The 115,918-nt window shown below is 40.0% G+C and overlaps 8 protein-coding genes across 8 annotated transcripts in view; 4 read left to right on the plus strand and 4 right to left on the minus strand.

Annotated features, from left to right (window-relative positions):
• Positions 1-1,406: 1,406 nt before the first annotated feature.
• Positions 1,407-10,522, minus strand: LOC308392742 (olfactomedin-4-like; the record flags this gene model as incomplete). The annotated part of the gene is made up of 8 exons (XM_080875946.1): positions 1,407-1,895; positions 1,975-2,143; positions 2,700-2,927; positions 3,533-3,686; positions 3,935-4,057; positions 4,209-4,304; positions 4,373-4,495; positions 10,469-10,522. 8 exons carry the CDS (start codon positions 10,520-10,522, stop codon positions 1,460-1,462), a joined length of 1,383 nt encoding a protein of 460 aa, XP_080732072.1. The 3' UTR covers positions 1,407-1,459.
• A 5,629-nt stretch (positions 10,523-16,151) lies between these two features.
• On the plus strand, positions 16,152-19,104 carry LOC308392739 (olfactomedin-like; the record flags this gene model as incomplete). The annotated part of the gene is made up of 5 exons (XM_080875943.1): positions 16,152-16,240; positions 16,351-16,509; positions 17,162-17,374; positions 17,511-17,643; positions 18,257-19,104. The coding sequence occupies exons 1-5, from the start codon at positions 16,202-16,204 to the stop codon at positions 19,102-19,104; spliced, it is 1,392 nt and encodes a 463-aa protein (XP_080732069.1). The 5' UTR covers positions 16,152-16,201.
• A 2,553-nt stretch (positions 19,105-21,657) lies between these two features.
• LOC308392741 (olfactomedin-4-like) lies at positions 21,658-24,658 on the minus strand (the record flags this gene model as incomplete). The annotated part of the gene is made up of 7 exons (XM_080875945.1): positions 21,658-22,093; positions 22,173-22,341; positions 23,483-23,710; positions 23,828-23,981; positions 24,076-24,294; positions 24,363-24,485; positions 24,605-24,658. The coding sequence occupies 7 exons, from the start codon at positions 24,656-24,658 to the stop codon at positions 21,658-21,660; spliced, it is 1,383 nt and encodes a 460-aa protein (XP_080732071.1).
• Positions 24,659-34,063: 9,405 nt separating this feature from the next.
• Positions 34,064-37,731, plus strand: LOC308392504 (olfactomedin-like; the record flags this gene model as incomplete). The annotated part of the gene is made up of 5 exons (XM_080875570.1): positions 34,064-34,102; positions 34,217-34,375; positions 34,969-35,181; positions 35,318-35,450; positions 36,869-37,731. The coding sequence occupies 5 exons, from the start codon at positions 34,064-34,066 to the stop codon at positions 37,729-37,731; spliced, it is 1,407 nt and encodes a 468-aa protein (XP_080731696.1).
• A 2,039-nt stretch (positions 37,732-39,770) lies between these two features.
• LOC308387433 (uncharacterized protein) lies at positions 39,771-43,031 on the minus strand. Its single transcript, XM_080867470.1, has 5 exons — positions 42,663-43,031; positions 41,502-41,577; positions 41,247-41,402; positions 40,732-40,821; positions 39,771-40,105 (listed from the first exon to the last, which is right to left on the minus strand). The coding sequence occupies exons 3-5, from the start codon at positions 41,349-41,351 to the stop codon at positions 39,818-39,820; spliced, it is 483 nt and encodes a 160-aa protein (XP_080723596.1). The 5' UTR covers positions 41,352-41,402; positions 41,502-41,577; positions 42,663-43,031; the 3' UTR covers positions 39,771-39,817.
• Positions 43,032-44,595: 1,564 nt separating this feature from the next.
• Positions 44,596-62,683, minus strand: LOC308387419 (olfactomedin-4-like). The gene is made up of 7 exons (XM_080867445.1): positions 62,549-62,683; positions 62,303-62,425; positions 62,016-62,234; positions 52,097-52,250; positions 45,984-46,211; positions 45,395-45,563; positions 44,596-45,315 (listed from the first exon to the last, which is right to left on the minus strand). Exons 1-7 carry the CDS (start codon positions 62,600-62,602, stop codon positions 44,880-44,882), a joined length of 1,383 nt encoding a protein of 460 aa, XP_080723571.1. The 5' UTR covers positions 62,603-62,683; the 3' UTR covers positions 44,596-44,879.
• Positions 62,684-72,093: 9,410 nt separating this feature from the next.
• Positions 72,094-75,706, plus strand: LOC308392737 (olfactomedin-like). Its single transcript, XM_080875941.1, has 5 exons — positions 72,094-72,252; positions 72,349-72,507; positions 73,014-73,226; positions 73,363-73,495; positions 74,708-75,706. Exons 1-5 carry the CDS (start codon positions 72,214-72,216, stop codon positions 75,553-75,555), a joined length of 1,392 nt encoding a protein of 463 aa, XP_080732067.1. The 5' UTR covers positions 72,094-72,213; the 3' UTR covers positions 75,556-75,706.
• A 30,716-nt stretch (positions 75,707-106,422) lies between these two features.
• Positions 106,423-115,918, plus strand: part of smpd3 (sphingomyelin phosphodiesterase 3) — a 100,439-nt gene continuing 90,943 nt past the window's right edge. The window contains exon 1 of the mRNA XM_080876712.1: positions 106,423-106,567. The gene's annotated coding sequence lies outside the window, so the exon portion shown is untranslated. The remainder of the gene's footprint in view (positions 106,568-115,918) is intronic.

The following is a 115,918-nucleotide window of genomic DNA, read 5'->3' on the forward strand; positions in this document are numbered from 1 at the left end:
TTTTTAATTGTTTCGAACGTGAGCAGTTCTCACGGGTTGTCAAGACCAGAATAAACCCTGTTTAATAACTCTACATGGTGCTTACGTCAATCCTTGCGGTAGCTACATAAACCCTATTGCAATTCCAGGGTTTCGTATGTCAGAAAATAATAATAACAAAACCATCTGCTCCTTACCGGGAAATAATTTAAATACAACCTCAGATGAACAACAACACATGACATATAATTTATTTAAGAAAAACTAAGCCAGATGTAGAAGCAGTGTGTAAAAAGATATAAAGCCCATAATTTTATAATCTGTAGAACCATCTTGCAATAACTTGCAGTAATCTTTCTGTATGACTTTACTGGTCTCTGAAATCATTATGGAGGAATTTTGTCTCCTTTACAACATTGCTTTGGTTCATTAAGCTATGGAGGTTTTTATTATGCACAGCTCTCACGGGATCTCAGCTGGGTTGAGAGCTGGACTGACTGTGCCATTGCAACACCCTGATTTTTTCTTTGCTTTTTTAATAATTCAGTTGTAGATTTGCTGCTGTGTGGCATCATTTTCCCATTGAATGACCCCATTTGGGCACCAGCTGTCAGACAATTGGATTCACTATTAACTCCAGAATACTTTGGTGTACAGAGGAGTTTACGGTTGATGCAAAGACTGCAACTTCTTTGCAAGAGCTCTTCCACTTTCAGTGGTCTGCACTTAAATTGTGAGCTTTAAAATGTGGAAGATTTTCTATGATGCTTGAAGGAGAATTTAAAATGTTGCACAAATTAAATTTAACTGTAAATGCATCGGAGAAAGCTTCGCAGATATCTCCTGTAGAATCAGCCACCTAAATGTGATCATGGCTCAAGAGTTGGCAGTTTGTCTTGTAATTGGAAGGTTGCTGGTTCGAGCCCCAGCTCTGACAGTCTCGGTCATTGTGTCCTATGGCAAGACATTTCACCTGTTGCCTACTGGTGGTGGTCAGAGGGCCCGGTGGCGCCAGTTTCCTGCAGCCTCGCCTCTGTCAGTGCGTCCCAGGGCAGCTGTGGCTACAAAGTAGCTTGCCATCACCTGTGTGTGAATGTGTGTGTGAATGGGTGGATGACTGTGTGTAGTGTAAAGCGCTATACAAATACAGGCCATCCGAGATGCAGGACAAAGCGTTATAAAAATAGCTTTGTCCCCGTTGCTGTCACTGAATTAAATAAGAACTGTTTTTGATTCGAAATATTAAAGTATGTGTCACAGTGAGTTTTATATATTTACTAGGTATGTGTGTTTTTAAAGGGATGTCAAATGCTGTCATTTTTCTGTAAAGCAAATTTACCTTGCCTTTAGGTATAAATAAAGTTACCTTACCTTACCTTACCTATTTACCTAAATGGCAAATATCACAAGGAGGAAGTAGGGAGGTTTTAATGTTTATTTCATTTATGTGAAAATTGGCTTTAAGCATCAACATAACAATTTACCCAAACAACACCTTGTAGGAAACCATGTTGGAGTCACAGTAAGCATGCAGCATCTGGTCCACAGGGCTGTAATTTAGGCTTTGAATGTTGGGAGACATCTTGTTCATGAAGATGCCAATGTTGAACTTCTCCTGTCCCGTCACGGTGTTGAATGAGTAAAAGATCTCCTCGACCTCCTTGTTAATGTAACGTGTTGCATAGAGAACGCCACACGCCATGAAGGTGTTGGTCACTGCCCGCTTGTAGATTGAAGTGTGCCAGGTCTTTCCAAGCACCGGTGTTTCACCCTCCTCTAGCTTGGAGAGAACCAAATTGCCAAAGTCCTGAGTGGTGGTGTAGACCACCCAGACACCAGACTCATCTGTTGCCAGGTCCAGGTCAGTGTATGGGTAGCATTCCTCAAGATGGCAGAAGTTACCTTTTGAGTTGTACCTGGTTAACAGAGGATAGCAGTGAAAGTTTCTGTCATAGTTATTCAGCATTTCATCAAGTAATGAGGTCCAAGACAAACCTGGTGCCTTTTGGTAGTTGTAAGGTTGTGACACTTTTAGTGGTGAGATTGAATCGACAAACATAATCTTGGTTGTAACAGTTGTAGTACAAAGCCCCTCCATACAGAACATTATTTGGACCCTGGATAGTGTTGGTAGTTGGGTTTGAGGAGTGGATCTGGACGTTACCTGAAAAAGAAGAAGACAAACGATATGGAAGAATAAATGTGAGAAAATAGTTTAACAATTTCTAGTATGTAAAAAACGTGTCATTAATAAAAAAGAACTGCAAAAAATTGTTCATAAGGACTTTCTAAATGTAGGTCTCAGAAGGAACCAAGGCAGAGCTGACTATGCACGTGTGCAGGACCAGCACTCATTGGTGAAAAAGAAAGATACTATCCTGCGCCAACAAGTACAGTAGTTGCTAGTCCACCAAATGCTTATCAGTCTCTCTCAGTCTTCATTTACAAATTAAAGTGCACATTAATCTTTGTAAAGATCTGCACAACTGTTGAGCTGAATGCCTCAAATAGTTAGGTATTGTGGATATGCCGAATAAACTTTATATTCTCTATGCTTTCCTTCAAGTTTTACCACAAAATCTGGTAAACCTGCAGGGTGAATGATTTTTTTTACATAAAATCAACAAACCACTTCAAAGTGATTGCAATAAAACCCAAAATGCTTTGTTACATAAATTGTACCTCTGACAATTAACCACAAGAAGAGAACAGTTCCTTACCTGGGACGCTCACTCCAATGATGAGAGAACTCAGACTGCTGTAAAGACGAACATAGTGGGCATATATATTACTGGAAGTCAACATGACCAGCCAGTACCAGCTTTCTTTGCCTTCCTCTGGTCTGGGATCACGACCCCAGGCTCCGTAAGCGTACGAGCCAGGATATTCTCCTGCTGTGTAGACCCTTGGTCCAGTGACATTAAGAAGCCGGCTGCGTGGACAGGTACCTGAGGGGAGAAGTGTGTAACAGTTGTTCTTTCTGCTGCTACTTTTATGGATGCAGTGCATAGTACAACCAGCTGTCAGACAAATGGCCTCCTACTTGTCTCTAGAATACTTTGTATACCGAGGCAACCTGATATCACAACAAAGTGTGGAGTAGACACGCCGGTTCATTTCATGCTTTGCCTCTCCAAAATGTGAAATGTACACGCACGCAGAAGTTGCAGTAAGCTGCAGTAACAGTAGAGGGAGATATTTATTTTCAAGCCAACATCAAGATAATCACTGGAAAAGGTTTTAACAGACATTATTAACACATTTACATGTATAATAGATTCTGACAAGTAAGGATCCTGGAAAGTACTTAATACGTTTTTGGTAAATAAGGCAAATGTTGACCAAATGCCAATAATACTTCACATTATACAATAATGGCCTTCAAATAGTTTGGTAATGCCTTCATAACTCGTCTTTGTTTGATGGTTTTTAGTTTCATTGTATTGAGCTCAGTTTAGTTCATGTTTGGTCTTCTGTAAAACGGTTTATTAACCCCTTCAGGGCCTCAGTAGCAGCCATCCAACCCCCAACCCCACCTGGTTGTTAGACTCACCCTGTGGGGGCTCGGTTGGCGTGACGGTAGTGTTAATTTTTTTGTTGCACTTGAATAGATCTGCCTTCAGAGCAGAGTTGACTTGCTGTCCCTTTATCACCTGCATGGTGTCAAACCTCTCCAGCTCTTGCATCTCTGCTTTCAGGTTATCCAGCTTGGAGACAGCAGATGTTAAAAGATCAAGCGAAATAGAAAAATGAATACAACACACTTATCAATATCAAATACTTTTCAAAATGCTCTTTTGACCTAATTTCAAGACTTTTTGTTTCCATAACATAACATAACATAACATAACCTAACATAACAGTGATGATGATTTTACAAGACAGTGTAAAAACAATAGTAAATATGCTCTTTAGAGTGATGTCAGTGTTTTGCAGCATGTGGTTGTGAATCTACCTGTTCAGTGGCGTTAGCAGTGAGGATCTGGTGTTGCTGGGTGGTGCTGTTGAGCTTGTCAATCAGCTGCTTGATCTCAGTCATTTCATTCTCTATAACATACAAGCTGAGAACTCCATACAGCTCTCCGTCATCCAACTTGAGGGGGTAGGGACAAATAAGTAAATACTTCAGCCTACTCCTTTTCAAACAAATAATGGAATGATATTTTGTAATGATTGTGAAGGCACATGTTTGAAATGTTTGAAATAAAAATGAACTGAACTGAACTGAACTCTCCGTCATCCTCCTCCTCCAGGATCAGCACATCTTTGTTCAGCTGGGAAAGACGACGCTCCAACCCCAGCAGTAGACTCTCCAGCTCCACAGTCTGCAGAGGCAGCAGTGATTAACCAGGAATGGAGACACACAGCATGAGAGCTTTAAAAGACTAGTTACCTTCCGTGGGGTGATGTTGCTGTTGCAGTCTGATACGTTGGTTTCAACTATCCTGAGTTTTTCATGAGGGAATGCCTTCTCTGAGTTATTCAGCTCGCATGCACACTTTTCTCGTGGAGGAGCCTGAAATTTAAATGTATTTTTAAGTGAAATAAGCAGCAGCATTTAGTGGTATTTGGTATTTGTCACTTCATTCAAAATGGATATTTTATCATTTAAAGGAAGTCTTCAGTATTTCTTACCTGATGTGTGAATGTGAGCAGAGCCCACAGTGAAATGATCACGTACAGCTTCATGGTGAATCACAGAGAGCAGAGCTGAACAAAACCATCTGTAAACTGCTGCAGCAGCTTGTGAACATTCCCGCTAACCTCCGTATGTGAGGAAGTGGATGTGGGTGTGTTTGTATTTCATGCATCATGCATCTCAGTGACATTTGTCACTGTTTTTCATGACATTTTTTGTTAATTACAAAAACTTTTTGAAGTTGTTTTCCCCTTTTCACTGCTGTTCAGCACAGGACATTTAATCATCTACGAATTTAATCAATATGGATTCTCAGAGCCAATGGCAGTAATGACTTACGAAACACAACACTGCATTCTTCAAGATATGATTTTTCTGTGTTTACTGACATGCACATATTTTAGCAAACCCACTGCATCAGCAAGTTTCTTTGCAGATTTAAAACTGTCAGTGCAATCTGAGTCTTTGCAACAGTTTGCTCAAATGCACTCTTAAACACTATTAGAACACACAACAAAAAACATAATACAAAATAAACTTTATACAATATATTTACTTACTATAATTTTACTGTATTTGCTACATACAGTAAAGTTTATGCTGGGAACATTTTTTGTTTTATAATGTATATGAGTCACAGCTAAACCTGCGGTGACTTGAAAATGAGACAAGTCGTAAAATAGCCAGAGACTAAAATCACAATGTGTCCAATTCCACCATTTAAATTTTACATTTCGTTCTGGTCTTTATTATTCGTGCAGTGTGTTAGCCACTACCTCATTTTGGTGCACGCTAAGCTCTTTTAACCGTATCACGTGAGCAGTCTGTGCTAAAATAATGCATAATTTATTTATGCCTCATACAATACCAGACTTGGATTAGCAATACATATTTGTCCAAGAAATTCAAGAAATGTAAATTATTTTATTATTTTTATCTATTTAATTTTCCCAACACATAACATTTGTCACTCCCCTAAGCGTCTCATAGTAACGTAAAAGGTACCCTTTTGTCCTTATGAAACGCTCTGAACAGAAAGCCACTTAAGACACAGTGGTAAGACACACTTGAAGCACAGGCTCCAGCCATCCATTCCAGCCCTAACCCTAACCTTAACCATACACATAGTGTTTTCCAAAGTGATTCAGGATCTGAAAGTGAACAGATTTGAGCTTCATGTCACACATAAAACACATTTATAGATTCAACCTGCTCTCATGCCGACGACTATGACAAATTGTGGTATGTTACGTGTTGAGATGAGAACGTGTTGAATAATATTACGAACTGCAGGCAGGTCAGTTTAACACCAGGACTTTTTCACAATATGCTGTAGACAATTTATGATGTAACATATGTGATTTGGACCTTCCCTAAAAAATGTATCAAAGGAAGCTGTCATGAATTTACTAAAGAAATTAAAAATGTGTTCATACCACAGTTTTGTTCTGTGGAGTATGATAAAGACAGCTCTCAGGTGCTAGACACAGCTCCCGACTTCTCTGACAAAAACTAGAGACCACAAAGACAACAGGTGGAAAACCACAATGAAATGAATCAAACAAGAGTGGACAAAGAACATGAATCCAGATTCCAAGATGGGTATTTCACGGCCATTTGAAATTGTCACTTATACAAGACTGAGGTCTCCAACTGGAAGCAGTCCATCTATTTTTTGCCACCATATTAAAGACATCAGATAAACACAAGGTTAAGCAAACATAGCAACAGTAATGTTAGGCAGTGGATGTCAAGAACCAAGTACAGTTTATCTGACAACACAAAGATAATTGTCTGTTTTGATACAGACATCTCTTAAACCTTTATTTATTGAATAAACACCAGAGATAAAGTTTTGTGTACAGGCAGCAGTCTAAACCTGTTGTAATAACACTCTGTTAACACTATTACAGTCTGCTAGTCAATAAGCATTCATAACTCAGTGCTGTGGCTGGATGATGCAATAAGACCCTGCATAAACGCAGACGGTGACTAATATGTACCCTTCTGCATGTAAATTCTGCATTTACATGCAGAATTTTTGTTGTAGATCCTGTAACAGTGAAGTTTTAGGAACAGAAAGTGCCCACTTTGCACTCAGACTGCAATAATAATTTTTTATTTTTATATTGTGGTTTGTGTTATGCATGCAATGTCTTAGCAATGGTTGAATTTATTGTGTTCTAAGCTCTTTAACTGCTTTACATACACCAAGTTTCCGGTAATACCTTTAGCACAGAGTTTGATTATGTTTTAAAGTATTGCAAACACATTTTTAGAAATTAAAAGGTTTCTTTTAGATTTTCAAATGAAGTCTGAGTTGGTCACTGATATACTTTAGTGGAATATAAGCACTAAAAGAAAAGAATGGGCTTAAACTTAGTTATGCTTAGACTTGATAATCAATATGCTTTGTTCATATTTTCATTTTGAATTGGAAATGTTAAACTTGATTAATTTGCTGTACAGATGTGCATTAGAAGATTTAATTTGTGTTCTGGTTCAAAAGTAGTTCACTTAGGTCTTGGCAATTAGAGGACAACACAAATGGTCATTTAAACTAACATCTACTGCACAGCTCATAACATGTTTTCCAAAGAAGTGCTCTTTTCTTAGGCCTTGGGGCCATTGTTGTGGTCAGCGCCAAACATGATTTAGACTTTAGAGGGTAAAGGATCAGTTATTCATTTTGTAACAGCTGTAACAAAATAAGTAGTTTAAAGCAGGGGTCTCGGACTTCACAACTCAGATTTTAGATGTGTCCTTGATCCAACAAAGCTGATTTAAATGGCTAAATTACCTCCTCAGCATGTCTTGAAGTTCTCCAGAGGCCTGGTAATGAACTATTTCAGGTGTGTTGACCCACGGTGAGATCTACAACCTGCAGGACACCGGCCCTCAAAGCCTGGGGTTACGAGACCCCTGGTTTAAATCAAATACAGCTTAGATAAATTTGGCAATATTGCATTTCAGCAAATGGTTTAATGTAATTCATTAGAATGTTAGGGGGCAAAAACACAAAAGTATTTGTCACCTCAAACACAAAAATATTGACTCTCATTAGAATTTTTTTTTTTACTTTTATATAAAGTCAGTTAAAGATGTCATTAAAAAATCTCTTAAGCCAGTAAAAGACAAGAACAAAAAAATTAGCAAACTAACTAATAAAATTAGCAAATTATTAAACACTGACCATTACTATGAAAATTAACCTTAAAAGTTACCCCATATATGAAGGTTTTTCAGCCCTTTTTTCTGACCTTCAGAAATATTTATTTTACTGGTGCAGTTATTTGAATCGAATCTTTTATGAATTTACTCAAAAATCACTTTATAGTAAACCATGTTGGAGTCAGAGTAGACATGTAGTGTCTGGTCCACAGGGCTGTAGTTCAGGGCTTGAATGTTGGGAGAAATCTTGCTGATGAAGATGCCTAGGTTGAACCGCTCCTTCCCCGTCACGGTATTGAATGAGTAAAAGATCTCCTCGAGCTCTTGGTTGACGTAACGTGTGGCGTAGAGAACACCGCAGGCCATGAAGGTGTTGGTCACCGCCTGCTTGTACACTGACGTTTGCCAGGTCTTTCCAAGTGCAGGTGGTTCACCCTCCTCCACCTTGGACAGGATCATGTTGCCAAAGTCCAGGGAGGTGGTGAAGACCACCCAGACACCAGATTCATCTGTTGCAAGATCCAGATCAGTGTATGGGTAACACTCCTCAAGGTGGCAGAAGTTAGCCTTTGAGTTATATCTGGTTAACAGAGGACAACAGTGAATGTTTTACACTTAAAAAGCAACTCTTATTCATAAATGAATGTTTCCATCATAGTTATGTCTCATATTCATGAGCTCAAATAAAAAGTTGTGGACAAAAACCTAGTGCCTTGGTGTAGTTCTAAGGTAGTAACGTGTTTGGTGGTGAGCTTGAAATGACAAACAGCATCTCGGTTGTAACAGTTGTAATACAAAGCCCCTCCATACAGAACATTATTTGGACCCTGGATGGTGTTGGTAGTTGGGTTAGAGGTGTGGATATAGACATTTCCTGGCAGAAAAAGAAGTGAAAGGAGAAGAAGCAGTGTGATGGGGAAACTCAAATTTAAGTATCATTGGTTGTGTTTTTAGAGAACGAATAAGCAATTTAGATCTACACAGTATGACACATTAAAATATGCACAGTTAGTAAAGCATCAATACATAACATTCTTTAATAGAACTTTATCAGGTAATGACTTATATTATTCTCTTATGAGAACTATTTACTAGAATATCTCCTAGGAAGTCTTCCAGTGCAGGTGAAGTTATTTCTTTCTTGCAAACATTTTACAATTTATTTCAAAGAATATTCACAGTTTATTTAAACGTAATATTTGCTAGAATCTGCACCCGATGCTACTTTAGTCAGTTTTTTTTTGTTGTTGTTGTTGTTAAATTACAGTGCATGTTAACTTTCTAATGATCTGTATCACCGGACTTCAACATTTGTGAAGCTCTGCAGTCACTGTCATTCTCATTTATTTTCAGTAACACAAGTTAAAGGAAAACAGGTCTTCATTGTCTTTAAAAAATCTCAAAGGAATTCGATCCTGTCATCGGCCACTTCAAAGGGACAACTGGCACGTTTGACACTACACAGCAGTTCCTTACCTGGGGCACTCACCCCCCTAATGAGAGAGTTCAGGCTGGAGTAAAAACGAATGTAGTTGGAGTATCTGTTGTTGGAAGTCATCATCACCAACCAATACCAGTTCTCTTTCCCTTTCTCTGGTTTGGGATCACAGCCCCAGGCTCCATAAGAATACAAGCCAGGATACTCTCCTTCTGTGTAGAACACTGGCCCGGTAACACTAACAAGCCGGCTGCGAGGACAAGTACCTGAAGGAAAATTAAAGTGTGTATTAACTGTGAGCCATACTAGTCCTATAGAGGTTTCAACCTCTTAACAATCGCAAGTGAGGCATAACTCACCCTGTGGAAGCTGTGGAAGCTGGGTGAGTGCCTTCACTTCCTTTTTGCAACTGTCCAGGTCTGTCCTCAGAACCTCGATGGTTTGTCGTCCCTTTATCACCTGCATGGTGTCGAACTTCTCCAGCGCTTTCATTTCTGTTTTCATGATCTCCAGCTGAGAGAAAGAAGACATTCAAATGTGGAGCCAAACAGAGAAAAATGTATTTCTTAACATGGCTTGATACTCCACAAATCAACAAAAGGGCACTCAAAACAATGAATATACAGAATATGTTTAACAGAATTAAATGTCACTGTTCTGTTAACACCATCTATAATATCGAATAGTGAAAACACAATAGTAGATGTACACTTCAGGGTGATGTCAGCGTTTTGCAGCATGTGGTTGTGAATGTACCTGGCGAGTGGCGCTAGCAGTGAGGATCTGGTTTTCCTGGGTGGTGCTGTTGAGCTTGTCAATCAGCTGCTTGATCTCATTCATTTCATTCTCTATAAGATACAGGCTGAGAACTCCATACAGCCCTCTGTCATCCTCCTTTTCCAGGATCAGCACATCTTTGCTCAGCTGGGTAAGACGTTGCTCCAACCCCTGCAGTAGACTCTTCAGCTCCACAGACTGCAGAGACAGCAGTGGTTAAACAAACAAACAGTATGACACTATGAGTCGCAGGGTAACTTACCTTCTGTGGGATGATGTTGCTTTTGCAGTCTGATGTACTGCTTTCAACTTTTCTGAGTTTTTCATGGGGGAATATTCTCTCTGAGTTATTCAGCTCGCATGTACACTCTGTATGCTCCTGAAAATGTAAGGGTGGTGTATTATGAATTGTACTAAAGTTTAAAAAAGATTTCTATGTGACCTGAGGCTTCAGTGTTTCTTACCTGCTTGGTGACGGTGAGCAGAGCACACAGTGGAATGATCACATACAGCCTCATGTTGGACCAGAGAGAAAATTTTGTGTCTGACTGAAGCAGCAACATCAAACTTGTGAGGAATCGTGCGAACGTCTAGAGAAGAAATAAAAAATGTTGACAATCACAGACACAGAACGAAAGCGAGAGAAAGCACGACACAAAGAGAGAAAGAGAACAACTTAAACAAGAAACAATAGCCACAAAGAGGAAAAAAGAAAAACACACTGTTACTACAGATACTGCAACACAGTGAAATAAAAGCAACAATAAAAAAATGCAGAAAACTATTACACCTTAACTGAATAAGCACATTCCTGTGCATCTGATAATAAAACTTGGAATACGTGGAATATACAAAGATAATCCAAACAACTGATTCATGCACCTTTTTTTGAGGATTTTAAGGACATTTCATATGCAGCTTCTCTCAATGGAAGATGTAGTAACAGGTTTCAGGAACAGGAAGTGAAAATTCTACATGAGTGCAAAAAATACCACGGAAAGAAAAATCATGTCATGTCCAATTATACCATTCACAATTAATTTTTAACTCTAGAGGTTGCTATCCATGCTATGTTTTTGTGCCTGTTAAGTGTTCAAATTGTGCAGTTGTTATCGTTACTCGTGCTACACAACTGGAATTGGTGATATCCTGTACGCTTGCTCAGTTCAGTTTAATTTAACTGATTTGAATTGTAATGTATTTTTATGGGTTGATTAACTCACCACCCAATAACATTTAGGATGTGAGGAAAACAATTTGTATAGTTTTGAAAAAATGTATCATGTTTTTCCTTTTTTATATATGAAATATCGATAAACATATCTGGTAAACGTTTGAGGTCTCCATTCTCATATGTTGTCTTTTATAATTATTGACAAAAACCAGCAAACAGAAATGAGTCAACTGGAGAAAAACTGAAAGATTTTAAAGCAACACGTAACATACCGACGCTATCGCCGTGTCTCAATTCCTAGGCTGCATCCTGCTGCATTTGTAGACCGATTAAGGCACAGCCAGGGGACGAAGGCTGTCCCAATTCGAAGGATACTACAAATGCGGCCGACAGATGTGTCCTTCATTTCGGGTGTATCCTTCGTGGCCCAACCTATCCCAGAACTCATAGTGCGGCCCCGCCAATTCCAGTTTCCAACAATCGTGGCAGCTCCTTAGTTTTAATATTACTCTTATTACTACTTTCTGCGTGACAAAATAAACCTTTAAGATCTTTTCAGACAAGAATGTAGCAGTGTACTGAAAATATAGTAAAACACAATTTACTTGTTTTTTAAATATATTTTTTGTAAATATGCATATTTCAATTGTAAAAATACATTCAGAAATGTATCATAATTTCCCAAATATTTGTCTGTTATGTGAGAGAATGATCTGTTAAATTCAAATGTAATACTATGGAAAAATATATAAAATGATTGAAAATTAATGAGAATAATCAATAATTAAAAGAGTAATTTCAATAATTCAGAGGTAACAAGTGAAAATATAATTAATAGGAATAAAAACTAAAAAAAACATATAAAACATTGCACGGCCACGCTGTGCTAATTATATATTTTAAAAAATAAATGTAGAGTAGTGATGGTAAATTTGATTCTTTTTACTGAATCTGTCAGGATGCCTGGGTCGTTGACCCAGGGTTTTTGAGTTTATTATATTATTTATACTTTCTAGTCTTTGGTTTCTTTGAGTTCTGTCTTATGGTTTATGTCTCTGTCTTCTTTAGTTGCTCTGTCTCCCCTATCACCTGTATCCCCTTGTCTAGTTTGCGTCTCTGTGTATCCTTAGTTCCTATATCCCCGTGTTCAGTCAGTGTTTGTGTCTGCCCTGGTCCCACGTCTCTGTTCCCTCTGTAGTGCCTGCATGTGAGTCTGTGTTATGTGTTTCCTGTTTTACTTTGAAGGTCTCTGTCTTATCTCAGTGTGTTCACTTTACGCTTCCTTTGGTCTCGTCAGTTCTGATTTGCCCCAGCTGTGTTTCCCTCCTGTTATTCATTCCCTGATTGCTCCCTCTTTGTATTTAAGCCCTGTGTTTCTCTGTGTCCGTGTCGCGATCTACCGTTTATTTTGCTGTGTGTTTTGCCCATCCACCGGTGTTAGTTTATTTTGAGTTTTTTTCTAGTTATGTGATGTTTGTGTTCAGCATTAAAGCTGTTTTGGTTTAAGTTCTGTCTCCGGAGTCTGCACCTTGGGTCCTATCCCTGTCCGCACACAGCCGTAACCTAACAGAAGATCGTGACCAGAACATGGACCCAGCAGACTCCGTGTGGTATCGGCGACCCGCAGTTTCTGCCTTCCTCAAGGAGAGCGTGAGGCAGGAGGCTAGGCATGCCCAGGAGCTCCAGTCACCCTTCTATGGGTCACGTTTGGGTTTGGGAGGGCCCCGCAGCCTCCAAACTGCCATGGCTACGGCCGAGCCAGCGCCTATGCCTCGGGCGATCAGGTTGAGCACGTGCTCAATCTCTCCAGTCGCTATACCTCCGCCTTCACCCCTGGATTACCAGTCCGACAAGAGGGTTAAGCGGCGGAGGAAGAAAGATTATGTGACGCCGGACGTTAGACTCACTCCACTGCAGTCCTTTGCTCTGTTTTTGGGACTGCAGCGTTCTTTATGTGATGTTTGCGTTCAGCATTAAAGCTGTTTTGGTTTAAGTTCTGTCTCCGGAGTCTGCACCTTGGGTCCTATCCCTGTCCGCACACAGCCGTCACCTAACAGAATCGAGTTTTAATGAGTCACTCACCAAAGTGAATCGGATTTTTTGGAGTCATTTGATTCACTGAGTCAGTCGACCAGAGAGTGCAAAAAATGTGAAGATGAATGATTCTAAAAGAAAATGACTATTTTATAGAGCAAAAAAGAGCAAAAACATTTCTAAAATTAAGCAATTTCCTATCAAAATTGCTTAATAAACATTTATTTATTTTTATTTTATTTTAATATATTTTTATTTTTTATTTTATTTGTATTTTCCTTAAATGTGTTAAATATATATTTTCTCATCTAAATGTTCACTGAGCTGTGAGCCAGGGGGAGGTAATGCGCCTTAACATTGGTTGCCAACCAAGAAGAAGAAGAAGCTGTGAGCCAGGAGGGAGGAGGTGAGTGAGTCCTGAGTGATTCGCTTACGATTCAGCACAGGAGGGAGGGGGTTAATGAGTGAGTGAATCGTTCGCTCTATGATTCAGCACAGGAGGGAGGGGGTGAGCGAGTCCTGAGTGATTCGCTTACGCTTACAATTCAGTACAAGCTCTTGATGTGAGCTTCTACTCAGGGTTTTTTTTCTTCCAGTTCAGAGCAGAAATTTTTTTGTTATGATACTGGATGTTGTGTTTTTCTCCACAACTTTAATTATAACCTAGATACATTGCTGCTAACAGCAACAGGGATGAGTCAGTGAGTCAGTTGGGCTTGTGAATCATGATTCATTAGTCAGTAAAGTGATTCTCGAGTATTGAACGATTCGTTCATGATTCGCGCATCACTAATGTAGAGGTAGGAATTGCAATTAATATGAATCTCAAAGTATTCACAACATTCCTGAACAGAAATAGGCCACTGCACCTGGGGTGAGGGTGTGGCCATGAAAACAATGTGACATGCCATTGGATGTTGGGACACATAATAACATGACACTAAGCATCGGCCAATGAATGTGAACTAGCAACCACAAGGTCGCGGGTATCGGTGTACTGTAGGAATATCCTAATATAAAAGTATTTTACTGTGCATTTTACAGTTTTGTTCTGTTCTTGTAGAATATCATTAAAGTTACGTAAATAGACTGTGATTTCGCATTTCAAATGTAAATTAACGTTAAATCACTGTAATGTAATAAAACATGATTTTCATGATTATTAAATGTATCTGTCTGTACATATGTATATTTAGATTGTTAAAATACATTCACAAATGTATCATGATTTCACAAATATCTGTCCGTTATTTGAAAGATTGAATCGTTGAATTCAAATGTAATGCTATGGAAAAGTATATAACATGATTCCTATAAGCTTGTGTTACGTCACATAAGTATTATTATCATTGCTATTTAGGGCAATTGTGGCTCAAGAGTTGGCAGTTTGCCTTGTGGTCAGAAGGTTGCCGGTTTGAGCCCCAGCTCGGACACTCTCGGTATTGTGTCAAGACTCTTCACCTACCGCCTACTGGTGATGGCCAGAGGGGCCGATGGTGCAATATGGCAGCCTCGCCCCTGTCAGTCTGTCCCAGGGCATCATATCCATTATTATTTAAACCAACTGTTAACTGTATATTTCTGTACATTTACGTATTATGATTCATATTGCCACATTCATTGACCTTGTTTATAGGTAATTTCTTCAGAAAGTTATTTTCTGTTATTTTCTGGTAGTATTTTGGTGCACCAGCTGCCGGAATATTGCTGTTTTTTTAAGATTTGTTTTTTTTTTCTAGTTATAGATAATTTCATTGTTTAATCACGTCAAAATGTTCCTAATTTAATGTCTAAAAGCACTTGGAAAGGCAAGATCCCTATGTAAAATTAGCGCAACAAACTGTATTGTCATTACTGGAAATAAGCATATTTTTATGAGGAAGTTATTTTCTGTTATTTTACGGTAGTATTTTGTCGCCCCAGCTGCCGGAATATTACCGATTTTTTTAAGATGTTTTTTTTAACAGTGCACATAAAGGCAGACAGTGACTAATACGTGCATCTATTTTGAAGATTTAGAGAGTCATACATGCTGAATCTTAGTTGTAGATCCTGTAATGGTAAAGTTTCAGGAACTGAAAGTGTCCACTTTGAGTCAGACCGCAATAATAATTAGATTTTTTTTTAAATTCTGTGGTTTGTGTTATGCATGCAACATCTTACAGTAAATCATTTATTGTGCTCTTTTAACAGTCTCCAAGTTTCCAATGATGATTTATGATAAGGTTTCGTTGCTAAGCAAGTACATGTTTAGAAGTTGCTACTTTTCATTACATATTAATATGTCAATGTAAATACCTACCTTTTAGGGTACGTAACAGAGATTAGAAGGGCTTAATTTTTTACTTTTTTATTCAGAACTGATAAAAATAGTTTAACATAAAAAAGGTGATAGAATTTAAAAAGTGTCTCTTGTTATTTAGTTTCTAAGAGTGTATCACTTTTATCTAAGTTCACCCTTGCAAAAATCAGATTAATTTGTTACAATATGCTAAAAGCGTCGTTTCCATTGGCTACAGGTTTTAACATTTTAACGTTAAAGTAAATGTATAACATCTGCCAGCAGTATTTAGTACTTATATTACATAGATACGCAGTTCTGTAGTTGTATTACGATATTAAGATTTTGTTGATTAATTGTTTTGGTCATGTTTTAGTAAAAAAAAAAATACAAAAATCTATAATAATTAAAAAAATTAATAAAGTAGGAAATAATCCTGTTAGGAAGGAATGAAAACATTTGGAAATGAGAGCTGATAAATTAACAATACATGAAGGAAGTGGGAGGGGTCCTACAGAAGTCCAGCTAGATGCTTTTAGTTGTGTCATCCAATTGCTTTTAAGTCTGTGACGCAACCCATCAGTGACAGGAAACAGGCCAGCAGGCTGTGTGTTTGTTGTCAGTGAGTTTATTAGAGAAAACAGAAGAGCACTGTGTGTGTGTGTGTGTGCATCTTTGTTGGTCCAGTCTCAGTTTTTCCAGCTAAACATGCTGCAGATACTTCTATTGCTACTGCTGTCATCCACGGTAAGTTACACTTCAAAGCTAATGATTTAATATAGTATTTTAGGAGAAAAAGTTATTTGAGTAGCCCGTGAACAGTTCCTCAGGATTTAACCTGCTGTACCCACAATCAGGCTGACAGCCGGAGTCAGCGAGTGTCGGGCTACAAGAAGGCAAATGCATGTGTGTGCCAGCTAAACTCCACCATGTGGCTGTTCCCTGCTCAGAAGTTTAAGTACGTGTTGGAGGAAGTTCACACCTGTGAAGGATCTCTGAATAACCTACAAGAAGAGGTAAGAACTCATGTAGCATTATTTTACTCACCTCTGCTACTTAAGCATAAGTACCAATTGCAATATTATTGCTTCATTATTTATAATTTTTTTATTATCACATATACTATATATTGGTATGTAATTTTTAAATGTATGTGTTACTGAAGTTTATATTTTCATATCATTCCTCTGCCACCTTCAACAGATTTATTTTTGAACAACAAAAAGATTTGTAGGATTCATATTGAAAACTAGAAAACCTATGGCTTGTTTGTCTTGTTAAACTTACATTATCAGTTGGGATTTAAATACACAGCCGGGGTCCACGGTGTTTTATTTTTCAGTTATATTCCACATTGGCCTTTTGGAATCTCTTTTCTATAAGTACCTCCTCGTTTATTATACTCTTATACTGAAATTTGATATGATATGAGAAAGTATGCACAGTAAAATTTGTAAAATAATATAATGTAAAATAATCACTTTTCATAACCATTTCAATATTTGATATTAAATACTTTAAAAAAGTTTAAAAAGCAAAAACACTGAAATACCCACAGAATTGATTTCCTGTTACCATTAATTTTATGTTATTGTCTGCCAGATAATATTTCAACTTCAGTCTGGGATCAGAATATCACAGGATTTTTTTTGTCTGCATTTCTTGCAGCTGACGTTCTCCAGCCAACGTCTTCCACTGATCCAGGATCAGTTTTCCAACTTTACTGCTCGGCTGGAGCCCTACAACTACCTGCATTTCAGGGGCCTGTATACAGAACTGTCCCTGCGCCAGCTGGGCCAGGAGCTCAGCCAGTTACAGGTGGACATCGATGTGGTCCACAGCCAGCTTAACAACTCCGAGACACAGAAACTCTCCAAAGAGGTAGAGCTAAAATAGCAAATGGCAGCAAAATACAACAGAAAGAAAAGATTTAATGTTATATTATGTCAGGTCACATGTGACCTGTTGTGATGTAACAGAATTATCAATAGAATAATATTATATCCATTTCTGATAGGCTGATAGACTACATAAACATGTAAACAAGATGCAAACAATAGACACGCTTAACATGAAGACTGTGAAGGAGAAACTGCGCTACCTAAAGAATAATGTGGAGACCTGCAAGTCAATCCCCAAAGACTTCAGAGGTATGTGTGTGTGTGTGTGTGTGTGTGTGTATGTGTGTGTGTGTGTGTGTGTGGTGTACATGTTTAGATATCTTTGTGAGGACAGAAAATTAACATGCTGCTATACTTATGCGGACGAAATGCCCGTTCACACGAGTTTGAGGCTCAAAATGTGATTTTAGTGTCAGGGTTACAACAGGGTTAGGGTTAGGCATTATTTTTGATGGTTAGGTTTAGACTAGGTGGCTGGGGAAAGCATTATGTCAATTAGATGTCCTCACTATGGTATGAAAAAATTGTGGGTGTGTGGGATTGTCAGTGAGAGACAATTATCAATTAATTTGTAATAATCAATTATTCCTGAACACAGTATTTCTCAGTGATTGGGGTATTGGACTTTCTTTGTATTTTGATTCTACCTATGCACAAGGAATGGTGAAGAAGACCCAGTACAAAGTCGTGTCACTCAAGAACTACAAGAACTAGCTTATTTTCCCTGATCCTGTCTGAAAATAATATTTGAGCCAAACAGACACTCTCACGGGATCATAAATAAATGATCCCGATAGGTGACAATGATTGACTGTATCTTATTATCTCCTTCAGAAACCTCCTGATCTTTCTGCCTTTCCAGGTCATGACAGGCACTGCCTCAGAGGTCTGATCACCAACATCAGTGACCCTATCACAGCTAAAGTCAGTCCTCATGGTAAGAGCTATATCTCTGGTTCGTGGGGAAAACAAGCCCAGAAAGAGAGCGAGGGGCAGAAGAACAGTTACTGGGTTCAACCTCTGCTAAGCAGCCACATCTGGGGCAACACTGTGCGCCTTTACCAAACCTATGAAGACCTCATGGCCTCAACAAACCACAGAGAATTTACCTTTGCTTCATCTTACAGTCATCCCAGCACAAATGAAGGTCCGAACGCCGTCCTGTATGGCGAGGCTCTGTATTATCACTGCTACCGCTCTGCAGACATTTGCCGGTACGACCTGGAGACCAACGAGGTCAAACGGGTGACTCTTCCAGGCACCGGTGTGGGTTTCAACAACAAGTTCCCCTATTGTTACTACGATTGCCGGCTCAATAGTGATGTTGATGTAGAGGCAGATGAAACAGGACTGTGGGCTCTCTATGCCACTATAGGTAACCATGGTAACCTCGTGATCAGCCGCTTAGTTTGGGACAGCGAGGTGAAGAGTCTCAACGTGACACAGACGTGGGAAACGAGGTTGTTCAAGAAGGCAGTAAGTAACGCCTTCATGGTGTGCGGTGTGATGTACGCAACTCGTTACGTTAATGAGTACCGGGAGGAGGTGTTCTACGCCTTCGACACAGCCACAGGCAAAGAAGACAACTCACTAGCAATACCACTGGAGAAGGTAGCTAAAGCAGTGGCTAGTCTAAGCTACAATCCCACCAACAAGCAGATCTACATGTACAACGATGGATACTTGCTGGCCTACCAGGTTTACTTCTGATCTAAAGCTTGTTAAACAGTAAGAAAAAAGCAATGATTTAAAGTTCAGTTTGAGGACTATTTTATGCAAGCAATACAAATATCACAAATATGTCATGTATGCTGTAAAAAATTAAAAAAATCTATCTATCTATCTATCTATCTATCTATCTATCTATCTATCTATCTATCTATCTATCTATCTATCTATCTATCTATCTATCTATCTATCTATCTATCTATCTAGGCCTAGCTTGAGGGTACACGTTAATATTTTAGCTGTTATGGGGCTACAACTCTTGATGCTTCCTCTACCATGGGGGCTGCTTTGGACTTTATCTTCCATATCTGCTTCCATTGCTGCACATGGACGTCCCTCTCCTGTCCTGGTTCTGCTGGAGGTTCCTTCCTGTTAAAAAGGAGTTTTTCCTTACCACTGTCGTCAAATCACTTGCTCATTGGAGTGATATGATTGTTGGGTTTTCTCTGTTTTTTTATATTATTATAGGGTTTTTACAATATAAAATGCCTTGAGGGAAGTGTTGTTGTGACTTAGTGCTATATAAATAAAACTGAACTGAATTCAAATTTAGGGTTTTGGTGTTGCAGAAACTATGTAATGTAAATGAGAAAGTAAACACTATTTCAAATTTAGGGTTTTGCATATTAGCAAATATTAACAAAAATCATTGGAACCTTAAAAGAAAATTATTTAAATACAAACTCAGATGAAAACATGACATATTTCATCATGTCACTTATTTAACAAAATATATAATCAATGTGAAAAATTAAGTGCAGTGTACTCTATGATTCAGTAAATTGTAGAGACACGTGTATAATCTTTTTGAGAAACTTTATCAGTCAGTCAGATTATTATTGACACATTTTGACTCTCTTTTCTTTACAAAAATTGTTCATTCGATTAAGGTTCTCAGGCATTGATTTGTGCACTTGTATTATGAACCATAAATGTGTAACATTTTATCTGATACTTGAAGGAGAAACGAAAATGTTATCCATTGTAAATTTCAGTCATTGTAAATGCACTGCAAAAAATTAAATTAAATTAAAAAAACTTTTTCTACTCACATTTTATGTTTTTTGTTAATACAGTATGTCAAAATGAAAACATAACTATAAATTCAGACACGTGAGGTCGTGCTGAAAACAATGATACCAAACAAAAATAGTTTTTAAAGGTGAAATGTAGAGGAAACATCAAAAGTAGTTAAAAATGTCCAATTATACCCTGGACCCCAGAGGGTTAAAAAAATGTTTAACCCTCTGGGGTCCAGGCCCAGTAAGGCAATAGTTACTTTTCAAGTAATTAATTACTTTTAGAATCTTGTAACTCAGTTACTAACTCAGTTACTTTTTGAAGAAGTAACTATAATTAATTACTTAAAGTAACTTGCCCAACACTGCATATTAAAAAAAAGCTAGTAAATGTTGTGATATTTTGATACCATGGTAGCATTAACAGGATATTGTTTTATAGTGATATTATACAGGAAAACTGTTACTCAATAAGGCCCATTTACTAGTTGTTTTTCTCTTTCTCTGTAACCTAAGAATTAATGTGTAAGAATCACAGGATGGTACCTCAAGGTTGAAAACACCACAGAGATCACTTCCTTACTCCCATCCTCCCTTCCTTATCTCTTAGAAAGGAGCTTGTTAAAGGCCAGGTGGTTCGTTTCAGAATTCACTAATGAAAGAACTCTGTATTCTATGTCTAGGAGTGTATTTTGCTGGGATAATCATAAATTGTAGCTGAACTGATAAACTACACAAAGGATACTTCTTTGCTCACAAGGCAGGAAGACGTTCCCTTATTTGGTCTGTACCGGTTTGAACTGAGAATCTGTTGACACACGAACCTTTTTCCTCTATATATACTGTTGTAAGATGAATAAACCTTTGAGTTGATTTTGGGAAAGCAACCCGTACAGTTTCTGTGTCGTTTTGTTCTCCCAGTTGCTCCCGACGTCGTAACTAACACGCTGAATGGCATATTTGACTGTTACTTGAGAATATTTCTTTGAGTTCTATAGGTTATGGACAATCTCTGCTGATAGGTGCTCACGCCTCGGAGGAAACCCGATCCACAGACGGAGATTTCTTTCAGTAAATACGTTGTACTAACAAGTTGACAATCTGTTTGAATTTAATTTACTTATTTAGATAACTGCTACTCTAATGTCACTGCAAGGATTTCTCCACAAATCTCAAAACAACAATCTTGTGACTTTTATGAGAATATGACATTTGTATGTTTACATAAAAAAAGATATAATAACATAGTTAGACTGACTCTGAACATTAAAACCACTACACTGGAAATTATTGATTTTATTAAATAAAGAGAGTACAAGGCAAAGATGAACCTTTTATTTGCACTGGTTGAATTAGCTTAATGGAGAAATACATTGTTTATGAAATGTGATGCATTAAACATGAAACATCTTGAGGAAAAACGGTGTTGGCTATACCATGTTTTACTCGAGCACCTATTTGAATTTCAGACTTTTATAGAAATCAATCAATTTTGCAGAAATGAAACAACATCAATTTACCCAAACAACACCTTGTAGGAAACCATGTTGGAGTCACAGTAAGCATGCAGCATCTGGTCCACAGGGCTGTAATTTAGGCTTTGAATGTTGGTAGACATCTTGTTCATGAAGATGCCAATGTTAAACCTCTCCTGTCCCGTCACGGTGTTGAATGAGTAAAAGATCTCCTCGACCTCCCTGTTAATGTAACGTGTTGCATAGAGAACGCCACACGCTATGAAGGTGTTGGTCACTGACTGTTTGTAGACTGAAGTGCGCCAGGTCTTTCCAAGCACTGGTGTTTCACCCTCCTCTAGCTTGGAGAGAACCAAGTTGCCAAAGTCCTGAGTGGTGGTGTAGACCACCCAGACACCAGACTCATCTGTTGCCAGGTCCAGGTCAGTGTATGGGTAGCATTCCTCAAGATGGCAGAAGTTACCTTTTGAGTTGTACCTGGTTAACAGAGGATAGCAGTGAAAGTTTCTGTCATAGTTATTCTTTAAACTAACATTTTCAAAGTTGAGTAACAAACCTGGTGCCTTTTGGTAGTTGTAAGGTTGTGACACTTTTAGTGGTGAGATTAAATCGACAAACATAATCTTGGTTGTAACAGTTGTAGTACAAAGCCCCTCCATACAGAACATTATTTGGACCCTGGATGGTGTTGGTAGTTGGGTTTGAAGAGTGGATCTGGACGTTACCTGAAGATGAAAAAGAAGGAATAAACATATGTTAATAGTTTAAAACTATAATTTGCTTCACAAAAATGTATCAGTAATTAAGACAAACTGCAAAACATTGTTCTTAAGAACAATGGCAGGTGAGTATTATTTAGTAAAAACACTCCAGGATAACATGGGCTGGGAACCAATGCAGAACTGTCTATGCACCTGTACAGGACCAGCACTGGAACAAGGGCTGCTTGTTGAAAAAACGTAATACTGATACTTGGTATCTGTCATGATCCGGAGTCTGTGACTCCGTGTTTATGTTTAGTTTATTAGTATTCTGTGGTTTTGGTCACCTTGGGGTGTTTATCATGGTTCATGTTCATATGTTCTGTGTCCCCCAGTCTGTGTTAAGTTGGTGTGTTATGTCATTGCGTGTATGTGTTTCCGGTTTTATTGTGAAGGTCTGCGTCTTATGTGTGTGTTTTCAGTTTGTCTCCCTACTCTCGTCACGTAATCACTCCCAGCTGTGTTCCCCACCTGTGTGTAATCTCCCTGTGTTCTCTGAGTGTATTTAAGTTGTGTCTTCTGTCATGGTAGTTGCTGGTTCGTCTGCGTTATTTTCCTCGCCGCCATTCTGTGTTGTTTCCCCTTGGTCTCCCTGCGTCTTCCCGTATGTATTTCTCCGGACCTCCCTGCATCCTCATTCTGGTTTGTCTTCTTAGTTTACCCAGTTTAGGTCTCTAGTTTCATGTTTTGTCGCCACCGCTGTTTGTACTTACCCACCACTGTAAATAAACACTCACCTGCACCAGAGCTGCTGCCTTTTTGGTCCTTTCCTACAATCCCACACGGCTTGCCTCGGCAATCCGTGACAGTATCAGTATAACTTGCTACCAAATGTTAAAGCCACTTTTATAAAGGGTTGCATAACTCGATTTTAGGTACAGTTAGGTAGTTACCTAACAAACTCACTGTACATGGTCCTTTCCAAACACCTTCAGTAACCCAAAGTACAGCAAACCTCTAGGGTTAATTATTTCATCTTTGAAAATTCAAACAATTTAATAAGCTACTTTATTACCAACTTCAGAGTGATCCCAGTAAAAACAGTAAGGGTTTTTTTGCATTATGTGGGAGGGAAAAAAACAACAAGAAGAGAGGAGTTCCTTACCTGGGACGCTCACTCCAATGATGAGAGAACTCAGACTGCTGTAAAAACGAACATAGTTGGAGTATCTGTTACTCGAAGTCATCATCACCAGCCAGTACCAGCTCTCTTTGCCTTCCTCTGGTCTGGGATCACGACCCCAGGCTCCGTAAGCGTACGAGCCAGGATATTCTCCTGCTGTGTAGACCCTTGGTCCAGTGACATTCAGAAGCCGGCTGCGTTGACAGGTACCTGAGGGGATAAAAATAAAAAGGATTATTAACTGCTCCAATCCCCTAAGAACAGACTCCCACTGCCACCAGAAGAGAAATAAACAAACAAACACATAAAAAAAAAGAACAAACTCACCCTGTGGGGGCTCGGTGGGTGTGACGGTAGTGTTCATTTTTTTGTTGCACTTGAATAGATCTGCCTTCAGAGCAGAGTTGAATTGTTGTCCCTTTATCACCTGCATGGTGTCGAACTTCTCCAGCTCTTGCATCTCTGCTTTAAAGTTCCCCAGCTGAGACAAATTTTGATTGTTTACAAGATCATAAACAGAGTGAGGGACAAAGATACAGATGTCAGTGTTTTGCAGCATGTGGTTGTGAATCTACCTGTTCAGTGGCGTTAGCAGTGAGGATCTGGTGTTGCTGGGTGGTGCTGTTGAGCTTGTCAATCAGCTGCTTGATCTCAGTCATTTCATTCTCTATAACATACAAGCTGAGAACTCCATACAGCTCTCCGTCATCCTCCTTCTCCAGGATCAGCACGTCTTTGTTCAGCTGGGAAAGACGACGCTCCAACCCCAGCAGCAGACTCTCCAGCTCCACAGTCTGCAGAGGCAGCAGTGATTAAGCAGGGATGGAGACAAACAGTATGAGAGCTTTAAAAGACTAGTTACCTTCTGCGGGGTGATGTTGCTGTTGCAGTCTGATACGTTGGTTTCAACTATCCTGAGTTTTTCATGAGGGAATGCCTTCTCTGAGTTATTCAGCTCGCATGCACACTTTTCTCGTGGAGGAGCCTGAAATTTAAATGTATTTTCAAGTGAAATAAGCAGCAGCATTTAGTGGTATTTGGTATTTGTCGCTTTATTCAAAAAGGATATTTACCCATTGAAATGAAGTCTTCAGTATTTCTTACCTGTTGGGTGAATGTGAGCAGAGCACACAGTGGAATAATCACGTACAGCTTCATGGTGAATCAGAGAGCAGAGCTGAACAAAACTCTCTCTAAAGTGTTTGATTGTGGCACTGGGACTGCAGCAGCACCCTCTAATTTGCGAACACTCCCATTATCCTGTGGATGTGAGGAATTGGATGTGGGTGTGTTTTTGGTTATGTATCACTTTGTTTTCTCTATTTTCTGATTTGGATTACAGCAACACAGAGAATTTGCACCCAATCATGGGAAATGACAGTAAAAGTATCTTCAGCTGTACAAAATAACTATCTCACATTTAATAAAGTACCAAATAAGAATTAAAGTACTGAAACCTAAAACTCTGTTAAAAAAAATCTGGAACACAGACTTCTGTCACTGTTTTTACAATTTTTTAAACTACAAACTCTTTTTAAAAGAAATGTTTTCTCTCTTTTTTTTTATTATTTCAACTCATCAGCACTAGCAGTTGGAGGGCATGCACATTTTATCATATATCAATTTAATCAATAATGTGGATTATCAAAGGCTGTGAAAGTAAAAATTTGGAAACTACCACACAAAAATACACTGTGTATGTGATATTATATCCTACATGTGGTAAAGTTTATGCTAAATAATACAATGTCATAATGTTGCCTCTGAATCACTGTTAAACCCATGGTCTATGTTGTGAAGCTGAGAACAGTGACTAATACATCTATTTTAATTTTTTTTTTCATGAAATTGATTCAGGAACAGAAAGTGACCCTTTTGCATGAAATGCAAAAAATAGCCACAAAGCAGCCACAATGTGTCCAATTGCACTATTTGAAATTTAATATTTAATTTTGGGCTCTGTTATTCATGCAGTGTGTTAGCCACTACCGCATTTTGGTGCACAGTAAGCTCTTTTAACTGTATCACATGTAAATGTACAGTCTAGTGCAGACTTTCTTCTCGTCCCAGACAGGCCCACATACTGGGACAATCCCAGTCCTATTTAGGACACATAAGATCTCTCTTTTAGTGCTTGTGTTTGAACATAAAACCATTAACACGAAGAAGAGATGGAAACCAGTCCAAAGACATTTCAAACCACCTGCCACAGCAATTCTTAGAGTTTTATTAGAAACAGGTCCAGGTAAAAATTGGGCTACAAGACTACAATACTGATATGTCTACCATGTTACATGATGAAGATCAGGCTCTGGCAGCTTTGCTGGGGTCAGCCAACACAAACAGCTTTGTATTAGCATTTTGTCTGTGCAGATGCTTGACAAGAGCCATACAATAAAGTTGTTTCTTTTCACACAGTTTGCACTTTACTATCATGCTCTTGTTCTCTTGTGCAATAAAAAGAAAAAGTAATGTCCGCATCTTTACTCCTTTGTGGACATCACATTTTGGGTTGTCTAGACCAAAATACTAAATTTTGCTCTACAATGGCCTGATATCCACCTATGAGGACTTGTACTGCCACTGTTCTATCAAAATTTAAAACGAATGTCCGCATGTGGATCAAATTTTTCGCAGAAAGAAAAATCAGGTAAAAATAAATAATTGGTAATTCTTTGCTTTTTCATTGATCAGGTCCAAATCAGCCCAAATAGCAAAGAGAAATTAAAAATGCATGCCATGAAAGATTTCGGGAGGTTAAAGCTGCAGATTTCGCCGCTATGTTATTCCTCTCTGCATACAAACTGAAATCAGCTGATAGCAGGGCAGGTGTGCAAGAAGAAAAAAGCATGTTTTTTTAATTGTTTTTCATCACTATAGGAGTAATGGAAGATGCAGGTTTTGGGAACAGAAAGTAAAAATTCTGCACTGTGCGCGTAAAATAGCCACAGGGGAAAAAACATATTATGTCTAATTGAACCACTTGGAACAGATTTTTAATTCTGAGGTTTTGTACTTGTGCAATGTGTTAGCTGCTACCACATTTTTGTGCACAGTAAGCTTTTTTTAACTTCACTATGTTAAAATAATACAGTCTTCAGAGCTACTTGTCCTATAGTTGAAAAAAATAACTGATATGTTTTCCCAAAAAGTTCAAGCTATTTAATTAGAATAGAATAGAATAGAATAGAATAGAATAGAATAGAATAGAATAGAATAGAATAGAATATCAATATCCCTTCCTATTGCAAAGTGGGAAGCAGATTTATCAGTCAGCTTAGACCAAAACTTCTGGTCTCAGATTTGCTCAAAAACCTTTAAATTAATTAAAAATCCCAGTCTGCAATTAATACAATACAAAATACTACATAGAGTGCACTATACAGGTCATCGGATGTTCAAGATGGGCTTTACATCTTCCAACAACTGCTCACACTGTCAAGGCAATACACCAGACAATTACATTCACGCTCTTCGGTTCTGTCCACCAGTGCAAAAGTTTTGGCGCGAGATATGTGAAGACTTATCAAAGTGTCTGAAATGTAACATTCCAACTTCCCCCTTAGTGTGTTTACTGGGCAGCTTAGATAATGTCACTTCAGAAAAGAATATCGCCCATATGATTTTCACTGCCCTATGCATAGCCAAGAAAACAGTCCTCATGAACTGGAAAAATAAAAATAATCTTAATTCTAACCAATATAGAAATTATCTATTAGATTACATTAGTCTTGACACAGCCTCTGCCACCACATCAGATCAATTGCTCTGGGTTCCTTTTATCAGCTCCATCACCTAGTGGGGGTGGGGGGTCATAGTTTGGTCCCGCCTTCACTGTTGTGATTGGTGTGGGGGTAGGGACAGGCTTAGGGCGTCGGGGGGTTCCCCGGAGGCATCTTCCTTGGGGGGCTCAACCCGGGGTAGCGGTCATGTCCGGTTGGGGGCTCTGTTGGCTCTCAGGTGACTGTTTCCTCGCGGCTGCGTGCAGCGGGGCTAGGGGAGGGTCTGTGCTGATGGACGTGGGTTACTGACCTGGTAGCCTGGCTGGCCCTGGGTGGGTCCGGGATGGGCGTGAGGTTCTGGGGGTGCTCCGTCTCTGGGCTGGGGCCCGGGCCAGGCCTTGGGGGCTTGGGTCCTGGTTGGTGTGTTGCCGGGGTTGTGGGCGGGTGGGTGCATGGGGGCCCAGCCCTGGAGCAGGGTGCCGCCGGTGCGTCGAGCCACCTGGGGGGCTCTTCAACTGGTGGGGGAGATGGTCACATCTTGCAGGAGCTCTCCTCTCTTCAGGAACTCTCTCTGCAGGAGGGGGAGATACAGGAGAGGTGGAGGAAGATCTCAGCCTGGGCGTTTACTGTCTTATGTAGTCTGGAAGATGAGTGGATGGTGGGGTGGGTGCAGTTTTCTCTGTGGTGGGGTTGGGTGGACTGTCCCGGGCTCTGTGGGGCCGGGGGGCGCTGCTGCACTGGGCCCCGGTCTGGATGGGCCTGGGCCCCCTTTCCCTGGCGGGTCGCGGAGTATGGGAGTGCCTACTGGGGTCAGCGGGGGAGCTGGCCCCAGGGAGGGGTTACCTGCCCCTCCCTTCCTTCCCTCCCCATCTCCAGCTGCCTCCCTCTTCCCGCTCCACCACAACCACCCACACATGCAGGGCCTTGGAGTAGGGGTATGTCACCAGGGTGCAGAGGAGGCTACCCCCCCCCCCCCCCCCCCCCCCCTCTGTCCCCTTCTGGCTGCCTCTGCCTCAATTTTATCCCACAACTTAGACATTCACATTATTCACACTCTCATTACACATACATATAGGATCTTGGGGGTGGGCACAATCACGGAGTCCAAATTACCATCAGGGTGTACACCTCACCCCTGGCGTCGTTGCCCACCTCTCAATTTTAAATACACTTAGACATTAAGGGCTATCAGGAGGGACTATGCGCTTACCTGCTGCTCTCTGGCAGGTAGCTCCATGCCCTCCTGGGTTTTAATTGCACCTTAGAACACACATGCATCAACACTACAATGAGCGGGTGGAGGGAGGTTTGGAGTCTTCTCCCACCCCCGTTCTCTGCGGCCTGCTGGAGCGGGAGGGCTAGTAGGAGGAGTTGGCCGTCAGACTGCGGTCTGGAGTGTGGGGCCTCCCTGCTGCTACGGAGTCGGGGTGGTCTGCCTCTCCCCACCGCAGGGAAAAGGGTAACACCACCTGGGTCTGGGTGCAGTTCCCCCCTCCAGGGGCAAGGGTACCTAGACCCGGTTTGTAGAGTACGCTTGGGGAGTGTGATCGTGTGTACAGCGTCTCTTTATGTCTGTCTCCACGTTGGTTGAGTGTGGAGTAAGTGCACATGAGAGCATGAGGGTGGGAATGAATGTTTGTGTCTGTGTGTGCCTGTATGTCTGTGTCTATATGTCAGGTTGGGTATCAGACACCACCTCTCTGGGGACACCTCAGGCCCTCCAAGGTTTGGAGGCCTATCTCCACCCACCACCACTTCCCCTGCCGGTGGCGGACTCCCTCAGGTGTCGGTGCGTTGGTGGTTCTTTGTGTCTGGGGGTGGGCGTCCAGGTACACACCGGCTCACTCCTTGGCGGCCGCTTATCGGGGCCTGGAGCCTGGGGCTCGCTCGGGCCACTTCGGAGGTGGGGTGCCCCCGGCCTCTCGGCCTGGGGCTCGGTCACTCAGGCACAGCTGGGGGCCGGCGGAGCTCATGGGCGCGTCACTGCAACTCCCCCTGGCTTCTGCTCCGCGGCTGCTGAGTGAACCCTCATCTGGGACTCTCCTCAGCTCTTACTGGAACAGTGGCGCGGCTGCCCCTCTGTTGGTCTTCCATGGTCTCTTGTGTTCTGGGGGCCTCTGGATGTCTGGAGTTTTGATCTCCTCCATACCCGCTTCACACCCTGGAGGACGGGGCTGTGGCCCCCTCACACTCCCTAGCAGATCGTTACATGGAGAAACCTTTGGAATACAAGCGCGCTGATCCACACAGGTATGCACACGGGTGTTCACTGCTCGTAGACCCAAATTACACCTTTCTTGGCCGCTACTTCGAAGCACATCTGTCCTGCGTGCTGCACAACAACATTGAATATTTAGTATTTACTGCTGTTTACACTTAGCTAGATTAATGCGATGGTGTTGTGTTTAGTATGTTGCTTTGTTTTTTTTGCTTGTTTTCTATTTTTCTCTCAACAGGTGATCCAGGAGATCTTTATTTTTTTTTCTCCCCCCCTTTCTCACTGTCCCTCTCCCCTTCTGTTTTTCCTTTCCTTCCTCTTTCTTTCTCCCTTTCCTATCCCTCACTCATGTCTGTCCCATCTGTAACATCTGAAAATAAAATATAATAAATAATAAAAACAAAGATCGACCAAATGGACTAATACGGCAATGCCACGATGATCCATTTGGCAAAGTAAATCCATTGGGTATCCTTGTTGGTCTTCAGACAACAATTCTGATGGCTAAAGAACCAAATGGGACAGGCAAAAAAAAAAAAAAAAAAAGAATAGAATAGAATCAAATAGGGGATCAGGACCGTCCGACCTTCGGTTAGCCATTCCGGGTGTCAGCTTCAGGACTTCCTCTCTGTAGTCTGCCTCGTCTCCCTTTGAGATGAGTCCGACTACCGTGGTGTCATCAGCAAACTTGATGATGAGAGTGTTGTTGTGGGTCGAACTTCAGTCATGGGTGTAGAGAGAATACATACAATGATTTCCTGAGGTCAGATGGCCCAGGATGTGAGTCAATGCAGATTGACTGCCGAGTCATGTACCATGGAGGTGGCTCTTCTATGTTGTGCAATACGTTTATGAAGTGGCTGTTTGGTCTCTCCAATGTAGAGGTCTGGGCATTCCTCACTACACTGTACAGAATACACATTGTTAATTTTGTGTTTAGGAGTCTTTTCTTTGGGATGGACCAGTTTTTGTCTGTGTGTGTTGCTGTGTCTGAAGTACACTGGGATGTCATGCTACTCTCCTGAGTTTTTCTGATACACCGGCTACCATCCTAGCATCTCTTATGGGGAACACCCCACATCCCATCAATCAGCCAAAATGTGTGCGCGATCCAACGTGAGGCACACATGAAGCGGTTCAAAGATAAAATAGCAGAATTGTTACGAGAATTTGAGCTATGATTTCAGATTTTTGGTGAACTGGAGAAAGACTTCAAAGTGTTTTGCTCGCCGTCCACCTTGAATCCCTCTGATCTGCCTGTCAGCATCCACCTTGAAATAATAGACTTGCAGTGTGACCCGGATTTGAAGGGCACATTTGCCGCAGCTAGCTTGAACACATTTTATCAGAATCTCTTGCCAAGTTACCCCAACTTGACAGCCCTTGCATGTTCAGAACCACATATGTTTGTGAGCAAGTTTTCTCTGTAATGAACATAAATAAAACAAAACTGCGCTCAAGGCTCACGCACAAGCACTTGAATCACATCACAAGTTGGCTGCTGCTCCGGATGTGACGCCTGATATTGATGAGCTGGTGAAAGCTAAAAGATGCCAGATATCAGGAGTCAAACTATGCAACCCCACTTTAAGTGGTGCATGAGACATGCTGATATAGTCTGGTCTGATATAGCTCTTTGATCTGATATAGCTCTTTGATCTGAGATATACTTCTGTGATGAAAATACTGTCCTCAGGCTCCAGCTTTATTTTTTATGTTGATCGCATTAAAACAAAGAAATCAATCTGAAGTTGTTTTTAAGCTATATATACCATGATTTTACCAGTCGGGCCCACTTGGGAATAGATTTTTCTCCACGTGCCCTGTAAGAATAGATTATCGTAGTATTTAGATTTAGTTGCATTAACCATCGTAAACACTTATATTCATTATTCATTTAAGTAGGTCGCAGGTCAAGCTACTAAACATTCACAGATAGAGCACACACACATAGTTGGGAGAATAGGTCAGAAGAGTATGTGAGAAGCAGAGGCGACATTAAGTTGCCGTTAGTAGGATAGGGAGTTGGTAAGCCAGAGCAAGGAGAACATATTGTGCAAAGAAGTGGGCTGCAAGGTCACGAGATTGGGAGGCAGGAGATAGAGAGGGGGTTAGCAGGCATCTAGTTTTGAGAGACAAAGGTTGTTGATGTCTATGTTGTAAAATCATTAAGCTGTTTTATGTCACATTATACCTCTGATTAAAGATTGCGGAATCATTATAGTGTTTTATGATGCATTATACTGCTGATTTATAAGAAATGCTGTCTGTGTAGAATCATGGCCTTATTTCTGTCATTAGGGAGAACAAAACTATACTGCACAGGAAACCAAGGTCGTAACTGAAGCTCACTGAGAGGGAGAGAAAGAATATGAATGTTTAGGTTTTATGACTTTGGGGGTGGATGGGAAGCTATAAGAATGTGTGAAATGGTCAGACACTTCGAGATCTGTCGGACCCCCTCCCGTGTATATCTCCTGGACATTTGTATTGCTCAAAGTGTTTGTATGGAACAAAGAGAATTGTATTGATTACAGTGATTATTGACTGAGCATTAAACACCGTTGTTCTTCCTTCAGCCTGAAGATCAAAGAATTGTTTTTTTTTTTTACAGGCCCCTGAACTAAAATGAGTTTGACACCCCTGGTCTATACCAAAATTATTATTATTTTTAATTATGTTGATAAATACATGTCTTACATGTGTCTTTATTAATTTTTGTCCAGCAGTAACAGTCTTAACCTATTGTGATAACAAGCTATAGTCTGCTACAATCTGCTGGTCATGTTTCAGAGATGGATATTCCAATAGTAACCCATATAAATGACTAATACGTGCACTATTTTGAAGCTTTACAAGGATGTTGTGGTTGCAGAGCCTGGAATGGTGAAATTTCAGGAACAGAAAGTGTCCACTTTGAGTCAGACTGATATTTTATTTTTTTAATTCTTTTTTTATTCTGTGGTTTTGTTATGCACACCATGTCTCACCACCGATGATTCATTTTGCATTCTAAGCTCTTTTAACTTCCCTAAATCTGCCAAGTTTCCAAATATACGTTTTTGGCAAATATATAGTTTTACCAACATGAAGCACATTTTTAGAAAGTAGAAGTTCCTATTTTTTATGTGAGGTGTCATATACGCAGCGACTATGACATAAGTGTTCCCATTTGGGCATTCGAAATCAGCAAAATTCCAAAACTATACCTGTAAAAATAAGTGGGCCAATGGCAGTGGATGTTAAAAAGTTAACTGTAGTGTGAGAACTGAAAAAGCTTACCTTAGAAATATCAGGTGCTCTTAATTGATTGCATGTCTTAACACTGCAGTCTTTCATCGAATTAATTAAATGATAGTATATTTTGTAATATTCTGAAAAGATTGTTATTAACCCTATGAGGTCTTCCATCATTGTTGATGAGCCCAAAAACCAATATGATTACTAAGTCATATACTATATTTTCAGAGAATAGTGACCTTTTTTTTCTTTTTGAAGAAACTGAAAGTGTTATAATATTGTATTGTATACTCTCTCCCTGGTTGTGAATATATAATGAGATTAAAGAATAAAACATAATAATAATAATAATAATAATAAAGATAATAATAATAATAATAATAATAATAATAATAATAATAATAAATAAAAATATACTGATCGGATTGTCACTGACCTTAATAGGTTAAACTGCAGTAGTAAGCAAGGTGAAAGCAGATGTAGCAGAAATCATAGTTTGTCAGGGTTTTTTTTTAAATGTAAAATAAATAAAAAGTAAGCAAAAATAATTGAGAATTAAGATTAGCAGCTCATGGTTGTTTGCAATTTTGGCAATTCCAGGCTTCAGTTCCAGTTTAATTTATTAATGGGATTCTTTAATCCCATTAGTATCCTCTTCAGCACAGAGATGTTGACTCAATACAGGTTGTAGCCTCATTACACAGAGAAGCCTGTGCTTCCCTGAGCTTTACTCTATACTGTAGACTACATCAGCTGTTAATGCAATGGAATTAACAGCTGGATTTCTGAACAAGCATGGCATTATATCATAGTAATACATCACTGTAAATGCCCACTTTTTAAAGTTTAACTTTTTTCATTAATCATAAAAATGTTCACTATAAAAAAAAAGCTAACGACTACAACCTGCAAAGGTATATATTATTTTTGAGTGTCTTTTTTAAGCAGCGTTTCAAAATTAGATTTTCATACTAACATATGATGAAAACTTAATTTCTACTGGATTTGTTGTTTTAAACATGAATTTAGCTTTAAAATCAGTGGGCAGTTCATTCCACTTTTATTATATAGTTAAAAATAAATAAATGAATGAAAAATCAACAGTTGAATGAAAAAAACGAAATAATCGTCTAAGGAAGACTGAAAAGGGGAAATGAGAGCCAGTAAACTAACAATGCATAAAGAAAGCGGGAGGGGTCGTACAAAACGCCAGTTTGATGTTCTTAGTTGTGTCATTTGTCCAAGTGGTTTTAAGGCTGTGGAGCAACTTATCAGTGACAGGAAGCAAACCGGCAAATTCTGAGTTTGTTGTGAGTGAGTTTTTCTAAAGAAAACAGAAGAAGACCGTGTGTCAGTGTTGGTCCAGTCTCAGTTTCTCTAAAAATGCTGCAGCTGCTTCTATTGCTGCTGCTGTCATCCACAGTAAGTCACACTTCTAGTCGATAAATTAAAAAAAGTATTATACGTAGTATTTTTTGTTGTTTGTTTACCATGTAAATAGACTTTAAGAATTTGTGCTCCTATTTGCAAAATCAGGCTGACAGCCAGAGTCAGCGAGTGTCGGGCTACAAGAAGGCAAATGCATGTGTGTGCCAGCTAAACTCCACCATGTGGGTGTTTCCTGCTCAGAAGTTTAAGTACGTGTTGGAGGAAGTTCACACCTGTGAAGAATCTCTGAATAACCTACAAGAAGAGGTAAGAACTCATCTATATGCTTTATTGTACTGAAGTAAGCTCTCAGGAACTAACGTTGTACTATTAAACAACTAAAATACAAGTAAAAATGAATCAATAATCAAGAAAACATTATTTAATAATTCATTAATTATTATTATCATAATGAATACTAAGTATGGGTATAATCAATCAATTGATATTTCATTATTTAAAGATAAACACTGTATCAAAGTTTTTTCATAACATTCATATATTATTTTATATGCTGCTTGCAAAAGACTTGTCTTTGAAAATAAAATAAAAAGCTTGGCTTCACTGGCCTTTCTTACATATATCTTATCAGTTGGGGATTCAAATGTTTAAAATTATTGTTGTTATTCTTAATAATATGAGACTACACAGCTGAGGTCCATGATCTCTTATCTTTCAACAGATGGATATCTATCTATAATAGAAAATATGTACAGTATTTTATAATATAGGGTAACCACTTTTTCTTTCCCCTCAAAATATTAACTTTTTAAAATTTGGATGTATTTTTTACATAGCTCATATAGGAAAAAAAGCCATGTCTTTGAACAAAGGATTTTTTTTGTCTGCATTTCTTGCAGCTGACGTTCTCTAGCCAACGTCTCCCTCTGATCCAGGATCAGTTTACCAACTTTACGGCTCGGCTGGAGCCCTACAACTACCTGCACTCCCAGGGCCTGTATACAGAACTGTCCCTGCGCCAGCTGGGCCAGGAGCTCAGCCAGTTACAGGTGGACATCGATGTGGTCCACAGCCAGCTTAACAACTCCGAGACACAGAAACTCTCCAAAGAGGTAGAGCTAAAATAGCAAATGGCAGCAAAAAACAACAGAAAGAAAAGATTTAATGTTATACTATGTCAGGTCACATGTGACCTGTTGTGATGTAACAGAATTATCAATAGAATAATATTATATCCATTTCTGATAGGCTGATAGACTACATAAACATGTAAACAAGATGCAAACAATAGACACGCTTAACATGAAGACTGTGAAGGAGAAACTGCGCTACCTAAAGAATAATGTGGAGACCTGCAAGTCAATCCCCAAAGACTTCAGAGGTATGTGAGGTAGGTGTGTGTGTGTGTGTGTGTGTGTGTGTGTGTGTGTGTGTGTGTGTGTGTGTGTGTGTGTGTGTGTGTGTGTGTGTGTGTGTGTGCGTGCACATGTTTAGATATCTTTGTGATGACAGAAAATTGGCATGCTACTATATTTGTGAGGACCAACAGTCACTTATGGGAACAGAATGCCTGTTTGGCATTTTTGAGGTGCAAAATGTGATTTTAGTATCAGGGTTACAGTTCACACTCTGGGTCCACACACCTGAATCAAATGATTAGTTAATTACCAGGCCTCTGGAGGATTTCAAGACATGTTGAGGAGGTAATTTAGCCATTTGACTCAGCTGTGTTGGATCAAGGACACATCTAAAACCTGCAGGACACCGGCACTTGAGGCCTGGAGTTCCATACCCCCAGTTTAGGCTATGGCTTAGGGTGAACGTGAGTGAGGGCCCTTTGGTGGCTTGGTTGATTTCCATGGACGGGCTGGCTTGGCAGGCACCTGATGCGCTGGTTGGGGCTTGGAAGGTGGTTGTGGACTGGCAGGCCGCGCAGGGCATTGACAGGCGAGACCAGGCTACTTTGAGATGAGACTAGATGAGACGTCAACCTCTGGCTGAATCGTGGCTGGACCATATATGCTCGGCTGAGCATACAGCTGGCACAAGAGGCTGCTGGCTAGGGTCTCCTGAACCCCCAGCTGGAGCATAAAGTTGGAGGCTGGGCTCTCATGTACCCCCAGCTCAAACATGAAGTTGCTGACTAGCCCTGTCTGACCCTCCAGCTGGCACAGCGGACCTGGGCAACCTCTGCTGAGCCCCCAAGTGGGAGTAGAAACAAGTACTTCTGGGGACCCAGAGCACACTGAGTCCTTCGACTCTGCCTCTGGATCCGACCCGGCCCATATTTTAGACCCACAGGAGTCTAGTTTGGTCTCACAGCAACCTGTCTCACAACAAACAGTTCTAGCTGGCATTAGAGCTGAAAATCCAGTCTCTACATTGTCTATAATAACAGAATTCCCAGAAAGTGAGAGAGGACAAAGACACAAGGGGAACCTACACAGACAAGGAGATTACACATTTTAAACAGAAAAAGGCTTATAAGCAAGGAGACATGGACGATAACGAGTCTAATATACTAGACTCAACTTCAACTAATACCAACTAATAATAACCCGAGAACTTTATATTATTTCATAAATAAGAAAAAATACAAAATAACTCAAAATGCTGGGTCACCCAGCCCTCTGTCAGACCCAGTGCAGAGCCATCCCAGTCTAGAAATAAAAAGCTTCCCCTTTTCAAAGCAAGGATACACCTTAAGGGGATGATAAGTAATGATGCTAAATGACAACAATTGACTGTATCTATATCATCATCTGCTTCAAAAACCTTCTGATCTTTCTATCTTTCCAGTTCAGGACAAGCACTGCGTCAGAGGTCTGATCACCAACATCAGTGACCCTATCACGACCAAAGTCAGTCCTCATGGTAAGAGCTATATCTCTGGTTCGTGGGGAAAACAAGCCCAGAAAGAGAGCGAGGGGCAGAAGAACAGTTACTGGGTTCAACCTCTGCTCAGCAGCCACATCTGGGGCAACACTGTGCGCCTTTACCAAACCTACGAAGACTTCATGGCCTCAACAAACCACAGAGAATTTACCTTTGCTTCATCTTACAGTCATCCCAGCACAAATGAAGGTCCGAACGCCGTCCTGTATGGCGAGGCTCTGTATTATCACTGCTACCGCTCTGCAGACATTTGCCGGTACGACCTTGAGGCCAACGAGGTCAAACGGGTGACTCTTCCAGGCACTGGTGTGGGTTTCAACAACAAGTTCCCCTATTGTTACTACGATTGCCGGCTCAATAGTGATGTTGATGTAGAGGCAGATGAAACAGGACTGTGGGCTCTCTATGCCACTATAGGTAACCATGGTAACCTTGTGATCAGCCGGTTAGTTTGGGACAGCGAGGTGAAGAGTCTCAACGTGACACAGACGTGGGAAACGAGGTTGTTCAAGAAGGCAACGAGCAACGCCTTCATGGTGTGCGGTGTGATGTACGCAACTCGTTACGTTAATGAGTACCGGGAGGAGGTGTTCTACGCCTTCGACACAGCCACAGGCAAAGAAGACAACTCACTAGCAATACCACTGGAGAAGGTAGCTAAAGCAGTGGCTAGTCTGAGCTACAATCCCACCAACAAGCAGATCTACATGTACAACGATGGATACTTGCTGGCCTACCAGGCCCACTTCAGATCTGAAGCTTTGTAGCTAGTTATTGTCACATGACCAAGCCCCCCCCCCTCCAAAAAAAAAAGGCAATGGCTTTTTCTGTGCAACAGCAATCTTAGCAGATGTTGCAAATGCTGAAGATATATCATGTATGCTGCATGCATGCTGCAAGAAAAAAAAGCAATGATTTAAAAAGTGCAGTTTAAGGACTATTTTATGCAACAGTGATGTTAGCTACAAATACCACAGATATGTCATGTATGCTGTAAAAACTGTTCTTATACTAATAATGTCATTTGGTTAAACTGAATGCAAACACCGGTTAGAACCATAATAAAGTCTTCAGTACCAAAAACATCAAGATTTTAACTATTTTGGGTTTACAGCTTCTAACATTACTGCTAACACTGTAGGGGTAGGTTTAAAAAATTGATTTTATCATAGAAATTGATTTTAGTTTGAATAATGTGATATTGATACCCAAAATCGATTTTTAAATGTAAATGTATTTTGCTAGAAACGGCAGAGTCTGAGGTTAAAGCTCACAAAACTGTTTCAATCATCAAACAGCTAATGATGTAAACGGATTTTGCAAAAAGATGTAAATGCAAAGCATGCCCCCCCCCCATTCACCCAACGGGGACTGTAGTCGCTAATAAAACCTCCTTAATTTTGCTCTGCTTCACTTCAGCATTAGGTAATGTTTATATGCTGATTCATGGTTTTCTTCAGTTTTTGATGTACTGCAAAATATTTTTAAGGTGTTTATCTGCTATAAAAAGCCAGCCAGAAAAATCTCCTTCATATTTGTTTGTGTTTTATTCTTAGGTACAATAATGGATTGCATTTATATAGCACTTTTCTAGACACTCAGGCCCCTCTGGCCAACACCAGTACACTCTAAAAAAAGATCTGCTGGCTTAACGTAAAAAAATTAAGGTAACAATTTGCATGGATCTTTTTAAGTTACTTCAGCTTAGCCACTATAGCGTAAATGCCACAAGAGTTCTTTAGTTAGGCAAACTCTATTCCTTACGTACAAACAACATGATTTGCTTTGTCCTCTACAAGCTTAATTAAGTTGAACCAACTTAATTTTAATTGTTTAAAAATTACTCCATTTAGTTATTAAAACTTATTTTTTTACTTTTATTCTACTCAGAAATATCCATGCAAATTGTTACCTTAATTTTTTTGAGTACTAATAACTTACAATAACTTATAACTTACAATTATACAATAAATTACGCATTGAAATTCCAGTTTTATGATCAAACTGTTTATTAGAACACCAGTCCACCATTCCAGACTCATTGACATTTCAATAGCAGACAAAATTGTTGCCTCCATAAAATAAATGACATAAAACACCCCTGTAAATCTGTCTCAAAAAGACTGAACATTTTGACAGTCATGCTCTGATTCAAGTTTGTTTGTGTTAAAGTGATAGTTTAGGTTTTTTTAAGTATGAAGTACATTGTGAGTGTATTACACACAGTAGACAGCAGTCAGCACATTCCTGCCACCGACACGCACGATAGGCTCAGTTTGTTTGTGTGACTTTGGTAAATCTGAACTAACCCGAACTAACACCAAAGTCACCAAATAACACAATTACACTTACTGATCAAGGCAGCAGGAGACCAGCAACTCCTGTGTGCTGTCAGGTAAAATTGCTGTTTTTGTCCATGGACGCTGGTGGGCCAGAGCGATTGAAACAACAAGCAGTAGAACTTCTCTTTCCTCACAGAAAAGGCTGTCTGATAGCAAAATAAAGCAGTAAACATATTCTTGATATAATGTACATTTAAACTGACATCAGTTTTATTAGGATGGAGGTTCATCTTGCATGCCGGTGGCCCCGTCTGCTTCTCCGTAGGTGGAGCTTACTGACTGCCATCTACTGTGTGTAATACACTCACTATACATATGTACCTCATACAGCCTCACTTCAAAAGACCCGAGCTATCCTTTTAAAGTGCATTATTTTGAACTAGGTGTACTTAATGCTCAACGCTCAACTTTACACCTACTGCCTACTGTACAGTATGTAACACAACACATTGCAAACAACAGTGGAACATTTCCCATTTAATTTGAGGATAGCCTCACTCTTCACATTTTTTTAGTACAACAGTTTACTTTTTAGTGACATTACCTTAGGACTGGCTTTCAGATCATCCAGCTCGAGGAATATCTTTTGAAACACTTCAAAAGTGTTTTTCAGTTCTTTTGGGTAGCTGAGGTTGAGTGCATATATCAGCCCCATTAGCAAGGCACAGGCTCTGGGTACATCCAGGTCTGCTAGGACTTCTGTTCCTTCAAGTATGATCCTTGCGTTGGCTGGATCAGACGTTGTGGCACCTCTGGTTACAATCTTCATCACTTCATTGGTAATATCCCCGCCACCATCCTGGTAGGTCAGAATCAATATAAATGTTTTAAGTAATCATACTTATACATGAGAGTAACACAAAATAGGGCTGCAACTAACAATTTTCTCGATTATCTGATTAGTTGTTTGGTCCAGAAAATGTCAGAAAATGGTGAAAAATGTCAATGTTTCTCAGAGCCCAATATGATGACCTCAAATGTCAAACATATTCAGTTTGCTGTCATAGAGGAGTAAAGAAACCAGAAACCATTCACATTTATGAAGCTGAAACCAGAGAATTTGGACTTCTTTTTCTAAAATAATTACTCAAACCGATCAATCAATTATCAAAATAGTTGCCGATTAATTAAGATAAGATAAGATAACCTTTATTAGTCCCACACGTGGGAAATTTGTTTTGTCACAGCAGGAGTGGACAGTGCAAAAGTTATGAGGCAAAAATTAGAATACAATAAGAATAAATACAGTACACAACTGTACAGAATAGAATAAAATAAAATACTATATACAGTAGAATAAAATAAATATACAATAAGATAAAAATAGAATACAAATACTATATACAACTGAGTAAAAATTTAGAAATCAATTAATAATAGATTAGATCGTAGCTCTAATACAAAGTATAGTCATGTCTGATTTACCTGCTCTTTGAAGAGATCCTCCTCCTTTTCCCTGAGATACACCACTAAGCCACGGATAGCGACCTCTCGCCTTCTCTCCACAGAATCATCCTGTGAATAAGAAAAAGAATGTCGAACTGCTCTTCGAGGAGGATGGGTTTTTGATAATTACATCAAAAAAAAAAAAAAAAAGATTGACTTTATATGGCCTGAACTGTACCAATTATAGATTTCCAGTGATAATCAAAATAATGAATTGATCATTTCAAAGAGCCATTTCTCTGAAATGATCAATTCATGAACTTGAAAAATCCAGGTAACAAATAGAAAAACTGCAAAATCTTGCAAATTACTCTGCCAATCATGATCCACATCACCTATAATTTGTTTTATTATTAAGTATTTATAGTTTTAATTGATATTTGTGCCTCAAGCTCTAAACAATAATTTGACATAGTTGAGTTGTAAACAGCTACCTTTTAAGACTCAATATCACCTATTGGAAAAAAAAAAAACTACATTTCATTCATTCATACCTCTAGCAGCATGTTCTGGATGCGCCGAATGCGCATTTTTGCAGCCCCTCCTCTTGAGGACAGCAAGGACATTATTTTCTGAGAGTACTGGTCCAGCTTTGCCATGAATGTTGTTTCCAGGTTAACAGTGGTGATCCTTCTGAATTCTTGGTTTATCTGTATAAAAAAAAGGCACAAATAGGCACAACATGTTAATGTATACAATTTACTTTAAAAGAATACATACTGCAAATTATCTTATGGAAAAATATTTACCTGAACTGCATCAAAAAGAGCAGGCCATCTTTCTTTCAGGTCATTGATTTTTGGTGCTTGATTGACAACTTCCTGCCTGCGAATGGAGAATGTCTTTCTTGGTGTTTCAAATTTGCAAATTTTACAGATCCACTTCATTTTAAAAACAAACAGTTTAAATTACTTTAACTTGGGTGATTCAGAAGGCTGTAGTACAAACAACTTGTGCTACATCAGCATTACAGTAAATTTTAATTCATTGTTTTTGAATATTCAAGATGAAAAACAAGAAAAATGCTTGTAAACTACTGCAAAGAAATGGGCAAATTACACGCAATCAATATTCACGCTTTTTTAACTATAGTCTTTAGTCTAATCATTATCTCACAGGAAATCCTTATGACATTAAAAGTTAAAACTATGTATATTATTTTTAGTGTTGAGTTTCTCCTAAAAGTTGCTTTATGTTTCCAAATCAAAGATATTTTTTCTTAAGTGATACAACTGCGCTTATGTATCTGCAGTTAACACCCAAAAGAGCAATATTATATTTTATGTGCTAATGCACATTCAATGTAATGTCATTAAAACAACTAGTTTATGAATGTTACTTAAGATCTTTCGTGTGGCGTTTCTACAACATGGCGTTCGCTTCCTCGCCCGCGTTTTTTGACTGAACTTTGACACAGGCTGTTCTTCAGCTAGGGCTCAATTAACAAACTTCAATCTCACATAAAAATAACTCTAGGACTTAAACATCAAAATGCATCGATGTTAAACCGAATGTATACTCAGTAACCTACATTTGTTTAGTCATGAATGTAAAACGGCCCAGCCTTTTGCTGGTCAAACCTTCATCAACGCTGCAACGATTTCAAAGTAGAAAGAAGAAAAACATGTATTACCCTGTCTTTGCAGAGTTAAAAACTACGGCTACAGAAGCTCAGTGTCAATTAACACCATTTGGCTGCCACCGTAAAACAAAACTTAACAAAGACTAATGTTACGGTCGAATTACTTCACAAGTTAGCCAGAAGTGTAATGTTACTAGCTTATCACCACCACTCGCCGAGGAAGAGTTTAGTGTTGTGTAAAAATAGATTTCTTGCAGTGCGTCTTGATAGAGTTAAAGTTAGAGTTATTAGCTGCTGTGAATAAAACAAGGCAAAAAATTGTACTCACCACAAAGCTTTAACGTTTGATAACGTTCCGTACAAAATGGCGTTTCTCCGCTTTCTCTCTTTCCCTCCGTTTCTTTCGATCAGTGGTCTGAGAGCACAACATGTCCGGGCAAGTCAGCCTTGTACTCAGCTTTTAAAGGATGCTTACGAGATTTTTAAGTTGTATTAACTGAATACACTTTCATGTTAAGTTAACACAGAAATGTCTGTTCAAAATCGATATATTACTGAGCTAAGACTGTTTTCTTTATTTTCATTTCGACCAACTCATTAAATTAAGTTATCAACTGATTACAATGTGTACATGCAACAAACTTAATTTTTTATGCAGAAAAAGCTATTGATTTTAAGCTTTACTTACTAAACCCATGAATCGTTTTTTAGAGTGTAGGCGGTAGGTGAAGCGTCTTGCCCAAGGACACAACGACCAGGACAGATAGAGCTGGGGATCGGACCGGCAACCTTCCAGTTACAAGATGTGACCTCTAAGGTCTCACAAGTGTTAGATTTATTTATATATATATATAGATATACATAGATATAAAATAATGGATTTGTACTGATAAGATAAGATAAGATAAGATAAGATAAGATAAGATAAGATAAGATAAACCTTTATTAGTCCCACAAATGGGAAATATTTGGGTCACGGCAGAAAGTACAAATTTAAGAGCAGGTAATACTGCACATCAGGGAGACAGTTACAGTTGTGTATGGGATGTGTGTGTGTCTGTCTGCACGTGTGTGGCCATCTTCAGAGACCATGTTGTAGAGTCTGACATTAAGTTGGGAGGAAAGTCCTGCAAAATCTCTCCATCCCAGCCTGGGTGCCGCAGCCTGCCACTGAAGGAGCTGCTCAATGCTGTCAGAGTCTCTTGAATGGGGTGGGAAATGTTGTCCGACAGGGACGACAGCTTAACCACCATTCTCCTGTCACTCACCACCGCCACTGGGTCCAGAGGGCATCCTAGAACAGAGCTGGCTCTCCGGATCAGCCTGTTCAGTCTCTTCTCTTCCAGCAGAGATGCTGCCGCCTCGGCAGACCTCACAGTAAAAGATGGCTGAGGCCACCACAGAGTCATAGGTCTTCAGGAGTGGGCCCTTCACTCCAAAAGACCTGAGTCTCCCCAGTAGGTACAGCCTGCTCTGCCCTTTCCTGTAGATAAATGATCAGAATTATAATATTTCCGTGAATATTGACTGTGTCAAAATTGAATCGAATCACTGGTGGAAATCAAAATACATTGCCCTATACCATTGGGACCACTTTGGATTTTACCTTCCATATCTGCTTCCATTGCTGCACATGGACATCCTTCTCCTGTCCTGGTTCTGCTGGAAGTTCCTTCCTGTTAAAAAGGAGTTTTTCCTTTCCACTGTCGCCAAATCACCTGCTCATGGGAGCGATATGATTGTTGGGGTTTCTCTGGGTTTTTTTTATATTATTATAGGGTTTTTACTTTACAATATAAACACAACAGCGTATCAGTTGAGTGTAGGCCATTGCACCTTGGTGGTCTGCGCTTGAATTATGAACTATAAAATGTGTAATATCAGATACTTGAAGGATAATTTTTAAATGTTACACAATGTTAAGGTTAGTCAGTGTAAATGCTGGAGAATATTTCACAAATATCTCCATAAACAATGTAAATGGTAGATACCATTAGAAAGTAGGAATGTTTTTATTCATGTGGCCATTTCAAAAAAAATTGTCTGTAAAATTAATCATAGATTAGTTTTCTGCATTCAGAAAAAAAGAGGATTTTTATGTCACGCATGGAAAGAGCCAGTACTTAGAGTAATACACTGGTACAACAACTAACGAGTTGATAATCAGTTTGAATTTAATTTACTTATTTAGATAACTGCTACTCTAATGTCACTGCAAGGATTTCTCCACAAATGTCAGAACAACAATCGTGTAACTTTTATGAGAATATGACATTTGTATGTTTACATAAAAAAAAATATAATAACATAGTTAGACTGACTCTGAACATTAAAACCACTACACTGGAAATATTGATTTTATTGAATAAAGAGAGTACAAGGCAACAATGAACTATTTATTTACACTGGTAGAATTAGATTAATGGAGAAATACATTGTTTATGAAATGTGATGCATTAAACATGAAACATCTTGAGAAAAAACTGTTTTGAATTCAGACTTTTATAGAGATCAATCAATTTTGCAGAAATGAAACAACATCAATTTACCCAAACAACACCTTGTAGGAAACCATGTTGGAGTCACAGTAAGCATGCAGCATCTGGTCCACAGGGCTGTAATTTAGGCTTTGAATGTTGGGAGACATTTTGTTCATGAAGATGCCAATGTTGAACTTCTCCTGTCCCGTCACGGTGTTGAATGAGTAAAAGATCTCCTCGACCTCCCTGTTAATGTAACGTGTCGCATAGAGAACGCCACACGCCATGAAGGTGTTGGTCACTGCCCGCTTGTAGACTGAAGTGCGCCAGGTACGCCTAAGTGTTGGTGTTTCACCCTCCTCTAGCTTGGAGAGAACCAAGTTGCCAAAGTCCTGAGTGGTGGTGTAGACCACCCAGACACCAGACTCATCTGTTGCCAGGTCCAGGTCAGTGTATGGGTAGCATTCCTCAAGATGGCAGAAGTTACCTTTTGAGTTGTACCTGGTTAACAGAGGATAGCAGTGAAAGTTTCTGTCATAGTTATTCTTTAAACTAACATTTTCAAAGTTGAGTAACAAACCTGGTGCCTTTTGGTAGTTGTAAGGTTGTAACACTTTTAGTGGTGAGATTAAATCGACAAACATAATCTTGGTTGTAACAGTTGTAGTACAAAGCCCCTCCATACAGAACATTATTTGGACCCTGGATAGTGTTGGTAGTTGGGTTTGAGGAGTGGATCTGGACGTTACCTGAAGAAGAAAAAGGAGGAATAAACGTATGTTAATAGTTTAAAACTATAATTTGCTTCACAGAAATGTGCCAGTAATTAAAACAATCGTGCACTTTACTTTATTCCACTTTAAGTAAGGAAAATGTCAGTGTTCTCTTATAATATTAAAGAGTAAAGTCACTTTTATTGTGGTCTGCATAATTCAATTTTAGGTACAGTTGGGTATTGTAGTTACCTAGCAAACTTTAAACGGTCCTTTCCATACACATTCAGTAACCCAACGTACAACAAACCTCCAGGTTAATTTCTTTCTTTCTTGGAAATTCAAATGATTCAATAAACTACTAATTTACCAACTTCAGTGTGATCCCAGTATAAACAGTAAGGGTTTTTTACATTTCGTAGGGGAATAAACAAAGAGAAGCGAGCAGTTCCTTACCTGGGACGCTCACTCCAATGATGAGAGAACTTAGACTGCTGTAAAGACGAACATAGTTGGCATGTACGTTACTCAATGTCAACATCACCAGCCAATACCAGCTCTCTTTGCCTTTCTCTGGTCTGGGATCACGACCCCAGGCTCCGTAAGCATACGAGCCAGGATATTCTCCTTTTGTGTAGACCTTTGGCTCAGTAACATTAACAAGCCGGCTGCGTGCACAGGTACCTGAGGGGAAATGTATAGTGTGTGTTAGCTGTTCTCCGTGAGGCTACTTTTATGGAGGAAATGCATATTATAACAGGCCTTTTAAATTTATTTGTATGACAAACTAGAAATTCTTTTATCAATGCATGCTGGGGTTTATTCATCATATAACGATTGAGCTTTCTTTTACTGCAACTACTTTAAAGTAATAATTGTTATTATTATATTATTTATTAAATGAATTCGGTTCAATTCATGATAGCTTGTGTAACTACCTTTTGAACAAATAACTTGAATTAATGATTTTCTGTATGACATTATGTGTTTCTTTCATCTTGTCGACTTCTTCTTTGCAATGTTGCAAAGCTCTCTGAAGGACCCAGCCAAGCATCTAAGTTCGGTTGAGGTTGGGACCTAGCCTTTTACTTCACATATTTTTATTTGAGGTTGTATTTACCTAATTTTAAAGCTTATTGATAGCCATGTTTATCAGTGCAAGTGATTCCTTGTTGCTATTTGAATCCAATTTCAATGCACTGATTGGATTCTTTCATCAGCTGACACAGGCGATCGAGATGATTGATTACTCTAGTGAAAGGCAATGGATAATTAATGGATCCTCACCACAATTTAAACCACATGCAGCTGAGCACTTTTTCTCACATTTGTTTCAGCTTTTCTGACTCAATGACAGATCAAGATTTGGTCTTATTAAGAACTTCACCTATTTTGTATTTTCTATTCAACTGAGTCCTTAATTTTTGTCATCTTTAGAAGTTTAAGGAGCTTGGAAAGAAAAGCGTCTGGACTTCTTTGAGTTGCTTGAAGACGTTTCACCTCTCATCCGAGAAGCTTCTTCAGTTCTAAGGGTTAAATGGTGGAGAGTCCCAGATTTAAACCCAGTGGGAGTTTCCCCCCACAGAGGGGCAAAGGACCCCCTGATGATCCTCTACCTAATCATCACATGAGCCAAGGTGTGAAAGCAGGTGTGGGTCACAATCAGCCAGGGTTTTGGGTGAGCTCATTGTGAAACCTGGCCCACCTTATCATGTGATTTCCTGAGGTCAGATGGCCCAGGATGTGAGTGGGCGTTAAGGCGTCTGGGAAGGGAACTCAAAACTGGATTATAGATGGCAGAGAGTTGGTGTCGTAAACCACCGCCTCTGTTCAAAGATGGTCACTCACAGTGGACGTAAATGGCTTCTTTCACTCCTCTTTCAGACCATCTGTCCTCTCTGTCCAAAATGTGAACGTTTGCATCCTCGAAAGAGTGACCTTTGTACTTAAGATGCAGATGAACTGATGCGTCTTGTCCCGTGGAGGTGGCTCTTCTATGTTGTGCCATGAGCTTGTGAAGTGGCTGTTTGGTCTCTCCGATGTAGAGCTCTGGGTATTCCTCGCTGCACTGTACAGCAAACACCACATTGTTAAGTTTTTGTTTAGGAGTTTTGTCTTTCGGGTGAACCAGTTTCTCTCTGTGTGTGTTGCTGGGTCTGAAGTACACCGGGATGTCATGCTTGGAGAAAACTCTCCTGAGTTTCTCTGATACACCGGCTACATAGGGGATGACAATGTTGTTGCATCTGTCTTTCTTATCCTCCCTCCCTGGTGTCTGATCTTCTTTCCTGTGCCTCTTTGCTGACTTTATAAATGCCCAATTAGGATAACCGCATGTTTTAAGTGCTTCCTTTACATGTGTGTGTTCCTTCTTTTTCCCTTCAGGCTTAGAGGGAACATGTTCTGCCCGATGGTGTAGGGTCCTGATTACCCCAAGTTTGTGTTGCAGAGGGTGATGGGAGTCAAAGAGGAGGTACTGGTCCGTGTGTGTGAGCTTCCGGTAAACTTCAATGTTGAGGTTGCCATTCTCTTCAATGTGCACAGCGCAGTCCAGGAAAGGCAAACAGTTATCCTTTGTGTCTTCCCTGGTGAACTTGATGTTTTTATCCACGGCGTTAATGTGCGCAGTGAAGGATTCCACTTGTCTTTTGATTTTGACGCAGGTGTTGTCTACATATCTGTACCAGAGGCTGGGTACTCTCCAGAGGTGGGTAGTAACGAGTTACATTTACTCCGTTACATTTACTTGAGTACGTTTTTGAAAAAAATGTACTTTTAAAGTACCTTTTTTGCACGATACTTTTTACTTTTACTTGAGTACATTTGTGAAGAAGAAACGGTACTTTTACTCCGCTACATTTGCACAATTCGACTCGTTACTTTAAAACAAAAATAAAAATTAGTTTAACACATTAGATAACATGCTGCCAGTGGAGTTTTTACCAATGAGATGTGGCCATGTAGTCACATGACCAGTTTGAAACTGTGGCGGGCAGAGCGGCCCAAGCATTTCAAAGTAGCGGACACACGGAAAGAAGAAACATGAAAACTGTCTTCAGTGAGAGCCAAAACAAACCAACTTTTCAGCGTGAAACAACTCAACTCGTGTAACCTGAGGAAACGGTAAGTTTTCTCTAAATATCTTTTTAGCTCTGGTTAGCTGGATGTCAGTCTTATGTTACAGCAGCTGTCATATTTTCGGCGCTACGTTGTAGTGAGATAAGTTTGTGGGTGTTTTGTGCAGCTTCGGCTGTCCTGTTAACTGCTCGCTGGTTAGCTAACATGAACTATAAGCTAACAGCTAGCCTGGTTAATGATGCTAGAGTTCAACGCGCATGCAAACAGCTCGTCTCTACTGCTTTAACTGTTAAAACAGAAGGCAATACTGCGGCTGACAGGGTTTAATATGTGAAACAGCAGCTTGTTTAGTTTAAACGGTCTACATTAAGCTGGGCAAACACTGTGCGATTTTTTTCAGTCACGTTATTCAGCTCCTGCTCAAACTGTACAATTGAATCTCAGGGGTTAGAAGTTCATAGGTCACGATGCAGGGCCTGACACTCTGATGCGACCTGAGTGCTCAAACTGTGCGTCCATAACATGAAGCTTATCATACAAAACCTGTCACTCGCTCTCCCTCTCTCTGTCTTTTACTCACACAGACACACACACCATCAACTTTGCTAAATTACTAATGAAAAACATTGACAAGGCAGCTGTGATTGAGCAGCAATGTTCATCCAACTCTTTTCATGGTTGTTGTAGTCGTGATAATTTTGTGAGGCCACATTGAAAAGCCTCAGATACGTAAGCGTAGAGCTGCCACCCAGGCAAAAGAAAAATAGAGCTATATCACGTTATAACGTGAAAAGTATATTGTTCTAACAATATACTTTTAATGTTTGTACAATATACTATCACGTTATTACAATATACATAATTATCATGTTCGTACGAATGTGATATTATATTGTTCAATAGAGCTATATCATGCTATAACGTGAAAAGTTTATTGTTCTAACAATATACTTTTCACGTTATAACGTGATATAGCTATAGTTTTCTTTTGCCTGGGTGGCAGCTCTACGCTTACGTACTCGGATGAGCTTGCCACGATTAAGGCAAAACACGGCCGATCCCCAAAACGGTTGCGCGACTGAAAAATCGGTTCAAAATGGGCCAAAAATTGCACAGTGTATGGCCAGCTTTTGGAGGCTAGCTCCAAACAAACATCTGCAGCTTGGCAGCACAATAAGCCCCGACCTAATTCTTTTGCAAACGTTACATCTTTCCACAGGTCTCCACTTCATCAGACATCACCTAGACTCAGAGCTGGATGAGGCCAGCACAAACAGCGGCCTATTCGACGAAGATGATGGATCCATGGGGTCAGGAAAACCAGAAGCAGGGGAGCTGGAGAGGTACCTTTCATGTCCATTCACTGGAGGTGTGGATCTATTGCATGGCTTTCCTCACATCAAGAAGCTGTCGATCAAAGTCAATACAGCTCTTCCTGCATCTGGAGCTTGTGAAGGATTCTTAGTCATGCAGGACTCCTGTTCACTGCTAAACAGTTACAGCTTCACAGAAAGAACCTTGAGAGCAAACTGCTGCTGAAGCTTAACCATCACCTCACTGAGTGAAGAAATGGCACATGTTTGCTAAATATGCAGAAATAAATGCACACCCATACAATTTATGGTAAACTGAGCTGCCTTGTATGAACATATGTTGAAGATGCCTCGTACTAATGTTTTCTCTGAGGCTGCTGTGCCATTTGGAGCAAAAATGAATATAAAGTTTACAGCATATCTTGTCACTGGAAATTGTTTCCGCTGTTTATATAGTTATATTATTTACTGTAGGTATTGGTGAAAAAAGCTTTATGTTGTGAAAAACTGAAATCTGGAAATTAGAATTGTTGTGCCTTATTTTGTCGATCTTTTTACATATATTTCTTTTGAAAATACTAAAATTTGTATATTTATTTATTTTTGTTTGTCTGATAACATTTATTTAAAAAATAAATCGGACATTTCAAACAGTTACTCGCTACTTGAGTAGTCTTTTCGCCAAGTACTTTTTTACTCTTACTTCAGTAACTTTTTTGACGACTACTTTTCACTTTTACTTGAATAATAATATTTTAAAGTAATGCTACTCTTACTTGAGTACAATTTTTGGATACTCGACCCACCTCAAGGCTCTTGGCTCTTTTAAAGGGAGACTACTACTCTCCCTTTAAAAGAGCCAAGAGCCTTCCTTTCCACTTCCTCCATGTAAAGGTTGGCTACAATAGGTGACACGGGGGAGCCCATGGTGCAGCCATGTTTTTGTCTGTAGAAACCCTTGTTGTATTTGAAATATGTAGTGGTGAGGCAGAGGTCTAACAGTGTGAAAATCTGATCGGGTGTGAAGTTGATCCTGTCTTCCAAGGAGCTGTCTTCTTGTAGTCATTTTCTGACAGTCTCCACAGCCTCCGTGGTGGGTATGCAAGTGAAGAGAGAGACTACATCAAAGGACACCATGGTTTCATCTGGATCCAGGGTAAATTTCTGGACCTTGTCGGTGTAATCGGTGGAGTTCTTGATGTGATGTGGGGCGTTCCCCACAAGAGGAGCAAGGATGGTAGCAAGGTGTTTTGCAATGTTATAAGTGGCTGAGTTTATGCTACTGACTATGGGTCTGAGTGGGACACCTTCCTTGTGGATCTTAGGAAGTCCGTAAATGCAGGGTATGCCATCCCCTGGGTAAAGGTGGTGATATGTAACGCGGTCAATGATTTTGTCCCTTTAAAGGTCTTGAAGGCAAGCTATAACTTTCTTTTTGTAGCTGCTTGTGGGGTCTCGCTTTAAGGCTTCGTAGGTATTGTTGTCACTGATATAGTGATGTTGTGGTCTTTGCTCAGGAAAGCAACGGCCTTCTTTTCTTGTAACGTGAGTTTAGACGGAGGGACTTTGGCACTGGAGAGGGTGGCGGAGACTTTCATCCTGATTTGCTCTGCTTCTGTCTGTGATGATTTGTTAATCCGTATGGCAGTTTCTGTGGCTGTGATGAGGTCCACTATGGGCAACTGTTGCGGAACAATGGCAAAATTGAGTCCTTTGGCTAATACTTTGTTTTCAGGTTCAGTGAGATTCCGGTCTGAAAAGTTCTTCTCCCATTTGTCCTGACTGTCCTCAGGTGTGTGTTCTTCTCTGAGTTGTGTAGATTCAGACTGAGGAGTGGGTGTTCAAGCAACTCAAAGAAGTCCAGACGCTTTTCTTTCCAAGCTCCTTAGACTACGATGACCTGGATGACTGAGAACCTTCACAGACATCTTTAGAAGTTATTTTCTTCAGTGATCTTCTCCATATTTATCTTATCTTACATTAGCTTAGTTAAGCTTACCTTGGCTTAATGTAAAGATCAGTCAAGTTGGTATGGACACAAATGATTTCATGCTACTAGGCAATATGAATTAAGATTATTAATTGCTCCAACCCCCAATAATTGGTTCCCACCCCCACCAGGAAAAGAGAAACAAATAAACAATCTTTTTTTTAAAAAAAACTGCGTGATTGACTCACCCTGTGGAGGCTCAGTGGGTGCGACAGTAGTGTTCAGTTTTTCGCTGCACTTGCGTAGATCAACCTTCAGAGCAGCAATGGCTTGTTGTCCCTTTATCACCTGCATGGTGTCGAACTTCTCCAGCTCTTGCATCTCTGTTTTCAAATTCTCCAGCTGAGACAATTTTGGATTGTTTACAAAATCATGAAAAGAGCAACAGGCATCAGTTAAAAATCTATTTTACAATTTTTTTGTACAATTTATTTAAACAATTACTAAATGCAACAACAAATGAATGTCTGTTTAGCTTGCATTTAATCCCAAAAATTTTAAATGTATCAGATATAGATTTGTGGGGTGTAGAATTAATGTTTTATCTTTAAGGCTCATGTACACCCATTATCTTATATTACACAATTACCTCATAATTTGTATCATGCATTTATGTTGTATCCTTCATCGCAAACCGATATGCATTGCAGAGTAATTTGGGATTTAGACTGCTACACTCAGATACTAAGACATAAACAGAGTGAAGCCTTCTTCTCTGAGGAATGTGTGAGGGCGATGGTCTACCTGGACTGGTGGCCCTAATTGAAAGGTAGTCACAATTGCGGTTACTGAGGCTACAGTCTCCACTGCCTCCGTGGTGGGTATGCATGTGAAGCGAGAGACTACATCAAAGAACACCATGGTTTCATCTGGATCCAGGGTAAATTTCTGGACCTTGTCTGTCAGGGTCCTGGGACTGGGCGACCCAGGATCCCTGAGCAGTCATGTATCATATTATTATTATTATTATTATTATTATTATTATTATATGTATTTTGGTATTGCTGCTGCTCTCCTCCATGATTGTAGATGTGAGTGTGTGTGTGTTTATGTCTGCGGGGATGCTTGGAGGATGGAGCTCAGCCACCTGCAGGCCTGAGGGGAGTGGCCCTGCGGAAGGACTGGCCACACCCGAAGCCACACACCTGCCGCTGATCAGGGCTCGTCGGGGGAGCTACTTAGGAGAGTCTTGGAGCTCCCACCGACGCGGGATCATTCCATGAGACTCCACGTTAGTCGTCCTGTTACAGAGTGTGTGTGTGTGTGTGTGTGTGTGTGTGTGTGTGTGTGTGTGTGTGTGTGTGTGTGTGTGTGTGTATGCCCGCAGTTGTAAGTGTCCTGACGGCTGCGTCTTTTGTTTCCCGCAGGAGGAGCGTGGAAGACACGGGAGCAGCGAGCACCGGGGGGTGCTGACACGGGAGCGGAGAGCACAGTAACACGGACTTTTTGGGAAGACACGACACGGGAGTCACGGGAGAGCACGGGGATTTACTGTTATTGTTTCCATCACTGTAAATAAACGCACTGTTTATACACAGAGTACCGCGCCTGGGTCCTCCTTCCCCACACATCCCCACGGTCTGCCAGCCAGACCGTGACAGAGTCGGTGTAATCGGTGGAGTTCTTGATGTGATACAGGGTGTTCTCCCCACACAGCACAATGCACTACCAGATGAGCTGAATGAGTTCTACGCTTGTTTCAATACCCTAAACACCAACCAACACAGAGGGATTCTACCAGTAGAGGCAGCTCTTCACTCACTGTGACTTTGACTGAAGTATGCAAGGTTCTGAGGAGGACTAACCCCCGAAAAGCAGCCGGTCGTGACAACATCCTAAGCCATGCTTTGAGGGTCTGCTCTTCGGTGAGGTGTTTACAGACATTTTTAATTTATCCCTCATCCAGTCAGCTGTGCCCACATGCTTCAAGTCAACCACCTCCCCAAGAAAAACAACATAACCTGTCTGAACCTGTAATGAAGTGTTTTGAGAGGATAGTCATGTCCCATATCAAAGATACCATCCCGGACACACTAGATCCTCTGCATATGGTAAGAACCTTTCTACCGAAGATGCCGTTAATGCAACCATCCAAACAGCCCTGTTAGAGGAAAAATGATTCTATGTAACTTTACCTTCTTTTAAATGTACAAGCTGTGTTTAAGATAAGTAGTTTAGAAGTGTCTTTCAGATTTTCCCAGCAAGGACATATTGTTTCAGATTGTTTTATCTTTCTTAGCTCTCTGCTGACTAGACTAGAACCATATATGGAGTTGTTTTATTTTATCTGTTTATTATTTTCTTATCCTGTTCTCACTGTCTCTGTGCTCTGTGTCTATAAAAAATGCCAAGCCACTGTGCCTGGTGTGAGTTGTTCTCAGCAGCTCACCCGTGTACACGTTTAGCAAAGAAAGTAACTTTGTCTCATTGTGTCTTTATTTCTCCTGGGTCTTTTGCAGAATTTTCCCCCAACATTTCTTGGTCCTTCGGAGCCGGAGCGCCTCCATCGTGTCCCATCTCCGTGACCAGTCCACGTTGTTCGCCTGTCGACAGCTCACACACCAGGTGTGTGATAAAAGACCAAGAGCGTTAAATTCGAGTCTTGGCCAACGTCTTAGAAAGCGACCCACGGTGGTGGGACCCGATCGAGGTGGACCAGACCCGGCGACACTGACCAGGTAGATACAGACACACTGACACAATTTTGCGTAAAAGCGTATTTTAAATTCAGGGAATTTAAAATAGCGGAAGTAGCTCGTCGACTGGTAGCTTGGAGCTCGTCGACTGGAAGCTCCCCACCTCTGTGGGTTAGGTTTGAAGTAGCTCGTCGGCTGGTAGCTTGGAGCTCGTCGACTGGAAGCTCCCCACTTCTGTGGGTTAGGTTTGGAGCTCTGGGTAGCTCCCCCAGCTGGGTCTAGACAGGGTCTAGGGAATAAGTAGCTCGTCTACAGAAAGACTGGCAGCTCCCCTTATGATAAGGGTTCCGATCGCGCGAATAGGTGTGAATGTGAATGTGTGTGTATTGTCTTAATTAACGGAGCAAGCTGACTTTTCACGGTCCAATAAGAGACTGAGCTGCTCCTACTGTGTTTTTCTTTTACTGCTATTCACTGACGTGCTGGTGAGTTGAGAGAACGGTCGAGTTCCGTCTCGTAAAGTTCACACCGCTTTCGGAACTAGTCCGAAAGTAGAAGGGCGTGTGAGCAACCACTCTCGTCTCTAATACCAGCGAAGGTGATAGCAGCTGTATCGTGTATATATTACTTAAACAAAAAATAAGTAAATACATAAATAAGATGGGTAATCAAGCAAGTGAAATTAAAACTCACTCCTGCTGACGAGCAGTGGTGAGAAAAGAAAAGTCCAGACGCCGGACAAAAACAGTGTCTGTAAATTGAGAAATTTAAGAAAACAAAATATAAACAGTCAGAAGAACAGAACTCAACTGCCAGTTTAGTAAAACCAGAAGACGAGACACTGTGCAGTGCCCACAATCCTTTTAGTAAACCAACACTCATTCCTGCAGCCGCATCTGCAGCAACACCCATATCAGGAAGAACATAATAATCCCTTATTAAGTGAAAACTAGAGATCAAAGTAGTTTGAGTTAGTTTAAAAGGGTTGAAAACAGACCCCACTGAGTAGATATAAATATAAAAAGTACGAAATAAAGATAAACAAAGGGAAAATTACAGTAGAAATGATCTTTAGAGTATTTGAAATTAATAATAGCAAGGATAACAACCTGTAAAGTGATATTATCAATGAAACACAGTTGGCATGATGACCATGCCCACAATGTATAAAATGAATATAAAGCAAATAATTCACACGAAAATATTTTAATAACATAAATAAAGTATATTAAGGCTGTGTCACTGTTCAGCCAAGGACAGTGTGTGAAAAGGTAACTGTCTCCACCTTGGGAAAAGGATGATACTGCAGGTCATCTGAAGCCCTTGATGGATACAAAATAAACTATAAATAATATATTATAATAGAACTGCCTGGTCCGCCATGCAACAGAGAGAACAAATGTGACCGCAGATTGGATGAATTCTAAATTATCTGTTTGCTGAATAAGATGATCCTAACTAACAAATTGGCTCAGTAGTAGTATAATGGTACACACTAATAAAATATTATAATATGCTATTGCTGTTATATAAGACAAAGAGGATAATATTAACAATGACATAATATTAATATGAAGAGGCACCTTAGTCGGTGATGTGAGGTGGATAATTGTTAAGCAGTAGTCTGCATCAAGCTTAAGGTTTGCTGAAACTCAGTGTAATGACATGTGAGATGAAGACAATACAGAGAATAACTAAACTAATGAAGTGCATAGAGGCACTTGACCAGCTTGAAACCTATCATCCTAGAATGACACATTGCTGAGATATAGAGCACACCTATAATAACAACCAATAAGCAAAACCCTGTAGACAACAGCTAAAACTACAGGATTGAGAAGCTGAATTAAATATGTAGACACTGCTAAGCTGATGAGCATGTTACACATTTTCTTTTATTTTTATTTATTTGTTTCTTTTAGAGCAGAAGCTGCATGCTATTAAAAGCCAACATATGCAGACTTCTGCCTTGTTCGGGTGGCAGCATTTTTCTTTTTTCTTTTGTGTCCTGAGACGTTTATGTTTTTGTTTTTGTTTGATTATTTTGTTGGTTTTGGAAACAAATTTAAACGAACTTGTGACAATACTTGACACATGGTGATTAGGCATATGATTGAAAAATGCCTAGGTTTAGAGCTATGAGCTGTGAGCAATGCAAAGTTAAATATATATATGTATAAATGGGAAACAACCCTAACTTGAAAGTTTGAAATGTGTGAGATCCATGATTTGTTTGAAAAATTAGAAATTATTTAAAACTGCCTTAAGTGAAAATGTAGTGTTGCATCTATTCTCCCAAACCAAGACAAAAAAAAAAAGAAGAAGCATTCTGTAACTTAAAAATAAGGCTGACGTGTTGACAATAGATTAAAACACTAATCCGCAGGTGGCTATCAGGAACAGAGAGGCGAGCAAAGTCACAAACACCAAGGCTGCAGACAGCCACGCAGAAACAGCAGATAACATAGAGACAACGCCTGCTAGAACCGTGGAGAGGAAGGTCACTTCACACGAGATTGTAGGAGTAGGCCACAGAGAAATAATGCAAAAAAGTTTTGAGGCAGCCACTTAAGAACTTATTTGACCTTACAGCACAGGCCGAAATTGTGTAGGTTACGCAGTAACCACAGATAGTAAAATAATAGAAGCAAAACCACTTTCTTCTTCATGTCCTGCACAGAGCGCTGAGCTGATAGCTGTGATACGCGAAAGTGAAATACACAAAGACAAACTAATAAATATACATACAGACAGTCAGTATGTTTTCTCTGCTGTGCATCATTTTGCAAAAAATTTGGCAAAACAGAGGAATGATTAGACCAACCGGAAAACCGGTTCAGCATGCCAGCCTGCTACAACGCCTACTGACTGTAATACATTTACCACAACAACTCGCATTGTGTAAATGTGCAGCACACAAAACTGATGGCTCTTTCATAATTACAGGCAATAACTTTGCTGACAGAGCAGCAAAACAGGCGGCGCAAACGACAAACATCACATTGATGGCAGTAGACACACATCAGATTCCACTGGATGTGTTGAAAAATGAACAAAAAGCAGCAAGCACAGCCGAGCAGGCAAAATGGCTAAAACATGGTGCAGTTCTGACAAACAACTTAATGATGCGTTATGGCAAGCCAGTATTGCCAAAATCCCTCCACAAAACGGCCGCATTTGTCAACAGGGGGACTGACCAGTATTGTCAACTCTCATTTCTACACTGTAAATTCTACACTGTAAATTCTACACTGTAAATTTTGAAACATCAGCAAAACAATTTGTCAGAACGTGCATGACGTGTCAAAACAATCCACATGGACTTTATTGAGCTAAATGAATGCCAAGGGTAAAAATACACCCTAGTGGTTATAGATGTATTCTCAAAGTGGCCAGAAATCTACCCAGGGAAAAAGGCAGATACAATTTCAGTAGCAAAATGTATGTCTAAGTTGTAGGAAAATAAAGAGATGATTGTAAATAACGAAGAATGTAATGATGTCTATCAAGTGTCTTGCAGATTACAGCCCGGTGACTGGGTTCTGATCAAGGTGCTCCAAAGGAAAAACAGGAGCGCACCCAGGTGGGAGGGACCGTACCAAGTTCTTCTCACTACACCGACCGCTTGCAAAATTGCGGAACGACCATCCTGGATCCATCAGAGTCACTGCAGGCGAGTCAGTGAAGCCATCTAAACTCAGCTGACACAGGCTCGCCCAATTGTTGTGATCTCGCCCGGTGGAGGGGTCAGCTTTCCTGGCCGGGGGGTCTACTCACGACAGGAGGGTGTGTCCTGTCGTCATGAGGTGGTGGCTCCTAATAACTGCAGCGGCCCTGACCCTGGCCGGGCTCCTCATCTTTGCTTCCGTGAGGGACAACAAGTCACGCTATATGAAGAAAAGGCAGACACTGTATGACAAAGGAAAGTACACTAAGTTTCCCCATGGCTACGCCACTAATTTCTGGTGGCAGTTTATGAACACTACAGCTCACTTGAATAATAAAATTGACTGCTATGCATGTACCCATATGCCCCTATCCTTGCAGACGTCTGGCCTGTGGCCGTACAGCATACCTGAAGATCGCAGTTGGTGCCTGTTGGGCCTGGCAACACATCCAGGCTACGGTACTCAGCAAAAGCAACCTGGAGGTCATCGTCACTCACGAATGTGCACTGTTCCGGACAGACCTACCTACTGACCTGGCCCCAAGTCTCAGACCCACTGCCTGATGTAATTCTACTGAACAAGCTGAACGCAGCGCAACTGCCAGTATGTGTGATGAACAATGGATCGCGGGCAGTGGGGGAGCTGCCTACTCACCTATCTACCGGATGCCACTACAAACAAAGACTCAGTACCAGACAGGATGTGCACGGACGGCACCAAGCAGTAAAGGAACCAGAGTTTCGCATCTGAGGAGGAGTGAAATTCTTACAGAGCTTGATCCCCGGCATTGGAGCTGCCGAGGTGCGGGATCATGTGGAGGTCAACCGATATGCTCTGCTACGAAACATCAACTTTGACAAAGACCCTGGGACCGGCTTTAGCAGGAGAACAGAAGGCCATCAGAACGATGGTGCTGCAGAACAGACTGACTCTAGACCTGCTAACAGCATCACAAGGAGGAGTTTGCAAGCTGATTGGGGAGACATGTTGCATGTTTATCCCTGATGGATACGAAGCTGGAGGAGACATTTATGAAGCTTTGCAGAATTTGACCATTCTGCAGAAATATGTCACTGACCACACATCTGGAGCAGCTACACCGCCATGTCTAAGAGTAATGATTTCAAAGATGATAACAACTACAATGACTGCTTATGTTGCCGTGCCTAAAGAAGAACAGCATCCCATTGCAATTCTGTTAGAGAAGAACTTGTAATAGCTGCTAATAAATGACGTGGTGATTAAAAAAATGACTTGTCAAGTGATCATGCACTGATTAACACATTAGTAGTTATGCAGGTACAACATAAAGTTTATATTCTTTTCTTTTTATCCTTTTATTTTTGTAGTTTTAGTTTTATTGTTTTCTCTTGATTATTCCTTTTGTTATTTCATTTACTATACTTTTCTTTGTTCTTTTTATTATTTTATTTGTTTTATTCTTTTACCACATGATTTACATTTTTGCTATGCTCACAATTTAAAACTTGCTAAACATACTTAATCAATGACTTTTTCAGACACTGTTGTAAACATTTAAAATAAGTTAAAACAGGAGGGAATATGTTAGAGGAAAAATGATTCTATGTAACTTTACCTTCTTTTAAATGTACAAGCTGTGTTTAAGATAAGTAGTTTAGAAGTGTCTTTCAGATTTTCCCAGCAAGGACATATTGTTTCAGATTGTTTTATCTTTCTTAGCTCTCTGCTGACTAGACTAGAACCATATATGGAGTTGTTTTATTTTATCTGTTTATTATTTTCTTATCCTGTTCTCACTGTCTCTGTGCTCTGTGCCTATAAAAAATGCCAAGCCACTGTGCCTGGTGTGAGTTGTTCTCAGCAGCTCACCCGTGTACACGTTTAGCAAAGAAAGTAACTTTGTCTCATTGTGTCTTTATTTCTCCTGGGTCTTTTGCAGAATTTTCCCCCAACAGACCTCCAAAATAAGGACACCTACATTCAAATGCTGTTTACAGACTAGAGTTTTGCATTCAACACCATCATTCCAAACAGACCGTTGGGAAAGCTCTCCACTCTTGGACTGACACCCTCCCTCTGTCGCTGGGTCCTGGACTTCCTCACTAAGATACTCAATGGTGTAAAGATAGTGAGCACAGGGATCCCCCAAGGCTATGTGGTCAATCCACTCCTGGACACCCTTTTCACCCAGAACTGTGTCTCTTCCCAGTACAACACCTCCATCATTAATTTTGTTGATGGGAGATGATCATCATGATGACTAAGGAGATGATTGTTGACCCGAGGATGAGGAGAGACCAGCACGCCTCACTATACATCAACGGGACTCAGGTGGAGACGGTGAAGACATTCAAATCTCTTTGTACCCACATCAGTGAGGATCTCACCTGGACCCATAACACACAGCAGATCATCAAGAAGGTTCAACAACAACTCTTTTATCTAAGAAAGCTGAAAAAATTTGGATTACCCTCCAAACTGCTCAGCAACTTTTACAGACGCACAGTGGAGAGTATTCTGACAAACTCCGGGAATGGAAATAACACCATTCAGGAAAGGAAGGCTCTCCAGCGTGTCTCTAAAATGGCGCAATTCATCTGCGGAGTACCCTTGCCATGTTTAGAGTCAGTTGGGGTTTATTCTAACTTATTTCAGTTATTTTTTTATTTAGTTGTTTGTAGGGAACTTGCAAAATGACAATTTCATTGCTCAGCGTAAGCATTTGTGTTTTGCAGTGTATATGACAATAAACTTCTTAAATCTTGAATAATTCTTTGATAGCCCATGTGTTTAAAGCTGTTTGAGATATTGTACTACCCATAAAAACAATAACCTGGGTTAAATGTATGTCTTTGTTCATTGTTGTTCTTGCACTTTCTTTCTGATTTTCCTCCTTAAGTCTTTGTCTGAGAATTGCACACCTCCGGTAAACTGGAAGTGAACAGCGCAGAGGAAAAGTGAAGACAAAGTAGTAAGAAATGGTCTATTCATTAGAGTGCGACACCGTTTGTGCAAAGAGGATACTACAGGTAAAAAAAATTAGTGCCAACTAGTGGCAGGACTGAGCTCAAGTGCTATCTGGCTCCATCTGGTGGAAGGAGGGGGGGTCTGCAGAATCTTGGAATCTTCTGGTGACAATAACAACAATGTGTCAAACGATGATTAAAGGGAAGCTAAGCTCCTTAGACTACGATGACCTGGATGACTGAGAACCTTCACAGACATTGTGTTGTGTAAAATCTTAAATAAAATTGCAACCACCAGCTGAGCTCGTCTTTTGAAGTGAGATTTATCAAAAGAAAAAGAAAAACACTGCAGAAAACGTTTTTTAGGAAGGACACCGCCCTGAACTATTTTATACCTCCCCAAACACTCTCAAACAAAGAACATTCCTCATTCTCAAGGTAACTGAGGCCAGAAAAGCAGCTCTAGATGGCTCCACTCTGGTCCACCTTTGCCGACAAGCTCACCTCCACCATATCAAGGTACAATTCTTGAGCAACCACCCATGCAAGCCTCACTCATGGTGGACAGATGTGGAGTTTTAGAAGAGAAGGCAGCTGCACTACCACATTGTTTTTACTGCATTTTTTTTACCAGATTCAATAAAAGTGTTTACTGCTTTTCTCTTTGAGCCACAGGTCCATGGTGCCATGTAAGTCAAATTTGAAATTGCAACCGTCTAATAATAAATTGTGAAAACGTATAATATGAGTGTTTTTCACTTTTCTCATGAAAACACTCAGCTGGGACAAAGATACAGTGATGTAGTAATCTTTAGAATGATGTCAGCATTTTGCAGCATGTGGTTGTGAATCTACCTGTTCAGTGGCGTTAGCAGTGAGGATCTGGTGTTGCTGGGTGGTGCTGTTGAGCTTGTCAATCAGCTGCTTGATCTCAGTCATTTCATTCTCTATAACATACAAGCTGAGAACTCCATACAGCTCTCCGTCATCCTCCTTCTCCAGGATCAGCACATCTTTGTTCAGCTGGGAGAGGCGACGCTCCAACCCCAGCAGCAGACTCTCCAGCTCCACAGTCTGCAGAGGCAGCAGTGATTAAGCAGGAATGGAGACAAACAGTATGAGAGCTTTAAAAGACTAGTTACCTTCTCTGGGGTGATGTTGCTGTTGCAGTCTGATACATTGGTTTCAACTATCCTGAGTTTTTCATGAGGGAATGCCTTCTCTGAGTTATTCAGCTCACATGCACATGTTTCTAGTGGAGACACCTGAAAGATAGATTAACTGGCAAGTGAAATAAGCAGAACATCACATTTAGTGGTATTTTACATTTTTTACTTAATAGAAAATAGATATTTTTTCATTGAAATGAAGTCTTCAGTATTTCTTACCTGTTGGGTGAATGTGAGCAGAGCCCACAGTGGAATGATCATGTACAGCTTCATGGTGAATCAGAGAGCAGAGCTGAACAAAACCCTCTCTAAAGTGTTTGATTGTGGCACTGGGACTGCAGCAGCACCTTCTAACTTGCAAACACTCCCACTATCCTGTGGATATGAGGAAGTGGATGTGGGTGTGTTTGCATTTTTATCCATCGCTTTGTTTTCTCTATTTTCTGATTTGGATTACAGCAACACAGAGAATTTGCACTTAAGCATGGGAAATGACAGTAAAAGCATCTTCAGCTATACAAAATAAATATCTCACATTTAATAAAGTACCAAATAACAGCTAAAGGATTCAAACTCTGAGTCACTGTTAAACCTATGGTCTATGTGTGATGAGAGGAAGATGCAAACCAATCCAAAAGCTGTGAACAGTGACTAATGGATGTATTTTATTCATTTTTTTTTTTTTTTGTTATTTTTTCATGAAATTCTATCAGGAAAAGAAAGTCATGGTCATACACTAAATGAACTATTTGAATTTTATAGTTAATTCTGGGTTTTGTTATTCATACAGTGTGTTAGCCACTACCACATTTTGGTGCACACTAAGCTCTTTTAACTGCATCACATATAAATGTACAGTCTTGTGCAGACTTTCTTCTCGTCTCAGACAGTCCCAGACACTGACACGGTCACTGTCCTAATGAGGACACGGATAAGATATATCTTTTAGTGCATGTGTTTGAACATAAAGCCAATAACACAAGAGCTCTAAGAAGAGCTGGAAACAAGCCCAAAGACATTTTTAACCACCTGCCAGCGCCATTCTCCTGTCAAAACTGGTCCATTTAGAAATTAGGCTGGAAGATCAGACTACAAGACTACAATGCTGAATGTCTATGGTTACATGTTGAAGGTAAGGCTCTGGCAGCTTTGCTGGGGTCAGCTAACACAAATAGCTTTGTGCAGATCTGAAAAAGAAACAAAGTTGTGTTAGCAATATAGAAGAGTTTTGTTTCTTTCCTGGACACAGTTTGTACTTTCCTATCATGCTCTTGTTTTCTTGTGCAATAAAGCGGTGCTATTTTATTCCTCTCAGCATACAAACTGAAATCAGCTGATGTGCAAGAAGAAAAAAACATTTTTGTTTGTTTGTTTGTTTTTTTGTTTGTTTTGCATCACTCTAGGAGTAATGGAAGGTGCAGATTTTAGGAACAGAAAGTGAACAACTTTATGCAAAGTTTAACTGAATGAAACTTGGCTTAAAGATGACATTGCACAGTTTTTGTCATTACTTCAATATAATGTACATCTATGTAGAGAAAACAAAATGTGGAAGGTGTTTCTATTTCTATTCATAACAACGTTGATTTTGTTGATAATAAGGATGTTACTATTCACCTTACTCTAAAATGTCTTCCTTTAGTATTTCATATTATAAAAAATATAAAAATCAGTTTACTAAAAGATTAAAACTAGCCAAGAAAATTTTTGTTCTGAAAAGTCAGGGGAATCATGTAAAAATGTTCAAAACACATGGAATGTCATTAATGAAATGCTAAATAAAGAACACTCTGGAAGTATTCCATCTCAACTATCCAATGGCATTAAGAATTTCAGTATTTTGCTTGATACTTTTTTGGTAATGTTGACCCTTCATTAGCTAAAAACATTGTAATATCACGCAATGCCATTTACAAAAAAGTTTAGCACAATTATTGTAAAGGTTTGGAGATGAGAGGTGTGGACCCAAGCGCAGACAATGATGCAGGAGAGAGTGTCTCAAACGGAAAACAAGCCTTTACTTTGCCTGATGAAACACTACAGAAACAAAAGCAGAGGAAAACTGAAGGAAGCAAACTAAACCTGAACTGGGTAAAGCTAAGTATAACAACATGGGGAACATAGAAAACAGAACCTTACAACCGGGAATGTGGCACATGAAACACTGGGGATGACAGACAGGCATGATACACAGAATTATACACAGACACTCCGACGAAGAACAGAGGAAACAACGCACTAAATAGACACACAAGGTAAGAAGAAAATGGCACACAGGAGGGAGACACAGCTGAACGTGGGACTCTCCAAAGTAAAACAGGAAATACAAGACAGAAAACCACAATTCCCAGAATGAAACTCAAACTAGAAACACAAAACACTGGGTTGCAGACACATGACAATGACACCTATTCTTGTTTAGGTGTGTTTGACCGTCCAACTCCTAAAAAGATTTTGCAAATAATACTAAAATGAAAGACGTTGCTCCAGGCCACATCAAGATAAGAGCTAGTCTTATTAAGAAAGTAGATCCTCTTATTGTTGAACCCTTTACACACGTTCTTTCTTTGTTCTTAAAAATAGGTATTGTACCAAGGGATTTAAAAGTAGTTAAAGTAATTCCTTTATTCAAACTTGGAATATACTAGTTTCTTTAGTAACTATCGGCCTATTTCTGTGTTACCTGTTCTCTTCAAAGTACTTGAAAAATTAGTTCACACAAGAATTTCAAAACATCTGTCTGATAGTAATATATTGTATAATCACCAGTATGGATTCAGAGAAAAAAATGCCTATGGCTCTTCTACAGGTCTACAGTAGTTAAAATTACAACAGATTTAGATGACGAAAAATATTTTCTGGGTATATTCCTAGATGTGCCAAAGGCGTTTGACACAGTTAATTTTTAAATTCTCTTAATAAAATTTAATAACATTGGAATATTGTTCTTGAATGGTTTCATAGTTACCTTTTTAAAAGAGAACAATATGTCTCTATTAATAACCAGAATTCCAATAGACTTAAACTTGTATGTGGGGTTCCCCAAGGTTCCATTTTGGACCCTCTCTTATTTTTAATTTAAATTAATGACTTTAAAAAATGTCTGTAAAAATGTACTCCCTATTATGTTTGCAGAAGACAATTCTCTTCTGTTGTTGGTTGGAGCAGATCATCGCGTGGCTTCCCACAGACCCAAGTGTGGGTCCAGTGCACCTTCCAGCCAGCTTGCCAAGGCTCGGGGGCTGGCCCGTTCCAGCTACGAGAGGGAGACTCCAGGGCATGAGCAGACATTAACCCATTTCCATTTGCATTTCTCCACAGGTCTCGGCGACTGCAGACATTGTGCCTTACCCGCACGAGCGCCAGTGCAGGCATGTTGGAGGTGCGAGTGACTGGGACATGTCCGCTGGGAGACCCAGGGTGACCCAGGAAAAAACACTGGAAGCCCCAAAGATACACCCACCACTCACTTGGATCATGACAGAAACCACTTCTCTGGTGAGCACCATTTTGATATGCGGCCTGGCGTGATGGCGCATTGACGGCCCTAGGGGTTACCTGAGCATAAGAGGCAAATTGTTCAAAATAATTGACTATAAAATAATTGTCACACTTTCGTTTGGCTTGTTCTGAGCCCCTGATACTTTCCAGCGCCTCATGGACCAGGTGCTGTGTCCACACGCTGCATATGGTGCCGCCTATTTGGATGACAACAAAAGAATACACTTTATATAAGATATTACATCCTACATGTTGTAAAGTTTATGCTATGTGATATAATGTCATAATGTTGCTTTTTAGGCTGTGAAACCCACGGTCTGTGTGTGGTGACCGGAAGATGCAAAACCAATCCAAAAGCTGGGAACAGTGACTAATACATCTACTTTTTTCATTTAAAAAAAATCATGAAATTCCTTCAGGAACAAAAAGTGACTCTTGTACACTGAATGCAACGAATTGCCACAAAACAGCCACAGTGTGACCAATTGCACCATTTGAATTTTATATTTAAATCTGGCTTTTGTTATCACATTTTGGTACACACCATGCTCTTTGACCATATCACATGTAGATGTATAGTCCAGTGCAGACTTTATCTTTGTCTCAGACAGTCCCACACACTCACACAGTTCTTGTTCTAATGAGAACATAGATAAGTAAGTAAGTAAAAGTAAAATTTATTTATATAGCACTTTTTAAGACAAAAACGCTGTTACAAAGTGCTTCACAAGAAGACATGTCAAACAAACAATATAGCAACATAAAGGAAGTATAAAAGCATATCAAACAAGCAATAGTACAATATAAATATAAAATAAAACAACATATTACGCATTAACATTACCCAAATGCCTGTCTAAACAGATGAGTTTTAAGCTGTTTTTTAAAAGAGGCCACCGTGTCGATGGTGCGTAGTGAGGAGGGTAAACCGTTCCACAGTATTGGAGCCAGGGTTTGAAAAGCGTGATCCCCCTTTGTTTTCAGACGAGTCCGTGGAATAGATAGACGACCGCTATCAGTGGATCTAAGAGTCCGCTTTGGAGAATAGGGCTGGAGAAGCTCCGAGATATAGATGGGGGCCTCACCTTGTAGAGACATAAACGTAAAGGTGAGGATTTTAAACGTATATCTATACTCAACCGGAAGCCAATGCAGGGATTTTAGTATAGGAGTGATATGGGAAAATTTATTGCTGTGGGTTAAAAGCCTTGCTGCAGCATTTTGAACCGCTTGGAGCCGATTTAGTGAGGCCTTAGATACGCAGGAGAAAAGTGCATTACAATAATCCAGCCGGGAGGAAATAAAGGCGTGGACAAGCATCTCCAGTTCGGTTGTGGAGACAATAGTCCTGAGTTTGGCAATATTTCTTAAGTGAAAAAAGCAGGAGCGGGTCACGGATTTAATATGAACGTCAAAGGACAAAGATTGGTCGAAAATTATCCCAAGATTCCGAGCAGTGGCTTTTATCGACGATGAAAAAGCACCCAGATGTTGACTAATCTGGGGCTTGATATTCTCTGGGGCTAGGATTAAGCACTCGGTCTTGTCTGCGTTCAGCTGCAGGAAATTGTTTGTCATCCAAAGATTAATTTCCTTAAGACAGTCCATAAGAGTGGATAGCTTGTCTAATTCCCAAGATTTAAAAGAAATGTATAATTGGATGTCGTCCGCATATAAATGATAGGAAATATTTTTGAAACCGCTAATGATCCGGCCTAAGGGAAGAATATATAGTGAAAATAACAGGGGGCTTAAAACCGAACCTTGTGGAACTCCACATAGAAGCTTAGCCACGTCTGATTGGAAGTTTCCCACTGAAACTAAAAGCGTCCTATCTTCCAGAAATGAGGTGAACCACTTTAGAACAGATCCTGATATCCCTACCGTGCAGTTTAAGCGATGGATTAAGATCTGATGGTCAACGGTATCAAAGGCTGAGCTAAGGTCCAGAAGAACCAGGACTGAGCAATCACCCCTGTCTGCAGCCATCAAGAGGTCATTTGTGACTTTCAGCAGAGCTGTTTCTGTAGAGTGTAACTTTCTGAAACCCGATTGAAATTTATCAAGAATGTTATGCTTCTCCAGCGCTTTCTTTACTTGTAGCCAAACAACTTTTTCTAGGATTTTAGAGATAAAAGGAAGTTTTGAGATGGGCCTGTAGCTTGACTGAAGTGTTGGATCCAGGTTAGGCTTTTTCAGCAGAGGTTGAATAACCCCCTGTTTAAAGCACCTGGGGACAGAGCCAGATAGCAATGAATGGTTTATCAGCGTGACCACAGAGGGCCCGATGGTCTCAAAAACTTTACAGAATAAACGAGTAGGTAAGACATCGGCTAAACTCGTTGAAGGATTCAATTGAGTCAGTGTTTCCAATAAATCCTCTAAAGAAACTGGGAGGAAAGATTCCATAATTATGGGGTGTGGACGATCATGGTTGGTGGGGTTTCCTGAGGGAGTTATGTTATGTCTTAGGCAACTAATCTTATCTTGAAAAAATTTTAAAAATTCACTGCAGTCCTTATCTGAAGAGACGGGTGTACATGGCGTTGGGGGGGAGACAATGCTACTCACTGTATCAAAGACAACTTTCGGATTTCTTTTTCCTACTGCAAGTAGTTGAGAGAAGTAAGTGGCTCTTGAGTCTGACACCATGTCATTAAAGGTAGATAATAGTTCTTTTAAGTGGAGCTTGTGAACCTCGAGTTTTGTGATTTTCCACAGGCGCTCGGTTTTACGGCATATTCGCCTAAAGCTGCGGATAGCTTCTGTAAACCAGGGCGGGCATTTAACAGTACTGCCTTTCCTGATTTTAAGAGGAGCCACTTTATCTAGAATTTTTTGACATTGTGAATTGAAGGAGGCCATCTGCTGATCTATATCGTCTGTTTCAGATAAATTGTTATCAAACAATTCCATAAATTCTTCTACCGCTGAGTCGTTAATTAATCGTGAACGCTTCTCATAAACAGAGGGTAGAGTGTCATAAGTAAAAGAGAGATCAAATAAAAGGTATTTATGATCACTAATAAAAATGTCTCTGCAATGAACTGGGCCGATATCCAGACCCAGTGATAATATCAGGTCCAGGGTGTGGCCACCACTGTGTGACCTATCTTTTAGTGTTTGTGTTTGTATATGAAGACAATAAGACAAAAAAAGAGCTGTAAACCAGCCGAAAGACATTTTAAACCACTTGCTACGGGAATTCTTTTGTTGAAGAAAAATTCCTGGTCCAGGTAGAAATCCCACTACAAGATCGAACTACAAGACTACAATACTGAATGTCTTTGGTTACATGTCGAAGATCAGGCTCCGACAGCTTGGATCGGGTCAGCCAACACAAACAACTTTGTGCAGATGCTTGAAAAGGAACAAGGAACTTAGTTAATAGAGTTTTGTTTCTTTCCTGGACACCGTTTGCACTTTCCCATCATGCTCTTGTTTTCTTGTGCAATAAAAAGAAAAAGTAATACCCACATCTTCACCAGAAGAAAAAAAACATGTTTATTTGATTGTTTTTCATCACTCTAAGAGTAATCGATGCAGGTTTTGGGAACAGAAAGTGAACATTCTGCACTGAGAGTGTAAAATAGCCACGTGGTACAACTGAACCATTTGAAATAGATTTTAATTTCTGGGGTTTTCTACCTGTGCAGTGTGTTAGCTACTACCACATTTTTGTGCATGGTAAGCTTTGTGACTTTCATAATGTGTAAAGATTTGTTAAAATAATGCAGTCTTCACATCTACTTGTCCACACAAACTGATATGTTCCCCAAAAGGTTCAAGCTATTTAATTTATTTGTACTTTTTTATTGATTGATTAACTGTACTAAATTGGATATCCTTTATCATATTCTCTTTCTTAATTAATTATTGGCAAAAATTAAGAAATACAGAGAAGCCGAGAAAAACAACTAGAAATCAACAACTACGAAACCCAACAGGAGGGAAAACAGAAGAGGAACTGTGTTCCTTCTTTCCGATATTGCTATCGCTCTGTACAGTTACATCTAAAATTTCTTCAACTAGACTGACAGGCATTTTTTTCTGGTTTAAATACACATATATTACATGATTGTATATATGAAATCTGCCACCCAGCTGGGGTCTTTCTCTGTTGGGTTTACATGCTGCAGATGCTGAGTGGGTTTTGTCTGGACACCCAGCATCCTCCCACAGTCCAAAAATATGCATGTGGGTCTATTTCTCTAGTAGTACCTCATCTCTTAGCTTAACTCCAGCCTCCTACTGAACATGAATTAGTAAGCAGTTAACCTTGTGAGGCCTGAGTCGTCATCAACCCAAACCCTGGCTCTGATAAGCAAAAAAAGACCTTATAGGAAAAAATGTAAAAAGTTTTTAGATGTTTCCAAATAATTATTTGTTTGTCACCTGAGTGACAAACAAATAATTAGACAGTTGAAAAATAAATTAAATGAAAAAAATCACAAACTAACCATAGGCCAAATTTCAGTTACTAAAACAAAACTGTTGATTCTTTGTTCTCCAACAAAAGCAGTCCAATCATTTTCTGCTACCACTTCAAAAACAGCTTCATGACTTTAAAAAATGTTAAGTTTACAGTACATACTAATGGTAATATTGGATAATGTGTGATATTAACCAAGACTACATTCACTTCAATTCAATTTTATTTATACAGCACATTCATTTATAAATCACTTTTGCACTAAATATTGTAAGGTAAAGATCCTACAACATTGAAAAGATAATAGAGAAAACCCTACAATCATAGGACCCCCACGAGCAAAGTGCTTTTGTTAGGGTACCTGGGTCTGGTGATCCAGTGGTTTTGATTTTGTTCATCTATATTCTGTTATATTCTGTTTATTTCTTGCTCCCCAAGTTCTTTAGTGTCTCCTTATTTCCAGTCTTAGGTTTTGTTTATATGCCTTCCCTGTGTTCAGTGTTATGCTTTTGTCATGTCTGTCTCAGTGTCATGTCCACATTACTGCGTTATATTTCCTGTTTTACGTTGACAGTCTGTGTCCCATGTTAATGTTTTCAGGTTTGCTCCCCCTCGGTCTCGTTATGTCTGATGACTCCCAGCTGTGCTCTCCTCTTGTGTGTCATTCCTTCGTTATCCCTCTGTGTATTGAAGCCTTATGTTTTCCTTGGTCTGTGTCATGATCTCCCTTTCTTTTCAGTTTAGTTACGTTCGTGTTGAGCAATAAAACTGTTTTGAGTGCACTTTTTACCTCCTGGTGTCTGCACATTGGGTCCTCCATTCCTGCCTAGTGCACACAGTCCAGCTTTGGCAACGATGGGAACAAAAACTCCCTTTTAACAGGAAGAAACCTCCAGCAGAACCATTCTCATGGTGGGGAGGGGAGGCCTCTGCCGTGACCGGCTTGGGTTAGGGGAGGAAGACAGGACGAAGAAACGCTGTGGAGAGCCAGATATCAATAATAACTAATAATTAAATACAGAGAGGTGTATAAATACATAGTTAGTGAAAAAGGTGACTCAAAATAATTGGTACCGTCTATTTCAAAAGTTTTTTTTTTAATTATGTTGATAAATACATGTCTTAGATGTTTCTTTATTATATTTTGTTTATCGATAGCAGTCTAAACCTGTTGTAATTACAAGCTACAGCCATCTACAATCTGCTGGTGATGTTTCAGAGCTGGATAATGCAATAATACTACATCCTTACTGTGCATTCTAAGCTCTGTATTGTGAGATGTGTGTGTGTATGTGTATGTATACATATATATATACATATATATATATCACTTTATTTACAAACATAAGCTTTAACATCTACCAATACAAAGTAATACCTCTCTGCAGATGCCCATTTTTTAAAGCTTAACTTTATTTATTAATCATAAAAAAATGTTGACCATAAAACAGCTAATGACTACAAACGTCAACACTACAAGGTAAATTGTTTGAATCATTTTCTTCTGCAAGCAGCTTTTTCAGGAATCTGATTTTCATACTAACATATGATAAAAACTCAATTGCTATTGGATATAGTTTTTTTTTTCATGTGAATTTAGCTTTAAAATCAGTGAGCAGTTCATTAGACTTGCTTTACATAGTTAAAAATAGATAAATAAATGAGAAATAAACAACAACATTTTAAAAAAATGCAATACTCCTCTAGAACAAAAAAGTGAAAATGAGAGCCAATAAACTAACAATGCATAAAGAAAGTGGGCGGGGTCTTACAAACCACCAGTTTGATGTTCTTAGTTGTGTCATTTGTCCAAGTGGTTTTAAGGCTGTGGAGCAACTCATCAGTGACAGGAAGCAAACCGGCAAATTCTGTGTTTGTTGTGAGTGAGTTTTTCTAAAGAAAACAGAAGAAGACCGTGTGTCAGTGTTGGTCCATCTCAGTTTCTCTAAAAATGCTGCAGCTGCTTCTATTGCTCCTGCTGTCATCCACAGTAAGTCACACAGTATTATATGTAGTATTGTTCTGTTATTGTTTGTTTACCATGTATATAAGTCTTAAGAATTTATGCTCCTATTTGCAAAATCAGGCTGACAGCCAGAGTCAGCAAGTGTTGGGCTACAAGAAGGCAAATGCATGTGTGTGCCAGCTAAACTCCACCATGTGGCTGTTCCCTGCTCAGAAGTTTAAGTACGTGTTGGAGGAAGTTCACACCTGTGAAGAATCTCTGAATAACCTACAAGAAGAGGTAAGAACTCATCTATATGCTTTATTGTACTGAAGTAAGCTCTCAGGAACTAACATTGTATTATAAAAAAAACTGTAATACAATTAAAAAGCAATCAATCAATAATCAATAAAACATTATTTAATAATTCATTAATTATTATTACCATAATGAATACTGAGTATGGGTATAATCAATTAATCAATTTGTTTTTTTTAATTTTTATTTTATTGCTATGTCTAGTTTTATTACTATGTGCATATTAGTATTGTACAGCACTTTGGTCTACCAGGTGTGTTTTTAAATAAATAAATGATGATGATGATGAATCAATCAATCAATGTTTCAATATTTAAAGATGAACAGTTTATCAAAGTTACTTTATTTTTTATATCATTTCTCCAACCACTTTTTCTTTCCCCTCGAAACAATAACTTTTTAAAATTTGGGTTTATTTTTACATTGTTCCTATGGAAAAAAAAGCCATGTCTTTGAACAAAGATTTTTTTTGTCTGCATTTCTTGCAGCTGACGTTCTCCAGCCAACGTCTTCCTCTGATCCAGGATCAGTTTACCAAATTTACAGTCCGGCTGGAGCCCTACAACTACCTGCACTCCCAGGGCCTGTACACAGAACTGTCCCTGCACCAGCTGGGCCAGGTGCTCAGCCAGTTACAGGTGGACATCGATGTGGTCCACAGCCAGCTTAACAACTCCGAGACACAGAAACTCTCCAAAGAGGTAGAGCTAAAATAGCAAATGGCAGCGAAATACAACAGAAAGAAATAAGTTGATGTTATACTATGTCAGGTCACAAGTGAACTGTTGTGATGTAACATAATTATAAATAGAATAATATTATATCTGTCTTTGAAAGGCTGAGAAACTACATAAACATGTAAACAAGATGCAAACAATAGACACGGTTAACATGAAGACTGTGAAGGAGAAACTGCGCTACCTAAAGAATAAGTTGGAGACCTGCAAGTCAATCCCCAAAGACTTCAGAGGTATGTGTGTGTGTGTGTGTGTGTGTGTGTGTGTGTGTGTGTGTGTGTGTGTGTGTGTGTGTGTGTGTGTGTGTGTGTGTGTGTGTGTGACATAGAGAGACAAGGGAATAAATCAGTTATCAGTTAATATGTTGCAATCAATGATCCCTTGTGACAGTGATTCTTAAATGAGATGGCAGGAGTGTATTTGTATTTTGGCTCTAACAAACTGAAACTAATGAGAAACACAATTTTTGTTTGTAAGATTTATGTGTGCATTCATCAGTTAGAAAAACGGAGTTTAGAAAATTCTGTGGCAGAAAAGAAAACAATTAAGAGCTGATGGTCAGGTTATATCCACATTCCAAAAGAAGCATAATGTTTTTCAGTCAAATTGAGTTGCATTCCCATGACGGCAGTACCAGCCAACTTAAGTTGATAAGTCAACTGATGTCCTTTTATGCTCCCAGTTGTTAAATAAATGGGGTACTTTTCAAAGTACCTTAACATGAATAGCATCTACAAGACCCTTTGCCACATACGTCCATGGCAACTCCACCTTATCTGATTTAACCTCCTAAGACCCGAACTCTTTATTTGGTGTCTGAACACAGCAGTATTTTTCCTCAGTACAAAAACAAAATGAGAAACAACAATTGTGCCCCTTTTAGCAAAATTTCTGTAACAAAGCAAAAAAAGTAAAAGATTTCTGAGCACTGAATGAAAAACAAAACATTTCTCTCCCAAACTGCTACTTCAAACATGTTTACACCTACTGTATGTGTGTAAAATTTTGTATTGTGGTCTAGACAAGCCAAAATGTGATGTCCACATATGTGGACACCAGGTCCTAGGAGTTTAATCATTGTCATATCTGTCATGAGTTATTCCTGTTCTGTTCTGTGCTGAGCCTTGATGTTGTTCTGCTGAACCTGCCTTGGGTTTTCAACATGTGGAATAAATAATATGTTTTCACCGATCCTCACAGAATTCAGATTTGGATTTTTGGCTCTAACTACGCATGGAGGGGTGGAGAGAACCCAATACAGAGCCATGCCACTCTAGAAATAAAAGCTTATTTTCACTGATCGTGACTGAAATCAGATTTGAGCTCCTTCCCCTTTTCAAAGCAAACACACACCCTCAGGGGATGATTAACAGCTGATGTTGATAAATGACTGACTGTATCTTATAATATGCTTCAGAAATCTTCTGATCTTTCTGTCTTTCCAGGTCAGGACAGGCACTGTCTCAAAGGTCTGATCACCAACATCAGTGACCCTATCACAGCTAAAGTCAGCCCTTTTGGTAAGAGCTATATCTCTGGTTCGTGGGGAAAACAAGCCCAGAAAGAGAGCGATGGGCAGAAGAACAGTTACTGGGTTCAACCTCTGCTCAGCAGCCACATCTGGGGCAACACTGTGCGCCTTTACCAAACCTATGAAGACCTCATGGCCTCAACAAACCACAGGGACTTTACATTTGCCTCATCGTACAGCCATCCCAACGCCATTGAGGGTCCCAGTGCTGTGCTGTACGGTAAGGCTCTGTACTATAACTGCTACCGCTCTGCAGACGTTTGCCGGTACGACCTGGAGACCAACGAGGTCAAACGGGTGACTCTTCCAGGCACCGGTGTGGGTTTCAACAACAAGTTCCCCTATTGTTACTACGATTGCCAGCTCAATAGTGATGTTGATGTAGAGGCAGATGAAACAGGACTGTGGGCTCTCTATGCCACTCTAGGTAACCATGGTAACCTCGTGATCAGCCGCTTAGTTTGGGACAGCGAGGTGAAGAGTCTCAACGTGACACAGACGTGGGAAACGAGGCTGTTCAAGAAGGCAACGAGCAACGCCTTCATGGTGTGCGGTGTGATGTACGCAACTCGTTACGTTAATGAGTACCGGGAGGAGGTGTTCTACGCCTTCGACACAGCCACAGGCAAAGAAGACAACTCACTAGCAATACCACTGGAGAAGGTAGCTAAAGCAGTGGCTAGTCTGAGCTACAATCCCACCAACAAGCAGATCTACATGTACAACGATGGATACTTGCTGGCCTACCAGGTTTACTTCTGATCTGAAGCTTTGTAGCTAGTTATTGTCACATGACCAAGCAAAACAAAACAAAAAAGGCAATGGCTGTTTTGTGCAGCAGCAATTTTATTCGGTCTTGCAAATGCTGAAGATAAATCATGTATGATGTACAAAAGAACAACCATAATAAAGAGTTAAGTAACAATGAGATGAAAACTCTTTATGCCCTTTTTTGCTCTCTTTACTAGTATTTTTTTAAAACACACAAAAAAACACACACACATAGACACACACACAGAGACAGACACGCACATTTTTCTTGTTGACTGTGACCAGCTAGTTAATGTATTAATGTTTAGCAGGTGACAAAAAGACATGTTAACATTTCCAAATCTTAAAAATTCCCTTAGAGTGCTGTTACTATGTAAAATGTAAATAAACCCAGGTTTGATTGCCAATACAACATAGAAAACAAATCAACAGCTTAAACTAAGAAAATGTATCATTTTAAAAAAATTGGCTCATAGTAAGGGAACAAATTGCAGTTGTACCAGGTGTCTACAGTAGGTGGCAGTGTGATCCCACTCTGGAGTGGATGAGGACAGATGTTTCCACTGCTGAGCCACGGTTTCCAGTTTCTGGCTGGCTGCCTCTTAGACACACCCAAAGCTCTGCTCCCATAATGACAGAAGCCAAACAGCAGCCTGCTGGCTCAAGACGAAACTCTGCGGTCTGCTTTTTACCATGTATGCGGTGGGACCGAGCTCATGTTTCTGTGCAGTTAAAATAGGCTGGGCAGAATCTACATGTTCTGTAATGACATGCTGGATCCTGAACATTTTGGTAACCTTTACAGATTAAGTTTGTGTTTCTTTCTGAAATCCACCCTTTCATTGTTGGTCTACTAACACTGTCACACACATATGGGAAATAATAAATGACTAAAAACGATCTAATTGCACACATAATGCTAATATCTATATATCACAGTGGAGGCCTCCAACCCTTTCAACAATTTTCCCTTTTTTGTATATCTGTGGAAAATCGCTGCATCAGATAAAAATTACAATTTTGCGTAGGAGTGCACAGCAATTTCACACTACCTTGTTCTAGTAGTGTGCTTAATAATAATTAATATCAAAATGAAATTGAGGTGGTGAAGCATAATTTTTCAAAATTACAAATGAATGCAGGAGCCAAGCGTCCAGGCACAACTGTTTAATTTGCTATTTGATGCCCTCTGAGTTTCTGTGGGCATTAAAGCTGGTATATTTTTATGCTTTTTAACGCCTGTGTTTTTTGCCGTTGCGGTTGTTTTTGTTGTTGTTTTAAATATAAATGAAATTATTTTGTTTTCCATTTGTTGCCAGAATCAGGTGACCACGTTTTCATTAAAACTAACTTTATTGTTAAGGCAAAGTGTAAGTGTTACTTATGAATCAGTAAAAAACAATCCTCTCTTGTTATATTACTTTAATGATCTTGTTATAAAATGATAACTGAAGTAGAGAGATTCGAAAGCTATAACACAGCATCTTTCAGATATTGTATTAATAAGAATTTACAGGCATATTTTAAGACACCTTTAGCCAAACCAACCTTAAAATAAAGCTAAAAGTTTTACTCTCAGTCTCTTATTTGAAAGACAGCAAACTGTCATGAATCATTGCTCCTTTTTCACAGCTTTTTGATTCAGTTTTGCGAATTACCATGCTAAACATGAGCGTGTTACCATTTACATTGGCGCTTATAATCCTCTGAACACAGAGCAACAGGCATGGCTTTAGAGCTGCAGAATCCAATTGGAGAAACAGTCGCATGAGCATTGCAGATTGCATGAATACACCAATGTCACTACCTTCAGCTTGGCTATTCATACCACAGCTTTTCCTGTAGAAAGGCAAACACTGACTCAATCGATTCCAGCAAATAAGGTGAAGATCTTGTGGAAGCAGGAAGTGAAGCTGAAGTTCTTGAATCCTGGTTTCATTACATTGTCACTAATTGTTTTGGGCTGAGGCTTAATTGATCACTTACAGAGCGTGCTCATCTATATGCCAGGAAGTTCTCATTGTGTCCACAAGGCACGATGATTGCCTGTCAGTTTCACCTTAAGTCATCATCGCATTATTACTCATAAATATGTAATGTTGCATTAAAGAGTCCATCTGATGTGCACAGCCATTATAACTTGCTACCGGTATCAAGTACAGATGATTACCAGCAAACACTGACATTGGCACTGACAACACTCAGTTACTTCTTAAAACAGAATAATTGCTACGATGCCTTCCAGTCAGGTTTTAGACAGAACCACAGCACTGAAACTGCTCTGACCAAAGTGTTTAATGACATATGTCTGAATACAGACAGTGGAAAAATGTCAGTCCTAGTTTTACTGGATCTCAGTGCAGCATTTGATACAGTTGACCACAACATATTACTCAAACGACTGGAGAACTGGACAGGTCTTTCAGGAACTGTACTAAACTGGTTCAAAACATACTTAGAAAACAGGAAATACTTTGTATCAATAGGTAACTTCACATCTGAGCAGACAAGTATCACATGTGGAGTTCCCCAAGGTTCCATCTTGGGACCCCTTCTGTTTAACATCTACATGCTCCCACTGGCACAGATTATAAACAACAACAAAATAAACTATCACAGCTATGCAGATGACACACAAATATATATCACAATGTCACCAGGAGACCGAGGCCCTGTACAGGCTCTTGGTAAATGCATTGAGGAAATCAATGACTGGTTGTGCCACAATTTTCTCCAGCTAAACAAAAACAAAACTGAGGTAATAGTCTTTGGCGCCAAAGAAAAACGATTACAGGTCACCAGAGAACTTCAATCTATACATCTAAAAACCACAAACCAGGCGAGAAATTTGGGTGTAGTGATGGATGCAGACCTAAACTTAGAAAAACACATTAAGACAATAACAAAGTCAGCTTACTATCACCTCAAGAATATATCAAGGATAAAAGATCTGATGTCTCAACAGGACCTGGAAAAACTAGTCCATGCATTCATCTTTAGTAGGCTTGATTACTGTAACAGCATCTTTACAGGTCTACCTAAAAAATCAGTCAGACAACTACAGCTCATTCAGAACTCTGCTGCTCGAGTCCTCACTAAGACCAAAAAAGTGGACCACATGAGTCCAGCTCTGAGGTCCTTACACTGGCTGCCTGTCCGTCAGAGGATAGACTTTAAAGTTCTGATGCTGGCCTATAAAGCTCTGAATGGTTTAGGACCAAAATACATCAATGACCTCCTGACCCAGTATGAACCTTCCAGATCCCTCAGGTCATCTGGATCCGGTCTTTTATCAGTTCCCAGAGTCAGAACCAGACACGGAGAAGCTGCATTCAGCTTTTATGCTCCTTATATCTGGAACAAACTCCCAGAAAGCCTCAGATCAGCTGAAACACTCAGTTTATTTAAATCCAGGTTGAAGACTCACCTGTTCTCAGCTGCATTTGAATAAAGCACCAAATCCACACTTTAAGCTTAAATTTCAAAACTTACATTTAACTACTGATTTTATCTACTGTTCTGATTTTATCTGTTTTGGTTTTATATACTGTTGTTTGTTTGTTTGTTTGTTTTTGTTTGTTTGTTTGTTTGTTTGTTAATTAGTTAGTTAGTTTATTTGCTTGTTTTAATCAATTTTAAATCATGCTTTTTATTTGTTCTTGTTTCTAATGTCTCTGTAAAGCACTTTGAATCACCTTGTTGTTGAATTGTGCTATACAAATAAACTTGCCTTGCCTTGCCTTGCCTTGCCTTGGCTGATCCTGAGCTACCGGATGATCTTCCTTACAGCACCACCAGGCAATGTTTTCAGCTTAAATCACAGGCTGGTACAAAATACAGCCCACGCATGGCTGCTTTTTCACCTTTTGGTTTCCTTTGGACTTCCTTTGCAGACAGACTGGGTTAGTGAACATGAGCTGTGTCCTGTTTGCTGGCAGAGTCTGGGAGAACTTTGAGGTACTGGGTTTGAAATATGTTAACCTTTTGTTACTTGAGTCTGCCACAACAAAGCTTTTCAAAAGTGTGTAGACACGACTCAACAGTTTCTGTTTCAAACAAACACTGGCCACAAAGGCACTGTGGTGCCAGTATCACGTTTCACAAGTGATTGTTTTTACTTGCAAATTGCTGATAAATTTGCAAACCCTAGAGAGCCCTTTTGTGATCATGCATAGGTCACATAAGCACATAATGGAGATTAATTAGAAACATCTGTGTTACAAACTGCATTAAAAAGTTGTATTAAAAACTGAGAACGTGTTTACTACTTACATAGGAAATATGAAGGTAAGAGCCACTAAGGTACTGTTAATCCAATGCATCTGATTTAGTGATCGTCAGCAGACATATAAAAGCAGACATTGTGCAGTTTGCTTGTTCCTGAAAATTCATCCCAGGGTCAGACGTGTTGCCAATCCTCGGACTCTCAGACCTCAGTTAACATGTTAAATGCTAAAGTTCATAATTAGAAAATGACTGAACAAGTGTGGCTTGTCTGGAAGGATTGCCAGAATATAAAACAACAATCAAAAAAACTTCTCTCTAAAAGGAACATGGCTTAGTTTTGCAAAGTTGCATCTGGACAAACCACAACACTTCTGGAACAATGCTTTTTTTGACAGACGAGACCAAAGTGGAGATGTTTGACTATAATCAATGGCCCCGCATTTAGAGAAACCCAAACACAGCATATCAGCAAAAAACACAAAAACAACCTACTAACTTAGTAACTGACAGCATGGCAGTGGAGGGCTGATGAATTGAGTTTCTTTTGCAGCCACACGACCCAGCCGTCTTTCAGTTACCGAGTTGACCATGAAATCTTTTGTATACCAGTAAATTCTAGAGTCAAATGTGAAGCCATCTGTCTGACAACCAAAGCCCAAATTGGTCTTTCAACAGGACAATGAAATAAGTGCCAAAGAGTTATTGCCCTTTCGGTGTGTTTGCTGTGAATTTATGGCTCCTGTTTTCACCCTTGAACTGTTTGACTTTTAATTTTTTTGGGCCAGTTATGTTATTTTTTTGTCTTGTCATTAGTTAATTAATTTATATGACACCAAAACACAAAACCAGTTTCCCCAAGGTGCTTTATATTGTAAAGCAAAGACTTGAGTGTAATACATATTTGAATTTTAACAAACTTATGGCCTCTTATCTACTGCTGCTACTACTACTGATATTACAAAGAATGACAAATATATAAATATTTTCTACATTGTGCAAAGCACTTTATGATTTATGAAACAACATGCATTGTTCACATAAATTAAAAAGTAGTAATATTTTTCACTAATTATTACATTTTTTTTTATCTTACAAGGTTTAGAAATGCAAACACTTGGCATAAAATCTGACCGTTCCTGTCCCTGGAAGTTTCCATGCATAAGTGTAAGGAAATGCCATCACTTATGGAGTAGCTTTTGAAAGAATGCTGAGCAGAGTTTTCCACAGGCAGGTCTGTATTACAGCACATACATGATGTCTCAGGAGTATTAATCCCTCCAGCACCCCCCCCCCCCCCCCCATCAGCATTAGTACCAAGGTTCTGCTTCCATCCTGTGATCAGCAAACGCTGTCTCCATTATTGTTGTTAATAGGGACTGTAGGACTAGATGATACTCTAGTCCTAATACTAAACTTTAAAAAGTTGAATAAGTAACAACGGTGAAATGTTATTAATGAAGAGTATGGAGCTTCAGAATAGACAGGTGGAGTACAGTAAGACTATGAGAAGTTAATCAGATTATGGTAGCACTGCACTGGATTATTGTGTGAATGAAGACTGCTGTAGTGTGTATGCCCACAACTGTGAGTGCATTCCAGTTCAATTCACAACAACAACGACAACAACAGGGCCTTTTGTATGATAAAGACTGCAATATTAGAGACAGAACCCCAAAGAGCAGAGGATCCTTTATCATACCTTTAACACTTGGCAATGGTAGGAAGGAAGAACTGTTTTTTTTAACAGGGAGAGACGCGCAGGAGAAGGAAGCTCAGGGAGGGGAGGCCATCTGCTACAAGTGGTTGATGGTAAAGGAAAAGGGAAGTTCCAAATGTTCAACTTCAAGTATTTTTTTGAGCCTGGTACAAAAGACGGTTTTCAGAATCACAATATTTTGTGATCTGAGAGGATGTGCACTATATAGCTACTTCCCCCCCTTATAAGCAAATTTGCTCTTAATGGGCAAACAAGCATGAATAGCAAACTTCAGTATCAAGCAGTCCAATCTAGTTGTGAAGGCATCATTTGTTTGATCATTTTAATGGCTACTCACAGCAAAGCAGTTTGTTGCTTCTCCAATACCAGTAAACAAACAAACAAACCCAACTTAAATCTGAGCTCTGCTCTGACTTGTTCAGGTTGTACTGATAGCAAACTTTATAGTGCAAAATCTTATCTAGTAGTTCTTCAAATACACATATTTCATCAGTGACAGTTTCTTCCCATCCAGTGGTTTTGTCAGCCAAATGTAAGATGGGGCCCTTCTGCTGTGTGAAACTTTAATTAACCAAAGAGATATTTCTTCTGCCTCAAAAGAGACTCTGCCTTCAAGTATTATTTGTGAAGCAAAAATATCCAGTCTGCCAGAAGCTGGGGAGTGAAAACAGAGCTGCACACACTGTACCAAAAGAGGATCACGAAAATGAGTTTTCCTCTTCACTAGCTCAACATCCTGCCTTTGCCATTGTTGCTGTGTTTGCACAGTAAAATATTCTGAAAGAAATGTGTAATCTTAACAAATTTCCCCGCAAGAAACAAACTGACCAAGACTAGATGTTAGCTTTGCAAGCTTTTATATGCTTACATATACTATATAACGTGGAGGCAGTCATCTGTAGTAATAACTGTGGATGTGATTGAAATGTGAGAAACACTAGACACTCCAACGTGAGGAGTGCGTGATGTGTGAAGAAGCAGTGGACAATACATGAGGGAGGAAAGAGAAATGTATTGCTTCCATGTGTTGGACAAATCACAATGAATCACTTCAGATTTGTGCTGTTCTGCACTATTTGTCAAGCTTATTTGCAGACAGAGTAACACTGGTTTGTTCCAACACCAATGATGGAAGCATCTAGAGCTGCATTGCTCCATATTATATATTATATTAATAAGATAATGATGTGATGTGTAAAAGGGGCTGTTGGTGGTGCATGTGACCACTAACAGCCCCTTTTACTTTTTTTTGCTTTAGACTTGGTCCTTTGGACTTGAATCCCAGAAAGAAAAACTTAGTAGTCCATAACTTAGAATGGTAGTGAATAACACGAATAGCTAAAAGATTAAAGGTGACAGAGCAGGTAGATTTATCTAAAGCTGTTAAGAACCAAAGCGGAGCTCAAAACAGTGAACTGGTCTTGATTTAAATTGTTAGCCAAAAACACAAGAAAATGCTGTTCCACATTTGTTTTTGCCTGTGCATAAGGTCATCCATCCATTTTCTTCTGCTTATCCAATTCAGGGGGCTGGAGGCTATCACAGCTGCCATTGGCAGTGTTGGGAAGGTTACTTTTAAAATGTATTCCATTACAGAATACAGAATACATGCCCCAAAATGTATTCTGTAATGTATTCCGTTACGTTACTCAATGACAGTAACGTATACTGAATACTTTGGATTACTTAATATATTATCATGCTTTTTACAACAACGTGAATGTACTATTGCTGTGTGATTTATTACTATTACTGAAGGTCCGCGACTCCGAGCTGTAGTAAAGGGACCTCTGACTAATACGGCGGGGTCCCTGTCGGCTCGTAGCCGAAAACTAGCTTTACTTTGTTGTGTGGGTTAACTTTTCTTGCGGGAGACAGAGAGAGGCGTTGAAAGACTGCTCCAACGGAACTTATTGTTTTCGGAGGAAAACACGAACACGGCGTACAGTCGAGTCCTAATAGCTTACTTACAACTGGGCTCGTCAGGCACTCTTCTTGGCTGAAGTGGTTATTATTATATTTACATGCTTCCAGCTCCCGTTTTTCCTCGATGACAACTCGTACCTTTCCACTCCCCTTTTTCTCCCTCCTCGCGCTCACAGACCCATAACGCGTATGGCAGTCCATTCTCCCTGCAGCACGGACTACACTGCCCATGATGCTACATTCTTTAGAGCTATGCTTGTAGCATTCTGCCTGTTAGCTTAGCACAACAACAACAACAACAACGAAAAGGCGCTCTCTCACCCAGGACCCGCGACAAAATGAAACAGGAAAGTACCGCAGTGTAATCCATTTATTTCAACAAAGTAACTGTATTCTGAATACCACCTTTTTAAACGGTAACTGTAACGGAATACAGTTACTCATATTTTGTATTTTAAATATGTAACGGCGGTACATGTATTCCGTTACTCCCCAACACTGGCCATTGGGCACCCATAGCTGCCAGGTTAGGTGATAAATACATCAAAATAATGTTTATATCTTACTGCATTACCCCAAATTTTGTCGCTCCATTTATAAAATAATAATTACAATCTGCTGCACTAGAACAACCCAGTTCTTGAGGTTTCGCCAAATTCCATTATAACCCCTGAGTTTAGCCCAGTGTTTTGTCATGTAGGAGTTTGTGAACCTGTAAAGAAATTTAAATTTTAAATCTCTGCCCGAAAGTTTACTAATAAAATACATTCATAAAAATCAATTCCACTTTATTCCCTCATCCTGTTGGTATCAGAGACTTTATTTTCTTTGAGATACAGTTGTGAATCACTTGAGTACATAACCCGTTTGTGCATAATGACTGGCAGTTTATGGATTCATTCCCATAGTAATATGATATGCTGAGAGCAAACTCCTTCTGATTCTCCAGATGGGTGGAACTGAGGAATAAAAATGAAAGAAGCGGAGAAGCAGCGCCAGTGCAGACATCAGGCACCAGTAGAAGGTCAGTAGAAATGTCCTCCCCTCTAATTTCAGAGGGTAGGAGAGTAATTACACACCAATTTTACCTCTACCTCCTCCCTCAATGCATTCAACTCCTCCCAGCCTCCCTCTTCTGCCTTCTTCCCTTCACCCCAACCCATCCCTATCCTTCCCATATTGCCTCCTTACCCACACTGTACCTTCCTGTATATCAAAGATAGATACAGTCATGTGAAAATAAAGTTTTCACAGGACCCTGTACAGTCCTGTGAAAACCTAAGTGCATGCTAGCACCTTTAGCAGCAATAACCTGAAGTAAATGTTTTCTGTTTGACTTTTTCAGTTCTTCACATCATTGTGGGGGAATTGTGTCCCACTATTCCTTACAACATTGCTTCAGTTCATTGAGATTTGTGGGCATTGTTTATGAATAGCTTTCAACCACAGCACTTCAGTATGGTGGAAATCTGGACTACGGCTCTGAAATTTCAACACCTTGATTCTTTAGCTGTTGTACAAATGGCCTCACATTTGATTCTTGAATACTTCCGGATATAGAGGAATTCATGGTCGCGTCACTGACTGCAAGCTGCCCAGGTCCTGTGGCTGCAAAACAGGACCAAACCAGTAGGTCTATATTAGCCTGCTGACAGTTAGCATGAAGCGTATGAACTGATATGTTATGTTTAGCTTTCACTACATGTGGTGCTATGCATCGGTCTTGTTGGTCCAATTTGGCATTGTTCCAGAAGTCTTGTGATATGTTCAGATCACCCGGGTGGTCAAACAAAAACAAGACCAGGAACATGAATGAGTGGAGAAAATTTTGTGACTATTTCACTGTGGCTGTAGCTCAGGTGGCAGAGCAGGTCAGCCACTAATCAGAAGGTTGGTGGTTCATGTCCTTGGGCAAGATACTAACCCCATGTTTGCCTACTGGTGGTGGCCAGTGTCCGGCAGCCTCGCCTCTGTCAGTGTGCCCCAGGGCAGCTGTGGCTACAATGTAGCTTGCCATCACCAGTGTGTGAATGTGTGTGTGAATGGGTGAATGACTGAATGTAGTGTAAAGCACTTTGGGGTCCTTAGGGACTGAGTAAAGCGCTATACAAATGCAGACCATTTACCATTCAAATGTTCCTGAGACTGCTTCTTGTAATACTGAGTTCTTTCTAATGATTACCTCAAAGTGGGTAGCCAGCTAGTAACATTCCTAGCACTAGTGAATCAAAATAGCCCACAAAGAGACCAACCATGCTGGGCGATTATTTGTTATTTTGGTACCTAGAAAAGCCTAGATATCTAGGCTTTGAGATAGCAAAATTAAATATAAAGAAATATTAAATATAAAGACTCAAACTCCAAGTTTAGGGTGTTTTTTGTTGTTGTTGTTGTTTTAAATCACGTTATTATATCGCTTATGTCAATTTTGACATTACTTCGAAGCTTAAATTTAGACTATTGTGAAAAAACAACAAACAACCCTAATCTTAAACCGGTTAACCAGTTACATGGTGCATGTTCAGAAGCTAAGACTCCCTGAGGGGAATCAAAAAGGAGAAAGCAGGAACTCAGTGGAAAAGTTGGCCACCTATTATCTTACAGTGGCACAGCCAGATGTTTGCTCCTGCTAAAAATGTTCTGAGACTTTTGTGCTCGTCCTGTTAAACTAAAACCACAAAGGTGCCGGCCTTGATGAGAAATGGAGATATAAAAAAGTGGTGTGGGAGTAGAGCTGCGATGGGTGGAACCATCCTCGCAGCTATATAAAGCGGTCTAATGACAAGGCATCCGAGAGTTTGAAGATATAAATACGTTTCTTAAAGAGCTGTTCAGTCCACCACCCTGTCCTGAAATGACAGGGTGGATGGAAAGGGAGTGTGAGTGGGAGTGTGTGTTTGTGTGTTTCAGAGCCAGTTAATTCACACACTCGGTGGACAGTTTTACTGTTGAACTTGTTCTTTGCTCCACATTGTACTACTGTGTCACAGATGTTTCTCATGTTGAACACCCATTAAACACACACACGATCCCATACTGTATAATTGCACTTGATTTATGTTCAGAATGTGTTGTCTTACATGTCTTGTAAGGAGCTACAGTAGTCTCAAACACTGAGTTTAGCCCATAAGTCAAAGCCAGCATTTCTGCTGACCAAATGTTGGCCCCTGATGTTGGTCTTATGTTGACACAAGACTGGGCAGGGCTCGCAGTAAATTAGTAAAATAACATACACCACATTTAGACAGAGGAGCCGTTTTACTGAGTCACAAGACTTCCCATTTATTTATTTATTTATTTACCTTGGTGTGACAGAACTTCCTTCAGCAAACATCTTTTTTTGTGTTTATATTCTTGAATTTTGCAGATTCATAAATGTGCAGTCTTTTTCACTCTTTACCAGAAACTATTTGCCTGTTGGCACAAATATTTATGTTCATTTTGTATGGTCACATTCACCCCTGCTTTCGGTCTGCTTCTCTTGATTTTCCTCTAGACTTCAGACTTACGTTATCTTGAAACTGTCTCAGTGATGCTGAAGGTAAGCATCGTACTGCAATGATGACATTTAGCAGATTCACATTAGCATTTCTATTTGTAGTTTTAACATTTGTAGTTTTGACATTTGTTATCCACAATGACACAATTTCTACCAATTACAGTGAGGGGACGATCGTGGCTCAAGAGTTGACAGTTCATCTTGTAATCGGAAGGTTGCCGGTTCGAGCCCCGGTTCCAACAGTCTTGGTCGTTGTGTCCTTGGGAAAGACACTTCACCCGTTGCCTACTGGTGGTGGTCAGAGGGCCCGGTGGCGCCAGTGTCCGGCAGCCTCGCCTCTGTCAGTGCGCCAGGGCAGCTGTGGCTACAATATAGCTTGCCATAACCAGTGTGTGAATGTGTGGATGACTGAATGTAGTGTAAAACGCTTTGGGGTCCATAGGGACTGAGTAAAGCGCTATACAAGTACAGGTCATTTACCATTTGCATCATTGCTAGTGGCCTTCTCCTACTCCAGAGGATTTCTGCAGCATGAATAGCTATTTCAGCTGTTCGAGGTTTAAAAAGTAACAGAAATCTACACGCGTTATTCAGGAATTCAGGATGATCATCATTTATAAAGATGTCTTATACAAAAGGCAACTAAAATACAAATTATTAAACTCTTAAGTAAGGTTTAAATGAATCAAAGCTAGAATACTGTTCACAGACTTTTGATTAAACCAACAGTGGCATCGCTTTGACATCTGTTTGTTTTAACCAGATGTGACCATATTTGGTGAGTTTAAGGTACTTCTGATTTTGCTTCACCGAAGGTTCTCTACACTCTGTAAATGTGGTGCTATGGATCGTTCTTGTCTGTCCAGTTTTACATTCTTCCAGATGTCTTGTGATTTGTTTGGATCACCCAGGTCGTTCAAAAAATAAATAAATAAAAAGGACCAGGAACATGAATGAGCAGAGAAAAGTTGGGAACTATTTCACAGATGTCCCTGAGACTGTTCCTTGTGATGATTAACTCAAAGTGGTTAGCTAGCTAGTAACATTCCTAGCACTAGCGAATCCAAATAGCCCGCGAGGAGACCAGCCATGCTGGGTGATTATTTGGGCAGTTATTTTGATACCTAGAAAAGCCTACACCAGCCTTTTGATATCTAATTTTGAGATATCAAAATTAAGTATTATTATTAATGTTATTAGAGTTCCTGGCACAGACTGCTTGAGGGTAATACATGTAGCACCTGTGCTAGTAATTAAAATCCTCTTAATCGTTGTATTCAGGTATTTTCAGTCCCACTGTGACAGTTATATATAAACTTAAGCTCCTCTCCATTCAGTCTGCTTTTACAAAAAATTGTGAAAGAATAGATCATTATAGAGAGCTCACTGAAGTCGAGTTTGGTAATAGGATGTCACTGGTACAATGTTAGTTTGTGAAATATTCCATGATCATATGTAAGTAGTGATATTTCAAAATGAAAATGTTTAGAAACCACAGCCATTCAAACACTAAGTGGCAGGCCACGCAAAGTTACAGACCGAGGTGCTGAGGCACACAGTGCACAAGAGTTGTGAACGCTCTGCTGACTCATTAACTGCGGCGCTCCAGCAGGAGAAAGAAGGAGGAACTGTCATGGAGGACCAAGCCCCTGCATGGGCTGTATCATGTGTTACTCATCAGCAGGTCAGTGGACTGATCTCCTGTCCCTGTATGCTTGGGAAAGATACCAAACCAGCTGCCCCCAATGTATCCATTGGAGCGTGAGTGTTTATATGAATTAATGTAAGATATCAAATACTGAATCCGACCAGTGGCTAGAAAAGGCCAGCTGGAGGAGCTGATCATGGCAGCATAAGATCACAAGACCAGATCAGTAAATCTGTGTAAAGGTGAAAGAAGTCCAGCACATAGTAACAGGATATAAGAATAAAGTTGGGACCACATACTGTATACTGAAAAGCTCATCCAAGTGCCTGGCACAGTGTACAGGAACATCTCTGCCACACACAGACTAGAAGTCCCCAAGTCCTGATGGGAGACACCAACAAAGGCTACAGGCTAAGTTCCTGCAGCACTCCAAGGTTAAAACAGACAAGCACCTGCTGAAGAAACCACACAAGCTTTTTGGTGGTTGACAAAATGCAGAAGAGGGCAGTTTTATAGATGTAGCAATCCCAGAAAAAAGAAACATCAGAAGCACAAGACAATCGAGACATACCAGAGGCTGAAGGACAACTGGAGCAGAATGTAAAGTCCACAGTGGTAAACAACAGAGGAGCTAAAACCCTGAAGCTGGAAGAGTGGCTCCAGGAAACATATTAATCACCATATTATTGGTATTAGATAATATACAGTAATATACAGTATTATGTCATGGTATGTAATCATTTAGTATCTTATTATAACAAAACCATATTGCAGTAATTTGTGGTTGTCTGGTGGGCTGGAAGTGGGCATTTAAAGGTCACACCATTTCCAAAACTGGGAATGGCTGACAGACAGTTTGATAGCACTGTGTGATGCAAAAAGCAGTGTATAAAGCATAGATAATTAGGCAGATGAGAAAGCATTAACAATGTAGTAAATATGCAGTATAATCAGCATTCAAAATACTGTCAGCATCCATTGCCAAAGGCTTTTCAAACCAGCGAGGGTCAGTTATGCATGATAAGCTAAAGCAGGCAGAAGAGTGAAAGCACTTAGGGAGTGGATCAGCTCAAAGCCTCTTTAATCTTATAATCTTTAATAGAGTAGCTCTTGTTAGCTGGTTTTAGCCCTAGAGGAAAACGCCACGCTGCCCCTGCTCCTTTCTGCCTATTACAATCACTCCAACATGCATCGACAGTTAGTTGACAGCAGTGATCACACATGTGCACTTTACACAAAATGATGCGGTAGGCTGACAGAAAAAGCCAAATATCAGCCAACAACCTCCAGCTGGATTCCTCATCAAAAATGAATTGTGTTGGACTTAATTAAACCATTTAGGCGACTAACGCAGAGAACATGTTTCTCTTGTTTCTGTCGTGTCTCATGACCGTCAATCCCCGGCTCTGCTTTCTAATAAGAAAACAGTTAAACACAATCCAATCCTATCCAATCAAATTACAGTCACCATTTGGTCCTATTAGAAGTCTGCAGCACCCCCGAGGTCAGCGGCATATCATTGCTCTCATTGATGAGGACATCTATCAGCCAATAGCTAGTCTGTGGTAATCGGTGAAGATGATTACCACAGACCCATTGTTCATTCACAGATTTAGTCTGAGTGAGACAGACTGTATGTTCATTATTATTATTATTATTATTATTATTATTATTATTATTATTATTATTATTCATGGTAATAGCAACAGTATTATTATGGATGAAGAGCACATGCCACTTTCTTTTGTTTTCCTATGTGTAGCACTAAATCTTTAAATCAATTCAATTTTAGTTTTTTATTCCATTCATTCCCAAATTACATAATCTTAGACAAGCTTTTGCAGTCTTTAACTGCACTTTTCTAACTGTTTGAACCCCCAGTTTATACATATGATAAGACAATATGTGAAGTGAAGACCTGATTGAATTAAAGTAAGCAGGAAGCGCAATGGTGTAGGGCTGGGCAATGTGTAAAGATTAGAGCTACTGAGAGAAGTAACTTCAGGTCAGCCTGTGGGTTTTCACAATTACAAAGGTGGTTCGATTCTTAACTAAATACATCACCATGGTAACCTGTACTACAGAAGTAACCTGTTCCAGAGCAGGTGATGTTCTAGATAAGGTATTAACAAAACCACCACTTACTTAGTTTCTGGTTAAAGCATTCCTGTAGTTTTTAGAGAAACCCAACAATTGTACTTCTTCCTTTTTTTTTCTCCATTATGGGTTTGAGCAACTTAAAAACTTTTAAAGTTAAACCAAAGCCTTGTGTTTGTTGACTTTTTATGACATTTGCCAGTATGCCTATTTACTGGTCTGAAACACTATATATCTTATTTTATATATTATTGTCTCTCTTAATCTCAGACCGAAAGAGAACCAACAGGACTGGACCTAAAACAAAGTGGCTGAAACTGTCTTACACACCATGAACACATGTAAGTTAATTGGACTGAGTACTCACGAACTGTCCTCATAGAACTGACAACTCTATTATCTTGCACAGCTTAGTGTAGCACTTTGCACTGTTTAGATTGCAGTGGTGCATGAATGTGCAGTTAAAATATCACAAGTCATTGAAGTCCTTTGACTGATCATTAAGACTAGAAAAGCACTATGTAAATAAATACAATGCATGTCCAGTCAAAGTGCATAAAGTTCACTTTTATGCATCATTTAAAAAACATTACAGTAGCTTCATTCACCCGTCTCCTCCCTGGTGCAAGGAATGAAAAACCTGTATTACTGAACCTTGTTACGTGTAAATCTTTTCATATTTTTCTAATAATATAGTTTAATCTGATATAAATTATACCACTTTTCTGCTAGCAGACGTGCTTGTGGATTGTTTTTATGCCGCAGACTCTGCCGCTTTCATGTGAACTGGCCATTGGGAAAGTCTTTGTTGACTTACTGAGTTGATAACCACCTTTGTGCGATCGCTCAGTCTGATTGCTGATGTTAGGTTCAGAGAAGCCAGATCTGGAAACGATTACCTGAGTATGTTGAACTTGCTTTGTAGTGCAGGCCACAGCCTAAATATAAAATTTCCTAATGAAAGTGTGTGTTTGAGCACCTCAAATTTTAAACGTCTCTGTATGTATGTATGTAAACCTTTGTAGTGTCCTCTGAAGTGAAGGAAAAACAGCTGCTTGTATGTGTAGTCAAGTTTGTGTATAAGAGGATCAACGGGCCTCATTAAGGAGAGCAGCCAGCAGCCGGGCACTGACAGCAGCTTTGTGGACCAAATGACTGCCTGGAGAGATAAGAGCACATCAGGTAGACAGACTTCACAGAGACAAACTCCTGCGTAACTGCAGCTCAGTCTTTTCTGCCGACAAACACACTTCTGTTCTTAACAGCTGAGAGCTGATGTAAGTCTGAACTGCTGAAATGATGCTGAGGGGATAACTGCCTTTCATTCCTGCTGAGTTGGAGCTTAGTATGCTGAGAGGTGCAAAGGAGCATCACATTTTTATTGACCTGTTGCTCAAAAATTCTGAAATCATCCATCAAATCCTCTTACTCTCGACACAGAGTCAGAATTTCATGCCAGCCCAATTGACTTTTAGCTTAAGCTGAAGCATTGTAACGGTGGGAAAACGTGACATCGGAGTTTATTATCGGTCTTGCCATCAAACTGTGTTTCGACTGCAGGTTTCTAAACACTCTAAAACATTTGAATACATGTAATGAAAGAGATCTTGAGATGATGAAATATTACATTGGCTTACAGAAGGCATTTGAACAGGAGCTAGTGAGGACTCATGGTTTCTGCTTTAGGTCTTAACTGGAGGAGAATATGAAAGCTCCCAAAGAGTTAGGACAAACTTTCTCAATAGAAGAAGGGGAAATGGAAAGAAGTGCAGAACAAATGATGGAGTGAAGCAAAGTAAAGCTGAGTGTTTAGGGGAAGAAGAGAAATAGATACAGACAAAGGAAACCAGAGGCACTGCTATTGCCAGTAATGAGAAGTGACGTGAGATAGACAATACAGTAAGTGTAGTTTTGGCTCCAGTCAGCTCACATAGCACATGAGACAAGACAAGGTGATACTGTTTGTGCAAGCTTGTGTGTATCTGTTCTTCACAAGCATGTCTTCATGTTTGCATCTCTCAGGAAAGTCATAGCAGTAATGAACAATGAAGGACTAATGACAGTCTAAGACCAAGTGAAAGAGCTCATTAGTCATAACCTGATGGTTATTACCATGACAGATGGTTTGTCATAAGAACCATGTGTAAATCGCCCTGGAAACTGTTTGGAAAAAGGCAAGAAATTTCAAAAGAAGTACACCTGGCTGGTGATTGGATGAACCATCCACCGATCACCATGTATCGCAGACTCATGTCATGTTCTTAGGAGAACATCAAAGTTATGAAGAACCACTAACGTCATTCATTGTTTCTCTTTTAGTAAATAAATACTTTATTGAGATTTCTCATGTGATGTCATGCACACTTTTCCGAAATCCCAAACATTCAACTTTTTCAGATTTTCTCACCTGGATGATTGAGCATGCATCAAGACACAAAATGCTGGAGTTGATACAATGAGTATTCCTCAACCAACTGGGGAAAACACGTTAGGCAGATTAATACCTGCACATTTGGAAGGCAAAATTAGGTCATACCCAATACAAGCACTCCTGGAACACTGTTATATAATCAAATTATCTGGCTGGTATAGCTGTTGTATAAGGAGCCTTTAATTGTAGCTATCCATTTCTTAGCCAAACATTTCACCTGCTATTTTAGTTCATTATATTGAACCTCCTGCTAAGCAGCTGAACCGAACCTTTATGTTTGGTAACCTTTGAAACATTTTTACAGAATTATGTAACAGCTCATATATGTCTTGATGAATATGAACATGGCAGTACAAAACATTTTAATGAGTAAAATTCCTCTTATTTACCTTTATATAACAGATATTTGTATCTTTGCACTGCATCTCAATATGGCTGCAGCTTGACTACCAAGCTGCTAACAGTAGTAAATAACTTAGCACTTTGCTCTCTCATCTGAATATGTTCATATCTGGTTACCATATACACTGCATATTAAATTTATTAAATCTCCTGTCTTTTAAAAAAAAGATAGTAACACAGTTTTGATCCTTTTCTTGTTTTAAAAATCTGTTAAAAACAAAAAAACTTGTTTGAAATAATTCACATTTTCATAAGTAATTCATATGTATTTGATCGGCACACTGCCGTTCCTTGACTAATCACAAATTAATAAAGCATACCATTCAAATGAGAAAATAAGCAGAAAAAGTAAATAATTATAATTTGTCATCTTAAAACATTATAATGTGCTTTATTATATTTATGTACCTTATTTGAAAAACCATACATTTGGAAATTCGTGGATAACAACAATAATTATATTTTTGCATTAAACATATACAGGGAGTGCAGAATTATTAGGCAAATGAGTATTTTGTCCACATCATCCTCTTCATGCATGTTGTCTTACTCCAAGCTGTATAGGCTCGAAAGCCTACTACCAATTAAGCATATTAGGTGATGTGCATCTCTGTAATGAGAAGGGGTGTGGTCTAATGACATCAACACCCTATATCAGGTGTGCATAATTATTAGGCAACGTCCTTTCCTTTGGCAAAATGGGTCAAAAGAAGGACTTGACAGGCTCAGAAAAGTCAAAAATAGTGAGATATCTTGCAGAGGGATGCAGCAGACTCAAAATTGCAAAGCTTCTGAAGCGTGATCATCGAACAATCAAGCGTTTCATTCAAAATAGTCAACAGGGTCGCAAGAAGCGTGTGGAAAAACCAAGGCGCAAAATAACTGCCCATGAACTGAGAAAAGTCAAGCGTGCAGCTGCCAAGATGCCACTTGCCACCAGTTTGGCCATATTTCAGAGCTGCAACATCACTGGAGTGCCCAAAAGCACAAGGTGTGCAATACTCAGAGACATGGCCAAGGTAAGAAAGGCTGAAAGACGACCACCACTGAACAAGACACACAAGCTGAAACGTCAAGACTGGGCCAAGAAATATCTCAAGACTGGTTTTTCTAAGGTTTTATGGACTGATGAAATGAGAGTGAGTCTTGATGGGCCAGATGGATGGGCCCGTGGCTGGATTGGTAAAGGGCAGAGAGCTCCAGTCCCACTCAGACGCCAGCAAGGTGGAGGTGGAGTACTGGTTTGGGCTGGTATCATCAAAGATGAGCTTGTGGGGCCTTTTCGGGTTGAGGATGGAGTCAAGCTCAACTCCCAGTCCTACTGCCAGTTTCTGCAAGACACCTTCTTCAAGCAGTGGTACAGGAAGAAGTCTGCATCCTTCAAGAAAAACATGATTTTCATGCAGGACAATGCTCCATCACACGCGTCCAAGTACTCCACAGCGTGGCTGGCAAGAAAGGGTATAAAAGAAGAAAAACTAATGACATGGCCTCCTTGTTCACCTGATCTGAACCCCATTGAGAACCTGTGGTCCATCATCAAATGTGAGATTTACAAGGAGGGAAAACAGTACACCTCTCTGAACAGTGTCTGGGAGGCTGTGGTTGCTGCTGCACGCAATGTTGATGGTGAACAGATCAAAACACTGACAGAATCCATGGATGGCAGGCTTTTGAGTGTCCTTGCAAAGAAAGGTGGCTATATTGGTCGCTGATTTGTTTTTGTTTTGTTTTTGAATGTCAGAAATGTATATTTGTGAATGTGGAGATGTTATATTGGTTTCACTGGTAAAAAGAAATAATTGAAATGGGTATATATTTGTTTTTTGTTAAGTTGCCTAATAATTATGCACAGTAATAGTCACCTGCGCACACAGATATCCCCCTAAAATAGCTAAAACTACAAACAAACTAAAAACTACTTCCAAAAACATTCAGCTTTGATATTAATGAGTTTTTTGGGTTCATTGAGAACATGGTTGTTGTTCAATAATAAAATTATTCCTCAAAAATACAACTTGCCTAATAATTCTGCACTCCCTGTAATTTCAGTTAATGACCTTGTACATGCTGGTGGATTAACCAGAAACATGAAACTGTTATTTTCATCATTACCAGTAATTTTATTACTTTTAATTTAGGGCAGCTTTGGAATAAAACTTGCCTTGGATCATGGTAAATAAATTTGTGAAGCACTGTAATTGTATATGTGCACTGCACCTGTACAGTTTAACGGCTGCAGTTTGACAACCGAGTTTGCTAACGTTAGAAAGTAACTTAACACTCTGCCCTTTCATCTGAATACATTAACATCTGATTCTATTGCAAAAAATGACAGTTGTTGCAGCAACGAGTGGTTTGTCTTTTCCAAATGATCCATTTGTTTGTTTCAAATCAGAAACCTTTCAAACCTTGTCAAGCATTGCTTGCTGCAAAAGTAAGCATTGGAGTACATTTACATGCTCTGATGATTTTGTTGGACAAAAAAGTTATTATCTATCAACAATAGATTAAAAAGAGTATCTAAAGTTCTTGTGGTTTGGAGGTGTAGTAAAAAATGTGCTGTACTTGAGGCATTGGCTCAACCCTGTGATTTAGAGTGATTCACAGTACTTCTCTGTACAGCATCTGCTGCAGCCAGTGTTGATGTCCAGTTTTATTTCTGCCTCTGCAGCACCTCACTTCTAATTCTACCATTTTGCCCTTGTTGATAGTCTGACAAGCTGCACTCCTCATTCTTTAAAAGTCAAGCTGGTTCTTACAATGCCAGCTATACAAGACTGTGCACGCGCACACGTACAAAACAAAGCAGAGTCTCTAAGCAGTTAAATTTAAATCCCTCATTTTGATTCTGCGCTGCTCTTCTTCTGATCATCAATCAGAGAGTAACAGGCCTCCTTTTGGTGTCCTGAATATGAGCTACTCCGCAAATATGGGCTTGCCAACTTTATCCCCACTCAGACACACCAAGGAGCTGGTCTTGGCAGGAGTAGGAATTACTGTCATGGATAATGGGCTCACGGGACAAGAGGCTGCTTTTGGACTACTTTACGTAATTCATCTGAACGCCTGTAACTGGAGTTCATCATCATTCAGCTCGCACCTGCGCCTCTGTCCGGTCTCTTCAAAGAGTATTTGCATTTAAAAAACAATGATAAAGTCATCTAAAAGCACTCTGTGGTGCTCCCCCAGTTGGAACGCCACATGAACACAGCTGCAAAATACTGTTTTGAGCTAGACGTCATGCTGGGTGGAGGATTTGTAAATTAACTGGAAGTGTCAGTTTGATTCTGAGCCAGATGGATGCTTTAAACAGTAAAGAGCTTCCCATCAGACAATACCTACACTCTCACTGGCCAGAGCTGTGCAGGAGTGGGCAGGTGACTGATGTTGAACTGTAACCTCCCAACACATAAAAGAAAAGAGCTCCCAGTCATCATCATGTTGCACATAGTCTGACATTTACAAATCCTCCCGCCCCCACAAATAATTTTGAACTTTGCACTACGTATGCTGAATGAAGTACCCAGCATGCATCATTGTCAGGTCACTCAGGTGACTCCCCAGCTTTGTTTTGTCGTCACATCTAATAGTGTTTCTTGTTTTAGCAGTGGGTTTATTTTCAGACTTTAATCTCTGGCTGCTGCAAATGTTCCTGTACAGAAAGCTGCGCACAGCAGGTTGTGTCTCATGCCAAAGACAGCAGCAGGCTGACACAGAGCGATGAAGATGCTGTTACACTGTTAGCCTGAAAAAAAGATTCTGATTAGACTCATTGACACGATTGATTCTGCAAAAGTATGTAAGTATCTGATATCGGAGAAAGTAATCTGTTTGGTTGAAACTGTGACAGACTGAAAGAATCTATTTAGTTTTAATGCATTTGTGAAATGCAGCATGTTAGCGACTCGGGTCCAGGACTTTTTAAAACAATAGGCAGGATCAAGAAAAATATCTGGTTCTTCTTCTTTGTACTGTATTATCGTTTGGCTTCTTCTTTTTATTTACTGTTAAATGGAAACAGAGAGTGGTGGGAGACGTTTTAAAACAATACCTGTCAGAACAGCTGTTTGAACTTTGCAGACATGATTTCTCGCAGATGCTAATCTAAATGTTAGGGTGCCTGGGTCGTCGACCCATAGTTTTCAGTTTTACATTATTATTGAACGTTGATTTTGTCTCTGTGTTCCATGGTTGCTCTGTCTCCCCTGTCAGCTGTATCCCCTTGTCAAGTCCGCATGCCTGTGTTATGTTTCTTTTTTTACTTTGAAAGTCTCTGTCTCTTGTTAATGTATCTGGTTTTGCTTCCCTCGTCTTGTTAGCCCTGATTTGTTCCAGCTGTGTTTCCCTCCTGTCTCCCATTCCCCGATCACTCCCTCTGTGCATTTAAGCCCTGGGTTTTCTTCGGTCTGTGTTGTGATCTCCCTCATCTTACGCTGTGTGTTCTGCCTGCCTGCCTGGCTGCCTGCCTGCCTGCCTAAATTGATTTTGGATTTTCAGTTTTACTTTTGAGTTCACATTTTGCCTCAGAGTGTCTGCAACTTTGGGTCCTCCATACTGCCTGCCTGCACACAGCCACGTGACACTAAAAAGTGATAACTGCACCTGTTCCACTGCGTGTGTCATTAAACCAAATCTGTCTCCTCTCTATCATGAAGATAGAGACTAAGAAATTTCAGAATCACTCTTAAAAATGTCATATTTTATTATTCCTGTTCAGGAACCTATATAAAACCAAAAACTGACTAATAATCCTGACTAATGATCAAGTTATATCCACTTAAGAGGCCAAAACATTCTGGTGACCCCTCAACACTATTCTTAAAGAGTTTTGACCAGTACTCAAACAAGAAGTAATGGTAACCTCGTGTTTTGGAGGAAAATAAACGTAATTCTTCGTTGGAACAAATGTAAATGATTTTCATGTGCTTCCCTCTGTCAAGAAATAAAATACTGTGGTGTCCTAAAAATTGAATGTTTGATCATGTGTAACATCTTTTCCTTGCTCAGTAATTTCTATCAAAATGATTTTCACTAGCAAAATGAATTCTGTTGCAAAGGATTATTGTGCCCTCCGCCATTGACTGAAGCCAGGTGCGGCTCGCATACCGCATGGCAAATCACTTTAGATGCTATCTGACTCACAGATCGCCCAACCACCCTGATGTAAGCTCCCACAATCCCCCATGTCCCAAATTCATTGTTACAGCTCTCTTCCTCAGCCTTCTCTAATCTCCCTTGCTTCTGTCTCTGCAGGCCTGCTGAGGACTCGAGAGGTCACGCTCTGAGCTCACAGCTCAAATATCACGTAGCAACAAAGTCTTAAGGCTTCTGTCTTCTCCTCTCTGTATGTAACCAATAAATCCTCACTTCATTCAGACGTCAGAGCCGGGCCCGTCTAACCTCTCAAGCGAACACGCTTCATCCCGAGTTAAGACAGATCGTTTGGGTTTGAAATAAATGTGAGATGTACAGCAAAGCCAACCAGTCAGAACATTTTGATTAACATGTGTTCATTTTCATTGCCAGATCGCATGGGGAAGTAATTATGTCCCATTCATGCCACATTAGATTCACTGAAAAGAGTTTTAAATATATCATTGACTACACATTAACGGTGAACTCACATTAATGAGCCTTACTTGAAAAAGCTGAGCAATAACATCTGTGCTTCATCTGATAGAAATGCAGATTCAGCAAGTGAGCCATTATAAGAAGTAAGAAGTGGCACATTTAAAGTTGTTAAACCTTCACTGAGATTTCTGTTGTTTCTTTATTGAGGTGAACGCTTTATTAGAAGCCATCTATTCATTTATCAACAGTTAATTATGCTTCACTAAAGTTAATAAATCTATTAATACTTTCACTTTTAACTACTATTAGGATTCAACTGTAGGCAAGTTAACAGTTTGTTATACTTTTGCAGATGCAGATACACTAAAACAAGCACAATTTCTTATTGAGTTTAAGAAATCCATGTTATCAAACACTTATTCATGATTAACTATCCTTTTTTCATCTATTGGATCTGAAGCATAAAGAAAACCACATCAGGATTATTGAATGTATTATTATAAACAATGACTAACTGTGCATTTTAAATATGCATGTTATCAAAGTTGATAAATTGTGAATCATACAAAAAGAGTATTTTATGTGAAGCACAAAAAAAGTAAGCTCTTTTTTTCTTTTTTCCTTTCTAGCATTAATAATAATAATATTGGATTGCATTTATGTGGCGCTTTTCAAGGAACCCAAAGGGCTTTTTACAATGCCACTATTCATTCACTCTCACATTCACACACTGGTGGAGGCAGCTACAGTTGTAGCCACAGCTGCCCTGGGGCAGACTGACAGAAGCGAGGCTGCCATATCGCGCCATCGGCCCCTCTGGCCAACACCAGTAGGCGGTAGGTGAAGCGTCTTGCCCAAGGACACAACAACCAGGACAACAGATAGAGCTGGGGATCGAACCGGCAACCTTCCAGTTACAAGATGTGACCTCTGACCTCCCAACCATGAACCGATGCACAGATTTGGTGCATTAAATAAAAAATTTAAGTCAAGAATTTCAGTTTAATTACTTTGTTACCACATAACTTGTAACCACAGGCAATTGTGATACATTAATAAGAGAATGTAGCCTTTAAAATAATTATAATAAAGCTTTTAACACTGACAGTGACAGAATGATTATATATAATGTATGAAAGATTATTATTATTAAACTTACTTCGATATTTTCAGTAACATTATTGGCAGAGAGGAGACTCCCCACAAACAGCCCTGCAAAGTCTGTGTTCAGTACAAAGGACCAAAAAGAAAGGATGGCATGGCGCCAGTAGTTATGTTGAGCATTACTAAAGTACTAATTGAAAAAAAGGTGTCATCCTCTCATCACAATGAGCACGTTGAGTAACCTAAATTAAGCACACCACTCATGACCCACAAGTGCATGCTAATCTAGTTAGCATGCTTGTGGTGGATCCTGGTTATATATGAATGTGCAAATAAGATGAGCCTGGTGGTGGACTGAGGACACTCAAAGAGCCGAGTACCACAACACACTCAGGCCCAATTCCAATATGGCCTATACGCCGCTTTACTCCCTGTGCAGGTACGCTTGCTGTTGTGGAGGGTCTCTTAAGCCCCTTTGATACTCAACAAAAAAAGGCCACCAGCACATGCTAACATCGCTAGGCTTTTGCCTCAGTAGTGGGAAAGGGTACAGTCATTGTTCATTCCCAGGTTAAATGACTCAGTGACTTCACCAGTCACTGGCTCCAGTGCCAATTTGCAATGATGTAAGCATGAAAACAAAGTAGATGTGGTCATTTTTATCATGTTTCCAGTACAGTAAGTGGTAAGCTACAGTATATAAAATCAAAGTGAATGAAAGGAGTCAGTGGCCTTCTTTCAAAACTGATCTGTCCTGATCATGGTGTCAACAAATGTGTCAAAAGAATTTGGGTCAGCTCTTTGTTCAAATCTTTATTCATAATGCACTTTTCCACAAAGAGGGGTCAAACTGTGTTTTTAAGATTCATATAAAACATATCAGCACAATAAAATTCCATTTATCCATCCACCCCGGCTCCTCATCTGAGCAAAGGCTGTGAGGTATCAGTCCAACCGTTACTATACCTCCTTCTCCCCAGCTCTTCTGTGGGAATGCTGAAGGCAGCCAAGAGCCTCAATCTCTCCAAGGATGTCTGCTCTGAGGTGGACGTACCAGAAACACATTACCTCAGTAGCTTGCAGGACGCTTCCTTAATAAATGCCGAACCACCTCAGCTGGCTCTTTTCATTGGAGTAGCAGCGACTCTACACTCAGCCTTTCCCTGGCACACAATAAAACTGCTGAATTTTTTTTGTTGTATTTTTATGTGTTAAACCTGGAAGCTAACATTTGTTATCTATAGCAGTTAGTCTGGCCTTGAGAAAAGGAAGTCCAGAAATCTAGAGGGTTTTAAACAACTAATGTCTTTGTTTTGTTTTGTTTTCCCCTGATGCTGTCTTTCTGTCCTTAAAAAATGTCATTCATGACATTTTAAACATGTGACAACTTTCAGTAAGGGGAAATGAAGGCACCTGTGGGAGTATCTAACGCTGTCTGATGGCCAGTGATTTTACTGGCGGCAACTGCATCTCATTTGGGGATAAACCTGACAGTGTGTAGGAGGCTCACACACTCATTCCTACAGCCACTGGAGTGGAAAACAACACAACACAAAGATCTGTTTTTGGGCTTTTCCCTCCTTCCCTGTTATCCTCACCTGCATCTCACAGCTTGTTTCGTAGGTTTCTTTTTTTGGCATAAAATGAACGAGATGAGAAAAACAGAATTCAGTTCAGTGAATCAAAGAAGAACAACAACAAAATGAAAGACAACACATAATTGATGTTGTAGTACAAAAACCCCACCATCAGGTACTTTCTATGAAAGTTTTGAGTGTTTTTTTTTTTTTTGATTAGTCAGTTCTCATTGCTGCTGTTTTTCTAACAGATAAACGTGAACTATCTCCACAAAGATATTTTTACAGAAGTGCACGATTCTGTCTGAGAAATGCTTCTCCATTTTTGATATCTGTGTTTTTATTTAATGTATAAGCTCATGGTGAGGATTTTGTTTCTGTACATGTATCTGACTAAAATAGGAAAATACCATTTAATATAAAAAAAAAAACCCCAGAATATTTGATAAAGTTTTGCATTTTGATGTGAAATATCTCATGTAATATGCTTCTGTAAGTAGCTCTTGGATGATGATGATGAACAGTTCCTAAATAACTTGCTTGTTCTTGGTGAAATAGTGTATTTATAAACAGTGAATTTGTCATTAATGAAGTATAAATGTGGTAACACTACTCACATACAGGGAGTGCAGAATTATTAGGCAAATGAGTATTTTGTCCACATCATCCTCTTCATGCATGTTGTCTCACTCCAAGCTGTATAGGCTCGAAAGCCTACTACCAATTAAGCATATTAGGTGATGTGCATCTCTGTAATGAGAAGGGGTGTGGTTTAATGACATCAACACCCTATATCAGGTGTGCATAATTATTAGGCAACGTCCTTTCCTTTGGCAAAATGGGTCAAAAAAAGGACTTGACAGGCTCAGAAAAGTCAAAAATAGTGAGATATCTTGCAGAGGGATGCAGCAGTCTCAAAATTGCAAAGCTTCTGAAGCGTGATCATCGAACAATCAAGCATTTCATTCAAAATAGTCAACAGGGTCACAAGAAGCGTGTGGAAAAACCAAGGCGCAAAATAACTGCCCATGAACTGAGAAAAGTCAAGCGTGCAGCTGCCAAGATGCCACTTGCCACCAGTTTGGCCATATTTCAGAGCTGCAACATCACTGGAGTGCCCAAAAGCACAAGGTGTGCAATACTCAGAGACATGGCCAAGGTAAGAAAGGCTGAAAGACGACCACCACTGAACAAGACACACAAGCTGAAACGTCAAGACTGGGCCAAGAAATATCTCAAGACTGATTTTTCTAAGGTTTTATGGACTGATGAAATGAGAGTGAGTCTTGATGGGCCAGATGGATGGGCCCGTGGCTGGATTGGTAAAGGGCAGAGAGCTCCAGTCCCACTCAGACGCCAGCAAGGTGGAGGTGGAGTACTGGTTTGGGCTGGTATCATCAAAGATGAGCTTGTGGGGCCTTTTCGGGTTGAGGATGGAGTCAAGCTCAACTCCCAGTCCTACTGCCAGTTTCTGCAAGACACCTTCTTCAAGCAGTGGTACAGGAAGAAGTCTGCATCCTTCAAGAAAAACATGATTTTCATGCAGGACAATGCTCCATCACACGCGTCCAAGTACTCCACAGCGTGGCTGGCAAGAAAGGGTATAAAAGAAGAAAAACTAATGACATGGCCTCCTTGTTCACCTGATCTGAACCCCATTGAGAACCTGTGGTCCATCATCAAATGTGAGATTTACAAGGAGGGAAAACAGTACACCTCTCTGAACAGTGTCTGGGAGGCTGTGGTTGCTGCTGCAAGCAATGTTGATGGTGAACAGATCAAAACACTGACAGAATCCATGGATGGCAGGCTTTTGAGTGTCCTTGCAAAGAAAGGTGGCTATATTGGTCGCTGATTTGTTTTTGTTTTGTTTTTGAATGTCAGAAATGTATATTTGTGAATGTGGAGATGTTATATTGGTGTCACTAGTAAAAATAAATAATTGAAATGGGTATATATTTGTTTTTTGTTAAGTTGCCTAATAATTATGCACAGTAATAGTCACCTGCACACACAGATATCCCCCTAAAATAGCTAAAACTAAAAACAAACTAAAAACTACTTCCAAAAACATTCAGCTTTGATATTAATGAGTTTTTTGGGTTCATTGAGAACATGGTTGTTGTTCAATAATAAAATTATTCCTCAAAAATACAACTTGCCTAATAATTCTGCACTCCCTGTATATATGACCCTGTTAATCAAGAATAAAAAATTTATGTCTGTGTTTAAAAGTAATTGCTTGGTTTTTAGTAAAACCAAAGAAAGGAAGAATACAGAGGTCAGTGAACAAAGACTGTCTTGAGACTGGGATGAAGGTTTCCTGTGACCAAATGCAAACAGTTGTGTTGCTCACTGGTGTTCACTCGGTCGGCTACATTTGAACCTCATCTGGAACATCTGGAGAAACTTTAATGTGCCAACTGTCAGTGCTGATAGACTTAGAGTGATAATAAATTACTGCAGGTGTATGAAGCCTGTGGTGTGCTGCGTTAGAAGACCAAAAATTTGGGAATGTTCAGCTCTGCATTTCTTGCACAAATGCCAGTGTTTTCCAAAAACTGTGGAAAAGTGTGTTTTCAGCTTGCTCGAGCATGTATTTGCATCAGATTTTGAATCAATTTTTGTCTTTTCCACAAACTTTCTTGATGTTTTAAAGTGCCAGTGAAGTTGAAACCCTGTGGCGATGCAAAGTGTCTATGCGGTGTACTTACAGAGGGCCAAATGCATAAATGTGAGAGATGTCAAGCAGTCTTTTTGACTTGTGTTATAAATATATAATTTTAAGGCTGCATGTCCAAATCATGTCTCTGAAGCACAGGTTTGTGCTTTGGATACAACCAATCCAGAGCTGTAGACGTGCATGTACTGCCTCCAGCCATGATTTCATGCTAAGAAAGGCATCTTTACTCAGAGTAACAGTCTTTTAATATTACACAAAGATACAATAATGCATTTCAAATTGATATTTCATTTATTAGGGGAAAAAACTATCCACACCTACCTGTGCGCTCCCTGATCCTAATAACTGGTCGAGCTATACTCTACTTGCAAGAACGACAATCGGTTTAGACTCAGAGATGGACTTACTGGTGTGTCTCTGGTCATTTTCTTGATGCATAACCCAAGTGTGTTTAAGCACCAGGGCTTGAGCTGATGTCCATACATTCTCCTAAACAAAATTAATGGTTCCACCAATTGAGGCCAATCATCCCAGTCCTGAAGCAGCAACGCAGCCCCAGACCATCACACTACCACCATCATATTTGACTGCTGGTCTGATGTTCTCGTAATGAAATGTTGTGTTAGTTTTACGGTGGAAGGAATCAGACCTTCCAAAAAGTGCAACCTTTGTCTTGACATCCAAAAAAAATATCTTCTCAAAAGAGTTGTGGATTACGAAGATGTTTTGTGAAAACGTGAGACGAGACACGGAGTTATTTTTGTCAGCAATGGTTTTCTCCCTGAACTCTCCCATTAATGCTATTTTAGCCCCGTCTCTGACTAATTGTTGAATCATGAACTCAAAGTTTCCAGGGTTTATTTTTATCTTGGGGTTATTATTTTTAGTAATCCTGTATTTGAGTTTATTAGTTTTGCCACCTAGTTTCTGTTTAGTGATGCATTCTTTCTTTTAGTTGTCCTTCTCACTCACTCATTATTGTGTGTATAAGTGGCCTTAGTTTACCTTTGTGCTCCTTGTTGTGTCATACAGTTTTTAAGCCCGTCTGCTCTCCAGTGTTGTTCTGCATTTGGGTTCTCATTTTTGTTACATTCCTAAATATGACACTGGCTTCTTTTGAGACCTCCTGGATTAGTCGTCTGTGTGCTTTTTGAGGAATGTTGGTAGACTGGAAAGATTCACCACTGTTCCAAGCTTTCTCCATTTGTGGATAACGGCTCCTATTTAAGGCTTTTGAACTCCTAAAGCCTTAGAAATAGTGTTGTACCCCTTTCCAGATAGATGTCATTGACTTTTCAGGTATTTCCTTAGATCGTGGCATGAGCTGTTGCTTTTTGAGATTTTTTTTGCTTCACTTAGTCGACAGGTTGTATTTAAGTGATTTCTTGTACTCAGCATGTCTGGCAGTAATCAGGTTTGAGGCACAAAGTCCTTTTACCAGTGCAGACTACATATGCAAAAATACACATGCATAAATTCAACAAATGAAATCTTTCAAAAATTGCTGACTTTATGCCAAAATATGATATAAACATATCTGAATATTGCGGTTGTACCCCATCTTTGCTATTGCAGAATTCTCACATAGATTTTACTTCAGAAACTGTCCAACATCACCTTGACTGTGATTTGCTCCTGTAATAAAACAAACAATAAAACAACTTTACCTTACTTTATAAGGTAAAGTCTCTATTTTAAAAATACATTTTTTGGAGTAACCCAAAACCCAACTTCACTGTACTTTAATAGATGTTAATTGATCAATAAATCAAACACCTATACCCACTCTCTCTCTCTCTCTCTCTCTCTCTCTCTCTCTCTGTCTTTCAGTCGCTAGGGAAGTGGGCGTGGCGTCGTAACCAGGCAGTGACGTCAGCGGGAGCTGTTCAAAGTGGTGTGGTGCTGAAAAGACAACTCTCCCGGCCGCTCAGTCAGGCAGCCAGACGCCCGCCCGCCCGCCCGCTCGCTCGTTCGCTCGCTCGGCTCTAGGTCGGTTGTTCCGCGGCCAGCAGCTGGTCCGGGGACGCTGGATTTCACCGCCTTGAAGAGCGTTCATTAGCGCTCAGTGCAGGAAGACAGAGAAGGAGGAGAAGCCCATGTGGGAGCGATTTCCAACAAGTAAGTCGGCTCTTTCCTCAGCAGCAGCAGCAGTAGTAGCAGGGACTAATACTTTTATACCGGGGTAGAGATGTTGGTAAATCGCGAGTGATCCTTTTGTAACAGCAGCACGTGTGTGTGTGTGTGTGTGTGTGTGTGTGTGTGTGTGTGTGTGTGTGTGTGTGTGTGTGTGTGTGTGTGTGTGTGTGTGTGTGTGTTCCAGCCGCGCCTAAATCTTAGTCTGTGTGCCTGCCCGGGGTAAAACATTTGACTCACATTTGCATGAACCAATGGTCAGACATGCTCTCGTTCTCTGTCTCACTCTCTCCGTGTGCGTTTGTGCGTGTGTGTGTGTGCATGTGTGGCTCTCTCACACATGCACATTGTTTTCCTTGCCTGGATGTCTGGGATGAGATGCGGTGCAAGTGAATGGAAAGTCTCCCCCTCGTACTCGCTGTTTCAGTGAGCTACACGACAGGAACAGTAACTCTGATGTTTTCAGCTGGACTTAAACGTGGTGTTCACTTCACTGGCTGACTGTGCTTTTTCATAAAGCTGCCGCCTGATGCAGTGGCTTTGTGGTTTGAGTGGTTTACACCAGCAGGCATCTTACTGGGAGGACTGGTATTTTAGTGGGCAGGCCTGCTGCTGTGTCTTCTGATAGCTGATACAGCATCACAGTGTGGCAGAAAGTGCACCAGACTCTCTGTTAGTGAGGTGTGTGTGTGTGTGTGTGTGTGTGTGTGTGTGTGTGTGTGTGTGTGTGTGTGTGTGTGTGTGTGTGTGTGTGTGTGTGTGTGTGTGTGTGTCTTTTCATTCCAGAGTATATGTTTAGGTGTGGCCTGACCGGTCTCCTCTCCTCTCCTCATTTCCTTTTATGGGTTCTTCTTTTTCACCTCCTTCCCTCAGTTTCCTGCCCCTGCTTCTTCCTTCTCCTTCTTTCTTTTTTCCTCTTTATGCCCTCATCAGTCTGATAGCTTGTTTTATCTTCAGTCTTTTGTTTCGTCCTCCTTTCCTCTTCTTTTCTCCAACACTCTTCTCATCATGGATTTTTTCCCTCCCTCTTTTAATATTTCTTCGTCTTGTCTTTTCCATCTGTGATGTCTTAAGTTGTCAGACATTTAATTTCCTCTTCCTCATCAGGTCTCTCTTATCTTCTTTTTATTTCTTTTTTACCTCTCCTTTCCTCCTTCCTCATCCATCTTATCCTTTTCTTGTACGTCCTCTGTCCTCCCCTTTTTGCGCCTCCCCTTCTCCCTCTTTCTTGTAATCTGGTCTTTCTTTTTTCTTCCCACTCTTTTCCACTACATCCTTTCCTATTCATTTCTTCCTTTCATCTCTCACTGTTTTATCATCTCTTAGTGTCTTTTGTTTCCTCCTTCATTTACTTCTTTTGCCTTACTTGTCCTTGCCTACACCCTTTTTGTTCTCTCCTTTCCTTCCTTCACTTTCTCCTCTCCTTTTTTTGTCTCACATGTGTTTCTTTCATTTATCTCATGTTGTTTCCTTTCCTCTTCTCTTTCCCACCTTCCTTCTTTTTTCTTAATCTTTCACTTCCTCTGCAGTATTGCTTTATCGCCTACTTTTATCTTTTGTTTCCTTCTTTTTGTTAAATCAATATCATGCCCTCTTGTACCCCCATTTGGCTCTAATCTCCCCCTTTTGGTTCTCTCCTGTTATTTTACTTTCCTCCCTGCCCTTCTTTCCTTCTCCTCTTTTCTTAGCTTACCCCCACATTGTTTCTTTTTCTCTCCATTTCTTCTCTTCCTTTGCTGTCCTGCAACTTTTCTTGCCACCTCTTCTCTTTTTCTCCCGCTCGACATTTATTCTAGTCTTGCCTTATCTCATCATATTTCCTTTCATCCTCGTCTCTCGCATCTTTTTTCTATAGCTTGGTCTTTCCACTCTTCTCCTCTCCTCTCAGTTTTTTATTGGCATTGCTGATGTGGTGAAAGGGAGTGGAGCCTCCACACATATGCACATCCAAAGTAAAGCAACCGGCAGTCAGCTCTACTGTCTTTTTGATTTTGCTCTCCTTGCAGCATAAACACCATCCAATGTGACAGCGGCCCTGTAGAAGACATCAAAGTCTGAAACCTTTTTTTCCCCATTAGGACTCATTTTCCATCTAATTTGCCCGTTTTCTGTATCTCCTCATTAAAGCTTTAAGATCATTTTTAAAAAGGGCCCAATTTGAAAGTTCAGAAGCTGAGGGGTGCTTATTTTTACTTCCTAAATCAAGATAATGACCCTGATCACGCCACTGTGACATCATCTTTTTATCCAAATTTGGAAAGATCCCTTTAAGGACTTGCCACACTGCATCACTCCCTTTCAATAAACACATGTGGTGTCACAGGAATCACCAAGACCTCATGTTTACAGAAATATAGCCCATTAAAATGTATTTTAAACACTGCTTGCATCACAGATGTGAGGATGTGCTGTGTCCCAAATCTTTATGACTGCTGGGTATCAGGACTTGTGCTTTGCAGCTGCTGGAAAAATGAAATGTAAAGAAACAGATGCTGTGTGAGAAAATCATTTGGTTACAGTAGCTGTTTATTCATCCATCTGTTTTTCTGTCACTCTACTGTACTGCCTGTGCTATGAGGCAGGTTTAACCCTGGGTTTTCATGCTTACAAATGTTGTTCACTTCTTACCAGGGCACATCACCATGGTAACTTATGCTGCAGACCTAACCTGCTTCAGAAAAAAAGAAGCAATCAATTTCCTGGGAAAAAAAGCATCAATGATCTTCAACGATCCCTCTCAGATATCTACAGCCTTGTCTTTCCTTTAGGAATACCCACAAGAAGTATAGATTCTTGGGAACAATTTTATTTCTTGTTCTTTTCTAACATTTGTTGGCCTCAGGCAATTTTAAAGCCTCTTCATTGTTCTTAAAGGCTTAAAATAGGAATATATAGTCGTAAAACAGGGCGCCTAAATGTTGCATTTGTTAACTTTATATCAATGCAACAAGTAAAGCTTCTTAACAGCTAGCTGTGCTGACAGGGAGCAGATCCCAGGTATGAATGTCCTGGCTGGCTGTGGCATGTTCAGGTAAACTGCTGATTTTAAGTGGAGACCTGTCGAGGTCTACGTTAAGGATGGATGTGGTTAGATCCTCCTGTATCGTGATGATGGCGTGGTGATACTTATAGGTCTGTTAACTGAAACAGATGCCTTTTCTCTTTGCGTCCAGACTTTAGGATTCGTTTTTTTAGTCTTACTCAAAAGTACTTTGCCGGAAGTCACATTCAAACATTGACACAGCATGATGTTGTGCTATAGCTAGATGCACACACACATACACATTTCTACACTGACTCCAGCAGTGATGCTTTATATTGCGCACTCTGTGTTTAATCTGTACAGTTTCTTCTAACTGTACAGATTGTTGTTTTTGCTCTTCTTCCTGTAGACCTGCACATGTTTGAGGTTCTACATGCAGTGCTGTGAAAAAGCATTTTTTCCGCCTTCCTGCTTTTTTTTGCCCTTTTTTTGTCATTTTTTTAAGTATATGTTTTACATTTGGAGTGGCCAAGTCAAAGTCTGGACTCAAATCAGATTGAGATGCTTTGGCATGACCTTAAAGGCACCATCCATGGTAGAAAACTCTCCAATGTGGCTTTTCGTGCAAAGAAGACTAGGACAAAAATCCTCCACAGCACATGAAAGATTCATTTCCAATTATTGCAAACACTTGATTACAGTTCTTGCTGCCAAGCGGAGCACAAGCAGTTATTAGGGTTAGGGGGGAAATGACCTACATAGCCAGGTAAGTCTGGAAAATGTTCTTTGAATTTTCTGACAATATGAGAGTGCTGTATAATGTATGCTTCTGCATTCATGTGGATGTAAATATAGGTACACAGAAAGCAGTTTAAGCCCTCTCTTTGCATCTCTTTGCATTTAGATCTGTTCTCATAGCCCGCCTCTTTTTGTAGTTCCCCGGTTATCTCAGAATTAGAGTAATCCTGTGCCTTTAGTCAAAACACCATGTCTGCTTTCAGTTCTGTCACACATTTAATGGGGCCCGTGGTTGCCAGCGCAGCAGAAGTCTTCACAATATGCCTGCATCTTTAAACACAATCTCGAGACTAACATCTTCAGTCTGGCTTGCACAACATCTCCACGTTTGCCAGTTTGATTGCTTAAATCATCACCTTCTGTTTGATATTTAGAAATGAAAACTGTGAGTCATAACCCTCTTTGGTGAGTGCCTGTTATTGTTATTGTTATTCTTTTCTAATTGTGGTTTTAGATGTGTAATCTTTCAAACAAATGTCCTGATGTCTTTATTAAATTCAGTGGATGCTGAGAGCTTTGATGATTAACATCTCAGAACGAGGCCGGAGGCGTGATCTGCGCTCAGTTTGATGGCCCAATTTGCTGCGTGTTCAAAAATCCCCCGAAAAAGCTAACTAGGACTCCCCCCTCTTCCAGTGGCCTTTCTGTTACTGGCAGAAAATGTGAAGGGAAGTAGTTCAACTAGTCATGGCCCTGGGTGTCCATCAGTCTGGGCTATCTGTTCCTGACAGGCAAAGCAGGTGATTGAGCGGACCCGGCTGGTCAATAGCAGAGGGAGGTGCGGGGGTCTGTCATGGGAGTTCAGAGATACCTGATAGTGCAGGATCCAGTTTCTCTCCCTGCAGGCAGGTACAGAGAGATCATAAATACTCGTTAATAGATGGTGGCATAATATTTGGTTCTCACAGTGAATGGAACAATCCACCTGCTCTAAATTGCCTCAAGGAGGTCAGAGGTCATCTCGGTGAAAAACATGACTAAGATGGATGTTTGTCATTACAGAAGCTAAGACTTGAGCTGATCATCTGCTGCAGCTGGTTGTCAGGCTCTGTTCACTCTTTACTCTGTGAAGTAACCCATGAAGCTCTTTTCTAAACTGGATGGCTTCAGGTCTGCTTATAGAGCAAAATCACTGGCTTTGCATCAGAAGTTAGAGAGGGGGTCTCTGCCGATCCAGAAACTGCTCTAGTGCTCGCCAAACCACGTTTTTATTAATATATAAACTCATCATTAAGGGTATCAAATGTCATCTTTATGGGGGAATCAAGAAGAGATGCCTTGTGAGTGTATCTCTGAACCAGCAGCAGCTTGTTACACGTTCGAAAGCTTCACTTGAGCCCAAACGTGCAAAAAGTTTTGAAGCAGCAACCTTTCAGAATTTAAACACTACACAAGTACACATTGTACATTCTGTAATAACCTGACTTGTTACCTCCTTATTCTACTTTATCTACCTTTAACTATTTTTAATGTAAAAATAATTACATTGTAATTTCAAATAGAACACATTGAAATTCTATTTATTTAAAACGTGCAACATTTTATAAAGTGCTGCCAAGTGTTTCTCTCTTGCTCAGAGTAAAAATGTACTAAAATTAAACCTTGCAGTGGCACAAGAGGTAAAAGTCGAACATCTCCATCCTCCTTCCATTGCTCATTAATCTGTTCCCATACTAGATTTATCCCGACTAGCTTTTGCTTTAGAGTTTTTCATTCAGGTCATTTTGGGCTGCCAGATTTGCTGCTTTATTTTTAGCGATGATGCAATTGCTTTTTTTTCCACGCAAGTCCAATTTTTTCATCTTGCCAGGTCAAAAGATGCTGCACATTACGTCTCCATGAGCTGAATGCGCCCTGCACAATTATAATCAAAATTGAGATGTAAACGTGATTTTTAGACGTCCTTCCTTTTTGTTTTTAATGTGTTGGGCTGAGACTTCACAGTTCTCATACGTCTGTCGGTTCCCCTGCCTCTACCTGCTACTCTCATATGAGCCTGAATACAGCGTATCCCCACAGCCACTGGTGGCAGATCCAGCAAGCAGCCAAAGTAAACACACAAAGGAAGCCTCGACTGTAGCTTGTACACTTTCCTTCGCTTTCCAAATCTCATTTTAAAACTGGAATCTTTATCTGTCCGTGTGCAGCAGTGAGTGGTCTGCAGCAGAGATTAGAGGCTTGTTGTTGACAGTCAAGTGGAGGCCTGCTGTCTTTTGAATTAGCCACTGAGATCCTTGTAGGACGTGTGATACCTGTGGGCTTATGCTCTTAATTTCAAACCATGAGGATGGAATCGTGGTGTGAAACGTGGCTGCCATGGCTCACTCTTTATTACAGCAGACCTTACTGGCACTGGTAGCACAGTATATTGTATTTTAAAATACAATATATGTTGATGATTTGATCATAAGGTGCAAAAATAAGGTGAGAGGATCAACGTCTTTACATTAGCAGCTCCATTGGAGACTGCTGTTTTTGCAGTATAGCAGGTTTCTTCATTTAGCTTTTGTGTGTTTATTAAACACAGCAATGAATCATAATTTGTCTAAATAAGAGAGAGCGTTTTGGATGCAGTGGTTAGCGTTGCTGCACAGTAGGAAGTGGCTGGGTTCAGATCCACTGGGCCTTTATGTGTGGTGCTTGCATGCTCTCCCTGTGCCTGAGTGGGCTGCAGCACATAATTAAGAAAGACATTCTTAATTAGGATTCAGGGTATTTTTGTTTTTTGGAATAAGTTTAGAATCAACATATTTTTGCCACTTTCGTTGTAGCTTTTCCACTGCTCTGTTCAGCTAACCTATGGTATTCTAGGTTGCGCTAAAAGCATTATCTATTGTTGCGCCTTTAGCACAGCAATCGAACACACACACAGATGCACAAAGACACACATGACTCGGACAAAAGGACTGCGAGCGCTTTTATTTCTGAACGGGACAGAGGAGAATGGAGATATGTTTTACTGGCAGTCTTTTAGCTTGAACATCCAAGCTGAGAGCCTCTTATTTATATATAGGCGCAGAAGTTTCGAGTGTGTGAGTGTCTGAAGGCAGGTGTGACTGGGTACCACATATTTTTCAGCAGACTTGCACCTTATGGTGAGCACGATTAAAAAACCCCTGCCAGGTTTTCAGGTTGCAGAATCTCAGAGGACCATTTTTCACCGCCTGCCAATATACCGCACACATGGATTGGTGATGTGGTGCCTGTGCGCTGCAGCAGATCAGACGGGAAGCCCCTCATTGAAAGCCTGTGGGATTAGCTATTTCACAGGATTGTCACCCTGATCCTCTAATGTTTTGTTAGCATGGCCTACTTAAAGACCACATCTGGTCAGTGTGATGCTATGCAGGAGTGCTAAAAAAGCTGTTTAACCTATATAACATGAGGTCTATGTGGTCAGGACAAGTTCCAAACAAAGCTACTCTACAGCCACTGTTTACTTCCGTTAGTCCTATGGCCTGTTTTTTTCTTCACAGCAACAAAGCAGCTGAATTTTACTTGAATCTTTTTGAACCCGCACAACATCCAGCTAATGCAGTTAAAATAATTCATTATTCATAGCAGGACATAAATAGTAAGTCTGCTGGGTAAATGTGATTGCGAAACTGTGTCAAGCTTGAGGAACGTTTTCCCCTTTTTGTTTTCTGTCTGAAAGTTAGATGAAGAGATTGGCACCGACCTTTGTTACTGTGCAACTGAGTGAACAATTCAGAATACTGAGTTCAAGTCTTGGCATATTAAACTTCTCTGAAGGGTTTTCACAATGATATTCCCCCAACAATGATGTCTTATTTCAGCGGTCCCCGACCCCCGGGCCACGGTCTGGTACCGGTCCGTGAGTTGTTTGGTACCGGACCGTGAGATTTGAGGCTCGGGTGTGAAATTTATGATTTTCAGGGTTTTTATCGTTAACTCGGTTTCCCTGGGTCTTTTCCCGTGTTGTAGTTTTGTGTCTTATTTTGAAAGAAATATTTCTCCGTTACCATAGCGACAAGAGGGCATTAAGGGGCAGGGAGGCGGATGTTACTCTCAATATTGTTGGCGCATTTCATTTGGACGCTGCTAATAAAGTTACACAATTACACAGTGAATTCATGTTTTTGTCTTTGTCGAATCATCTTATTTGTATTTATCTGCGGCACCTTCTTCTTCTTCATGTGTTAGAACGACACCCTCTGACATTTATTTATTAGTGACAATCTTCTCGCTCTTCTTGTGAAAGTTCAGTTGCTTATGTCCCTCTCCTATTTTCCCTACCAGCTGGCTTGCAGGCCGGGTTGCTGTTGTAGTGGTCCTCCATATCAATTAGCTGCTTCCTCAGCCTCGTCCACAGTTGGACACATCCATACCTGATGGTCCAGGACTGCAGCTAGCGATGGTACTCTGTCTCCTGCTCTGCAGATTCGCTGTTTTAGTGACTCCAAGCAGAATCTGCAGCAGCCAGTGATCTAAATCTAAATGGATGGGAAACACTGGAAAATGCATTAGTGATACTGGATTATGTCTTATCTTTGTATTGTAATGGATCAAAAAACATGTGCCCCTGACCCATGGTACTATAATTAAAATTGATGTGGGAATTTGTTGTGCTTCATATTTCTTGTATCCAATTTTGTAAAGCTATATTTGGTGATGTTAGTCAGTGTTATTTAAACTGTTCCAAAGCTTTATGAGGCAAATATTTACTCTTTAATCCTTATACAGAAGAAAAATACAACTTTTGCTGGAGTTTGTCAAAACTCACTCTGACCTGTTGAATGCAACGAGGAGGTTTGCGGTATTTCAAAGTTCTACCAAATATTTGTTACAGTTTGTGGGGGGTTTTTTTTTCAGGTGAAAGCTTCAAAATTCAGCCTAAACCTTAAGGCTTTACTTAGATAGATTTGAGGGTCAGGGAGCCTGAACCAGAAGATGTAGGCTGTGTTTAACAGGCACTATTTTATAGTATAGGTAAACTGTATGATTACTGCAGTAATTAGACCCTGCAAAGCTGATTAGAGGCCAGACCATGTATGAACGTTCACTCACCAATCTTTCCTCCACCCTCTCAACTCTCTTCTCTTTCATTTCTGCCCAGACTGATCGGGCTCCATGTTTTCATCCTGCCTTCATGTGGCCTCTTGTATGTCTGCCATCCTCCCGTCTTCTCTGTATCCTCCATCTGTCTATCTCCTTCCCTACATCCATGCTGGCAGGTTTGTATGCCAGCATGCCAGCACGGGTGGGATGTCTGCTAAACTCTACTGCTTTTGGTTATGCACTGTCCAAAAAGGAAAAGGATAATGCTAAAAGGAACCCGGCTTGAAGCCCTGTTCTCGTGATAGTTTAAATTTGGTGTCTCAGAAAATTCATGGTCGCATGCAAGCTTTGAAGCAAAGCCTTCAGTCCATTGTAGCAGGAATCTGAAACAGGAAAGCATCTCTATTACAAAGACACGACATTCTCTTCGTAGAAAATCCCCACTCAGCAAGTTACTTTATTTCAGGATCTACTGTTTATGCAATAATATATGATAATAAGCTTTGGCTTTACAATATCCATCTGGATAGTGGGCG

The sequence above is a fragment of the Rhamphochromis sp. 'chilingali' genome (genome assembly GCF_963969265.1).
Source record: "Rhamphochromis sp. 'chilingali' genome assembly, chromosome: 2".
Lineage (NCBI taxonomy): Eukaryota > Metazoa > Chordata > Actinopteri > Cichliformes > Cichlidae > Rhamphochromis > Rhamphochromis sp. 'chilingali'.

What these genes read in the sequence shown, in the direction of transcription:
- LOC308387433 (XM_080867470.1), bottom strand. Translation starts at nt 41,351, where the DNA reads ATGGCAAAGCTGGACCAGTACTCTCAGAAAATAATGTCCTTGCTGTCC. An exon ending in TCCAGAACATGCTGCTAGAG is followed by an intron (nt 40,822 to 41,246) that starts GTATGAATGAAT and finishes TCTTATTCACAG; the next exon opens with GATGATTCTGTGGAGAGAAG. An exon ending in AGGATCTCTTCAAAGAGCAG is followed by an intron (nt 40,106 to 40,731) that starts GTAAATCAGACA and finishes CTGACCTACCAG; the next exon opens with GATGGTGGCGGGGATATTAC.
- LOC308387419 (XM_080867445.1), bottom strand. Translation starts at nt 62,602, where the DNA reads ATGAAGCTGTACATGATCATTCCACTGTGGGCTCTGCTCACATTCACC. An exon ending in ACCCACTGAGCCTCCACAGG is followed by an intron (nt 46,212 to 52,096) that starts GTGAGTCAATCA and finishes ATTTCCCCTCAG; the next exon opens with GTACCTGTGCACGCAGCCGG. An exon ending in CAACTACCAAAAGGCACCAG is followed by an intron (nt 45,316 to 45,394) that starts GTTTGTTACTCA and finishes TCTGTTAACCAG; the next exon opens with GTACAACTCAAAAGGTAACT.
- LOC308392737 (XM_080875941.1), top strand. Translation starts at nt 72,214, where the DNA reads ATGCTGCAGCTGCTTCTATTGCTCCTGCTGTCATCCACA. An exon ending in TGAATAACCTACAAGAAGAG is followed by an intron (nt 72,508 to 73,013) that starts GTAAGAACTCAT and finishes CATTTCTTGCAG; the next exon opens with CTGACGTTCTCCAGCCAACG. An exon ending in CACAGAAACTCTCCAAAGAG is followed by an intron (nt 73,227 to 73,362) that starts GTAGAGCTAAAA and finishes TGTCTTTGAAAG; the next exon opens with GCTGAGAAACTACATAAACA.